Here is a 144,179-nt window from a genome sequence, read left to right as displayed (position 1 = left end):
CTCCTCTCACACACTCTCACTGCTAATGACCCCGTACCTCTCACACTCTCTCACTGTTAATGATCCCGCTCCTCTCACACACTCTCACTGCTAATGACCCCGCTCCTCTCACACTCTCTCACTGCGAATGACCCCGCTCCTCTCACACTCTCACTGTTAATGGCCCCGCTCCTCTCACACTCTCTCACTGTTATTGATCCCGCTCCTCTCACACTCTCTCACTGCTAATGATCCCGCTCCTCTCACACACTCTCACTGCTAATGATCCCGCTCCTCTCACACTCTCTCACTGCTAATGATCCCACTCCTCTCACTGTTAATGACCCCGCTCCTCTCACCCTCTCTCACTGTTAATGACCCCATTCCTCTCACACTCTCTCACTGTTAATGACCCCGCTCCTCTCACACTCTCTCACTGTTAATGACCCCGCTCCTCTCACACTCTCACTGTTAATGACCCCGCTCTTCTCACACTCTCACTGTTAATGACCCCGCTCCTCTCACACTCTCACTGTTAATGACCCCGCTCTTCTCACTCTCTCACTGTTAATGACCCCGTTCCTCTCACACACTCTCACTGTCAATGACCCCGCTCCTCTCACACACTCTCACTGTTAATGACCCCGCTCCTCTCACACTCTCACTGTTAATGACCCCGCTCCTCTCACACTCTCTCACTGTTAATGACCCTGCTCCTCTCACACTCTCTCACTGTTAATGACCCCGCTCCTCTCACACTCTCACTGTTAATGACCCCGCTCCTCTCACACTCTCTCACTGTTAATGATCCCACTCCTCTCACACTCTCACTGTTAATGACCCCGCTCCTCACACTCTCACTGTTAATGACCCCGCTCCTCTCACCCTCTCACTGTTAATGACCCCGCTCCTCTCACACTCTCTCACTGTTAATGACCCTGCTCCTCTCACACTCTCACTGTTAATGACCCCGCTCCTCTCACACTCTCACTGTTAATGACCCCGCTCCTCTCACACTCTCACTCTTAATGACCCCGCTCCTCTCACCCTCTCACTGTTAATGACCCCGCTCCTCACACACTCTCTCACTGTTAATGATCCCGCTCCTCTCACACTCTCACTGTTAATGACCACGCTCCTCTCACACTCCCTTGCTGTTAACGGACGTTGGACCATGACTCCCACCACCGTAATCAAGGCAACGTTGCCAGGACTGTCACTGGCCTCATCTCCTCTGGAGATCTTCCCTCTACACCTTTTCCACGTCACACTCCCCCAAACATGACCAGCCCACTTGTACCATTTTCCCAAATTGCACAAACAAGACTCTTGTGGTTGACCACTGGACGTATTCCACCCTGTGTTGATTCCAGTCTCTTCCCACCAACATCCATGATTCTTCTGACACTCTTAAGTCTTTTCAACAATTTCTAGTTCCCTGGCCACAATCGGCTCCTCTTCACTCTGTCCATTCAGTCTGTACCTCCAACCCCACCCAGGTCTGGGGGTCTCGACTTCTTCCTTAAACAGTAGCCCAACCAGTCTCTATTCACCACTACCATCCTCCACCTGGTTAAATTTATTTTCTCATTAACAATTTTTCATTTTATTTGCCTCACTTCCTCCACATAAAGGTCTTGCGAGGCGTTCTAGCTTAAGTCCAATTCTGCCTGACTTTTTTTTTGGGGGGGGTGGTGAATCATTCGTTGTTCCAATCTTGTTGAGGCCCACTCCCCCAATTTTTTTTCCATTCCATTAATCATTGTATTGGTGCTATTTCCTCCTTTTGCCCGGAACGGGAGAACGTCACCATTTTTTCTTCCAAATTCCATCCTTCCCTCATCTTCACGTGGTCCATCTCCAACATTTATTTTCCTTCTCTTCCTCAATTTCTCTGTCTCTATTTCTGGGGATAAGCTGCCTACTAATATTCATTACAAGCCCACTGACATGCAAAGCTACACTTACTCAAACTCTGCCTCTTGTAAGGACTCTGTTCCATTCTCCCAGTTTCTCCATCACCATTGCATCTGTTATGAAGATGTGATCTTCTACAATGATTCTTGTGACATGTCTTCCTTTTTCCATATCAATGGATTCACTCCCACTGTGGTTGATAGGTCTTCAAACATGTCTGGGCCAGTTCCTGCACTTCTCCCCTCAATCCTTCCTCTCCCTCCCAGAACCACCTCTTGTCCTCATTTTCCACCTCACCAGTCTCCATATCCAAAGGATCATCCTCCGATACATTGCCACCCCCAGCATGATGCCACCACCAAGCACATCTTCCCTTTCCCAACCCTATCAGTGTTCCGTTGGGACCATTTCCACTGTGGAACCCTGGTCCTCTCCTCAACTACTCCCATTGGGGAGGCCAAACGTAACTTGGGCGACTGCTTTGCAGAACACCTCAGTCCAATCTGCCCAAACTTCCAGTTGTTTGCCGTTTCAATTCACCATTTGCTCTTATGCTCACATTTCTGTTCTTGAGCTGCTGCAATGTTCCAGTGAAGCTCAACGCAAACTCGAGGACAAACACCTCATTTTCCAATTCGGCACACTGCAGCCTTCTGGACTTAACATTGAGTTCCATAATTTCAGGCCATGAACTCTCTCCTTCATTCTGATCATTTTTTTGCTGTATGGTCAGAATTTTGTTCGTCACGTTTTTATTTTTGTACAGAGCCGTCCCATTATTCTGTCACTTACACTTCTCTGGACAAATGTTTTGTTTTGTTACTAAAAGAATAACCACTCCCTTTGCATTTTATTCCATGATATATTTCTTATTTAATCTCTCCCACCCCGTCCCTTATCCCAAACCTTCCCTTTCGTTCTACTTCCCCCTATACCATTTTTGATTGGATTGGATTTGTTTATCATCACGTGTATCAAGGTGCAGTGAAAAGTATTTTTCTGCGTGCAGCCCAAACAGATCATTTAGTACAGGAAAAGAAAATACGTAATAGGGCAACACAAGGTACACAAGGTAAATACATAGACACTGGCATATGAAGCATACAGGAGTAGTATTATTCAGATCAGTCCATAAGAGGGTCGTTTAGGAGTCTGGTAACAGTGGGGCAGAAGCTGCTTTTGAATCTGTTTGTGGGTGTTCTCAGGCTTTTGTATCTCTTGCCCGATGGAAGAGTAAGCCGGGTGGGAGGGGTCTTTGATTATGCTGCCTGCTTTCCCATGGCGTAAATTCCATCACATTTCTACCTTCTGAAGAGTAATATCTGACTCAAAACATTAACTCTGTTTCTCTCTCCACAGATGTTACCACACCTGTTCAAGATTTCCAACACATTCTCCCAAAAGAGAACAAATTCTCTGAGCGTGTTTATCCATGTGTTTCCCGGCACTCACAACGCCAGGAAACACATGGCTATTCAACATGACTCGCTATGAATAAGGGGCCTAATCGGGGAACGCGTGGCCGAGGCCGCACATAGCTCCTTCCCGCTCGCCGGAAGGGGAGCCCTAATTAAAAAATGGCGTCCCGTTCACCGAGGCCTCGAAAAAAATCCCGACTCCCCCCCCCCCCCCCCCCCCCCCAGCCCAACGCAACATGGGAGGGCCCCTCCGGCCGAAAGGTGTCAAGGGGTTTGGGGAGAGCGTAGGAGTATTGTGTGGAGATGCCAACACAAAGGTTCAAAGGGCCGAATGGCCTACTTCTGCTCCTAGTTTCTGTGCCTGACCACGGGACAGTCCTTGTTGAGATGAAGCCCCGTCTTCACTCGAGGATACCGTCCATCATAACATGTGGAACCACTATGCTCAATGGGATAGACTTTGAATAAATCAAGCAACTCAAGACTGGGCAAACATGAGGCGCAGTGGGCCAATACCAGCAACAGAATTGTACTCAGCTGCAATCTGTAATCCCATGGCCCGGCATTTCGCCCACTCCACCATTACCACCAAGCCAGGGGATCAATCCTGGTTCAGGGCTTGGTGACAACTGGTGGTCATGCGGGGTGGGCTTGCTGAAGGTTTGCCCTGCGAGGAACAGTGTGCCAGGGTGGGTGCTAACGACCACGGTGCATGCGTCTGCCGGTCGGGGCACGCTCTGTGGCTCCACTGTGGCCCCTGCAGTGGGGCAATGCCCCAGATGGGGTAGGAAGCATTTTCCAAACCCACAATCACCTTCTCAATGACAGTTAGGGAGTTGGGCAATAAATGCTGGCCTCGCCAGAAGAGTGCAAATTGCTTGAATTAATTTTTTTTTAATTGATAGAATTGGCGGATCAGTGGCAGATGAAATTTAATGCAGAGATGTGAAGTGATCATTTTGGTCAGAAGGTAGAGACAATACAAAAGAAAAGGGATGATTCTAAAGGGTGTGCAGGAGCAGAAGGACCGGGTGTATATGTGCATAAATCAATGAACATGGCAGAACTGGATGAGAATGGTTAATAAAGCATACGACATCCTGGGTTCTATTAATAGGGGCATAGAATCCAAAAACAAGGAATTGATGTTAAACTTGTAGAAAAGCCTGGACGGGATTCTCTGGTCGTCGACGTCGAAATCCCATTCGGTGATCGGCCGAAGAATCCCCGTTCACAACCGAATCGGGTGCGGCGCCACTTTCGCGATGCTCCGCCCCCTCCAAAGGGGCGTACTCAGAGAGTACGCATCGCGCCGTATCAATGGACTCAGGACATTGCCTAAGGCCCACTCCCCGATGCTCTGCCCCTGAATGGCTGAGTTCCCGACGGCGCCGCTCGCGTGTGGTCTCATCCGTCGGGAACTCGGTGTGGCGGCTGCGGGCTCAGTGCGGAGGGCCAATCCACGGGCAGGGGGGACTTTTCCAGGGGCTGGAGGCACTATGGTGGGATGGTCTGGGGCATGCAAGCCGGCCAAAGGGAGGGGGGGGGGGGGGCACTATTTTGCAGGCCGGGTCTGCAAGCAGCCGGCACCATGTTGCGTGGCGCGGCCGCTGCAGGTCACCGTGCGCATGCGCGGCCACGGACCTGGCAATTCTCCGGGCCGTATCAGCACCTAGAGCCGGGTGCTCTACGCTGCCGTTCATCTAGCCCTAAACGGAGAATCGGTGGCTGTTTTACGCCACCGTTCCCACGCCAGCGTGGGCACATAGCTTAAAAATCGGAGAATCCAGCCCCTGTTTCAGCCTCAACTGGAGTGTCGTATGCAGTTCTGGGCACCATTTAGGAAACTGAAGGCATTCAAGAGGGCGCAGAAAAGATTCATGAGAATGGCTCAGGGAATGAGGAACTTCAATTACGTAGAATGATCTGGAGAAGCTGGGACTTTCTCCTTGAAGAGAATACGGAGAGGAGATTTGATAGAGGTATTCAAACCATGAGAGGTCTGGAAAGAGTAGCTCGGGAGAAACTGTTATTAGTGGAAGGATCATTTTGTAAGGGCCACGAAGAATCCAGCATGAGTTTTAAGGATACAAAATAATAACGTTTATTTACTATAACAATATATACATAACAGTAGCAGTAACTTCCCTTGCTACCTTCTCCTTCCTGCTGGTTCCTGAACTGGCCAGCTTATTTATACTAGGAGTTTCTCCGCCCCCCTCATTGGGGAAGTTCATACTCCCATAGGATTGTGGGATAGTCATTAGTTCCCAGCCAATCGTAAGTAGGCAGGTTATAACATCCCTCCCCCCCAAAGTCCAAGGAATCCACCGAAGACCCTGGCGAAGGAAGGCGTCGAACTCGTTTGGCCGCAGGCAGGACGCCATTTGCACGCGGCGCTGGATCAGGCGGCGTATAACGAGACGGAGACCGGCGCTTCCGTGATGAACGGCGCGGTTGTACATCCACGGCCTGTGGACCCGAGGATTCCCCCTCTGATTCATCCTGTGTCTCTATCTCGGAGTCAGAGTCTGCTGCCTCCATCATGTCAGCGTCTCTGTCTCCATTCGGTCCCGTAACGACCTGCGCAGGCTTCGAGTGAGGCACCAGTGGAAGATTTTGAGGACTACCTTCCCTTGCCTCTGGTCTTTGCGGCTGTTGAACTGAGCTCCGGGGGCGGGGAATCGTTTGAGGGGATGATCTTCTGGACCGGACGTGGTCTACATGTTTTCGCTGGAGACGACCCTGGGCTTGCACTTGGTAAGATATAGGGCCCGTTTGGCGAAAGATTACACCAGGAACCCATTGGGCACCACCAGCAAATTTCCGCACGAATACTGGGTCACCGGGCGCAAACTGCCGAATCGGACGATGCCGAGACAATCCCTGTCCCTGCCGTTCTTGTGTGCAGCGTACTTTTGCGCCAATGTCCGGGAAGACCATACTAAGGTGGGTGCGAAGTCTTTGGCCCATTAGGAGTTCTGCGGGAGCTACCCCAGTCAGCGCATGGGGGGTGGTCTTGTACGTAAACAAAAAGCGAGCCAGTCTCGTGTCCATTGATCCGGAAACCTGCATCTTTAGGCCTCTTTTGAATGTTTGCACTGCACGCTCTGCCAACCCATTTGAAGCCGGGTGGTAAGGGGCAGTGCGGATATGGCGGATGCCGTTCATCTTTGTAAACCTAGCAAACTCCTCACTCGTGAATGGAGTGCCATTATCCGTGACCAGCACCTCGGGGAGGCCATGCGTACTAAATGATTAACGCATCTTTCCAATTGTTGGGCAGGACGTTGTCCCCTGCATCTTATGCACCTCCAGCCATTTGGACTGGGCGTCAATTAGTAGAAGGAACATGGATCCCTGAAAAGGGCCGGTGAAATCTGCATGTAAGCGTGCCCAAGGCCGCCCTGGCCATTCCCAGTGATGTAGGGGCGCGGCCGGCGGAAGCTTCTGATGCTCCTGGCAAATGGAGCAGTCTTGGGCCACCTTCTCAATGTCGGTGTCGAGGCCTGGCCACCAGACATAACTCCGGGCCAACATTTTCATCTTGGTCACGCCCGGATGCCCATTGTGCAAGTCTGATAATATCAGCTCCTGGCCTTTTTCCGGGACAATCACACGCGTCCCCCACAAGAGGATGCCGTCTTCCACGCTGAACTCTGACAGCTTGGAGGAAAATGCCCGCAACTCGCCTGGGAGCTGTCTATGCTGCCCACCATACAGGACTATGTGCCGAACCTTTGACAAGACTGGCTCCGTCTGGGTCCACTCACGGATCTGTGATGCCGTGACAGGCAAGGTGTCCATAAAATTTAGGGTTGCAACCACCTCACCGGTCATGGGGGTCGACATGGGGCCGGTCGGTAAAGGCAATCGGCTCAGTGCGTCGGCATTTGCTATCTGCGTACCTGGTTTGTGCTCCAGGGAATACTCATATGCAGCAAGCAACAAAGCCCAGCGCTGGATCCGTGCAGAAGCAATGGGCGGTATTGGCTTATCCTCTCTGAAGAGTCCCAGCAGGGGCTTATGATCAGTCACGATAGTGAAATGGCGGCCGTACACATACTGGTGGAAGCGTTTCACCGCGAAAACCACTGCCAGGCCCACCTTCTCGATCTGCGCGTACATTTTCTCTGCTGCAGTCAATGTGCGGGAGGCGAAAGCTATCGGTCGCTCGGCCCCGTTCTCCATCTTGTGGGATAGGACAGCCCCAATACCATACGGGGATGCATCACATGTGACGAGCAAAGGCTTTCCCGGATCATAGTGGGTTAGTAACCCAGACGATGACAATTGTTGCTTTACCCGCCGGAAAGCGGTTTCTTGCGGCTGACCCCAAATCCAGGTGTGATTTTTCTTTAGCAGCAGGTGCAAGGGGGCCAGCGTAGTTGCCAGATTGGGGAGGAACTTCCCGTAATAGTTTACGAGACTGAGAAAAGAACAAAGATGCGAAGTGTCAGTCGGGGTGGGGGCATGTTGAATTGCACACACCTTCTCTGCGACGGGGTGCAGACCCTCGCGGTCCACCCGATAACCTAGGTAGACTACTTCTTTTGCCTGAAATACGCACTTTGTGTGACGTAAACGGACTCCAGCCTCCGAAAGGCGTCTAAGGACAGCCTCCAGATTTTCCAAATGCTCTTGCTCCGATGTCCCTGTAATCAACACGTCATCTAGGTAGACAGCCACACGTGGTAAACCTCTCAAAATGCCCTCCATAACACGTTGAAAAATTGCGCAGGCAGAGGATACTCCAATGGGCAACTGTGTATATTCATACAGGCCCCGGTGTGTGTTAATTGTTACATATGGTCGGGAGGCAGGGTCCAGCTCCAATTGCAGGTAGGCGTGACTCATATCTAATTTTGTGAATGAGAGTCCACCTGCACGTTTCGCATAGAGATCCTCTATGCGAGGCATTGGGTATCGATCGAGTCGGGAAACTGTATTCACTGTAAGTTTATAGTCGCCACACAAGCGAACTGTGGCATCTGGCTTCATTACTGGTACAATTGGTGCTGCCCAGTCAGCAAAACGGACGGGCCGGATAATACCCAAACTCTCCAAACGAGTGAGCTCCCCTTCTACCTTCTCGAGCAAAGCGTAAGGCACTGGGCGCGCCCGGAAATAGCGCGGCGTGGCTCCTGGTTCAACTTGGATACGGGCTACGGCCCCTTTTATTTTCCCCAAACCAGGCTGGAATACCTCTGGGTATCGTCCTAGCACCTCAGTCAACCCTCCAGAAACTGTTTGGAGGATGTGCTGCCATTGCAACCGCAAATGGCGTAACCAGCCCGACCCAACAGGCTGGGCCCATGGCCACGCACTACGATAAGTGGGAAACGCCCCTCCTGGCGTCCATAGACAACAGGGGTCATTGTAGTTCCTGCAATGTCCAGTGGTTCCCCAGTGTAGGTGGCCAACCTGGCCTGTGAGTCAGTTAATTTAAGGGTCTGTATACCCTGCTTGATGCGGTCGAATGTCCTCTGGGCGATCACGGAGACCGCTGCGCCAGTATCCAACTCCATCTCCAGCGGGTGGCCATTGACCTGTACTGTCACCTTAATGGGGGCCACACGGGGAGCTGCCACACAATGCAGCTGCAGGCAGTCGTCCTCCGTCTCCACGTACTCAGGAGTGGTCGCCACAGGTTCATCCACATGGAAGGTACGGCCTCTGGGCTGGTCCCAGTTACGGCCCCTGGGCTGGTCCCAGTTTCGGTCGGAACGACGGCGCCTCTGGCGTCCCCAGGACCGCCGTCCGCGACGGGGTCGGCGCCTACAAGTCTGACACGGACATGGCTCCTCATCCATTGGCTCTGGAGAAGGCTCCCTTCGGGGAGGAATGTCCGATGGCCACTGGCATCGGTCCGGTCGTTGCCTCGCCCAAGGTACCGCAGGAGTGCGGGGGGACGTTTTTGGGCGGAAAGGGTTGCGCCCCAAGGCATGCACTTCCATTCCCTGTAGCTCCTGTACTCCTCGCTCTGCGCTCTCTCGGGACAAGACTATTTGTATTGCCTGTTGAAAAGTCAATGTTGGCTCCGCTAACAACTTTCTCTGGGTTGCTGCATTGTTAATACCGCAAACCAAACGGTCGCGTAACATTTCTGACAAGGTCTCACCATAGTCACAGTATTCCGCAATCCCGCGTAGCCTGGATAAAAAAAATCGGCAAGGGATTCTCCAGGGGTCCTCTCAGCGGTATTAAACCGGTAACGCTGGACTATCGTGGACGGGGTTGGGTTAAAGTGTTGCCCCACTATATTCACAAGTTCGTCAAACGTTTTGGTGTCCGGCGCAGCTGGGTACATAAGGCTCCTAATCACCCCAAACGTATGCGGCCTGCAGGCGGTGAGCAATATGACCACCTGGCGCTCGTTTTCAGTGATATTGTTTGCCCGGAAATAGTAACGCATCCGTTGTGTGTACTGGTTCCAGCTTTCCAGCGCAGCATCGAAAACATCCGTACAGAGGCATGGTATAATAGAAAACAACTTCCAACCTGTATCCAACAAAAATCCAGGGAGGTGGCTTCAGCGGTGTAGACAGCTATTCACTTTTACCTTCGTCGCCAGTTTTGTAAGGGCCACGAAGTATCCAGCACGAGTTTTAAGGATACAAAATAATAACGTTTATTTACTATAACAATATATACATAACAGTAGCAGTAACTTCCCTTGCTACCTTCTCCTTCCTGCTGGTTCCTGAACTGGCCAGCTTATTTATACTAGGAGTTTCTCCGCCCCCCTCATTGGGGAAGTTCATACTCCCATAGGATTGTGGGATAGTCATTAGTTCCCAGCCAATCGTAAGTAGGCAGGTTATAACAGATCAGAAACCAGAAGGCACAGATTTAAGGTAATTGGCAAATTAAGTAATGCCGACACAAGGAAAATTTTCATGCAGTGAGTGGTTAGGATCTGGAACGTACTGCCCGAGTGTAGTTGAGGCATGGTCAACTGAGACTTTCAAAAAGGAATTGAAACATCTGAAAAGGAACAATTTTCAGGCTGTCCTTCCCACACAGGTATACCTGTGCCTACGGGAAAAAGATTAACTATTTATCTTTAAATGCAAAATGGGAAAATGGACAGCATGTCTTGAAACAAGATGGAGTCAGGAGGTCAGGTGAATATCACCTTCCTTCAGGTCTACCAATAATGATTAAACTACCCAAGGCTGGACAACAGCCTATTTGTCTGGTCAGAACAAAACCGTAGGACATTCCTCTGATAAGACAATAAAAATCTCTCCCGTGGGTGTAACAGCTACTATTTCTAAATACCTACAGAACGTGATGCACAATGACCACACAGACTTAGTGGCTGGAGAATGAAATTCCACAAAATGGGGTGAAGAAAAACCATCTTATCACATGGTGCAAATAGCCGAGATTTAAACTCCATTATGTGTCAATGCGTCACCATCGGGGACTATATGTGTCCATGTGTTCATTACAAACACCCTGTTCCACCAGATGGACAAGCAGAAGACCTCATGGTAACACCCCCGCTCCGAGCACTGGCACCTAATAGACTATATCATTGTCCAAGCAAGGGACCGCAAAGATGTTCGCATCACCTGCGCCACAACCGGAACGGACGACTCCTGGACTGACCACTGACCAATTCGCTCTACTATCTCCATCACCCTGGCCCCAAATTGGCACAGGCAGAAAAAACTCTGCCGCAGGATACCCAATGTTGCTGGACTCAAAGACCCTGAGAAGAAAGAGCAACTCAGTCTTCACCTCACAGTCAACCTGACGACAACCAACCAGCCAGGCCACAGAATGCCCACAGCGCCTGGTCCGCTTTAAAAGTCTCCAAACTCTTTTTTTTTTAATATGTTTTTATTAAGAATTTGTCAACAATATTTTCCACCTTACAAACAACCCCCCCCCCTACCCCCCGAAACAAAGAAAAGAAAAAGACCTTGCATGGCAAGACATGAACATGGCAAGTCAATAAGATACAGAAGTTTGTACATTGGAAACATCCCGTACATGTCAGTTTCTGGATCATTCATGTGTTTTCTTGCTCAAATGCCCCCCAGAGGAACCCCCCTTCCCCCCCCCCCCCCCCACACGAACGATGCCCCCCCCCCTTCCCCCCCTGGATTGCTGTTGCTGCTGTCCGACCTTCATCTAGCGCTCCGCAAGATGGTCTAGGAACGGTTGCCACCGCCTGTAGAACCCCTGCGCAGACCCTCTCAAGGCAAACTTTATCCTTTCCAACTTGATAAACCTGCCATATCATTTATCCAGGCCTCCACGCTGGGGGGCTTCGCCTCCTTCCACATTAGCAAGATCCTTCGCCGGGCTACTGGGGACGCAAAGGCCAGAATGCCGGCCTCTTTCGCCTCCTGCACTCCCGGCTCATCCACTACTCCAAATAGTGCTAGCCCCCAACTTGGCTTGACCCGGACTTTCACCACCTTAGATACTGTTCCCGCAACTCCCCTCCAGAACCCCTCCAGTGCCGGGCATGACCAAAACATATGGACATGGTTCGCCAGACTGAGCACCTCCCACATCTATCCTCCACCCCAAAGAATCTACTCAACCTCGCCCCCGTCATATGCGCTCTATGAACCACCTTAAATTGTATCAGGCTAAGCCTGGCACACGAGGAAGAGGAATTAACCATACTAAGGGCATCAGCCCATAGCCCCTCCTCAATCTCCTCCTCCCATTTACCCTTCAGCTCCTCTACCAAAGCCTCCCCCTCTTCTTTCATCTCCTGGTATATCACCGACACCTTGCCCTCTCCGACCCATACGCCCGAAATCACCCTATCTTGAATCCCCTGTGCCGTGAGTAGCGGAAATTCCCTTACCTGCCGCCTCACAAATGCCCTCACTTGCATGTATCCGAAAGCGTTTCCCGGGGGTAGCCCAAACTTCTCCTCCAGCGCCCCTAAGCTCGCAAACGTCCCGTCAATGAACAGGTCTCCCATTCTTCTAATCCCTGCCCGATGCCAGCTCTGAAACCCCCCGTCCATCCTTCCTGGGACAAACCGATGGTTACCCCTGATCGGGGACCACACCGAGGCTCCCGTTGCACCCCTGTGCCGTCTCCACTGCCCCCAGATCTTTAGCGTTGCCGCCACCACCGGGCTCGTGGTGTACCTTGTCGGCGAGAGCGGCAGCGGTGCCGTCACCAGCGCCCCCAGGCTCGTTCCCTTGCAGGACGCCATCTCCAGCCTTTCACGCCGCCCCCTCTCCCTCCATCATCCACTTACGGATCATTGCCACGTTGGCTGCCCAATAGTAACCACCCAAATTCGGCAACGCCAACCCTCCTCTATCTCTGCTATGCTCCAAGAACCCCCTCCTTACCCGCGGGGTCTTGCTTGCCCACACAAATCCCATAATGCTCCTGCTTACCCTCTTAAAGAAGGCCTTAGTAATCACAATTGGGAGGCATTGGAATACAAAAAGAAATCTCGGGAGGACCACCATTTTAACCGACTGTACCCTACCCGCCAGCGAGAGTGGCAACATGTCCCACCTTTTAAAATCCTCCTCCATCTGTTCCACCAACCGCGTCAAATTAAGTTTGTGCAGTGCCCCCCAGCTCCTAGCTACCTGAATCCCCAAGTATCGAAAGCTCCTTTCCGCCCTCCTCAACGGTAGGTCGTCTATCCCTCTTCCCTGGTCCCCCGGATGGATCACAAAGAGCTCACTCTTTCCCACATTGAGCTTATAGCCCGAAAAGTCTCCAAACTCCCGTAGGATCTGCATTACCTCAACCATCCCATCCACTGGATCCGTCACATACAGCAACAGGTCGTCTGCGTACAGCGACACTCGATGTTCCTCTCCCCCTCGAACCACCCCCTTCCATTTCCCCGACTTTCGTAACGCCAGGGCCAAAGGTTCAATTGCTAATGCACACAGCAGAGAGGACAGGGGGCACCCCTGCCTCGTCCTTCGATACAGCCGGAAATACTCCGACCTCCACCGGTTCGTGACCACACTCGCCACCGGGGCTTTATACAGGAGCTTAACCCAACTAATAAACCCTCCCCCGAACCCAAACCTCCTCAACACTTCCCAGAGATACTCCCACTCTACCCGATCAAAGGCCTTCTCTGCGTCCATGGCTGTCACTATCTCCGCTTCTCCCTCCACCAATGGCATCATTATCACATTTAGGAGCCTTCACACATTAGCATTTAACTGCCTATCCTTTACGAATCCCGTCTGGTCCTCGGGACACAGTCCTCAATCCTCGTGGCCAACATTTTTGCCAGCAACTTAGCATCTACATTAAGGAGCGAGATCGATCTATACGAACCACATTGCAGTGGGTCCTTATCCCGCTTTAAGATCAAAGAGATTGTCGCCTCCGACATTGTTGGGGGCAGGATCCCCCCCTCCCTTGCTTCATTGAAGGTCCTTACCAGCAACGGGGCTAACATGTCTACATACTTCCTATAAAACTCCACCGGGAACCCATCCGGCCCCGGGGCCTTCCCTGCCTGCATGCCCCCCAGTCCTTTAACCAGTTCCTCCACCCCAATTGGCGCCCCCAAACCAGCCACCTCCTGCTCCTCCACCCTTGGGAACCTCATTTGGTCCAAGAATCGCCGCATCCCCTCTTTTCCCCCTGGGGGCTGGGACCTATACAGTTCCTCGTAAAAGGCCTTAAAAGCCTCATTCACTTCACCCGCACTCCGCACCGTAGTTCCCCTGCCATCTTTGACTCTGCCTATTTCCCTCGCTGCCATCCTCTTACGGAGCTGATGTGCCAGCATCCGGCTCGCCTTCTCCCCATATTCATATATCGCCCCCTGTGCCTTCCTCCACTGTGCCTCTGCCTTCCCTGTGGTCAACAGATCGAACTCCGGCTGGAGACTTTGTCTCTCCCTAAGTAGTCCCCATCAGGAGCCTCTGCATAGCTCCTGTCGACCCTTAAAATCTCCCCCACTAACCTCTCCCTTTCCCTGCCCTCTCTCTTCACCCTATGAGCCCTGATGGAGATTAACTCTCCCCTGACCACCGCCTTCAGCACCTCCCATACTCCCACCTGCACCTCCCCGTTGGCGTTGGCCTCCAGATACCTTTCAATGCACCCCCGCACACTTCCTCATCTGCCAGCAGTCCCACATCCAACCTCCACAATGGGCGTTGGTCCCTCTCCTCCCCAGCTCTAACTCCACCCAATGCGGGGCATGGTCTGAAATGGCTATGGCCGAATACTCCGTTCCCTCCACTTTCGGGATCAATGCCCTGCCCAGAACAAAGAAATCTATCCGGGAGTAGGCCTTATGTACGTGGGAGAAAAAGGAAAATTCTCTGGCCAAAGGCCTGGCAAATCTCCACGGATCCACTCCCCCCATCTGGTCCATAAACCCCCTAAGCACCTTGGCCGCAGCCGGCCTCTTCCCCGTCCTAGATCTGGAGCGATCTAATGCTGGGTCCAGCACCGTGTTAAAATCCCCACCCACTATCAAGCTCCCTACCTCCAGGTCTGGAATACGCCCCAACATCCGTTTCATGAATCCAGCATTGTCCCAGTTCGGGGCACATACATTCACCAGTACCACCTCCGTCCCCTGCAACCTACCACTCACCATCACGTATCGGCCTCCCTGGTCCGCTATGTTCTTGGCCTCAAACGACACCCGCTTTCCCACTAGTATTGCCACCCCTCTACTCTTCGCATCCAGCCCCGAATGGAACATCTGTCCCACCCATCCCTTCCTTAACCTGACCTGATCTGCCACCTTCAGATGTGTCTCTTGAAGCATGACCACGTCTGCCTTCAGTCCCTTTAGGTGCGCGAACACTCGGGCCCTCTTAATCGGCCCATTTAGGCCTCTCACATTCCACGTGATCAGCCGGATTGGGGGGTTACCCCCCACCCCCCCGCCTGCCGACTAGCCATCTCCTATCTTAGGCCAGTCCCGTGCCCGCGCCTCCCGCACCCTCCAGTCCCCCAGGCGGGGACCCCCGCCCCGACCACCTCTTCCATTTTCAGTTCCCCCTCGGACAGTGCAGCAGCAACCCTAGAATCCCCCCTCTCCCCCCCCCCCGCTAGATCCACATCTAGCTCTTTTGCTCCCCCCATATTACTTCCGTGAGTCAGCTGACCCCGGCTTTCCCCGCCTTCCCATTGATCTCCCCAGTGTGGGAGTCTCTCCTCCTCCTTGCCTTCCTCCATCCCGCCCCCCCCCCCCCTTTTAAAAAGTCTCCAAACTCAAGAACTGCAAAGAGACGCTCGGGCTCTCGACCAGGAAACACCAAGACTGGTTCGACGAGAATGATCAGGAGATCCAGGATTTCTTCGACCGCAAATATAAGGCATTCCTGAACTGGCAGCTCCACCAAAACTAGAATGAGAGGGAACAAGCCTACAGGCAACTGAAGGTCGAGGTGCAACTTAAAGAACAGATGGTGGGTGGAAAGAGCGCAGGAGACTCAGCAACTCACCAACAACATGATGTGTGCAGCTTCTTCAGTACAATTAACACAATCTACGGTCCAACTACCCAGGGACCCACCCCTCTGAGAGCCAAAAACAGAGAGGCGCTCATCAAAGACAGAAGGGCAGTACACACCCACTAGAGAGAGAGCACTTCGAGGACCTCCTCAATCAAGACACAGCCTTCGACACCATCCCACAACGCGCTACCCGCCACCATCTCAGCGCAACTCCAGCTCGCCGTGAGGTCGAAAAAGCCATCTGACAGCTGAAAAACACAAGGCCTCTAGCATAGATGGAATCCCCACAGAAGTATTAAATGGAGCGGAGAGGCACTCTTGACAAGAATCCACAACCTCATCACCCTTGTCTGGAAGGAAGAGAGCATGCTGGGTGATCTCAGAGATGCCTTAATTGTGACCATCGTCAAGAAAGGAGACAGGTCTGACTGCGGAAATTCCAGAGGGATTTCCCTACTCTCCACCACGGGAAAGGTCATTGTGAGAAGACTCCTCAGTCACCTCCTCCTAGTGGCTGGATAGCTCCTCCCTGAGTCTCAGTGCAGGTTCTACCATCAAGAGGCTCAATGGCCATGATGTTCAGTGCCCGACAAATCCAGTAAAAGTGCAGGGAGCAGAAGCAATCTCTGTACATGGCTTTCTTCCATCTCGCAAAGGCCTTCGACCCTGTGAACTGAGGGATTGTGGAGCATCCTCCTCAAAATCAGCTGCCCGCAGAAATTCAACAGCATCCTCCACCTGCCCCATGCAAGCCAAGATCCTCAGACCTACTACAGACCCAATATGTGTGCAAACTGCGGTCATTGCACCAACGCTCTTCTCCATCTTCCTCGCAGCAACACCGCATCATCCTGACGCTCCCCACTCATGTGGAGCTAACGTAGCGAACAAGTGGGAAACCTTTCAACTTCTGACACCTCCAGGCCAGAAACAAGACCATCCCAACTTCTGTCATTGAGCTGCAGTACCAGACGACGCCTGTGTGTGCGCACTCAGAGGCCAAGCTACAAACCATCAACGACACATTCACTGAGGTATATGGGAGAATGGGCTTCAGACTAAACATCTGGAAAACAAAAGTTCTCCACCAGCCCACTCCTGCCACAGAAAACCGCCCCCCGACCATCAAGATCCACGGTGAGCCGCTGGACAATGTGGATCATTTCCCAGACCTTGGGAGCTTGCCTCCAGAAATCCTGCAAACCCATTGGCAGGATGGATTGTCCTCTCCCAGGCCAATATCCTCAGTACCGAGGCACTGGTCTTGCTCGACCAGCTGCGATGGGCTGGCCACATTTCCCTCATGCACAAAATACAACTCCCAAAACAAGTGCTCTACTCCAAGCTCCGCAATGGGAAGAGATCACTAGGATGACAGAGGAAATGCTACAAGGACACTCTGAGAGCCTCCCTAAATAAATGCAACATCCCCATCGACACCTGGGAATTACTTGCCTCAGAACGCACAAGCTGGAGAAGAAGCATCCACGAAGGTGCCAATCACCTCATACGTTGTAGGGTGGAGCACGCAGAGACCAAGCGTAAACAGCAGAGAGTCCAGAATGCAGGCATCCCACCCACCTCATCAAACATCACCTGTCAAACCTGTGGCAGAGTCTGGGGCCCCATATTGGGCGATTCAGCCACCTCAGAACCCACCTCCCTGAGTGGAAGCAAATCATCCTCGACCCTAAGGGACTTCCCAAGAAGTGTGGACATTGGGAACGCTGATACCATGGTCAACTGAGACAAATTAGCTTTTTTGACACATTTGTTGACACAGTCTCGAGAGCAGCCTGAAGTCAACCTGTCTGGGAGACAAGGGGGTGGATTCTCCGTTCCTGCGGCTATGCGCTGACGCCGAAATCGCTGCCGGCGAACTCTCTGCATAACACCTACCTGCGGCCAGTCTCCGCCCCGCCGAAGTCCAGACGGCGTGGATCGAACATGGTCCTGCTGGTCGGGGTATAAGCGTGGAGGCTGCGGACTGCCCTGGTCGCGGGCGGGCCGATTGGAGGGCAGGGGGTGCCTTATACGAGGCCGGGCAAATTTTGGGCGGGCAGTCAGGCGCGCGGTCGATCGGCAGCACTATGTTCCGGGTCCAGCTCCGCGGTCTGAGTCCGCCATGGAGCACGGCGTGGCCGCTGGAGGCCGCTGCCATGCGCATGTGAGGCCTCCGACCCAGAAGTTAGGGGCCCGTACCTGCAGCAAAAGCTGCTAATTTTACGCTGGGTCCCTGCTAGCCCCCTGCAGGGCTAGGGTTATGTGGCCCTTTTACACCAGTTTTTCTGGCATGAAAGTCCACAGTTTGTACGACGGTGTGGGGACATAGTCCCAAAAACAGAGAATCTAGCCCAGGAAATCTCGTTGACAGCACCAGCCAATGACGGGCCACCTCCAGAAAACACGCTGCGGTGTAGAAAATCCTGCCCTTATTTTTCCTTTTTTATGCTAATGAGAAAATCTGTCTTGTATCTGTTCAGGAGTCACAGCACTCAAGGGGGTAAAATATTTCTTCTTTAAAACACATCTTGTTGCTGTTCGTTGAGAAGTTGCAAAAAAGAGGGGAGGGACCATCCCACCATCTCTCCCTTGCATGTAACACCGGCAATGGGTAAAGGCCAAGGGGATGACACAATGTGAGGTGCTCCATCAGAGGGCCAGCACAGACACAACAGGCTGAATGGCCTCCTTCTGCACTGTAAGGGTTCTATGTATTTTCATATCTTGGGAACCTGCTTGGAACAAAGGCTGAGAGAACAAAATTGATCAGCGCCTCCACTATGCCAGCTCAGCTCCCAGGCGATTAAGAGCTTTTGAAGGCGAGGATCTCAAACCTGAATGGGGTCATGGTTTACCAGGTGGCAGTGATCCCAGGCTTCCTATATGTTTCAAAGATTTGGACAGTTTACAGCATACACCTCAAATCACTTGAAGAACCACCAACAGTGTCTTCAAAAGATCCTGTAAATCAGCAACAACTAACAAAAATGGCAGTCCAATAGCAGTGTCCTCTCTCAAACTAACGTGCCCAGCAATGAGATGCTAATCACTCAAAAACACCTCCACTGGGCAGATCATTTTTATGCCAGATACCAGACTCCCAAAGTAACTGCTCTACTCGGGAATAAAGCCAGAAAAGTCTCAGCGGGTCTGGCAGCATCCGTGGAGAAAGAAACAGAGTTAATGTTGTTGTGTTATTGATACACTATCAATTACGACGAGACGAGAGTAGAGAGTAATCGAGGCTTTATTACACAGAGATGTGTGGCCTCCGACAGCTGCCGCCGAAATGGCTGCAGTTCGGAGAGCACACACATTTATACTCCACCTACTGGGCGGAGCCAGCAGGCAGGATCTACCCCCGTACCTGTAGTACAGGGGCCTTACCGTAATACCCTCGTATGCAGTGCAGTATATACAATATAATACAACAGTGGTGACTACCACAGTTATGCTGCTTTGGATAACACAGGCTGCTACTTGATGCAGTCTTAACTAAAGGATGCTCCAGGCTCTGAAATAAGTTCAACGTGTTTATTGAACTATTAACAGTTCTCAAATGAGTTCGACTCTTTGCTAATCTAACGATAGTAACTCAGTCGAATTGTACCAGCTTGCTCTAAGCCACGTGCTGGGGTGTGATGCTGCTGATCCACCCTGTCTAACTCTCTAGATGTGTGTCTCTGGAAAGAGGTAGGGTGTGAGTGCCTCATCCCTTTTATAGTGTTTATGTCATGCCCCCTTGTGGTGATACCACCTCAGAGTGTCCTGACTGCCCATTGGTTGTGTCCTATTCTGAGTGTTCATTGGTTGCATGTTTGCATATCATGACAAATGTTTTGAGTCTGTATGAAGAAGAGTCAGAGTCCACGGGTGCTGCAAGACCCCCTAAACGTTTCCTGCATTGTTTCAGATTTCCCGCATCCACGGTATTTTGCTTTTTTTGCTCCACTCAGAACTTGATCGCAGCAGGAAACACCCAAGAAGACAGAGGAAGCACTCCAGGGACCTCCTTAAAGCATCCCTAAAGGGGGTAAATCATCTCTACTGACTCATGAGTGTCCTTGGCTTGTGACCAATGAAAATGGAGAAGGTTCATTCAGGAAGGCATTGAACACATAAACAGACTTCGTTGGGAACACCTAGGGACAAAGTCAAGACATTAGAGCAAGCCCACAAACCTTATAATAACATGACCTGCTCTACATGTGGTCGATTCTGTAGATCGCACAGTGGACTTATTTATTTATTTTTCTTTCTTTGTTGTTTATTTATTTATTTATTTTTGGGGGGGGGGGGGGGGAATTGTAATTGTTGATGTTAACCGAAGGTGTAAGACATGGCAGGAGATCTCAGACCCGTGTCATGCTCCTCGTGTGCGATGTGGGAGCTCAGGGCCACGTCCACTGTCCCTGGCTCCTTCACGTGCAAGAGGTGTGTCCAGTTGCAGCTCCTGTTAGATCGCTTGACGGCTCTGGAGCTGCGGATGGACTCACTTTAGAGCATCCGCGATGCTGAGGACGTCGTGGATAGCATGTTTAGCGAGTTGGTCACACCGCAGGTGAAAGGTACTGAGGGAGATAGAAAATGGGTGACCAAAAGACAGAGCAAGAGTAGGAAGGCAGTGCAGGTGTCCTCTGCGGTCATTTCCCTGCAAAACAGATATACCGCTTTGGATACTGTTGAGGGAGATGGCTCACCAGGGGAAGGCAGCCGCAGCCAGGTTCATGGCACCGTGGCTGGCTCAGCTGCGCAGCTGGGCAGGAAGAAGAATGGCAGGGCAATAGAGATAGGGGTCTCAATTGTAAGGGGAATAGACAGGCGGTTCTGCGGACGCAATCGAGACTCCAGGATGGTATGTTACCTCCCTGGTGCCAGGGTCAAGGATGTCTCGGAGCGGCTGCAGGACATTCTGAGGGGGGGGGGGGAAAGAGGCTGAACAGCCTGCTGTCGTGGTGCACATAGGCACCAACGATATAGGTAAAAAATAGGACGAGGTCCTACAAGCTGAATTCAGGGAGTTAGGAGTTCAACAAAAAAGTAGGACCTCAAAGGTAGTAATCTCAGGATTGCTACCAGTGCCACGAGCTCGTCAGAGTCGGAATGTCAGGATAGATAGGATGAATGCGTGGCTCGAGAGATGGTGCAAGAGGAAGGGATTCAAATTCCTGGGGCATTGGGACCAGTTCTGGGGAGGTGGGACCAGTACAATCCGGACGGTCTGCACCTGGGCAGGACTGGAACCGATGTCCTGGGGGGGGGGGGGGGTTTGCTAGAGCTGTTGGGGAGAGTTTAAACTAATGTGGCAGGGGGGTGGGAACCGATGCAGGAAGTTGGAAGGTAGTAAAACAGGGACAGAAACAAAAGGCTGTAAGGGGGAAAATGTAAGGCAGAGAAGCCATAGTCAAAAATCAAAAAGGGCGACAGTACAAGGTACAGTGACTGAGGGGAGCTCAGTGAATAGGACCAGGAATACTAAAAGGAATAAAACGGGAAGTGAAAACATTAATGGTAAGCGACGCGGCAGGTTGTTACATGAAGATATGGGTTCAACGACAAGGAAAATTAGGAGAAAGGTTAAGAGGAAATATAACTTAGGAGAAGTTACTGATCGAGGTGTTAAGATTCAGAACAGAGGTAAAAAAGCCAACATAAGTGTACTTTACCTGAATGCTCGTAGTATTCGGAATAAGGTCAATGAGTTGATGGCGCAAATCATCGTGAATGACTATGATTTAGTGCCCATTACTGAAACATGGTTAAAGGATGGTCACGACTGGGAGTTAAATATCCGAGGGTATCAAACTATTCGGAAGGACAGAGTGGATGGTAAGGGAGGTGGTGTAGCTCTGTTATTTAAGGATGACATCCGGGCAACAGTAAGGGATGACATCGGTGCAATGGAGGATTAGGTTGAATCCATTTGGGTGGAAATCAGGAATAGTAAGGTGAAAAAGTCACTGATAGTAGTCTATAGGCCACCAAATAGTAACATTATGGTGGGGCAGGCAATAAACAAAGAAATAACTGATGTATGTAGAAATGGTACAGCAGTTATCATGGGGGATTTTAATCTACATGTCCATTGGTTGAACCAGGTCGGTCAAGGCAGCCTTGAGGAGGAGTTTATAGAATGTATCCGCGATAGTTTCCTAGAACAGTATGTAATGGAACCTACAAGGGAACAAGCGGTCCTAGATCTGGTCCTGTGTAATGAGACAAGATTGATTCAGGATCTCATAGTTAGGGATCCTCTCGGAAGGAGCGATCACAATATGGTGGAATTTAAAATACAGATGGAGGGTGAGAAGGTAAAATCAAACACTAGTGTTTTGTGCTTAAACAAAGGAGATTACAATGGGATGAGAGAAGAACTAGCTAAGGTAGACTGGGAGCAAAGACTTTATGGTCAAACAGTTGAGGAACAGTGGAGAACCATCCAAGCGATTTTTCACAGTGCTCAGCAAAGGTTTATACCAACAAAAAGGAAAGACGGTAGAGAGAGGGAAAATCGACCGTGTATATCTAAGGAAATAAGGGAGGGTATCAAATTGAAGGAAAAAGCATACAAAGTAGCAAAGATTACTGGGATTCTAGAGGACTGGGAAATCTTTAGGGGGAAACAGAAAGCTACTAAAAAAGCTATAAAGAAGAGTAAGATAGATTATGAGAGTAAACTTGCTCAGAATATAAAAACAGATAGTAAAAGTTTCTTCAAATATATAAAACAAAAAAGAGTGGCTAAGGTAAATATTGGTCCTTTAGAGGATGAGAAGGGAGATGAGGAAATGGCTGAGGAACTGAACAGGTTTTTTGTGTCGGTCTTCACAGTGGAAGACACAAATAACATGCCAGTGACTGATGGAAATGAAGCTATGACAGGTGAGGACCTTGAGAGGATTGTTATCACCAAGGAGGTAGTGATGGGCAAGCTAATGGGGCTAAAGGAAGACAAGTCTCCTGGCCCTGATGGAATGCATCCCAGAGTGCTAAAAGAGATGGCTAGGGAAATTGCAAATGCACTAGTGATAATTTACCAAAATTCACTAGACTCTGGGGTGGTCCTGGCAGATTGGAAATGAGCAAACATAGGCAGAAAGTGGGTAATTAAAGGCCAGTGAGCTTAACTTCAAACAAAGAACAAAGAAATGTACAGCACAGGAACAGGCCCTTTGGCCCTCCAAGCCCGTGCCGACCATGCTGCCCGACTAAACTACAATCTTCTCCACTTCCTGGGTCCGTATCCCTCTATTCTCATCCTATTCATGTATTTGTCAAGATGCCCCTTAAATGTCACGATCGTCCCTGCTTCCACCACCTCCTCCGGTAGCGTGTTCCAGGCACCCACTACCCTCTGTGTAAAAAAACTTGCCTCGTACTTCTACACTAAACCTTGCCCCTCTCATCTTAAACCTATGCCCCCTAGTAATTGACCCCTCTACCCTGGGGTCTTCCTACTAACTTCGGTAGTAGGGAAGATGCTGGAATCTATCATTAAGGAAGAAATAGCGAGGCATCTGGATAGAAATTGTCCCATTGGGCAGACGCAGCATGGGTTCATAAAGGGCAGGTCGTGCCTAACTAATTTAGTGCAATTTTTTGAGGACATTACCAGTGCGGTAGATAACGGGGAGCCAATGGATGTGGTATATCTGGATTTCCAGAAAGCCTTTGACAAGGTGCCACACAAAAGGTTGCTGCATAAGATCAAGATGCATGGCATTAAGGGGAAAGTAGTAGCATGGATAGAGGATTGGTTAATTAATAGAAAGCAAAGAGTGGGGATTAATGGGTGTTTCTCTGGTTGGCAATCAGTAGCTAGTGGTGTCCCTCAGGGATCAGTGATGGGCCCACAACTGTTCACAATTTACATAGATGATTTGGAGTTGGGGACCAAGGGCAATGTGTCCAAGTTTGCAGACAACACTAAGATAAGTGGTAAAGCAAAAAGTGCAGAGGATACTGGAAGTCTGCAGAGGGATTTGGATAGGCTAAGTGAATGGGCTAGGGTCTGGCAGATGGAATACAATGTTGACAAATGTGAGGTTATCCATTTTGGTAGGAATAACAGCAAAAGGGATTATTATTTAAATGATAAAATATTAAAACATGCTGCTGTGCAGAGAGACCTGGGTGTGCTAGTGCATGAGTCGCAAAAAGTTGGTTTACAGGTGCAACAGGTGATTAAGAAGGCAAATGGAATTTTGTCCTTCATTGCTGGGGGGGATGGAGTTTAAGACTAGGGAGGTTATGCTGCAATTGTATAAGGTGTTAGTGACGCCACACCTGGAGTATTGTGTTCAGTTTTGGTCTCCTTACTTGAGAAAGGACATACTGGCACTGGAGGGTGTGCAGAGGAGATTCACTAGGCTAATCCCAGAGCTGAAGGGGTTGGATTACGAGGCGAGGTTGAGTAGACTGGGACTGTACTCGTTGGAATTTAGAAGGATGATTGGGAGGGATCTTATAGAAACATATAAAATTATGAAGGGATAGATGTGGGCAGGTTGTTTCCACTGGCGGGTGAAAGCAGAACTAGGGGGCATAGCCTCAAAATAAGGGGAAGTAGATTTAGGACTGAGTTTAGGAGGAACTTCTTCACCCAAAGGGTTGTGAATCTCTGGAATTCCTTGCCCAGTGAAGCAGTAGAGGCTCCTTCATTAAATGTTTTTAAGATAAAGATAGATAGTTTTTTGAAGAATAAAGGGATTAAGGGTTATGGTGTTCGGGCCGGAAAGTGGAGCTGAGTCCACAAAAGATCAGCCATGATCTCATTGACTGGTGGAGCAGGCTCGAGGGGCCAGATGGCCTACTCCTGCTCCTAGTTCTTATGTTCTTATCAGAACCCATTTAAATAGACTAAAAGCATATTCGACCCCAGGAACTAACTAAGAGGATTACCCCCCTCACTGGTATAGTTAATGCAACAGGATGGTTAGTTAACAAAATCATAAGTTACTGATGATCCAATAATTACAGTTATTTGCGTTCCAAATCCTGTCTCCCGGTTACGTGTCACACACTCCAGAGATATGGGCAGGAAGTCGCTCATACTCTCCTTCCCAACAGCAGCTGGAATGGAGGGGGCTGGGACTCGAGTACAACTAACACTTGGGAAGAAAATCTACAACGGGATTTGTCCCAGCATGAAAAAAAAAGCAACAAGCGAAAAGAGCTGAAATCCCATAATGGGATGAGGACTGAGGATCAGTAAGGAAAAACTCCGCCCTGCTGTTAGCACAACTCCAGACACACTGAGAGCAGCGCGCCGACAGCAGCAGCCGCGCGCCTCGCCACCCACCCATTGGCTCGCAAACCATTCGGCTTCAGCCAATGGGAGGTGAGGTTCTGGGCCCAGGTTGGAGAACTACCCACTGCAAGACGAGGTACTGGAACTGCGGCCAATGAGTGGAGAGGTCTGGACTGGGGCTGGGCCAATGGAAGGAGAGATCTGGACTGGAGCTGAGCCAATGGCGGGAGAGATTTGGGCTAGGGCTGAGCCAATAAGAGGAGCGATTCAGGTTGGTGCTAAGCCAATGGGAGGAGAGAGTCGGGCTGGGGCTGACCCAATGGGAGGAGCGGTTGGGGACGGCGTTCTATCTCTTGTGACGTCAGTGCGGGTGGCTGTGCGAAGGACGCAGGCGCAGAGGGAGGGGGGAAAAAGCGGGCGAGAGAAGCAGCGGCCGCCGAGAGGAAGAGGAAGCAGTGGTGGCGGACGGAGCCGGTAAGAGCGGCTGATCGGAGAAACCGGAACACAGACTTGTAACTCAGGGAGAAGAGGCTACAGCAGCCGAGAAACATACCTCCGACCGCTTTCCCCCCACTACATTCACACCAGGTAATGCAGGCCAAGCTCCTACCGCGACTTGTTCCGCGTTTGGGACCCCGGCGGGCGGGCTGAGTGTGGGAGGGGGCACCGGAGAGAGAGAGAGAGAGCGCGGCTGCCAAGCACATTGTCGGCCCTTCACTCGTGTCTCTCCCCAGCCCCGGCTCGGCGGTAACGGTTTGTCGCGCGTTTCCGCTGTGGATCCGGACGGCGGGGATGAAGTTTGAGGGTGAAGTTGTCGTGTTGCCGGGGCGGGTGTTGGGATGTGACCGCTCTCCGCCGCGGCCGGGCCAGCTGGCTGGCTGCTATTTTGCTGATGTGTGTGTTTCTCTTTCTCTTTGCCTCCGCTCTTATCTCTCTGTCTCTCTCCCGGCTCCGCCAGCGCTGCCTGTCCGAGGAGGGGGATGCCGCTCCTCCACCGCAAACCGTTCGTCAGACAAAAACCCCCGGCCGACCTCAAGCCGGACGAAGAAGTTTTCTACTGTCGGATGACCATCGAGATCTTCAGGAATTACGAGTGAGTTTGGTTGTTGGCGAGCGGGGGCGGGCTGGGACGTTGGCAGAGGCACTGCCCGGCACACGGGCGCACTCTCTCTCTCCTCACTTTGCTTTCAGATCAACAAATTATGATTCGAAAACTCCGTTAACGGCTCCGGGCTTGGCTGCCGGCTTGGGGGTGGGGGCTTTTGTTACCCTTCACCCCTCCCTGTGCAAACCGCTCCCCCTCCCGGCTCCATCTCCCACAGCCGTGTGGCGGGCGGGCTGTCAAAAGTCTTGAGAAACTCGTGCCCATTGCGAGTAGGCCTTGTGCTGGCGGATAATGTAAATTTATTCATGCTCTCTGCTGGCTGATTTTTTCCCCCCTCCTTTTTGCCCCCCTCTCACTCGATCCGAACTGTTGTTAAACGGACCCCCCCCCCCTCATTTTTAATTGTTCGGGGGGGGGGGGGATCCGGAGGCAGTTGCCAAGATTGTGCGGCTGTTTTTTATTTCCCCCCCCCCCCATGTTGTTTTAATCAGCACCCCCCCCCCCCCCCCCATCCTCCTTTCGTCTCTCCGAGTTTCGTGCGCGACATGTGTGGAGCGTGGGTTGTTTTGGTGATTATCCCAACATTGTCTCTTTTGTACACCGAGTCAGCGATGGGCCTGCTTCCCCGAACCAGAGCCTGTTCCAACTGTAAACACCCGCGGGCGCCGCTTAATTTGTAGTTTTATTTCTTTTTTTTTTGAGGGTAATGAAAATTTTGCCACCGTACTTTTTCTTCAGTTTGCCTCTTTTAAAAAAAATATCTCTATATAACAGCCTGTGGGGGTTGTGGCTGCTGCATCAGTTGGAAATTGAAGCCCAGTCTTTCCGGCTAAAGCACCCAAAGAGAGAATAAGGATAGCCCAAACCATCGCAAATCAGTAATTTGATGGAAGTGTTCCTGTATCCCGAGCTAAGGAAATGGCTGAGTTTCTAAATACCGAGAGTAGATCGATTAAAATCTACACGATATACTTCCATATAATTCCATTTTATTTTACCTTATTTGTTTGTATGGTGACCACCACAATCGGTGTTGTATGTGAGTAGTAATGATAGTAAAGTAATTGCTGAAACTATTTGTCTTAGTTTTAATTCATTCATGGAGTGTTAACATTACTGGCAGGGCCAGCATTTGTTGTCCATACCTATACTGCCCATGAGAATGTGGCATTGAGCTTCAAACTGTTAGTCCATGTGGTGTAATACATCCACAGTGCTGTTGGGGAGGGAGATCCAGGATTTTGATGGAGTGACAGTAAAGGAACTGCGGTATAATTCCATGACAAGGATGGTGTGTGGCTTCAAGTTGTGATCCTACAGGCCTGGCGTTCTAGTTTTCTAGATGGTACGGGTTGTGGGTTTCAGAAGTGACGTCATGGACTGTGATGAGTTGCTGCAGTGCAGCTTGTCCATAGCACACACTGCTGCCAATGTGTGCTGATGATGGAGGGATTAAGTTGACTGCTTTGTCCTGGGTGGTGTTGAGCTTCTTAAGTTGCTGCAGTTAAACTCATCCAGGCAAGTTGGTAGTATTCCATCACACTCTTGACTTGTCCCTTGTAGATGGTGAACAGGCTTTGGGGGGTCAGGAGGTGAATTACTGTCTTCAGAATTCCCAGTCTCTGATCTACTCTGGTACCTACATAATTTATATGGCTGGGTCAGTTAGGTTTCTGTGACAGCGCTTGGAAGACTGACGTGGAAGTAAATGTAATATTGACTTCAGATTTTCTGTTTTTTGCCATAACTTGGTTCAAATCATTTTCTGGAAGAAATAATTCAGCATGGCATCAAATGTGCTCTTTAAACATTATAGCATGTGTAGAAGGAAGCCATTCAGTCCATCTGGTCTATACCAGCCCTTGGAAAGAGTACCCTACTTAAGTCCACGCCTCCACCATATCCCTGTAATACACTAACCCCACCTAACCTTTGGGCACTGAGGGGCAATTTAGCATAGCTAAACCACCTAACCTGCACATCTTTAGACTGGAAGGAAACCAGAGCACACGGAGGAATTCCGTGCAGACGTGGGCAGAAAGTACACACAGTTATCCAAGTCCAGAATTGAACTCTTGTCCCTGGAACTGTGAGGGAGCAGTGCTTGCCACCGTTCAGTCTAATATATTTTACGCCTGCAGGTCGAGTTTACCAGCAGAAGTCTGGTTTGCAAGAGCTTTCCACCCTGGATTATTCAGAAGACATTTTGGCACTTGAGTAAAGGCCTTCCTAAAAAGGCCTTTAGTGCGCATGAGTGCGGCCTCAACCGGGACCTGGGATTCATGTCGCATTACATTCATCCCCCACCATCTGGCCTGCGAAATCCTACCAACTGTCCTGGCTTGATACAATTCACACTTCTTTAACCTGGGGTTACCCCATCTCTGGATCTGTAAAGATTTAATCACCTGCTAATGCTCTTATTCCAAGCATTGTCTGACATCTTTGAATCTGTCTATATATATATATATAATATATACATATAAAAAATATATATATATATATATACATATAAAATATATATATATATATATATATACATATAAAATATATATATATAATATATATATTATATATGTTTCTGGAACATACCTCTGCATTCACCTGAGGAAGGAGCAGCGCTCTGAAAGCTAGTGACATCGAAACAAACCTGTTGGACTTTAACCTGGTGTTGTGAGACTTCTTACTGTTCCTAAAAAGGGTCCAACGTGTTTTATTTATTTCATTCTTCTGGTAGATCTGCCTGCCCTGCCCACTGAATGGTTGACCAGCCTGGTTTTCTATACCACTCCATTGCATGGCTGGCCCAGCTCTTATGAAATCGATGTGGTTGGGCACCAGCATTACTGAAATTGATTGGCCTTGAAAAATGCCACAAATATATACTGATGGTGCATAGCCTGCAATTTGGTATTCATACAGAGGTCTTGTAACTGTAGGTAGCACCATGTCTCTGAGTCAACTCCTGCTCCAGATTTTATATTATACCTTATCAGTTGATATACCTGCCAGGTGGGTGGGGTGGTTTGTGCACTTGGTTTATATAAATACCATGTCTTCACTGAAGCAGATTGTCACCCTAGTTAATATAATGGACAGTAGATATCAAGGGAAACATGTTAAGCGTGTTATATGCAGTGGTACAGTGGTTAGCACTGCTGCCTCACAGCACCAGGGACCCGGGTTCGATTCCGACCTTGGGTGGCTGTTGGTGTGGTGTTTGCACAATCTCTGTGTTTGCATGGGTTTCCTTCAGGTGCTCTGAGTTCTCTCCCACAGTCCAAAGATTGGCCATGCTAAATTGCCTTTTAGTGTCCAACGGTTAGGTGGGGTTGCGGGGGAGTGGGTCCAGGTAGGGTGCTCTTTCAGAGAGTCGGTGCAGACTCAGAGCCAAATGGCTTCCTTCTGCACTGCATGTATTCTAAGATATGTTTTCTGACAGGTGCAATGAAAAGTGAATTTATGGCTGTGACTCTAGATGTGAGTAGCTAGTCTTGACAGGTTATTGTACATTGATACTCTGTGGAGGCCACCACAACATAATGGGGCTTATCACCTTTGAGCACGTCAGGGGTGAACTGGCAAGGTGGATACAGAACTGGCTAGGCCATAGAAGGCAGAGGGTAGCAATGGAGGGATGCTTTTCTAATTGGAGGGCTGTGACCAGTGGTGTTCCACAGGGATCAGTGCTGGGACCTTTGCTCTTTGTAGTATATATAAATGATTTGGAGGAAAATGTAACTGGTCTGATTAGTAAGTTTGCAGACGACACAAAGGTTGGTGGAATTGCGGATAGCGATGAGGACTGCAGGATTTAGATTGTCTGGAGACTTGGGCCGAGAGATGGCAGATGGAGTTTAACCTGGACAAATGTGAGGTAATGCATTTTGGAAGGGCTAATGCAGGTAGGGAATATACAGTGAATGGTAGAACCCTCAAGAGTATTGAAAGTCAAAGAGATCTAGGAGTACAGGTCCACAGATCACTGAAAGGGGCTACACAGGTGGAGAAGGTAGTCAAGAAGGCATACGGCATGCTTGCCTTCATTGGCCGGGGCATTAAGTATAAGAATTGGCAAGTCATGTTGCAGCTGTATAGAACCTTAGTTAGGCCACACTTGGAGTATAGTGTTCAATTCTGGTCGCCACACTACCAGAAGGATGTGGAGGCTTTAGAGAGGGTGCAGAAGAGATTTACCAGAATGTTGCCTGGTATGGAGGGCATAAGCTATGAGGAGCGATTGAATAAACTCGGTTTGTTCTCACTGGAACGAAGGAGGTTGAGGGGCGACCTGATAGAGGTATACAAAATTATGAGGGGCATAGACAGAGTGGATAGTCAGAGGCTTTTCCCCAGGGTAGAGGGGTCAATTACTAGGGGGCATAGGTTTAAGGTGAGAGGGGCAAGGTTTAGAGTAGATGTACGAGGCAAGTTTTTTACGCAGAGGGTAGTGGGTGCCTGGAACTCACTACCGGAGGAGGTAGTGGAAGCAGGGACGATAGGGACATTTAAGGGGCATCTTGACAAATATATGAATAGGATGGGAATAGAAGGATACGGACCCAGGAAGTGTAGAAGATTGTAGTTTAGTCGGGCAGTATGGTCGGCACGGGCTTGGAGGGCCGAAGGGCCTGTTCCTGTGCTGTACATTTCTTTGTTCTTTTGTTCTTTGTAGAAGTAAATAATTTCACCATCTTCGTCGAGTATGCTGTGGAGACATCGGAAATAAATGAAGATTTAGGGGCTCGCCTCCAAATTGACTTTCGGCACCTTATGTTCCTGGAGCTACCATGATCAAGTTTAAAACTGGTGCTTGGGTGTAAATTTCTCCAACTCTTTATGAAATCAAGCCTAATTTTAATGCATTGTTGATTCTTGGTGCTTGAACAATGTTAATGTAACTTTTGTGGATGCTGCATTAAATGGATTCAAAATGCAGTAAATATTTCAACGCTGAGGAACTTGCAGCTTTGCTAGCTCTCTGGGAAAGGATTTCTGTACATGAGAAATGAATATGCTGGTAATGTTTTACACAATGTATGCATTATACCAAAATAAATCTTGTTGATTATTGTGTTAAATAGAAAATATGGGATGTTATTTTAGTTTAATTCTGAAATGCCTCATGTTTTATATCTTTTGGCGTAAACGCAATCTGAGGCAAACTTGATGAGACCTGTTGCTGTTATAAAATTGGCTTAACTTGACATTTGTCTATTTTTGATTTGAGGTGGAGATTACTTAAAAATTAGTCTCATTCCTCTATTTGGCATCCAGAACAGAACGGTCAGACTCTACACCCGTTCAGTTGTCAACTAATCGTAACTGGTAGCACAGTGGTTGGCACCGTTGCTTCACAGCTCCAGGGTACCAGGTTTGAATCCCGGCTTGGGTCACTGTCCGTGTGGAGTTTGCACATTCTCACCGTGTTTGCGTGGGTTTCGCCCCCACAACCCAAAGATGTGCAGGCTGGGTGGATTGGCCACGCTAATTTGCCCCTTAATTGGAAAAAATGAATTGGGTACTCTAAATTTTTTTTAAAAAATAGATTGAATCTGTTTTCCATGACTTGTGTTTCAAAGTTCTTCCACAGTTCATTTTTCCTTCTGGATTCAAAGTTGTAATTTTAAAATGTTCTGTTTTCAGTGATTTTTTTGAAAGAACCATACTTTGCAACAGTCTAGTTTGGAGCTGTGCGATTACAGGAAAACCAGGACTGACTTATCAGGAAGCACTTGAGTCAGAAAACAAGGCCCGACAGAACCTCCAAAATTTCCCTGAGCCACTCGTAGTGCCCATCCTTTACTTGACAACCCTTGCTTGCTGCTCACGACTGCATGAACTGTGTGATGATCTCTACACTTACACTAAGGATCGATACTTTGCTGGAGAGATAGTGGAAGTAACCAGTATTAGTGGCCTCAAGTAAGTTTTACAATGTGTGCAATCGCAAGATTACAACAATAACTGTTTTTTGTTCTCTTTGACCCCACCTTCTGTATTGTTGCTGTAGATCCCTGAATGTTAAACAAGTGTTCTTTATACTATACCATTGCTTGCTTTTATTTATTCTTTCCATATCTGGAATGATTTTATATTGATAAACAGTGGCCATAACTCAAGTAAATTGTGTAAGGCATTATACAAAAATAAATTGGTAGGCTCTCAAATGAAGATATCATCACTATCTGTTCATATCCTTTACCCTACATTAATTCTTGCACTTCCTGCAAAATTAATGATGGTGGAAACCCAGAGTAGTTTTTAATAAACTTTGCTTACTTTCGAGACTGCAGCCAATTGTAGTTCTTCACTGCTTTCACAACTGAAATCCTCTAACTCTGCAGATCAAGATATGAATACTGGACTTTTTTTGGAGTTGCATCTCTGATAGTGCCTTCTGGCCATCGGGAACAAAGTACTCCTTCCTTTTCCTCGGTCAGATAGTCGAGTTCAACCCACTCCAAGCCAAGTACATAATCTAGGTTGATCCTCCAGTGCAATATGCAAAAGAGTATTAGATTATGTGGGTGATACAATCTTTTAGGTAAAATGTTAAACTGTGGTACTCCCATAATAGCATTGCGATCCCAAAGCAACATTGGAAGCTAAACAGGTGGTATCCTGGTCCCAGTATATCTTGCTGCAAGTGCAAGAATGAATGCCGGGTAAAGAATTCTGAACAGACATTGATATGAAATTCTTACTTGAGAACTTAACAATTTATATATTTTTTTAAATTTGAAGTACCCAATTCTTTTTTTCCAATTAATGGGCAATTTAATGTGGCCAATTCACCTACCATGCACATTTTTAGGTTGTGGGGATGAGACCCACACAGACATGGGGAGAATGTGCAAACTCCACACGGACCGTGACCCGGGATCAAACCACTGCACCTCCGTGCCGCCCACAATTATTATTTGTAAGAAAACCTTTCACAAATCCTTGAGTTATAGCCATTGTTACTGCGGATAAAAGAATTCCAGATATGAAAGGGTTAAAAGCAAGCAATACAATCAAAAAAGACTTTTGTTTTGCCTTGCAGTGACTACACCTCATAAGGAGTTCATGGTTGTAAAAGGCCTAAGGATGTCAGCACCTTTTTTACAGCGCACCACAGAATGGAAGGCCTTCTGCTTTTTGAAGTTATTGTGGCTTGCTTTCATGTCTTAGATGTGAGGTTTATTTTGTAAAGGAAGCCAAAGTTCTTAGAAGATGGGGACATTGAAGATTAATCTTCAGGTTGCCATTAGTACATAGCATGGCAAACTAGTTGAAACGGAAGATCAAAAATATGTGCACGTTGCTCCGAAAGCAGATGCCATAAAAATAGCAATTGAAATGAACGCCTACATTTTTAGAGCAGTAACTGAAAACAGTAATTTGGGGGATTTGTGCAGCTGGAGCTGTTTGTTTTAAACACTTTTGGAAGCAAAAAGCCTGGGAGAGAGATTATTGTGTTCTGCCATTTGCTATCAGAAATTCAGTTTGTATATTTTAGAGGACACTAACCTGAGGTAGATGGTAGAAGGAAATGGGGGAAGCCTGTATGTTGATTGTGTAGAGGGCACAGACGCTTATTTAATTCAAAATCTGTTAACGGCCCATTTCTAAATGTGTAGCATTGGCCCGTAACTTCCTAGCTCCCCAGCATCTTATTTTTGTGGGTGGAGGGTGTACATGAAAGATGCACTGAGGAATTCCTCTCTGAAATTCCCAGGTAAGGCTTTACGCTGCAAATGTCCAGAAGCGCTATCTTCAAGGCGATTTAAATTGCTAACTTTAGTTGGCTCTGCCAGTTTTGCACCAGTCGGTATTGTAAGAGTTAGAAGAAATACAACCACTTGAGCCCTGCATGTGACAACCCCCTCCCCTCTCAGGTGCATGATTTCAAAAAATAAATTCCATGGTACTAATTTAAAGAGGAGTGGGTGAGTTATTTATCCCTCCGTCAAAATCAGGGGCTGGCTTAGCACAGGGCTAAAGAGCTGGCTTTTCAAGCAGGCCAGCAGCACGGTTCCCATACCAGCCTCCCCGAACAGGCGCCGGAATGTGGCGACTAGGGGCTTTTCAAAGTCACTTCATTTGAAGGCTGCTTGTGACAAAAGTGATTTTTCATCACAAAAAAAGACAGATTATCTGGTCATTATCACATTGATGCTTGTGGGAACTTTGTTCAAATTGACTGCCTTGATCCCTACATTGCAACCATGACAATACTTAAATATTTTGGTTGTAAAGCACTCTGAAATGATCAGTAGCCGGGAAACGTAGAAAATAGGAGCAGGAGTAGGCCCTTCGAGCCTGCTCTGCCATTCATTATGTTCATCGCTGATCTTCTAACTCAGTAACCTGTTCCTGCTTTCTCTCCATATTCATTAGCCCCATGAGACATATCTAACTCTTCTTGAAAACAGACAAATGTTCTGACCGCAACTACTTCCTGTGGTGGAGAATTCCAAAGGCTCATCGCTCTCTGGGTGAAGAAATTTCTTCTCCCCTCAGTCCGATAAGGTTTACCCCTGTTCCTAGATTAGGTGTGATATAATTGTAAGTCTTCAGGAATTGAGAGCAAAATAAACAAATCTGATGTTTGAACTTGCAATCAGACAGATTTTCAGCAGATAAAATCGATGCATGATGAGGAACATAAATATTTTGTATTCAGCCTAAATTTAAACCTTCTATTTTGATAGGCAAACATGTAAGGTTTTGGAAGTTGTGACCCCACCAGTACAAAATGGGACTGCTAATGGACATATAAGCAATAGAGCTGAAGATGTAGTGATTGTCATTAGTGATGAAAGTGACAATGAGGAACGATCCAAAAGCTCTGCACCGTCTGCATCAGTTGGGTAAATATTTCTATTAAACTGGGCCTAATGGCTCAATCATTTGTTAAGCTGTGCTTCTTCCAAGATAGGCAATGTAAAGCCACGGGTAAGGTGGTTGAGGGAAACCTACAGCTGTCTAGCTCTTCCACAGGTTTGAAGATAGGACGTTGGACGTCAAAGTAGCTTGATTTTTAAGTGAAGACTCCATACTAGAGCCTAAGGATACATTTCTATTTTCAAATAGTTGTTTTAAGTATTAGCATTTGTCATCTAGGAAGTCACCTGTGCTAATTATTTTTATTTCAAGAAAAAATAACAATTGCTTTGAGTGAAAATCTTGGCTGTTGTAAGAGTTACAGATTCATGCACACTTTGTCATCAATGATCTTTTCAAATTGATTTTGTAGTGGGGTAAGATGAATATTATGGAGATAACCAGAGCATCCAATTAATTTTTTGTATTTCACCTTTTTTTAAATGTCATGGATGGATTTGGATTTTGTTTATTGTCACGTGTACCAAGGTGCAGTGAAAAGTATTTTTCTGCGAGCAGCTCACCAGATCATTAAATATATGAAAAGGAAATGAAAGAAAATATGTAATGGGGTAACACAAGGTACACAATGTAACTACCTAACACCGGCATCGGGTGAAGCATACAGGGGTGTAGTGTCAATGAGGTCAGGCCATTAGAGGGTCGTTTAGGAGTCTAACAGTGGGGAAAAAGCTGTTTTTGAGTCTGTTCGTGCGTGTTCTCAGACTTTTGTATCTCCTGCCCGGTGGAAGAGTGAGTAAGCCGGGTGGGAGGGGCCTTTGATTATGCTGCCCGCTTTCCCCAGGCAGCGGGAGGTGTAGATGGAGTCAATGGATGGGAGGCAGGTTTGTGTGATGGACTGGGCTGTGTTCACGACTCTGCAGTTTCTTGCGGTCTTGGACCAAGCAGTTGCCATACCAGGCTGTGATGCAGCCAGATAGGATGCTTTCTATAGTGCATGTGTAAAAGTTGGGAAGAGTTAATGTGGACATGCCGAATAGGAGAGGCACTGTTTTGTGTGCTTGGTGGTAGCGTCGACGGGGGTGGATCAGGACAGATTTTTGGAGATGTGTACCCCATGGAATTTGAAACGGCTAAACATCTTTACATCGGCCCCATTGACGCTGACAGGGGTCTGTACAGTACTTTGCTTCCTGAAGTCAATGACCAGCTCTTTAGTTTTGCTGGCGTTGAGGGATAGATTGTTGTCGCTGCACCACTCCACTAGGTTCTCTATCTGCCTCCTGTATTCTGACTCGTCATTATTCGAGATCCGTTCCACTAAGGTCATATTGTCAGCAAACTTATAGATGGAGTTGGAACCAAATTTTGCCACGCCGTCGTGTGTCCAGGGAGTATAGTAGGGGGCTAAGTAAGCAGCCTTGCGGGGTCCCGATATTGAGGACTATTGTGGAAGAGGTGTTGTTGTTTATTCCTACTGTTTGTGGTCTGTGGGTTAGAATGTCGAGGATCCAGTTGCAGAGTGAGGAGCCTAGATTTTGGAGCTTTAATAAGAGCTTGACTGGGATTATAGTATTGAAGGCGGAGCTGTAGTCAATAAATAGGAGTCTGATGTAGGAGTCCTTGTTGTCGAAATGCTCTAGAGATAAGTGTAGGGCCAGGGAGATGGCGTCTGCTGTGCACCGGTTGTGGCGGTATGCGAATTGCAGTGGATCAAGGCATTCTGGGTGTATGGAGGTGATGCGCTTCATGACCAACCTCTCGATGCTCTTCATTACGACTGAAGTCAGGGCCACCGGACGGTAGTCATTGAGGATGAACTTTGTTTTGGTCTGAATACACTTTTCTTTTAGGTTAGATTGATTCACATGGGCAGTCTATTATCAGTTACAGGCAGTCCCTCAGACTTGCAACATAATTGGTTCCTGGAAACCACGTTGTTAGTCAAAATGTTGTAAGTTGCAACTGATTTCCTCAAAGGAACAAGGGTTGGTTCCGTTAGTGGAATAAGGCATCATTGTGTCCTTGTTTCCTGTAGATTTGACATTTGTCTCGATGCATTCAACCCTCTGCCAGACACCTCCCTGAGATGCGGCAGACTTCGTTGTGGCTAGAGCCTGGCTCGCACCCCTGGGTGTGACACCCCAAAATAATTGGCTGAAAGCTCTTCTCTGCTTTCTGAGCTGTAGATCGGCCAGGCAACGCGCTGCCGATTGGCGACAGCGACCATTCTCCGCAGACGGCCAAGCTCTGTAACCAGCTGATGGACCACATGTTAATCTGACATTCTGACCTGGAGTTACGGCCTGGTGATTGAAGGGTGCAAGAGGGTACAGTGTTTCAACAGGCGCTTTCGCAAATTTCCCAGGCACATTCGGGATCAGCAACCCAGTACTGCCCTGCATTACTGTCTCAGACAAGGCTGCATTTAAGAATATAGGCAGTGGTGTATATTCATCATAAAAATGTTAAGATGGGTTGGTGAAGTCGGAACCAAAATGGTAAATTCAAAAAAGGCTGTCAATTTATAAGGGTCATTGGTACTGTTCATTGGAACTCTATAAAGTCGAGGACTGCCTGTATAGTATTTGCATTGGGAAGTAGGCCACTCAGTCCAGTCTATGTTTACCTTCCATGCAAGCAAATAGGTATGAAAGTTGAGAAAAAAAAGAGAAAAAAAATGAAAATTGCTTATTGTCACAAGTAGGCTTCAATGAAGTTACTGTGAAAAGCCCCTAGTCGCCACATTCCGGCACCTGTTCGGGGAGGCTGTTACGGGAATTAAACCGTGCTGCTGGCCTGCTTTGGTCTGCTTTCAAAGCCAGCGATTTAGCCCTGTGCTAAACAGCCCCTAAGCACTCTCTTCCCACATCTCTTCAACCCCATTTCCTTCATTGTTTTATCCTATCTAACCTTGATAAGCGTTTTTGTCTTGACAATTGATTCCCTAACGTCAACTTTAAAAATAATTCTCTCCTGCCCGCTTGTTTCTAAGTGTCTTGATTTTAACATGTATTTATTGATGATCCTTGGTTTCTCAACTGCTGCTGATCATCAGCTTCAATCTAACCTGCTTCATACTTCTGTTACTTTAAGTACTGATTTCATAATCATAAGTATTTCATGCTTCTTTGTATTTCTTCATAACCGGCATCATTGTATTAAATTCTCTCTCATGCCTCCACATCCTTCCTGTAGTGTATAGTCTAATATGTCTTAACAGAGGGCTGATGTTTCCTGAAAGTTCATCATTAACATTGACTCTTCATCAATATCTCCTGTGATGAAACCTAGATTTCCATTGCGTTTTTAATTTAAAATCTTGTTTTGAATCTATCTCCCCCAAATGCCTCTGTTCTTCCACAGCATTAAGCCTGCTTTCTTATAGTGAAGTCACTGTTTCTCCAAAATGCACTTGCAGGACTATGGTTAAAGGGCAGGAGAGTGAGACTAGTTAAATAACTTTCAAAGACACTGAATAGACTAAATAGCCTGCTGCATTGTATCATTCTGATTCTATTTTAATATCATCAAATTTAGCCTGACACACTCGATTTGGATTCAAATCATTAATATAGACATTTCACTGTTCGTGTGGAGTTTGCACATTCTCCCCGTGTTTGCGTGGGTTTCGCCCCCACAACCCAAAGATGTGCAGGGTAGGTGGATTGGCCACGCTAAATTGCCCCTTAATTGGAAAAAATGAATTGGATACTCTAATTTTTATTTTTAAAAATTAATATAGACATTGACCCATAACTTCCTGGTTCACCAGTGTAGCATTTAGGGGTACCCTAATGATACGCTGGGGAATCCCTTCCAGCAGTTCCCACGTGCGGGTTTACCCAGCAATTGCCCAGACGTGCTAATTTCCTCTGGACAATTGCGCTGTCTTGGGAACCATCCAACAGAAGCGATTTAAATCACTAACTTCGAATGGTTCTGCCAGTTTCACCATCATAGAATTTACAGTGCAGATGGAGGCCATTCGACACGTCGAGTCGGCACTGGCCCCTGGAAAGATCACCCAAACCCACAGCTCCACCCTATCCCAGTAACCCCACCTAACCTATTTTTTGGACACGGAGGACAATTTAGCATGGTCAATCCACCTAACCTAAACATCTTTGGACTGTGGGAGGAAACAGGAGGAAACTCACGCACACACTGGGAGAACATGCGGACTCCACACAGACAGTGACCCAAGCCGGAAATCGAACCTGGGACCCTGGAGCTGTAAAGCAACTGTGCTATCCACTGTGCTATCGTGCTATCCTGATAAGTTATTCTAAAGGAAAAAAATCAGTTCTAACTCCAGAGTCTATATTTAAATACCCATACCGAGCCTCACACTGGACACCACAAATCCATCCCATTACTTTAGCACTGGATCATATGGACACTGCTTCCCACTTCCAGCCACTGAAAATCTGCTTGTAGATCCTACTGTTGGTTGGGGGGGGGTTATAGCAGATGTGCATCACAAATACAAGTTAGACGTCCAGAAATGTTTCTTTCTGGAGAAGCCTTTTGATCACATTACTGGCTCTTCTGATGAGTACAGGTTCACTTATGGGAGCTGAACAAAATGTTAATTGTGACTGGCTTCAGTACACAAAAGGAGTTGAGGTATTAGATGATATCACCTAGGTGCTGTTGTTTCTGGTAACTTGTTTTATTGGTATTGGAGAGAAATTCTAGATTAAGTTTTTTTCCTTTAATTGACCTAGATGTTTATCTTTTTGGGATAGTGCTCTGACAGTATGGGACAGTATCCAAGGACTAGCTGGTCTTTTTCTGTCTTGCCATTTTAGTATGTTTCTGAACTGTTGCCTCCTTTCTCACAGGATTGCACAGGTGTCAGTCCACTCTCAAATGCACAGATTCTTGTTCAACTAGCTTATTTGGTAAAATAGCTACCACTCAGGCCTGTATAGTTTGATTTTTCGCCAAGCTGTCTTGCATCTGTTGCTCTTGTTGTCAAGAGCAACATTTGTGCCTGAGTTCACTGTTTCCATGGATGAACTATGAAGAACACCATGCGTGTACCTTTTTTAATTTACAACTCTTTTCAAACTTTGTCAATCGACCCAATTTTGAAACGCATTGTTTTTCACATACGGAAGATTTGAAATTTTGTGACCAAATATACTGCAGGGAGCTAATTATTAGAAAATTTCAGGATTGCCTTTTGAATGTGGTTACAGTTCAAGACCAGAAATGATGATCCAGAAGTTGGGCTGCTATCGGTGTCTTTGGAATTGCATGTGGCCATCTTTTCTCAATGTACTTAGCCGAGTCGTATGCACTGATATTCTTGGTGGATCAGTTGAATACAGAATCTAGTTTAGTACACTTATAGCTGGCATTACACATTAGCAGGGGTTAAGATGGCACACTGACCCTTGATTTCTTCGGCCTATATTTAATCTCAATTCAGCGGGGAGCAAAAGCTTTCACTAGTTCCCTGTCTAATTTTGATAGTTTGGGACAGATTTCCCCCTCTCCTTGATAAAAATGGAATTTTCTCCTTTCATGCACTTAGTGACAATGATCCCACATCCGATGTAACACAACTAAATGTTGTGTACACTACACGTGTAATGTCTCCCACCCGCCCTCCTCCTCTAACCTAATAATAAAACCCATTGGTCTGAGGTAAGTACCATATTTTATTATATTATTATTATTTTTTATAAAAAATTTAATTTAGTTGTACGCCAGATCTTGGTAGAAAGTTAGAGGAATGGCAGGGAAGGGAGTGCAATGTTCCTCCTGCAGGATGTTTGAGGTGAGGGATGCAGTTAGTGTCCCTGCTAATTTTACCTGCAGGAAGTGCTGCCATCTCCAGCTCCTCCAAGACCAAGTTAGGGAACTGGAGCTGGAGTTGGAAGAACTTCAGATCATTCGGGAGGCAGAAGGGGTCATAGATTGCAGCTTCAGGGAATTAGTTACACCAAAGATTGGAGATAGGTGGGTAACTGTAAGAGGGACTGGGAAAAAGCAGTCAGTGCAGGGATCCCCTGCGGTCGTTCCCCTGAGAAACAAGTATACCGCTTTGGATACTTGTGGGGGGGACGACTTACCAGGGGTAAGCCATGGGGTACGGGCCTCTGGCACGGAGTCTGTCCCTGTTGCTCAGAAGGGAAAGGGGGGAGAGGAGCAGAGCATTAGTAATTGGGGACTCTATAGTCAGGGGCACAGATAGGAGATTTTGTGGGAGCGTGAGAGACTCACGTTTGGTATGTTGCCTCCCAGGTGCAAGGGTACGTGATGTCTCGGATCGTGTTTCCCGGGTCCTTAGAGGGGAGGGGGAGCAGCCCAAGTCGTGGTCCACATTGGTACTAACGACATAGGTAGGAAAGGGGACAAGGATGTCAGGCAGGCTTTCAGGGAGCTAGGATGGAAGCTCAGAACTAGAACAAACAGAGTTGTTATCTCTGGGTTGTTACCCGTGCCACGTGATAGTGAGATGAGGAATAGGGAGAGAGAGCATTTAAACACGTGGATACAGGGATGGTGCAGGCGGGAGGGATTCAGATTTCTGGATAACTGGGGCTCTTTCTGGGGAAGGTGGGACCTCTACAGACAGGATGGTCTACATCTGAACCTGAGGGGCACAAATATCCTGGGGGGGGATTTGTTAGTGCTCTTTGGGGGGGTTTAAACTAATGCAGCAGGGGCATGGGAACCTGGATTGTAGTTTTAGGGTAAGGGAGAATGAGAGTATAGAGGTCAGGAGCACAGATTTGACGTCGCAGGAGGGGGCCAGTGTTCAGGTAGGTGGTTTGAAGTGTGTCTACTTCAATGCCAGGAGTATACGAAATAAGGTAGGGGAACTGGCAGCATGGGTTGGTACCTGGGACTTCGATGTTGTGGCCATTTCGGAGACATGGATAGAGCAGGGACAGGAATGGATGTTGCAGGTTCCGGGGTTTAGGTGTTTTAGTAAGCTCAGAGAAAGAGGCAAAAGAGGGGGAGGTGTGGCGCTGCTAGTCAAGAGAAGTATTACAGTGGCGGAGAGGATGCTAGATGGGGACTCTTCTTCCGAGGTAGTATGGGCTGAAGTTAGAAACAGGAAAGGAGAGGTCACCCTGTTGGGAGTTTTTTATAGGCCTCCTAATAGTTCTAGGGATGTAGAGGAAAGGATGGCGAAGATGATTGTGGATAAGAGCGAAAGTAACAAGGTAGTTATTATGGGAGACTTTAACTTTCCAAATATTGACTGGAAAAGATATAGTTCGAGTACAATAGATGGGTCGTTTTTTTGTACAGTGTGTGCAGGAGGGTTTCCTGAAACAATATGTTGACAGGCCAACAAGAGGCGAGGCCACGTTGGATTTGGTTTTGGGTAATGAACCAGGCCAGGTGTTGGATTTGGTGGTAGGAGAGCACTTTGGGGACAGTGACCACAATTCGGTGACGTTTACGTTAATGATGGAAAGGGATAAGTATACACTGCAGGGCAAGAGTTATAGCTGGGGGAAGGGCAATTATGATGCCATTAGACGTGACTTGGGGGGGATAAGGTGGAGAAGTAGGCTGCAAGTGTTGGGCACACTGGATAAGTGGGGCTTGTTCAAGGATCAGCTACTGCGTGTTCTTGATAAGTATGTACCGGTCAGGCAGGGAGGAAGGCATCGAGCGAGGGAACCGTGGTTTACCAAGGAAGTGGAATCTCTTGTTAAGAGGAAGAAGGAGGCCTATGTGAAGATGAGGTGTGAAGTTTCAGTTGGGGCGATGGATAGTTACAAGGTAGCGAGGAAGGATCTAAAGAGAGAGCTAAGACGAGCAAGGAGGGGACATGAGAAGTATTTGGCAGGAAGGATCAAGGAAAACCCAAAAGCTTTCTATAGGTATGTCAGGAATAAGTGAATGACTAGGGAAAGAGTAGGACCAGTCAAGGACAGGGATGGGAAATTGTGTGTGAAGTCTGAAGAGATAGGCGAGATACTAAATGAATATTTTTCGTCAGTATTCACTCAGGAAAAAGATAATGTTGTGGAGGAGAATGCTGAACCCCAGGCTAATAGAATAGATGGCATTGAGGTACGTAGGGAAGAGGTGTTGGCAATTCTGGACAGGCTGAAAATAGATAAGTCCCCGGGACCTGATGGGATTTATCCTAGGATTCTCTGGGAGGCCAAGGAAGAGATTGCTGGACCTTTGGCTTTGATTTTTATGTCATCATTGGCTACAGGAATAGTGCCAGAGGACTGGAGGACAGCAAATGTGGTCCCTTTGTTCAAAAAGGGGAGCAGAGACAACCCCGGCAACTATAGACTGGTGAGCCTCACGTCTGTTGTGGGTAAAGTCTTGGAGGGGATTATAAGAGACAAGATTTATAATCATCTAGATAGGAATAATATGATCAGGGATAGTCAGCATGGCTTTGTGAAGGGTAGGTCATGCCTCACAAACCTTATTGAGTTCTTTGAGAAGGTGACTGAACAGGTAGATGAGGGTAGAGCAGTTGATGTGGTGTATATGGATTTCAGCAAAGCGTTTGTTAAGGTTCCCCGCGGTAGGCTATTGCAAAAAATACGGAGGCTGGGGATTGAGGGTGATTTAGAGATGTGGATCAGAAATTGGCTAGCTGAAAGAAGACAGAGGGTGGTGGTTGATGGGAAATGTTCAGAATGGAGTACAGTCACAAGTGGAGTACCACAAGGATCTGTTCTGGGGCCGTTGCTGTTTGTCATTTTTATCAATGACCTAGAGGAAGGCGCAGAAGGGTGGGTGAGTAAATTTGCAGACGATACTAAAGTCGGTGGTGTTGTCGATAGTGTGGAAGGATGTAGCAGTTTACAGAGGGATATAGCTAAGCTGCAGAGCTGGGCTGATAGGTGGCAAATGGAGTTTAATGTAGAGAAGTGTGAGGTGATTCACTTTGGAAGGAATAACAGGAATGCGGAATATTTGGCTAATGGTAAAGTTCTTGAAAGTGTGGATGAGCAGAGGGATCTAGGTGTCCATGTACGTAGATCCCTGAAAGTTGCCACCCAGGTTGATAGGGTTGTGAAGAAGGCTTATGGAGTGTTGGCCTTTATTGGTAGAGGGATTGAGTTCCGGAGTCGGGAGGTCATGTTGCAGTTGTACAGAACTCTGGTACGGCCGCATTTGGAGTATTGCGTACAGTTCTGGTCGCCGCATTAGAGGAAGGACGTGGAGGCTTTGGAGCGGGTGCAGAGGAGATTTACCAGGATGTTGCCTGGTATGGAGGGAAAATCTTATGAGGAAAGGCTGATGGACTTGAGGTTGTTTTCGTTAGAGAGAAGAAGGTTAAGAGGAGACTTAATAGAGGCATACAAAATGATCAGAGGGTTAGATAGGGTGGACAGTGAGAGCCTTCTCCCGCGGATGGAAATGGCTAGCACGAGGGGACGTAGCCTTAAACTGAGGGGTAATAGATATAGGACAGAGGTCAGAGGTAGGTTCTTTACGCAAAGAGTAGTGAGGCCGTGGAATGCCCTACCTGCTACAGTAGTGAACTCGCCAACATTGAGGGCATTTAAAAGTTTATTGGATAAACATATGGATGATAATGGTATAGTGTAGGTTAGATGGCTTTTGTTTCGGTGCAACATCGTGGGCCGAAGGGCCTGTACTGCGCTGTAATGTTCTATGTAAATGCACAGAAAAATGTCCTCAGCACGGTAGCACAGTGATTAGCACTGTGGCTTCACAGCGCCAGGGTCCCAGGTTCAATTCGCTGCTGGGTCACTGTCTGTGAGGAGTCTGCATGTTCTCCCTGTGTCTGCATGGGTTTCCTCCCACAGTCCAAAGATGTGCAGGTTAGGTGGAATGGGCCATGCTAAATTGCCCTTAGTGTCCAAAAAGGTTAGGAGGGGTAATTGGATTAGGGGGATAGGGTGGAAGTGAGGGCTTAAGTGGGTTGGTGCAGACTTGATGGGCCGAATGGCCTACTTCTGCACTATGTTCTGTTTCCCAGAATTTCAAATGTCCTGAACTGAACTCGTATAACTCTCTCAGCTGTTATCACATGGCTTGTACATTTGCCAATTTTGGGATGCAGGCTTGAGCTCACTGGTGATTGGATTGAGACTATTCAAACCGGCGAAATTACTTTGAAATGCAAGACAAAATGATTGCCTGTTTAAGGCCTTTGATATACCTAAATAATATGTGCCTTTGCATGCGCAATAACGAAGCAGTGTTTAATGTTTATGGGTCAGCTTTGGTCCATTACCCATTCTCTTACCGAACAAATAAATCTACTGTAATCTTGTGAACATGGAAATTTCTTTTCACATACCTACAAATGTCATTTTGCACTACATGAAGTGATCTTGAATGCCAAGGTAGATGAACATCTTTTATTGAATCAGAAATATCAAATATTGTTTAACTTGCTAATGAAAATACAACATTTTTTTCCACAGGAAAAAGAAGAGCAAGATTGATGTCACTTTATTTAAATACAAGGTGAAACCACTTAAAACTGAAGGAAATGAAACCATCATTAAGGCTGCCCAGATGAAGTTAGTATTATTGATTAAAAGCTTGTTTACCAGGAGGGTAATGGTACTTAACTGTAATCTACAACGGACCAGAGGCATCAAGTCGCCATTGTCCTAGATGACTATAGGCTGCTTTCCCCTTTTGGGGGAGCTGACTGGTGATGATTTAACCTGAGGGTCACCACACCTCAGGTGAGGGGCAAGGGTGAGAAGGCAGGGCTTTCATGAATAACCTTAGCCAGTACAGGAATTGAGCTTGTGCTGTTGTCCTTGTTCTGCAGCACAAACCAGCTGTCTCGCCAACTGAGCTAAGTCAGACCCCATATCTCTCCAATAGAGAGAAACAATTGGTTATATAGCTTGAGGGGCGCCACTCTTAACAAATTTGAGGCAAGGCGGCAGGCTTCAATAAATTAATCACAGTGGGTATAATATAATCTTTATTGTCACAAATAGGCTTACATTAACACTGCAATGAAGTTACTGTGAAAAGCCACTAGTCGCCACATTCCGGCACCTGTTCGGGTACACGGAGGGAGAATGTCTGAATGACCTAACAGTACGGCTTTCGGGACTTGTGGGAGGAAACTGGAGCACGCGGGGGAAACCCACGCAGACACAGGGAGAACGTGCGGACTCTGCACAGACAGTGATCCAAGCCAGGAATTGAACCTGGGACCATGGTGCTGTGAAGCAACAGTGCTAACCACTGCTACTGTGCTGCCCATACCATGGGTATGGGGATCAGGAAGATTAAAATCCATTTGCAAGCAGATGTTTCGATCTGTGTTCATTTTCTTAGGGAATAATAATGTTTCTATTTATGTTTGTATGTATATATGTGGTTTCATTTAGCGTTTTCTTTCATTTAATAGTCGCAAGAAAAATCAGTTTTCTCAAGACAAGTTGAAGCTCTTTCTCAAACAACATTGTGAGTTACGACATGGCATGCTTAAAGTCAAGGTAATTGTCTTTTAATAGGTTATCAGGATCATTAATTGCTTGTGAAGAATTTTGGTTTCATTAACGATAAAACCACAAAATGCTGGAAACATTCAGTGGGTCAGGCAGCATTTGTGCAGAAAGGAAACATTGTTTCAGCTAAATCTCTCATCAAAAGTGAAAAATGTTAGAGATGGGACATGTTATAATCAAGTAGTGAGACAGAGAAAGGAAGGGGCAAACAAGGGAAGGTTTGGGAGGGTCAAAAGGAGGTGAGATTAAATACTTTTGGGGATGGTGTAGGCGAAAGTAAATGGACGTGGGACAAGGAAAACAAAAATCTGTCCAAGATGTGTAAATGGGAATAGAACAATCATCAGTTACCATCTGAGGAAATGTGAGCAAAGGTTGTGATTAGAAATAGAGTCCGAGACCTATTTTTTCCTACTCCTGGTCCCCTCCCGCACTCCTATTTCCAGTACATTGATTGTATTGGTGCTGTTTTCTGCTCTTGCTGCAAACTGAAAAACTTTATCCACTTTTGGGGATAGGCTATTGACCAATATGTATTCGAGGTCCACTGACCACCTTCCTGTAAGGTGTTGCTCCATTTCTCCAAATTTCTCTGCCTTTTTTGCATCTGTTCTGATGATGCCACTTTCTATACATCTGCTTTGTTTTCCTTTGTCCTTAAGCGAGGATTTCCCACTCGCCTTGGTAATAGGAACTTTGAATCTGTTCCTTCCATTTTCTACACCTCCCCAGAACTGTGATAGGATTGCAATATCCTTGCTTTCCACCCTATCACAGGCAATAATTATTTTCTGCCACCTCCAGTGTAATGCTGTCATTAAACATTTCTTCCCCACAGACCCCCTTCAGCATTCTGAAGAAGCAGTTCCCTCAGAGATAGTCCATAACATGTATTTTCTTTCCCATGGCATTTTCCCATCCAACTCCAGGAAATATAGTGCCTGCTACCTCCTCCCTTCCCATCATCCTGGGATCCAAACACTTCAGATGAAACAGCAATTTACTCGTCCTTTCAATGCAACATACTGCCATGGTCACTTATAATGTAGAATGGTGTGAGACCAAATTGTAGTTTAATGGAAACTTGAGGAGCGGAACCTTTGGTTTGATTAGGCACCTTGCAGCTTTCTGAACTCAGCGTTGAATTCAACAACGTCACACCACAACTCTACTTTTTGCCATGATGTGGCGATACGGTGTTGGACTGGGGTGAGCACAGTAAGAAGTCTTACACCAAGTTAATGTCCAACAGGTTTGTTTCAAATCACTAGCTTTCAGAGCACTGCTCCTTCCTCAGGAGAATGAAGAGGACATACCTCTTCATTCACCTGAGGAAGGAGCAGTGCTCCGAAAGCTAGTGATTTGAAACAAACCTGTTGGACTTTAACCTGTTTTTTTAAGACTTCTTACTCTACTTTTTGGATGGCAGCTGTTAATTCTGTACATCTCAGGGCAGCACGGTGGCGCAGTGGGTTAGCCCTGCTGTCTCACGGCGCCGAGGTCCCAGGTTCGATCCCGGCTCTGGGTCACTGTCTGTGTGGAGTTTGCATGGGTTTTGCCCTCACAACCCAAAGATGTGCAAGGTAGGTGGATTGAACACACTAAATTTCCCCTTAATTGGAAAAAAAATGAATTGGGTACTCTTTAATAAAAAAATATAATATTTAAAATAGAATTAAAATTCTGTACATCTCTATTGGACCCATTTTTGTTTCTTCACTTGTCCTATTACCCATTTCTTTCTGTCATTTAATCTCTCCTGGCTTCCACCCTTTCACAGACCAACCGTTCTTTTGGTTCTCCTTGATTTTCACTTGCCTCATACTTAAAACTAGTTGCATCTCTACTTTATTCCAATTCTGAAAAAACGATCAACCTGCTGTTAATTATGTTTCCTTTTGCACTTATGCTGTCGACCCTGCTGAGTATTTCCAGCATTTTCTGATTTTATTTCAGATTTCCAGCATTGGAAGTATTTTGCTTTTGTATTAGTTGTATTGGAAGAAGGGTGTGAGGTACTCTCTTTGATCTGCCTTAATTAGTGAAATGTTCTGTAGACGAGACTGTCTGCGTAATTCCCAGCTTTTATTTTGCACCGCAGAATTCTTCAATCACATCAAGATATCTTCAGTATGCCAGTTAGTAACCCATCCAATCAAATCCATTTAATGCTATCGCTATGCGATTAGTCGTTCTATTTCAGTTAATCCATGGCTTTGAGTAGCCTTCAACCTTATCTAAATAGCAGCATTTAATGAACGCAGGATTAAAAGTGGCAATTTCAAACTTTGATTAGGACTACCATGATTTGAGTCTGGGTTGATTTATGTCACTATCATCTTTAAAGTGTAATTTAGCAAAGACGCTGAGCTTTGATCAGTTCTTCAGGATAACATTAGCTTTCATTTTGATCTAGTTTAATTTTTTGCATGGAGGCGTTCTGACCGCATCGTATTTTCTATTGAGCAACCACTAGAGGGAGTAGGAGTTTTGCTGTTCATAAATTATAGTTAAATTTAATTTGAATTACAAAATGGATGCTCCATTGAATCATTAGAAATTTAAATCCCAGAAGGAGCTATTTTGGCTCATTGTGATTCAAACACCTCTAGCTCCACACCAAATCAACCCACTCTATTCCTGTTTTGCAGCTTTCTCCTGGTACCCGGCCTTCAATTGTCTTATTTTTTGTGCATAACATGCCTTTCAAAGGTCATGAAAAAATACACTTTTTTAATAAGCACTTGTATGAAAAAAGTCAGTTTAAACTCTTTGACCTCCTATTATCATTCTGATGACCGCTAGAGGTGATCCTTTACTACTTATTTGCTATGCCTATATCTAGTTCATGTGTATATGTAGAGGAAGAGGTTCCAAAATAAATCTCACAGGAGGCACACTACACAGTATTGCCAATGGGGAAACAAATCCATTTACACCTACCTGTGACAACATGTCTGCTTAATTGTCAAGAAAGTCTGCTTCCACTGCAGCATTATCTGTGTCCACCTCCGCTCAAGCCTCACTAATGCCTTTATCTCCTAGACTTGGTTATTTCGGTGATCTCCTGGCTGGTGTCTCACCTTCCACCCTCCATAAAACTTGAATGGATCCAAGCCTCTGGCCCGTATCGAGCTCGCACAACATCCAGTTCATCCATTAGCTCTGTACTAGCTGATCTACATTGGTTATTGGAGTGGCCGTGTCTCGTTTTCTTTTAAATACTCGCTGTTCCTTATTTCCTAATCCCTCCATGGCCTTGCATCTCTATATCTCTGCAACCCCTTCAGTTTGTTGATGGGATGTGAGCATCATTAACAAGGCCGACATTTATCAGGGATGTTTTTTCTTCTGTCTTTTGCTGCTCACATTTGTTTTGAAAGGCTTTCTCTCTTTTCTCTCCCTTTCACTTCAATTAATAAATTAGGTATGAGAAATTTCTGCTGTTTCGTGGCTATCCAACCTTCAGGGTTGGGACAGGGTTTAGGAAAAAAAAAATCCCAACTGTGCTGATAGTGAGCAATCGTGGGAACTGACTGCCAAGTTGTGAATGAAGGAGCAGTCAGCGTGGCAGAGACAAGACTGCTGTTCTAGTCACAGATTCTGCCTCGTCCATGCTTGAAGCTCCAGCTCCTCCAATCACTGAATTCCCCCCTTCTCCAGAGACCGAACATATGATTTGAGAAGCAGCAAGGATGGGAGGGAGGGAAACAGTGATTGGAGAAACTAGAGCAGTTATTCTGGCCAGTCCTGTGGCTGCCATGCGGGAGACCATCGGTTGCACTGTTACCAATCGTTCAATTTCTGGCAGGCGAGGAGGGAGACTCCACTTATGAGGCCAAAGCAGAGACTTGTTTGTGCCCATCTCTGCTCCGTACTTGCCGTCCAAATCCCAAACCTGGCTGCCCTTCCACATCAGATTGGATGCAGTCTTGGCTTGAAACTGAGCATCCCGAGAGCTCAATCTCCTAACCTCCGGGAGGTGACTCTGTTTTCCCTGGCCATGTGGATCCAAGTGGCGCTAGCCAAGGAGGAGCTAAACCGCCCAATGATGGTAGCAGAAGTGACGAGGAGCCAAGTCCGAGCAAGGTGGAGAAATTTGGGTGAAAGGGTAGAGGAGGGGTGAGTGAGTGGGTCTGGGCAGGGAGGAAGGGAAAGTTTGAGTGAGTGCAGCTTGGGTAAGGGGAGCTCAGTGGGAAGGGAGGGCATTGGTGAGAGGGAAGGCAAGGGGCTTTGGAAGAGGTTATTTCTTCAAATGCTGTTGAAATGCACCAGGAAGTCTCATTTCAAAGCAAATATTTGAAAAGTCTCTACACTCCCCCTGCTTGAATACTTGGCTCTCTCGGGGCTCACCATTTTCAGTTTAAAAAAAAAAAAAAAAAAAAAAATTTTTTTTTACACCTTTGATCTAATCACATCTCTGATTTATTGCCCATTCCTGTTTGCCCTTGAGAAAGTGGTGAACCACCATGAACTGGTGCAGTCTGAGTAGTTGGGATGCACAAAGTGCTGTTCAGTCATTCCAGGATGGTGACCCAGTTATGAAGGACTGGCGATAGATTTCCTGTTGACATCGTGCATGACTTGGAGGGGAAACTGCAGGAGATGCTGTACGACTGCTTCTATTGTCCATGTCCTTCTAGATGGTAGAGGTTGTGTGTTTTGAAGTTCTGTCAAAGAGGTCTTAGCGAGTTGCTGCACAGCATCTTGTCGAAGGTAATATTGCCAACTGTGGTGAAGGAAAATAATGTTTTATGGTGATGGATGGGATGCTGATGAAATAGGCTGTTTTGTTCTGGATAGTGAGTTTCTTGAGTAGTGTAGAAGCAGCACTCACCCAGGCAAACGGATAGTATTGCCTCGTGCATCTTTTTTGTAGATAGTAGGCTTGGGGGATTTGGATGAATTCCCAGCCTCTTGACTTGCCCTTGTGGATTGGATTGGATTTGTTTATTGTCACATGTACCGAGGTACAGTGAAAAGTATTTTCTGCGAGCAGCTCAACAAATCATTAAGTACATGGGAAGAAAAGAAAATACATAATAGGGCAACACTAATTATCAGCAAGCATCCCCATTTTTGATCTTATGGTGGGAAGATCATCGAAGAAGCGGCTTGAAATGGTTGAGCCTAAGGCACTGCCCTGAGGAACTTGTGGAGATGTGTCCCAGGTCTCAAATGTTTGGCCTCCAATAATCACAGTTACCTTTGTGCGAAGTGTAATTCTTTCTCGTGAAAAGTTTCCCCCCCACAATTTTACTCTGGCTCCTTGGTACCACAGTCTGAAACACCGTCTTTTGTCAAGGGCAGCTATTCTATCCCCTCCTGCAATTCTTCTTTCTTTGTCCATGTTTGGACCAAGGCTATAATGAGTTCCAGAGCCAAGAAGTCTTGACCAAACCTAAACTGGGCACTGATGAGCAGATTATTGGTGATTAAATGCCACATGATAGCACTGTCAAATGACACGACCAGCGAAGGCTGATAGAATGGTGATTGTCTGCATTGGGCAATTTTCTGGGTTTTTTTTGGTCTGGAGCACATAGGATGCACTCCAACTTTGTCAATGTTGTCCTTCTATTGGAACAACAAAGATGGATGTGTTTATGGAGTTACCACTCTTGCTAATTGCTTAATTGTCCACCGACATTAACAATAGATATGACACAATTGCAGAGCTCCATTGGTAGTAGGATCACTTAGCTGTGACTTCCACGCATGCTAAGCAGCATGCTATAATCCTGTGTTGTAACTTAATCAGGTTGGCATCTGAATTTTAGTTGTACCCGGTGCTGCTCTTAATAATAATAATAATCTTTATTATTGTCATAAGTAGGCTTACATTAACACTGCAATGAAGTTACTGTGAAAATCCCCTAGTCGCCACACTCCGGCGCCTGTTTGGGTACACTGAGGGAGAATTCAGAATGTTCAATTCATCTAACAAGTGCATCTTTCAGGACTTGTGGGAGGAAACCGGAGCACCCGGAGGAAACCCACGCAGACACGGGGAAAATGTGCAAGTTCTGCACAGACAGTGACCCAAGCTGGAAATCGAACCTGGGACCCTGGCGCTGTGAAGCAGCTGTGCTACCATACCACCTTACCATGCTGTCCTCTCCTCTCCATTAAACCAGAGATGGTGCCCTGTTTTGATGATGATGGTAGATTGTGGGAAATGTTGGGCATATGATGAGATTGTGGTGGAATAAAATTTAACTGCTAAAGGCCCATGTGCCTCACAGATTCTCAGATTTTGAGTTACTCTACCTGTTCTAAATGTGCAACTTATGGTGGTGGGTGTGCCTTTGTACCAGGTGCTTGAGCCAGTGCCTGATGGTCTCTCTAATTTTATTGTTTATGGCTTGCTAGGCCATTTCGGAAGGTGGTTAAAAGTCAACCACTAATGCTGTATGTCTTGATTCACATTCCGACCAAGTAAGGACAGCAGGTTTCCTTCCCTTGGATATTAGTTAACCAGATGAGTTCCATGGTTGCCATGACTGACACCAAGCTTTAATTCCAGATTTATTTAACTGGCATTTCCAATTCTGGAACTGCCATGTTGGGGTTTGAATCATCAGTCCAGTTCTCTGGTTTACTCATCTAGTAATCTAACCACGAAACAATCATATAACCTTCCAAGATCTCTGAGCTCCTCTAATTCTGTTTTCTGCTGTATCCCTGATTTTATTGTTTGTGCCATTGGCTGCCAAACTCTGGAATGCTCCTCCTAAAACATCAGCTTTCTTTCCTCCTTCAAGTCACTCTTAAAACCTACCTCTGACCAGACTGGTCATCTTCCCCAAATTCACACAATCTGTCTTTGTAAGATTTTGCTTGTTCCTCTGACGAGTTTGGCAACATTTTCTTCCTGCAAGTAATTGTTGTTTTACCTTAAACTCAGATCCTTGGTATATGTGACACTTATTGTCCTTGCAAGACCATCTGTGCCATCTTTTGTTTGAACTGCTCAATGACTATTCCCCTTTCTCTCCCCTCCCTGCCCCAGCTCTCAAGAATTTGATCTTTTCTTTGTTCATGAAAGTTGAACCATCATAAATCCACACTCAATGTCCCTGATTAACCCATGCAGAAGGAAACTGATTTGATAGTTGCAATGTTTGAGCATCAATTATATTGCTTAGAAAATTTACTTTCACATCAGTTCATAATTACTTTTTGCAAACAGCTGTTCTCCATCTTTAAAACCATTGTGGATGCTTGAGCTTTGTTAATGTTGCTACTGAAAGATATTATAAATACTGTCAATATTGAACTTGGATATTTTGTTTTATTTTATTCAGTCTACAACAGTTGATAAATACAAGCTTACCGAGCAGAACTTTTCCCATTTGTTCCCGGATGATCCATCGACATTTATTTTCAGTCCTTCTAACAGAGGTCGGGGCAGGACTCATAAGAACCGCTCTTCATTAGCACATGTAAGTAAAAATTAATGTATCTTTGCACACATCTAAAGATCTGTAATACTATGGTTTCTACATATTTGGGCCTTGGGCCTCGAGCACAAAAATTAAGGCTGATACTTGAGTGCAGTTCTGAGAGAGTGCTGCAATATCAGAGCTGCCATCTTTTGGATGAGGCTTTACAAACCAAGGCAGTCTGTCCATTCAGGTGGATGTTAAAGATCTCATAGTGCTTTTTCAAAGAAGAGCAGGGAAGTAAATGGGAATGGAGTGGCAATCCAACTGTGATCGCCATTCGACCTATGTTATGCCGCTGCTCCCCCCACCCCTCTCCTGGTGCCCTGACCAATATTTATCCCTGTTGAGAAGACAAAAACAGATTATTTGGTCATTATCATGTTGCTTGTGGAAATTTGCTGGGCTCACATGAGTTACTGCGTTTCTACATTACAAAAGTGTTTAATTGACTAAAGGGGTTTTGAGATATCCGTTGGTTGTGAAAGGTGCGAGATAAATGCAAGTCTTCCTTTTTAGGATGCCGAGTATATAGCATTACTTTTGCTTACACCGGAATCATTTGAGATGATATTTGGGCAACAAAGCGCCTGGATTTCTTTGACCACCTGAAAATCACACCTCAAAATACATTTGGGATGTCTAATTTTTCAATGCATTCACTTCAAATTGGGGAAAATTGTTGGCAATTAGTTTACATAAAATTCTAAGTAAATAGTTTTAGGCAAATTGTGTTGCAACAACTCTGGGTATTGCTGGGGGAAGAAAAGACATTGTCAAAGCTTTTCATTTTGCGTTCATTAGGACAATCACAAGATTACCACATTTCATAGGGAACAGCAATGTATATCCTGCATGAGAAAGGTGTGCTGATGGTTGACATGTGAACTATGGTAGAGGTGTTGATGAGGAAAATGCACCAGGAACAGTTATCCACTAATTTTGTGTTTAAATTCAAACCAGGCTAATCGACCGACAAAAGAACAGGAAACTTAAGCGCACGAGATTACGTTTACATTGTTAAAATTTGCTACACAGAACAACCCCCCCAAAAAACCCTCACTTGGTTAGGCACGTGGGTAAACACCGTCTGAGCAACATTCCCTTATAGACGTTTAACTACAAAATTCCAATAATGCCACAAGGCAAACCCACTGTTACTGGAGGAAAGGTATATCCCAGGACTTCTCATTCACTTGTACTCTACTGTGGAAATTCAAGAAACTTCAAAACAAAACCTTGCTTTCTTTTTTTAAAAAAAAAAATCACTTTCTGGCTTGGCTGGAAAGGCTGATCTAATTTTTCACCTTTATCGCTCTTTTCCCAACACAGAGCAGCACCCAGGGGGTCTCCCGTAATCACCCACATTAAGCTTTCAACATTTATACTTAAATATTCCTTTTGCCTTCGATTCCAATGTCCTTAGCACTTCTTTGAAAGCAACTTTCCTAAAATATATCATGTTCTCCCTGTTTCCCCCACTTTCAGGTCAAATAAAATTTAGTGACCTTTCCTTTCTCATGAATCCCTTGCAAACTGTAAAATCTTTACTCCATTGAAATTTAATAGTTAAAAATCCAAACCCTTGTTTATCCCCTCATGCAAATTTCTACCCAGTACTTTTTTTACTTCTAGAAAATACACTTTGTCATACCTACTTCAAATGCATGACTTTAACACCCATACTCTGCAGAAGTCCTAAACCCCACTGACATGTTCTTCAGTTTAATTAACTTAGTTCCACACGCTCACAGACCCAAAACCCTGCTTCACAGAATCACACCATGGATCCCAAAAATATTAAAAGTAATAACATCTCTCATCACAATGGATCAAAGGGAATTCTTGCATGCAGCTGCACTTTCAAATATAGTAAATTTATCATTACCTATTGGGGATATGCAATGGGTAGGTGATTATTGGTTACTCAATCAAAGATGAAAATATTAGAGAGATGGGTCTAGAGGGGATTCCCATGGCCACAGTTATTTGGGCATACGACTGGAATAGTCATCTTCAACAAGCATGACATATTGATAAAATTCACGTTATTCTATGATGACCAGTCCAAGTTCTTATCCATTGGACCCATTGCCACTCAAAAAAAATTTCAAAGAAAAACTTGTGCAATAGTAACTGTCTTGTAGTGTATGTGATAGGTTTTGTCCTCATGGCTCACTCTGTCGATGTATGTATGGGCTGCCTAAGGCACACAACTATGCCTCTATTTAATTTCTTAACTGGTTTTGCCGAACATGAATTAGTCAAATAGTTGAGCAAGTTGCTATAACCAGTTCTCAGCATATTTTCCACATATGCAGTGAAGGACTCCTTCACATTCATGAAGACTGTTTAAGACTGCACATCGTCATGTGCTTGTTCAATATTGCCTCTTCACTAATGTGCCACCCAAGGAAGCCATCGGCATTTCTGCCACATAACGATATGTCAATCTGGATGGGCTGACCCAATCTCTGTTCATTGAACTTCTATGAACTTGGCAACACAGGCAGTTTTTGGTTTGAAAGGCATCATGTACGCGCAGGTATACGTTATACGCGTAGGATCCTTTCTAGACACATCACACACTAACATCCATATAAGAATTTAATTACACACTTTGATGGGTGCCACCCCAGGCATACATTCCCCATCAATTGGGACATTCAACGAGCTCCGTTTCCTTGACATGCTAGTTGGGAAATCTGTGAATGGTTTCTCCACTACCATCTACCAAAGTCTACCTTCATTGGTCAGTAAATGCGTTGGGATTCCTACAGCTCCAAGCGCTGTAGGTTTGGCCTTATCACCAATCTTGAAAATGTGACCCAACCTCCTGTAAGCTTGATGCTGAAATAGAGCACATCAGAGTTATTCCATAGTATAATGGTTACTCCCAGCAGATTATGCAGACTGAATATCATAAAGGCACCCTGAAAAGTGCCCAGTCGACCTCCCGATTACCCTAGAAGCATAAAGTGTCTCAAAATACTTGAGCAACACGTGAAGCTAGCTGTTCCACGCTGCTACTATGCAGCAGCAACACAAGTGGCGTTCACCATGAACAGGATGTTGCCATGAAGCCAAAAAGACCTTCTGACAACCACACACGAGTGATGTTGTTACGAATTTCAGTGCTGGTGTCAGGTTTATAGGCTGTACATCCCAATGATTGGCAGATCAGATCAAATAGAACATCCCTTCAGCTGTTTGTAATAGGCAAGGACATTGACTGTACTCGACCTCCCTCTGATTGCAAATATCAGAACATAGAATTGCATCTAATGTTGGACACTGATTGGACAACATTTACTAACCATCCCAACTACAATAACAAACAATTCAAGATTAATAGTTGGGCTTGGAATATGGCTCACATGCATTTTAGAAACTATGCATATTCATATGCAGGACACTGACCTTTGCACTTTGTTCTACTAAGCAAACGCCTGAGGGACAGCTGCTCCCTGGTGAATTCCCCTTGGCAGCCCTTTGATTAATTGGAGTTTACTTGTCAACCAATCAGCACCCTCTACCCGTGCAGTATAAATTGTTTCCTTTGAAATTTGGTATTCTTGAAATTCTGTCCTGATGAGTATGGGTGGCACGGTGGTTAGCACAGCGCCAGGGACCCGGGTTTGATTCATGACCTGGGTCACTGTCTGCGGAGTCTTCACATTCTCCCCGTGCCTGTGTGGGTTTTCTCCGGGTGCTCCGGTTTCCTCCCACTAGTCTCAAAACGTGCTTGTTAGGTGAATTGGACATTCTAAATTCTCCCTCAGTGTACCCGAACAGGTGCCGTACTGTGGCGACTATGAGATTTTCACAGTAACTAATAACTATTATTATTATGCAAGACGAGAATCTTCAACAGCACTTTTTAACAGCAATGCTCAGGTTCTGTACTACCAAGTGACTATTTAAAACAACCGTAGTAACTCCTATGGTACAAATCATGTCTGAATCATGTGTAAGTTCACTTAAGTTAACACACATGCATTAGAAATAATCTTGTTAATTTGTTCACTTTTAGTGGTAAGTACGCAGGATGTTGGTTATGTATGTGTGTGTGTTTTTCTATTTGATTTGTGAAATTCCTCCACAATAACAATATGATAAAAATTATGCTTTCTCCGTTGACTCAAAAATCCTGCATTTGTCTTTAAATTAGAAAAGTCCGTGTAAGGCGGTTTCTGACGAGTTTATGACCTGGCCAGAACATACTTCAAAGTTTAAAGTCTGTTCTGATTGGTGTTTCCTCATGAACATCTTTGCTCTCCTCTTTCTCTCTCGTCTGATATCAGTTTCCTCATTGTGATTTGGAAATGCTTTAGGGATGGCCAAATATTGCTGGCCCAGCCAGTGGCACCTGCATCCCATAATAATCTTCATTGTCACAAGTAGGCCTACATTAACACTGCAATGAAGTTACTGTGAAAAACCCCTAGTCGCCACATTCTGATGCCTGTTCGGGTACATAGAGGGAAAATTCAGTATATCCAATTCACCTGACGTCTTTCGGGACTTGTGGGAGGAAACTGGAGCACCCGGAGGAAACCCACGCAGACACTGGGAGAACGTGCAGACTCCAGACAGGCAGTGACCCAAGCTGGGAATCTAACCTGGGACTCTGGAGCTGTGAAGCAAAGTGCTACCCGCTTCTCCCATGAAAGAATAAGAAAAACCCTTGCTTGTTGCTGCTCAAAAGCATGTCCGTTTGGGAATGAGTATGAACTGGTTGATGTACAAATGTTTAATTAGGGACAGGATGGCATGTCCTCTTCTCCCTATATCAATCTATGGAAAACTTCTGGCTACAACTTCGCACTTGCTTAGCAACAAAGAATTTTTCAATTTTTAGAAGGTAAATCAAATAAATTGAAATATCAGCTAAACTATTTTTTTTTTAGTATCAGTCGGATAGTGCTACTGATGGGGAAGACATGTCAAAATATAGAAACAAATCTGCACGAGAAATTGAAAAGATGCGCAGGCAAAAGGAAGAAATGAAAGCAATAGGTATGCTCTGCTTCACTTTGCATCTGACAGAGGGTGGCGGCATATTTCCAGACTTGCTATCACTGACACATGGTAATTTCCCATGAGGGAGCATGAATAATGGGGTTTCAGCTTTGGATTCTATTTTCCACCGGTAGAAATAGTGCAAATAAGTTTTGTATGATGGACTGAATGTGGGGTTTGAAGGTTGAACAAAGCAGTGAAAGAATGCAACATTGAGAGGCATCTGAGATTGGAGAAAGGGCTTGAGTTTAAAGGCTTAACTTTAGTTTTAGTATTTAAGTTGACAAAAGTTGTAATTTCCCAGCAGGCATGATGGAGAATTTGTAAGCTGAAAGCTGCAGAAACTATATAGCTTTTCTTTTGTGTCTGATGAATGTTTACAGGTAAATTAGTTGAGCAGCAGAATGCTGATCATAGTCATAGGTGCACCCGTAGTTACTCTAGTTGTAACAATGTTGCAAAGAAAGATAAGCTGATCCGACTTGTGCTGCTGAGAGCCGTGAAATAGTAGGGCAGGCAGTGCCAATAACGTGGACCATTCGGGGCAGGAAAATGAGCTGCTTAACATGGCCGGCTTTAGAGAGATTGAAGGCCGATGATACATTGAGGTCATAAGTAGGATATCCATTTTCTAGGACACAAGTCTGTGGCCAGTAGCGTCTAGACAGGGTTCAAAGACTGGTATGTGTGTCTAAATGTACCATCAATCAGCATGTACGGCAATCACGTTGATTATCCGATAAATACAGACAACTGGGGTGGGAGCTTCTTGTGGTTTAGTAGATATGAGGAAGCGTCTTGCGATAAACCAGCTTGAACCTAAAAGTCTGGACTGGATTGATTCTTCCACTGTGGCCGCTGGTTGTGAGTAACAAGATGCAATCGGTTGCGGGTGATATGTTTGAAGACTTTGAGGCAAAGGTTAGATTGGAGATGGAATGAGAGGTGTAAGGAATGGGGAGGGCTTAATGAAGACTTGACTACAGTTTTGAAATGGGAAATGCATACATTTCTAAAATTTTGCCACGGTTATTGCCAAAGTTGTGCAAATTCATTTTAGTATTTTCGAAATGAAGTTTCCTACAGTGTTAGCCGTTTTTGTATTTTACTGACAGCAAAAAGGAGGAAAGAAGAGGAACTAGCGCATGAGTTAAAGAAAAGAAAAGAGGTGTTGGAAGCTAAAAAGAAAGAAAAAGAGGACAAAGAAAAGAAAAAAGAAGAGTTGAAGAAAATATTGGAAGAAGAGAAAATTAAAAGGAAAGAAGAAAAGGAACGTCTAAAGTTGGAGAAAGAGAAGGTAATGGGTAAAACCTGCAAAGGTGCAATCCAGGAGTCAGCCATTCTAAAACTTTGTTTTGCTAGTTTAAAATGTTTTTGGAAGTTGGCGATACATGAGTTGCACTTGGGCAATGCTGCGCACATTTTCTATTTAATATACATATATTTGCAGTGTTAATTTCTTCATTTGGATTTTGTACAGTGGGAGACTGATATTATCTTCTGTTTAGTCAAGCTCAGAAGAAAGCAGATTTAAGTTCTGGTTATATTTTCATGTTCACCAGAAATGATTTAATTCAAAATGGTGTGTGCCAGAATTAATTGCATCTACAAATGAATACTACACTCCATTTATCTGCGGCATTATTATGGATGACAAATTTTAGAAGGTTTTTCTACATATGTTATGAATCATTGTTTATGTTATATTCTCATTGGGACAATCTAACTAGGAAAGGGAAAAACTGCGAGAAGAAAAGAGGAAATATGCAGAATATCTTAAAGAATGGAATAAGCCCCGTGAAGATATGGAATGTGAGGACTTGAAGGTATTTGTGCAATTTTAAACTTTCTAGTAGTTTTGTACATCCATCAATAATAGATTTTTTAAAAACCCTCGAGTTGGCGATAGAGTTCATTTGAAATCCATGGTTAATACTATTTTCTGTGACTTCCGGGTACGGCTATGCAGAGCTAGGTCGCATGTTCAGTAGCTCCCGCTTGGAACGGACTTTTGGGCTCTTTACAGGGCCCCCACGGCATTTGTTCGACATTTCCTAGTGTGGGAAGAAGACTGCAACATTCCCCCGACAGTGTCCCCCAGGAATGGTATGTCTCTTGGTTACCAGACCCGGCAGAAACAGTAAAAGATTTGGCTATAACTGCAGGATAAACTACGCCTCTTCCAGCATGCAGGCGGGGGAAGGGCAAGCTTAAAGGCTGCAAGCTGACTTGAGGGCCTTTATTAAAGGTGAATTTTAGCAGCAGAGGGAACAACTGTGAAAAGATCTACCAAGGCCATTGAAGAAGTGGGGACGAGGCTTCCGGTGGCGGCCATGCTGGTGCGGTTCCATCGGTTTGTCGATCGGGAGTGTGTGCTCAGGTGGGCCTAGAAGGAGAGGAGCAGCAGGTGGGAGAACGCGGAGGTTTGGATATACCATGACTGGAGTGCGGAGGTGGCGAAGTGGAGGGCCGGGTACAATCGAGCGAAGGCGGTGCTGCACAGGAAGGGGGTGAAGTTTGGCATGTTGCAGCCGGCGCGACTGTGGGTTACCTACAAGGATCGGCACCATTATTTTGAGTCTCCGGAGGAGGCGTGGGCCTTTGTTCAGGCCGAGAAGCTGGACACAGACTGAGGGTCGGGTGGGCGATTGGGGTATGCGGTGGATATATTATGCCTACTTTTGGTTCGCGGGGGCGGGGGGGGGGCCTTTGCATTGTTTTGGTTTTCTCTTTCTGTGTTTTTCTTTTTCGGGTTGGGGAGGGTGGATGGGCGGGTTGGGCACTGTTTTGGTTGGTGGCGGGGCCTGGTAGGTGGAGAGCGTGGGCTTTTTTCGCGCGCCGAAGACTGGGGGGGCGGGGCCGGGGAAGCGAGGATTGTTTCCCGCGCTTGGAACGGAGGGGGAGAACCTGTGGATGGGAAGCGGGAGAGGAGGGTGTGCCGCACAATGGGAGGAGTCGAAGAGGAGGCGGGAGTGGCCGGGGTCAGCAGGAGTCAGCTGACTTGCGGAAGTGCAATGGGGGGGTGTAAACCAGCTAGGATGGGTCCTAGCGTTGGGGGGTTGGGGGGGGGGGGGGGGGTGGTATTGAGTTGCTGCTGCTATGGTCAAGGGGGAGCTGGAGCGAGTGGGGTGTGTTGAGACGGGGGGGTATGCTGCTGTGGGGAACGGGCCGGGTGTGGGGTGCGGGTGCGTGGCTGGCCGAGGAGGGGTCATGGCTAGTCGGCGGGGGAGGGGGGCGGGTAGCCCCCTGATCCGGCTGATAAACTTGGATGTAAGGGGACTGAATGGGCCGGTTAAGCGGGCCCGCGTGTTCGCGCACCTGAAAGGGCTCAAGGCGGATGTGGTTATGCTTCAGGAGACACACCTGAAGGTGGCAGACCAGGTAAGATTGAGGAAAGGGTGGGTAGGTCAGGTGTTTCACTCGGGGCTAGATGCCAAAAATCGAGGGGTGGCGATCTTGGTGGGAAAGAAGGTGTCATTCGAGGCGTCGAGCATTGTGGCAGATAATGGCGGTAGGTACATAATGGTAAGTGGTAAGTTGCAGGGAGAGAGGGCGGTACTGGTCAATGTGTATGCCCCGAACTGGGACCATGCGGGCTTTATGCGGCGTATGTTGGGTCGGATCCCAGACTTGGAAGTGGGGGGCCTGATTATGGGGGGGAGACTTTAACACGGTGTTGGATCCGACACTGGATCGCTCCAGGTCTAGGACGGGTAGGAAGCCGCCGCCGGCTAGAGTGTTGAGGGGATTTATGGACCAAATTGGAGGGGTGGACCCTTGGAGATTTGCAAGGCCGGGGGCTAGGGAATTTTCATTCTTCTCACATGTCCATAAGGCTTATTCTTGAATCGACTTTTTCATTTTGAGTGGGGCGCTGATAGCGAGAGTAGAGGATACCGTGTCTTCGGCAATAGCCATTTCTGACCACGCCACGCATTGGGTGGACTTGGAGATGGGGGAGGAGAAGGACCAGCGCCCGCTGTGACGCTTGGAGGTGGGGCTGTTGGCGGACGAGGAGGTGAGCGAGCGGGTCCGAGGAAGTATAGAGAGGTAATTGGAGACCAACGACAACGGGGAGGTCCGAGTGGGGATAGTATGGGAGGCACTGAAGGCGGTGGTGAGGGGAGAGCTGATCTCCGTTAGGGCCCACAAGGAGCGGGGGGAGAGGGAGAGGTTGGTGGGTGAGATGGTGAGGGCAGACAGGAGGTATGCGGAAGAGCCTGAGGAAGGATTGTTGAGGAAGAGGCGCAGCCTCCAGGCCAAATTCGACCTGGTGACCACCAGGAAGGCGGAGGTGCAGTGGAGGAAGGCCCAGGGGGCGGTCTACGAGTATGGGCAAAAGGCAAGCCGGATGCTGGCGCATCAGCTTCGGAAGCGGGACGCAGCTAGGGAGATCGGAAGAGTTAAGGACGGGAGGGAGCGTGGTGCGGAGTGGGGTTGGCATCAATGGGGTCTTCAGGGACTTCTGCGAGGAATTGTACCGATCTGAGCCCCCCACGGAGGAGGGAGGGATGGGCCGTTTCCTGGACCAATTGAGGTTTCCAAAGGTGGAAGAGGTACTGGGGGCCCCGATTGGGCTGGAGGAGCTGATCAAAGGGATAGGAAGCATGCAGGCGGGGAAGGCACCGGGGTTGGACGGTTTCCCGGTCAAGTTCTATAAAAAATATATGGACCTGTTGGGGCCCGCTGTTAGTCAGGACCTTTAATGAGGCAAGGGAGGGGGGTCTTTACCCCCGACGATGTCCCGGGCACTGATCTCCTTGATCCTGAAGCGGAACAAGGATTCCCTGCAATGTGGGCCTTACAGACCGATTTCCTTGCTAAATGTAGATGCCAAGGTACTGGCGAAGGTCTTAGCCTTGAGGATTGTGTGCCGCAGATCTTCCATGAAGACCAGACGGGGTTTGTGAACTGGAGACAGTTGAACGCGAATGTGCGGAGGCTTTTCAACGTTATCATGATGCGAGGGAGGGGGAGGCGGAGATAGTGGTGGCGATGGACGCTGAGAAAGCCTTCGATAGGGTAGAGTGGGGGTACCTGTGGGAGATGCTGAAGAGCTTCGGGTTTGGGGAGGGGTTTGTCAGGTGGGTTAGGCTGTTGTATGAGGTCCCGATGGCAAGTGTGGCCACAAATAGGAGGAGGTCCGAGTACAAATAGGAGAAGGTTGCACCGAGGGACGAGACAGGGGTGTCCCCTGTCCCCCCTGCTCTTCGCACTGGCGATTGAACCCCTGGCTATGGCACTGAGAGAGTCGAGGAACTGGAGGGGGTTGGTGGGGGGTGGGGAGGAGCATAGGGTGTCGCTTTATGCGGACGACCTGCTGCTGTATGTGGCGGACCTGGTGGGAGGAATGCCAGAGGTAATGAGGATCCTTAGGGAATTCGGGGACTTTTCAGGGTACAAGCTCAATATGGGGAAGAGCGAGCTGTTCGTAGTTCAGCTAGGGAACCAGGAGAGGGGGATTGGCGAGCTCCCACTAAAAAGGGCGGAGAGGTGCTTCAGATATTTGGGGGTCCAGGTGGCCAGGAGCTGGGGGGCCCTGCATAGGCTTAACTTTACAAGGCTGGTGGAGCAAATGGAGGAGGAGTTCAAGAGGTGGGACGCGTTGCCGCTGTCCTTGGCGGGTAGGGTGCAGTCAATCAAAATGACGGTGCTCCCAAGGTTTTTGTTCCTGTTCCAGTGCATCCCCGTGTTTATCTCAAAGGCTTTTTTCAGGCGGTTTAACAGGAATATAATGGGGTTTGTGTGGGCGCGAGGGACTACGAGGGTGAGAAGGGTGTTCCTAGAGCGGAGTAGAGATGGGGGGGGGGCTGGCGCTGCCCAACCTCTGTGGATACTACTGGCCCGCCAATGCGACGATGGTGCGCAAGTGGGTGATGGAGGAGAGGGGGCTGCATGGAAGAAGCTGGAGTTGGCGTCCTGTGTGGGTACGAATCTGGGGGCGCTGGCAACGGCGCCGCTGCCGCTCCCTCCAAGGAGGTATACCACGAGCCCGGTGGTGGTGGCGGCCCTCAAACTTTGGGGGCAGTGGAGGTGGCATAGGGGCCTCGGCGTGGACCCCATTACGGGGCAACCACCGGTTCGCCCCAGGAAGAACAGGTGGAGGGTTTTCGGGGTGGCACAGGGCAGGGATACGAAAGTTGGGGGACCTGTTGTGGATGGGATGTTCGCGAGCTTGGGTGAGCTGGAGAAGAAGTACGGGCTCCCCCCGGGGAATACCTTCAGGTACTTACAGGTAAGGGCATTTGCCAGACGGCAGGTGGTGGAATTCCCACGGCTACTGCCACACACTGTACAGGACAGGGTGCTCTCGGGGTGGGGGGAGTGGGGAAGATCTCGGAAACTTACCAGGTGATGCAGGAGGAGGAGGAGGAGGCCTCTGTGGTGGAGTTGAAAGGTAAATGGGAGAGGAGATCGAAGCGGGGACGTGGGCAGATGCCCTAGGGAGGGTGAATTCTTCCTCTTCGTGTGCGAGGCTCAGCCTCATACAGTTTAAGGTGCTGCACAGGGCACACATGACCGGGACAAGGATGAGCCGGTTCTTTGGGGGTGAGGACAGGTGTGTTAGGTGCTCGGGGAGCCCAGCAAATCACACCTAAATGTACTGGGCATGTCCAGCGCTGGAGGAATTTTGGAATGGCGTAGCGAGGCCGGTGTCAAGGGTGGTAGGATCCAGGGTCAGACCGGGCTGGGGGCTCGCAATATTTGGGGTGGCAGAGGAGCCGGGAGTGCAGGAGGCGAAAGAGGCCAGAATTCTGGCCTTTGCGTCCCTGGTAGCCCGGCGAAGGATTCTCCTTCAGTGGAAAGATGTGAGGCCCCCAAGCGGGGAATCCTGGATCAGCAATATGGCAGGGTTCATTAAATTGGAGAGGGTGAAATTCGCCTTGAGAGGGTCGGTACAAGGGTTCTTTAGGCGGTGGCAACCATTCTTCGACTTTCTGGCAGAACGATAGTCAATGGCTGCAGCAGGGGGGGGGGGGGGGGGGTGGCGTTTACTTAATTTTTGTTTGTTATTTACACTGGAGGGTCTGAGGGGGTGTATACACCTGTTGTGTTAAGTCTTGGTGTTAATGTTAATTTATTATTTATGTACTGGGGGGGTTGCTTTTTTAGATTGTGTTTTGTACTTAACTCTGTTGGGTTCTTTTTTCTTATTTTGTTATTGATATTTTATGAAAACCTTTAATAAAAAATTATTCAAAAAAAAAAAAAAGATTTTCTGTCCTTAGTCCCTCCACATGATGGAGCTATTAGTTCTTTAATGCATTACAAGTAGCATTGCTTACTTCAGCCACTTTAAACAAGCACAGCTTTAATTCAGAACGGTAGCATTGTGGTTAGCACAATTGCTTCACAGCTCCAGGTTCCCAGGTTCGATTCCCAGCTTGGGTCACTGTCTGTGCGGAGTCTGCACGTTCTCCCCGTGTGTGCGTGGGTTTCCTCCGGGTGCTCCGGTTTCCTCCCACAGTCCAAAGATGTGCAGGTTAGGTGGATTGGCCACTAAATTGCCCTTAGTGTCCAAAATTGCCCTTAGTGTTGGGTGGGGTTACTGGGTTATGGGGATAGGGTGGAGGTGTGGGCTTGGGTAGGGTGCTCTTTCAAAGAGCCGGTGCAGACTCGATGGGCCAACTGGCCTCCTTCTGCACTGTAAATTCTATGATTAATTCAAATCATTGATTCTGGCTCATCATGAGCCACATCATGGGACATTTAATATATTAAGTTGCTTGCAAATATGTGCTCTTCCTGCCACATTCTTTCTTCCTGTATCATGCTTTCTCTCTTGCTTTTGTGGCATTAACATGTGCTTAAATGGTTAATGCCTGAGAACATGGAATAAAATTACCATTTGCCTTCCTTGCCATTGCCTTTCCACCACAAGTCATTTGTATTGTTCTTTCATCTTTCAGCATTTCCATCCCACCCCTCTGACCTTTCCCAAAATTTGGTCAGGACTATCAACTTCCTTCTTGCTAGGGTTACTGTTTTCCCCAACTCCTCCTTTCTCCCATTCTGCACCTTGCTTTGCAATTAGCCAAATAGTGTTGTTGGGTGCTATTTGGATTGGGGGAGGAGTGCTGGGGCAGATGATGGGTAGGAATTATCAATTGTATAATGTATTAAGCGTGTTTCTATAAAAAAATTAGTTGATCTTGTGCCTTTCAGATATTTTGGCTGTGGTTCAAAACATTATACTTCATCGTTTGTTTGCATTTCGAGCTGCTTCCTTTTTACCCTGATGAAAACTAAATAATTTGTCACTCCTGCCTTTAGAGCTACTGACAGCTCCAGCATTATTTAATTTCTTGAAGCAAATTTCAAGATTATTAAACCACATAATTCTGGAAAAAAGTTACATTTCAAAGATTGTTTCAAAGCAGTGTGTATTCACAAACGCTTAAAGAAACTGCGAAATGAAGGTAATTACAAATCACATTTATTGTTTAGTCTTGCCCAAAATATCACTAATTGGCTATTCTTTGCGATTAAACATGTTTCATTCATTCTGTTCCAGTAATTCTTGGCCTTGGGCATTCAGGGAGTGTCTGGCATGGGGCATCAGCTTGGCTGGTGAACATGGGGAAGTTTTTTTAACTCTTATGGTTTTTTCATCATGAGACATTTTATTACCAAGCAAATTTGTAATAGCACTACACAGTTTTCTAGTTGCATTTGAATACGTATTGTAAAATGTTCATTGCATGATCTTTTTTTTTTCCCTCAATAGGAACTTCCAATTCCAGCAGCTGTAAAGACCAGGTTACCATCAGAGCTTTTTGGTGATGCGTTAATGGTTCTGGAGTTTTTACATGCATTTGGAGACCTGTTTGACCTCCAGGATGAGTTTCCAGATGGCATGACTCTAGGTCTGTGTGAAATATGTGTAAAATGTACAGTAATGGGGAATATGTTTGGTTGAAAGCCTAAATTTGCATTTGTCGTTTGGCTCCAGGTCACAGCAGCCAAGTTATATTTATTGCCTATCCTGAGTTGCTTTGGAGGTTGCATTACTGCGTTTCATATGATTATGCAGTCACATGGCTGTTGGAATTTCAGAATATCAACCCAACAATAGCAATGAAAATGGTGGTACAAGTCACAGCCAGTGCTTGTGTCTTGAAAACTGTTAGTTAAAAACTATTACTGTAATAACTTTGTTCTTGGTGGGAGGGATTATAGGTGCAGGAGCAATGTTGATAAGCTGCTGCGGTATATCCTTTTAGATGGTACTTGCTGCAGCCGCAGGGTGCTGGTGATGGAGGGCATGATATATAATCCAGTAGCAAGTACACTGATAAAGCAAGCTTCTCTCCAGATGTGTTGAACGTTACAGTATTAGGCTGCACCCATCATCACACTCTTGAATTGAGCCCTTAATGATGTTTAGGCTTTTGAGAGGTCAGGAGACGAGCTGCTCATTCATATCCAGCCTTTGCTCAGCTCTTGTAGCCCAAATGTTGGTTAGTAAGAGCAGGTCCATTGAGGTTTCTTTATTTACTTACAATTGCAAGTAAATAATTGCATGTTTCTTAGAAACCCTTTGTTTTGTTTCTTGTTTCTCGATAGTCAACTTGGGCCGTGATAAGAAATTCCTCTCATAAAGCTGCAATGTTCCATAACTTGCCTTGGATGAATAGGTTGGAACTAACTTACTTTTAAGGAGAAATTCCACATGCAAAATAAATAATAATAGATCCAAAACATGGCTTCAAGCTTCATTAATAAAAATCTTTTTTGAGGTGATCTTTATCTGTTCCTGAGTGGTGGTCATTTGAATTCAGTACTGCTGGTCTAATTTTGCGCTAAAATCATTATTGTAATCTATATACGTCTAGTTTTAGAATGCTTATAGTTGCAAGATATATTGCTGAAAGATTTCATTTAAGGTATGATTATTTTTCTGATTAATTTACAGAAAGCCTTGAGGAAGCACTTGTTGGCAATGACACTGAAGGGCCACTCTGCGAATTGCTGTTTTTTTTCCTAACTGCAATTTTCCAGGCGCATGCTGAGGAAGAGGAAGTAGCTAAAGAACAGTTAAAAGACGCTGATCCAAAAGGTTAGAGATTGTTCCATGTCTGGTGCAAAGTTATTTACTAAAACACTGTAACCAGAAAACCACGCTGACATTTTAAGCATTCCAGTTGTGGGTTACTCCAAAACCTTTAAAATCCCTAACAATACATTAAACCGGTCATATAAAGAATCAGGAATGTGTCAATTTGCATCATATTCCCTCAAGTCCTCCTTTATGCATGGGACATAACAACAGATGGAGGTCTTTCAGCCCCTCACGCCATTCAGTGAGATCATGATTGGTCTGTGACCTAACTCCAGCCTGATTCGGGGAGAACGTGCAAACTCCACTCAGTCTGTGACCCAAGTTCGAATTTGAATCTGGGTCCCTGGCTCTGAGGCAGCAATGCTTACCACCGTGCCCCCGTCGCTCCCTGGGGAAGCTGTTCGTGGCAATTTAATGATCTATGTCTGTGGACCCCAAATCTCTTTGGATTTTCACTGTGTCAAACCTTTTACCATTTAGAAATACCCTGTTCTACACCTTTTTATGTCCACGGTAGATGATGTCACATATACCTCCATGCAAATCCAATTGCAAGTTTTGCCCATTTACTTAGTCTATCAAAATGTTTCTGTAATGGTACCATTCCATCTCCACCATTTACATTGCTGACATTCCAAAGATTGATAGCAATTTTGGATACGTTGCTGTCTATTATCCCATCATCTAGGTCAATCATGGGATGAATAGTTGAGGCCCCAAATCAGATCATTGTGGGAGACCATCAGTCCCATCTACCTATTATCATTAACCTCGTGTCTTCTGCTGCTCAGCCAGTTTTTGAACCAGGTCAATAATCTGCCTTCAGTTCTATCGACTTCAACTTTAGCTAACAATCTCTTATGAGAAATGCATTTAATATGAATAACATTCATTGACATTCCCCTTGCATAAAATTAAAAACCAGTTTAGCAGTTTACTAATCCATGCTGGCTCTCTGACCAGCTGAAAAATTTCATTGTGTTTTGTCACCCATCTTTAATTATAGATTCTATTGATTTCCTGACCAAGCTAACTGGTCTATAATTCCCTGGTTTTCCCTTCTCTCTTATATAGCAGAGTGACCTATGCAATTTTTCAACTTCAAGAAACCGTTCCCAAACAAAGAGAATATTGGAAGATCATAAGGCTTGTGCAATATTCTCACCTAGTTTGTTCAAAACCCTAGCACGGAAACCATAAGGTCCTGGGGATTTGTTGCTTGTTTAGTCCCATGAATTTCTCCTTTGCAGTTAACTTTAATTTTGTTGAGCCCCTGTCCCTGATTTAGTAATTTCCTGAGAATGCGGCATGCTGCCCTCTTCCTCTACTATAATTACTGAAGCATCTGTCGTTTTCTTATTTTCAAGGGAAATTTTTGATTGCCTTTTTGAGGCCCACTCTTTCTGAATGAAGTTATCAATTTTGCCATTCCTTGCAAGTTTACTTCATACATGTTTCTTGTAGCTCTTTGTTTATAGTCACTCTTTGCTGTTTTTTCTTGTTTGCCAGAATTTGTGATGGCTTTGCGATGCTTTATGCTGTCATTTACCTCTTCAGTTGTCCATGGCTATTTTTTTTTTTTAGAAAGTAGAACTCTTGCCCCTTGATGTATAAACCTGTTCTGTATTACGTTAAATTATTTTGAACATTTCCCACTGATCTTCTGATATTCTACCCATTTAAGGGATTGGCTCAGTTTACTGTGGAAAGTCCGCCTTCCCTAAATCTAGAATCTGAGTTTTCACATCTCCTTTCCAAATAACAGGTTAAGTCTTGATCTCTTAGACACAGAAACTGAAAGAATTATGGGAGTGGGGAAATGGCAATTACATTATTTAGTGTGCGTCATAAACCATATACCAGAAATTGATAGTAACCAAGGGGCTAATAAGAGTGAGCACTGAAGATAATGAGTATCAGGAGAGAAAAAGTATTGGAGAAACTGAAGGGACTAGATTCTGACCAATGTGCAGGACCTGATTGCCTACATCCTAGGGTTCTTTAAGAGATAATGGATGTGCTCGTTATGATTTTCGAAAACTCCCTTGAATCTGGAATGGTCCCATGAGATTGCATGATAGCAAATGTTAAAGGAAGAAACTATTAAAGAAAGGAGGGAGAGAGAAAATTGTAACTAAAGTTGAGTTAGCCTGACATTCAGCATCAGGAAAGTGCTGGAATCCACTAAAGAAGTCTTAACAAAGCACTTGGAAAATTATTGTAATGTCAAAGTTAACATGGTTTCACCAAAAGGAAATAGTGTTTGACAAATATAAAATTTTGGAGGTTTAGTAGGGTTGAGCCAGTAGATGTATACTTCAATTTCCAAAAGATATTTGCCACCCAGAAGGTTAATATGCAAGATAAAGAAGACTCATTGAGTTGATGGACAAAAAGAAGAGGGTAGGAATCAATGGAGCATTTTCAAGTTGGCAGACTAACTCGTGGAATGCCACAAGAAATAGGATCAGGATGAGAATATATGGCATGTTGAGACTGCTCCGCCATTCAGTACGGTTATGGCTTATCAAGGACTTGAACTTCACTTTCCTGCCCAATCCTCATGGCCTGAAATTCCTCAAGAAAACCGATCTATCCCAGCCTTAAACGTATTCCATGGTGGAGCATCCACAACCCTCTTTGGTAGAGAATTCCAAAGATGCGCAACTCTTTTTGAGTGAAATAATTTCTCCTCATGGTTTTGTGAACAGGAGATCATGCGTGACTAATTTATTGGAATTCCTTGAGGAAGGAACAAGCAATGTGGATAATAGGGAACCTGTGACTATTTTCATAGAATTTACAGTGCAGAAGGAGGCCATTCGGCCCATCGAGTCTGCACCGGCTCTTGAAAAGAGCACCCTACCCAAGGTCCACACCTCCACCCTATCCCCATAACCCAGTAACCCCACCCAACACTAAGGGCAATTTTGGACACTAAGAGCAATTTATCATGGCCAATCCACCTAACCTGCACATCTTTGGACTGTGGGAGGAAACCGGAGCACCCGGAGAGAACCCCACGCACACACTGGGAGGATGTGCAGACTCCGCACAGACAGTCCACAATATGCTGTGCTTAGATTTGTAGAAGGCATTTGACAAGGTGCCATAGCAAAAGCTACGATGCAAAGTAAGAGCTCATGTTGTAATGGGTAACATATTAGCTTGGATAGAGGATTAGTTGCCCAACAGGAAGCAGAAAGTAGAGATAAATGGTTTTTTTCAGGTTGGCAGGATATGGAATGCCACAGGGACCAGTGGCTGGGTGTCAACTATTTACAATTCATATCAATGACTTGGATAAAGGGATTGAATGTATGGTTGATAAATTTGCTAATTACACAAAGATAGGTAGGAAAGTAAGTTATGAAGAGGCCTGCATAAGGACATAGATAGGTTCAGTGAGTGGGCAAAGTTAAGCAGATGGAGTATAGTGTGGGAAAATGTGAACTTGTCCACTTTGGAAGAACAGTAAAGCAACAAGTTATTTAAAAAGAGATTGCAGACTTCTGTGCTAGAGGGATCTGGGTGTCTTGATCTCATTGAAACATGTAAGATCCTGAGGGGAATTAGCAGGGTGAATGCTGAAAGGATCTTTCCATTTGTGGACTAGTCTAGAACTAGGAGACAGTTTAAAAATAAGGGTCTGGATACTCCGTTTCTACGACTTAAGTGCGCCAACGGAGAATGACCGGAAAATCGGCACAAATCTCTCACCGATTCCGGTACTGGTGAAGGGGCTAGCACCGGTGCTGCATGGATAACGTGGAGAATCGGCATGTCCCAGGCCGTGCACGCGCAGGGCTGAGAAGCTGCAGCCGCGCACGCCTAGGCTCCACCAATCGTGCTGGGATACATGGCGCCGGCCATGTACCTACCCTGACCCCACCGCCCACCCCCTGGCCATCCCCACCACTTCCCCCAGCACTAGCAGAAGCCCCCCAGCCAGTGGCACGGATCGCGGCCGAGTGTGGCGACACTGGACACTATCTGCAGCTGGTATGCCAGGTTCCCGACTACTGGGACCACACGTAGCCTGCACCGTCAGGAACCCGGCCCGTTAGGGGCGGAGCATCGCTGGTGGACTTGCTGATGATGTGCCAACGGCGCTGCAAGTGCGCGTGGCGTACATCCCGGTGATGCTGATTTGGAGGGGGCGGAGCCTCACCAACCATCGTCAAACCAGCGCCTGTCCTGAATCCGGCATCGGAAGCCATTCTCCGCCCAATTTCGGCGTCTGACTACGGAGAATCCTGCCCCAGGTGTCTCCCATTTAAGACTGAGGGTTGTGAATCTTTGGAACTCTCTTCCCCAGGGAGTAATGGAGGCAGGTTCAGTGAATATTTTTGAGGCAGAAGTTCTTGACTAATGAGGGAGTCTCAAAGATTATCTGATGGGTGGAAGTTGAAGCCACAGTTAGATCAGCCATGACCTTTTTGAATGACTGAGCAGGCTCGAGGAGCTTACTTCCTAATTGGTATGTCCAGAGGGATTTCGGTATACTCTTACAAGGAGCACAGCATTATCATGTATGCACAGCAAGCAATTAGGAAGGCAAATGGTATGATAGCCTTTATTTGAAGTGGATTGGAGTACAAAAATAAGGGGCATCTTGCTGAAATTGTACATGGTGTTGGTGAGAATACCTGGAGAATCTATGCAGTTCTGCATATATTTATGGAAGCTTATACTTGCATTGAGCCAAGTTTCACTATATCAGTTCCTGGGCTGAGGGGGTTGTCCTATGATGGTGTAAATTACACCTATACTTTCTGGAGTTTTGAATAATGAGAAGTGCTATCATTGAAGTACAAGATTCGTGACAGGGTAACCACAGAGATTATTTCACCTGGTTGTCTTAGGATAAGATAAATTAAGACTTAGCTGAGTGATTTCTTCATTTAGAAGGTTGTGAATCCTTCGATCCCCAGAGGTTTGTGGAAGCTCCATCGTTGAGCATGGTTAAGTATAAGATAGATATTGTGTCCCAGGGAATCCAGATTACGGGACGGAGCTGGGAAACTGGAGGTGAGGCTAAAGATCAACCATGGTTGTATTGCATGACAGACTAAGCTGAAGGGGCTGTATGGTCTACTTCTATAATGGTCATATGGATAACTTCACAACAATCCCATGGGATAGAATAAATTCAACTGAGGGCTTTGGTGTAATGTCTCATCCAATGCCGATCTGGTGTCAGCTCTGGAGTGGCATTTGAACCCATGAATTTCTGACTCATTAGGGCAAGGGTACTACAGACTGAGTAGCAGCTGGCACATTTTCATGCACATTAGGCATATCACTTCTAAGAAGGTAACAGTTGTGGAAGTTCAAAATGTTTTAATGCAATTCTGTCCTAAAGATGGAGAAAATATATTGTTGGTGTCTGAGCAAAAAAGTATATATATTTAATTTGCATCAAACAATTGTCACGAACAAAGTTGCTTTCAAAGAGCATTGCAGGGTTTTTATGGATTTGACATGAGATCAAGGCAGCGGAGGCCGGCATAAAGCCAGCCAGCCACAAATCAATTGCGCCTGAGTTTCCCTTGTCATGCATAATTCTCATGTGCAAATATACAGGAAACTCCAGTATTTGTATTGGGGGTTCTAGATTTGATGAAGAGTATTATATATGTTTATTGTATCTACAGAATTCTCCATAGCCCGATGCCAAAATAGGGATCGGCGATTGGGCGGAGAATGAATTCTGACGCCGGAATCTGTGCAGGTCTGACACTGTTCCGCCATGCTCCGCCCACACTAAACTGACGTCATCGTGGCGTACACCATTTCACCGCCGTTGGCACGTCATCGGCCGGTCCACCCATGATACTCCACCCCGACGACGCGGGCCACATGTCGTCCCAGTGGTCGGGAACCCGGCGTGCCGGCTGCGGACAGTGTCCAGCGCCTCCATGCCCGGCCGGGTTTTGTGCCACTGGCTTGGGGGGGGGGGGGTCTCTTCTGCTCGGGCTGTGGGACACTGGTAGGGGGTGGGCTGTGGGGTCTCTGTTGGTGGGGTAGTGCGTGGCTGGTGCCATGTTTTACGGCGCAACCGACTCTCTGGTAGCGGACCCGGCCGGTTTCGGCCCAATCCACGGGAGATTCGCTCTGTGCCGGTGCTAGCCCCTCACCGGTACTGGAATCAACTAGGGGTTCGTGCCGATTTTCCTGTCGTGAACCTCCCACGCATTCTCCATTCGCGCCGGCATTTAGCCTCAGAAACAGATAATCCAGCCCGTGGTTTTCATTGGTGTTTTGGTTTAATTGCTGCTTTAATTTAGAAACTAACACAGGCGTCGAAGAAAATTCGAACATTAAACTTGTACTGCTGATTTAAATTTCCATCCAGGCTCTTTGTTTTAGTTTTTTTTAAAGTCATCTTCCTACTCCAATTTAAGTTTTTTGATAATCTTAATCCTGCCACTTGACAGAAGCTACCAAAGTGCATAAAGCTAGAAATTTAGTTTGTAGTTTTTAATAGTGGTTGGACAAGATGGCGAAAAAATTGCACAGAATTGCAATGCAGGCTGATACTTTGTGTAGAAGCAGTCAGCTTGCTCATTGAGCCTATCTTGTCATAAGGTTAGAAAGTGCAGCATTTTTCGTAATTGCTCAGAAGTTGTGTTCTTTAACATGCCTTTGATTATGCACAGAACCAACAATTAATGAGTCTCTGTCACATTTAAACATGTGAATCTTGTTACAGATTTAACAGATGCTTTGGATGAAGATCTAGATTCTACTAAAAGTGCAGTCTCTGCAGTTGCAGCTTTTGCAGCTGCGTGGCCCCAGCTCTACCAAGGTAATTTTAATTTTTCATTCCAGGTTGCGTTTGCAATGAGAGAACTTGTAGTTTAACTGGCTATTGATCCCCTGAATGTTTTCCCAATTTATTGAAGGCTGCACATTGCGTGATTTGGATCTTGATAGCTGCACGCTGTCTGAAATCCTCCGACTTCACATCTTGGCAGCAGGGGCAGATGTGACACCAGCAAATGCAAAGTATCGATACCAGCAACAAGGTGGATTTGATGCCACAGATAATGCTTGTGTCGAATTCAGGCTGAGTAATCCAGGGCTGTTGAAGAAATTAACAAATACTCCAGTGTACGACTTGACATCAGGTACTGAAGATCTTGGACAAAGATTACATTTAAAGCTTATTTGTTTTTCTTTCTTAATCTGTATTTGTTGCTCTTAAAAAGTTTGATTTAATTTCGGATTCTGTTCTCCAGGTAGATAGATTGTTCAATTATTGCATAATTGAGAATTTTTAAAGTAAAGCCATGTCTTCTTTGTATCAGATCAATTTAAAGTTTTAAAGTTTTCAAAGAAACTGAAGTGTATAAGAGGAGGGACCTGGAGTTTCTTTAGTACATGTGATCAGTTATGTCATCAGGAAGTGAGGCATGAATTCTTTTAGTCAACTCGATTATTAAAGACAAGACTTCAAATGCATTTGCATGTTGAAGTAGTATGTTATTACTTTCCTATTCTTTTGTCAGCGGAGAAGCTGAAGGTGCTGCATGCTTTGTGTGGACAACTGCTGACTCTGGTTTCCACAAGGGATTTCATAGAAGATAATGTGGAGATTCTAAAGCAGACAAGGCAGGAATTTAGGGAACTGAAAGCTGAACAACACCGTAGAGGGAGAGAAGAAGCTGCAGCAAGGTATGTGCTAAATACGCAAACATCTAGTGCAAATTGTTACAGATTGGATATGTTGTTGCAAAGAGTGAATACGTTACTTAATTATGTGCATCTATTGTGCATGAAAATGTTTAAATATACACCGTGACTTCATGGTTTCAGGCAGTTCCCAAAATTAGCATGGACCAAATTAATTACCATTGTTGCATAGTCCCTCTTATGTTGGCAAGAAGACTGTCGCTGTGCAAATGGCAAAGTGCCAACAAATGATATTAATGACCAGTTAATTCATTCTGGGTGGTGTCGGTTGCAGGAGGAATGTTGGACAGGATACAAAGAAATCACTTCTCTTTAATAATAAATGTCACTCCAGCAAGCAGACTGCATCTCCATCAGAGCTGCACTTTGGCTTAAATTGTGATTGGGCTTGAACCCCCACACCTTTATCTCTGAGGCATGCTGAGCAAGTTAATTTTTCTGTCATTTGCTGCATCCATTCTGCACAGTTATGAAATCTGTGTCGATGTTTCTTCACTGAAGCAGGCATTCTACGTAGCATCTTCATAGAAATTTTTTGTTCCAGTCCACCAAATTTGGTGATTTTGTTTTCTTAACTGCCTCCCCTTACTTGGACCATGCTTTTTAAATGTAATGCATTTTTTGAAGAAGCTATTAATGAGTTTTCAGTTGCAATTTTTTTTATCCTCGTGTAAGTTTTACACTTCTATCAAAGATTCATAAATTGATGATTATAAATTGCTCTGATAAAGTTTAACTAAAATTGAACAAGGCATTTCTATAACTGGCATCCAGTCTCAAATTTTGCATTCGTTTTGCAAGTCCACATTGGAAACTGGTATCACAGTGGTTCAGAGCACTGTTGTCAGGATGTATTTCCTCTTGTTGCCTTGTTGGTATCTCCCTTGCCACTTGTATATTTTCATTTTGTTTAAATCCAGCTCCAAGCCTGTGTTCTCTCCTTATTGGAAAAATGGAAGGGGGGAAAATGTCTATTTTCCTTATGCGGAAAAGGCAGCTTATCCGCAACCACTTTGCAAGATAGTTCTAAATTTATTACTTTTGCTAAGACCCGTAACCTTCATGAAATTATACTTAATGTTACTTTACAGATATCGCAAGAAAAAAGAAGAGCGACTGAAAGAGCAAGAACAGAAAATCAGGGATAGGCATGACCAAATAAAAGAAGAGGAACAGAGAAACTCAAAAATAAATGCAAGGTAAGTTTTTGTTTAATGCTGGCACATTTGAAGAAATATCACACACTCCTGGCGTGAGGAGTAAGGGCAAGTGCATATTGGAAAGCTCAAGAGTTCAGGACATATAAAGAATTACAATCCAGGTACATAGCTGTGTTGTGCTCCATTCTTAATTTTTGGTAAGAACATGAATTACATGAGAACAGCAACATGAGTGTTCTCCGTCAGACTAGAATTGCAATTTTATAAACTTGTAGATAGACTGCTTTCGTTGGACAATTTGTCCATTATCATACTGAACACAGTGTACATTAATATATAATCCTTTTTGCTGTAGGAAGCCATCTCTATCCAAGTGCTTCATTTTTGGGAGGGGAAGAAAAGCAAGCAACATGGAAAACAGCAATAATGGGGTACCTTTTTTTAAATGGAGGGTGATGGGAAGGTAAAGGGAAGTAGATGGAGATTTGTGCGAAGGACAGGGTTAAATGAGTTCCTAATGAAGGATCTGTGCTCCGAAAGCTAGTGATTCCAAATAAACCTGTTGGACTTTAACCTGGTGTTGTAAGACTTCTTACTGTGCCCACCCCAGTCCAACGTCAGCATCTCCATATCATGGCTTCCATTTTTTTAAAGAAGCAGAGGTTTCATCTTGGGCAGTAAGACTGAAGACAAACACTGAGGTTGGAGTTTGAGCACTCATCGGCCAGACCGGCAGTCTATCATTTTTCCTTGGGATATAATAAATGGGCAGCACGGTAGCACAAGTGGCTAGCACTGTGGCTTACAGCGCCAGGGTCCCAGGTTCGATTCCCCGCTGGGTCTATGTCTGTGTGGAATCTGCACGTTCTCCCCGTATCTGCGTGGGTTTCCGCCGGGTGCTCCGACAGTCCAAAGACGTGCAGGTTTTCGTAGAATTTACAGTGCAGAAGGAGGCCATTCGGCCCATCGAGTCTGCACTGGCTCTTGGAAAGAGCACCCGACTCAAGGTCAACACCTCCACCCTATTCCCTTAACCCAGTAACCCCACCCAACACTAAGGGCAATTTTGGACACTAAGGGCACTTTATCATGGCCAATCCACCTAACCTGCACATCTTTGGACTGTGGGAGGAAACCGGAGCACTCGGAGGAAACCCACGCACACACTGGGAGGATGTACAGACTCTGCACAGACAGTGACCCAAGCCGGAATCGAACCTGGGACCCTGGAGCTGTGACGCAATTGTGGATTGGTTAGGTGGATTGGCCATGTTAAATTGCCCTTGGTGTCCAAAAGGGGTACGTTGGGTTATGGGGGATAGGGTGGAAGTGAGGGCTTAAGTGGGTCTGTGCAGACCATGGGCCGAATGGTCTCATTCTGCACTATGTTCTAATAATGATCTTTATTGTCAAAAGTAGGCTTGCATTAACACTGCAACAAAGTTACTGTGAAAAGCCCCTAGTCGCCACAGTCCGGCATCTGTTCGGGTGCACCGAAATTGAAATGTTTCTTAATGTTAAGGTTATTTTGCACATGTGATTTTAAATCGTTCTTAAATTTACTCAAACCATTTAATATTTTGCGTATTTCAATTAAATCTAACGCCCTCAACCCTCCCACGACTCCTTTCAGAAAGGAGGGAAAAATTGCCCGTCTTACAGGAAAAATTGCCCTGCACAGGGATGGTGTAGGCGGGAGGGATTCAGATTTCTGGATAACTGGGGCTCTTTCTGGGGAAGGTGGGACCTCTACAAACAGGATGTTCTACATCTGAACCTGCGGGGCACAAATATCCTGGGGGGGAGATTTGTTAGTGTCTTTGGGGGGGTTTAAACTAATGCAGCAGGAGCATGGGAACCTGGATTGTAGTTTTAGGGTAAGGGAGAATGAGAGTATAGAGGTCAGGAGCACAGATTTGACGTCGCAGGAGGGGGCCAGTGTTCAGGTAGGTGGTTTGAAGTGTGTCTACTTCAATGCCAGGAGTATACGAAACCAGGTAGGGGAACTGGCAGCATGGGTTGGTACCTGGGACTTCGATGTTGTGGCCATTTCGGAGACATGGATAGAGCAGGGACAGGAATGGATGTTGCAGGTTCCGGGGTTTAGGTGTTTTAGTAAGCTCAGAGAAAGAGGCAAAAGAGGGGGAGGTGTGGCGCTGCTAGTCATGAGCAGTATTACGGTGGCGGAGAGGATGCTAGATGGGGACTCATCTTCCGAGGTAGTATGGGCTGAGGTTAGAAACATGAAAGGAGAGGTCACACTGTTGGGAGTCTTCTATAGGCCTCCAAATAGTTCTAGGGATGTAGAGGAAAGGATGGCGAGGATGATCCTGGATAAGAGCGAAAGTAACAGGGTAGTTATTATGGGAGACTTTAACTTTCCAAATATTGACTGGAAAAGATATAGTTTGAGTACATTAGATGGGTCGTTTTTTGTACAGTGTGTGCAGGAGGGTTTCCTGACACAGTTTGTTGACAGGCCAACAAGAGGTGAGGCCACATTGGATTTGGTTTTGGGTAATGAACCAGGCCAGGTGTTGGATTTGGAGGTAGGCGAGCACTTTGGGGACAGTGACCACAATTCGGTGACGTTTACGTTAATGATGGAAAGGGATAAGTATACACCGCAGGGCAAGAGTTATAGCTGGGGGAAGGGAAATTACGATGCCATTAGACGTGACTTGGGGGGGATAAGGTGGAGAAGTAGGCTGCAAGTGTTGGACACACTGGATAAGTGGAGCTTGTTCAAGGATCCGCTACTGCGTGTTCTTGATAAGTATGTACCGGTCAGGCAGGGAGGAAGGTGCCGAGCGAGGGAACTGTGGTTAACCAAAGAAGTGGAATCTCTTGTTAAGAGGAAGAAGGAGGCCTATGTGAAGATGAGGTGTGAAGTTTCAGTTGGGGCGATGGATAGTTACAAGGTAGCGAGGAAGGATCTAAAGAGAGAGCTAAGATGAGCAAGGAGGGGACATGAGAAGTATTTGGCAGGAAGGATCAAGGAAAACCCAAAAGCTTTCTATAGGTATGTCAGGAATAAGCGAATGACTAGGGAAAGAGTAGGACCAGTCAAGGACAGGGATGGGAAGTTGTGTGTAGAGTCTGAAGAGATAGGCGAGATACTAAATGAATATTTTTCGTCAGTATTCACTCAGGAAAAAGATAATGTTGTGGAGGAGAATGCTGAGCTCCAGGTAAATAGATTGGATGGCATTGAGGTACGTAGGGAAGAGGTGTTGGCAATTCTGGACAGGCTGAAAATAGATAAGTCCCCGGGACCTGATGGGATTTATCCTAGGATTCTCTGAGAGGCCAGGGAAGAGATTGCTGGACCATTGGCTTTGATTTTTATGTCATCATTGGCTACAGGAATAGTGCCAGAGGACTGGAGGATAGCAAATGTGGTCCCTTTGTTCAAAAAGGGGAGCAGAGACAACCCCGGCAACTATAGACCGGTGAGCCTCACGTCTGTAGTGGGTAAAGTCTTGGAGGGGATTATAAGAGACAAGATTTATAATCATCTAGATAGGAATAATATGATCAGGGATAGTCAGCATGGCTTTGTGAAGGGTAGGTCATGCCTCACAAACCTTATCGAGTTCTTTGAGAAGGTGACTGAACAGGTAGATGAGGGTAGAGCAGTTGATGTGGTGTATATGGATTTAAGCAAAGCGTTTGATAAGGTTCCCCACGGTAGGCTATTGCAGAAAATACGGAGGCTGGGGATTGAGTGTGATTTAGAGATGTGGATCAGAAATTGGCTAGCTGAAAGAAGACAGAGGGTGGTGGTTGATGGGAAATGTTCAGAATGGAGTTCAGTCACAAGTGGAGTACCACAAGGATCTGTTCTGGGGCCATTGCTGTTTGTCATTTTTATCAATGACCTAGAGGAAGGCGCAGAAGGGTAGGTGAGTAAATTTGCAGACGATACTAAAGTCGGTGGTGTTGTCGATAGTGTGGAAGGAAGTAGCAGGTTACAGAGGGATATAGATAAGCTGCAGTGTTGGGCTGAGAGGTGGCAAATGGAGTTTAATGTAGAGAAGTGTGAGGTGATTCACTTTGGAAGGAATAACAGGAATGTGGAATATTTGGCTAATGGAAAAGTTCTTGAAAGTGTGGATGAGCAGAGGGATCTAGGTGTCCATGTACATAGATCCCTGAAAGTTGCCACCCAGGTTGATAGGGTGGTGAAGAAGGCCTATGGAGTGTTGGCCTTTATTGGTAGAGGGATTGAGTTCCGGAGTCAGGAGGTCATGTTGCAGCTGTACAGAACTCTGGTACGGCCGCATTTGGAGTATTGCGTACAGTTCTGGTCACCGCATTATAGGAAGGACGTGGAGGCTTTGGAGCGGGTGCAGAGGAGATTTACCAGGATGTTGCCTGGTATGGAGGGAAAATCTTATGAGGAAAGGCTGATGGACTTGAGGTTGTTTTCGTTAAAGAGAAGAAGGTTAAGAGGAGACTTAATAGAGGCATACAAAATGATCAGAGGGTTAGATAGGGTGGACAGTAAGAGCCTTCTCCCGCGGATGGAAATGGCTAGCACGAGGGGACATAGCCTTAAACTGAGGGGTAATAGATATAGGACAGAGGTCAGAGGTAGGTTCTTTACGCAAAGAGTAGTGAGGCCGTGGAATGCCCTACCTGCTACAGTAGTGAACTCGCCAACATTGAGGGCATTTAAAAGTTTATTGGATAAACATATGGATGATAATGGTATAGTGTAGGTTAGATGGCTTTTGTTTCAGTGCAACATCGTGGGCCGAAGGGCCTGTACTGCGCTGTATTGTGTTCTATGTTATCTTGCCTCATCACATCTCAAATATCCCCATGCAATTCAAGAACAATTCATTATTTTGAACTGCATTTATTATATAAACAAATGCAACAAATATTTTCTACGTGGCAAGATTCCAGATCCCACCCTATGTAGCAAAATCAAAAATGCTACAAATATTCAGGTCAGGCAGCATCTTCAAGAGAAAGGTCGATCTTTCATTAGAACGTCAGAAGCTCCCAATGAAAAGATGAAGGGTCTTAACTTGAAATATTAACTCTGTTTTCTTTCCACACAGTGTGCTTGATGTGTTCTTTCGGACTGAGTTTAGGAGGAACTTCTTCACCCAAAGGGTTGTGAATCTATGGAATTCCTTGCCCAGTGAAGCAGTAGAGGCTCCTTCATTAAATGTTTTTAAGATAAAGATAGATAGTTTTTTGAAGAATAAAGGGATTAAGGGTTATGGTGTTCGGGCCGGAAAGTGGAGCTGAGTCCACAAAAGATCAGCCATGATCTCATTGAATGGTGGAGCAGGCTCGAGGGGCCAGATGGCCTACTCCTGCTCCTAGTTCTTATGTTCACTATTTCTGAATTTAAAATTTTTATTTTGGATTTCCAGCATCAGCGGCATTTTAATCGCACAATGTGTGTTGTTGCCACTATTTTCCTTTTAAAATGCCAGCTTTTTTTCCGTAACTGTTCATTTCCGATTATGATCCTGGAAGAATGTGCCTGCTTAATTATCTGCATTGGCTGGTAATTTCTGGCACCTTTTTCAACCTAATATGGCAACTTGCCTATCTTTCTAATTGTCCATCCCTCTCTGGGATTGGCTAATTGATGTACATGTTACTTGTGCATATGTCAATTTTACGTATTCAACTTTTCTTATCAAGACTTCAGCCTTCCAGAAATGCAGGGACAGATTTTGGATAGTGTTGATGTCAATGGACATCTAGAGGCCCATCACCATCATTGCCACCATCATCGTCCCTGGATATGTCCTGTCTCACTGACAGGACAGACCCATTAGAGGTGGTGGCACAGTGGTATACACCACTGGGAGTTCTGAACATAGACTCTGGACTATCAGGTCAAACATGGACAAGGAAGCCTCCTCCAGATTACCTCAGCTGATGAATCGGCACTTGGAAGAAACCCTGAATGTGGCATGGGCACAGAATGTACTCGGATGGGGAACTTCAATGTCCATCACCAAGAGTGGCTCGATAGTGTTCCTGACTGAGCTGGCCGGTTTCTAAAAAGACATTGCTGCTAGACTGTCTGCGGCAGATGCTGAGGGAACCAACTAGAGTGAAAACCTACTTGATTTCGTCCTTGCCAATCTATCTGCACCTATACCTGTTCTTTTTTTAAAATAAATTTAGGGTACCCAATTAATTTTTTCCAATTAAGGAGCAATTTAGCCTGGCCAATCACCTTACACATCTTTTGGGTTCTGGGGGCAAAACCCACAGAAACATGGGAGAATGTGCAAATACCACACAGACAGTGACCCAGAGCCGGGATCAAACCTGGGACCTCGGGGCCGTGAGGCAGCAGAGCTAACCACTGCTCCACTGTGCTGCCTGCAGATACCTGTTCTTGACAGCATTGGTGGGAGTGATCACTACACAGTCCATATAGAGATGGAGTCCTGCTTTCAAATTGAGGATACCCTCCAAAGAGTCGTACAGACTCGAAACGTTAGCTCCCTTCTCTCTCCACAGATGCTGTCAGACCTACTGTGATTGTCCAGTATTTTCTGTTTTTGTTTCAGATTTTGGCATTTGCAGTAATTTGCTTTTACCCTCCATTATGTTGTGTGGCACTACTACGTTGCTAAATGGGATAGATTTTGAACAGTGCCAGCAACTCAACTGGGAACCCATGCAGTGCTGTGGGCCATCAGCAGCAGAATTATATATAAACACCTGTAACCTCAAAGCCTAGCATATCCCCCACTCTACTATTGCTATAAAACCAGGACGATCAACCCTGGCTCAATGAAGAGTGCGTGAGAGCATGTCAGGAGCAACACCAGGTATTGCTAAAAATTAGGTGTCAACCTGGTGAAGCTATAACATGACACTCGCATGCCAAACAGTGAAAGTAGCTTGTGATAGAGCTAAGTGGTTCAGATCTGAGTTCTGCAATCCTGTCACATCAGTTGTGAATGGTGGTTGACAATTAAACAACTAACTGGAGGAGGAGACTCCACAAATATTCCCATCCTCAATGATGTGGGAACCCAGCACATCTGTGCAGAAGACTGGGCTGAAGCATTCCAGCAATCTTCAGCTAGAAGTGCCGAGTGGATGGTCCACCTCTACTCCTCTGGAAGTGATGTAAGTGGTACTCTACAGTGCTCTTAGGTGGCACTTACTCAGAAATAACTTAATTGATGCTCAGTATGACACTCAGTTTGTGTTCCACGAGGCCATAGAGCTACAATCTTGGCCCAAACATGACCAGAAGAGGTGTAGTGAGCATGACTGCCCTTGACATCAAGGTTGCATTTAGTGTGGCATCAAGGAGCCCTGGCAAAACTAAAATCAATGGGAATCTGGGGAAAACCCTCCACTGGCTGACGTCATACATAACGCAAAAGAAGAACGTTGTTGCAGGTCGAACAACGATGATTCCGAGTACAGGAGGGAGATGGAGAACCTAGTGGTGGGGTGTAATGACAACAATCTGACCCTCAACATCAGCAAAACTAAGGAGCTGGTCGTTGACTTCAGCAAGCAAAGTATCGCACACACCCCTGTCTGCATCAATGGTGCTGAGGTGTAGATGTTTGACAGCTTCAAATTCCTACGTGTGCACATCACCAACATTCTGTCCTGGTCCACCCATGTCGATGTTGCAACCAATAAAGCACAACAATGCCTATACCTCCTGGAAACTAAGGAAATTTGACATGTCCACATTGACTCTGAACAATTATTACAGATGCACCATAGCAAGCATACTATCTGGCTGCATCACAGCCTGGTATGGCAATTGCTCATCCGAAGACTACAACTATAAAGAGTCGTGAACCCGCCTCCCATCTATTGATTCTGTCTACACCTCCTGGTGCCTCAGGAAAGCAGGAAGCATAACCAAAGACCCCTCCCACCCGGGTTATTCTCTCTTCCCCTGGCAGGAGATGCAAAAGTCTTGAGAGCACGAACTAACCAATTGAAAAACCGTTTCTTCCCCACTGTTATCAGACTCCTGAATGACCCTCTTATTGACTTAATGTACCTCCTCTACTGAATAGTACTACACTCCGTATGCTTCACCTGATGCTTGTACCTATGTATTTACGTTATGTGTGTCTTGTATTTTTTCATGTATGGAACGATCTGTCTGGACTGTATGCAGAACAATACTTTTCACTGTACCTGGGGCTGGTTTTGCACAGTGGGCAAAATAGCTGGCTTGTAATGCAGAACAATATCAGCAGCGTGGGTTCAGTTCCCGTACCGGCCTCCCCGAACAGGCGCTGGAATGTGGCGACTAGGGGCTTTTCACAGTAACTTCATTTGAAGCCTGCTTGTGACAAAAAGCTATTATTATTATTACTACTACCTTGGTATACGTGACAATAAACCAAATCCAATTTCCAACCACCTTCAGCTGCTTTATCAATGCCTTCCCTGTAAGATTAGAAGTGGGGATGTTCACTGATGATTTCACCATTCGCAACTCAGGTACTGAAGCAATCAGTGCAAGCCCATATGCAGCAAGACCTGCACAAATTCAGGTTTCAGCTGTCAAGTGGCAAATAACATTCACACCACAAGTGCCAGACAATGAACATCTCAACGAGAGACGATCCAACCATCTCCTCATTATGTTCAATGGCATGTCCATAGCTTTTGTTTTTGCACAGCCAGACCTTCTCATCCAGCGGGGGAATGGGCTCCCATTTTAAGCGTTCTGCCTGGTGTGTGACCTTCCAGTATTCCTGTTCAGTCCTGTATCTTTGGGGATACCTTCACTCACAGGGGTTGGGCTAGCTTCAGCTAATATGGCTCTTCAGGTAAGTGAGGCATCACCCTCTTCCCTGGCCTATTAGAATTTCCCTGTTCCCATTTAAATTTGCCTCAAAACCATTGGTCGAACAGACCACTGGGTCATTAGAATCATCTTTATCCTGGGAATTTGCGTTTCCTTAACCTGTTCTACATCCCATGGAACATTATTGCCTCCAAGTGGATGTTCGGTTCCTCCCGCATTCCGTTAGGGCTCTTCAACCTGGTGAGACATCTCCCTCACTACCTCTCGGCTCGGGAGCTCACCTTGTCCTTGTTTAGACCTGCCATGAAACTACATGCCTCCTGGACCTCTATTATTACTGCTGGCATGTCTTTGGTATTTTTAACTTCCAGAACTCTGCAGCTTTTGCATTCTGCCTCTATTTATAAAGCTGAGATCCATTACAACTTTAACAAACCTACATATGTTCAAAGATCTCTGTGCACCAGGTCTCTGTTCCTACACCCATTTGAAGATGTAATTTCAATGATCTCAGTCCTCCTGAATTCTGCAATTTGCTACATTCCAAGTTTAGTGTTGGCTGCAAACCTTAAAACGATGCCCTGGATACTCAAGTCATATTAATACATTAGAAAAGTTTGCGATCACAACACATGACCCTTGGACAACAGCGCTGCACTTTTCCCTCCAATCTGAAAAAACAACCATTCACAACTGTTCTGTCTCACAACCAATTTTACATCCTGCAGCCATAGAAAGCTTTAATTCCATGGGCTTCAGCTTTGTTAGCAAATCTCTATATGTTTACTTATCAAACACCTTTTGAAAGTCCCTATACACATAACATTGAAGATGTAGCTGGTAGGGTAGATAATAGGACACCAGGAGATGTTGGTCTACTTGGATTTCTAAAAAACATTTGATAAGGTGCCACATGGAGTTGGGGATAGTAAATTACCATGGATAGAGAGTTGATTAACAGACGGGAAGCAAAGTGTAGGGATAATCTGAACAGTTTCAAGTTGGCTTGCGGTAATTAGTGGATTGCCACAAGGATCAGTGGTCCCTCAGCTGTTCACAATCTATATTAATGACGTAGATGAGACTGAGTAATGTACCAAGTTTGCTGACAATACAAAACTAGGGTGGGAATGTAAGGAGGTCTGAGAAGCTGCAAAGCAATAGAATATAGGCATGTTAACTGAGTGAGCAACTATTGGGAGTATAATGTGGGGAAGTGCAAGGTTATTCACTTTTTGGTACTAAAAACTGAAAGTGATATATTTTTAAAAATCTTTCAATGTTGTTCTGAGAGATTTGGGTGTACTCGTACAAGGAATACAAACTAAGTATGCCGGCTCAGCAAGCAATAAGGAAGGCAAGTGACATTTTGGCCTTGTTGCGAGGGGATTGGAGTGTAAGGTTGAAGAAATCGTGCTACATTTATACTTGTACAGAGCTTTGGTGAGACCACACCTGGGGTGCTGTGTGCAGCATTGACCTCACTATTTAGGGTAGGGTATACTTGCATTTTCAGTGGAACACGCTCGTGAGATTAATGAGAAGCTGAGTAAATTAGGTGTCTGTTCTCTGGAGTTTAGAAGAATGAATGGTAATTTCATTGAAACATACAAGCTTCTTAAGTTGCTTGGCAGGATAAGCACCAAGATGTCATCTCCCCTGACTGGGGAATCTAGAGCACAGTCTCAGGATAAGATGATCATGTAGAACTGAGACTAGGAGAAATTTCTTGACTCGACCGAGACTCATGAATCCTTTTAATTCTCCACCTCAGTGGGTTGGATGTATTTAAGGTTGAGGTAGATTTTTGGTGCCTCAGGAAATCAAGGGGTGGAATTTTCCAGACCTTCCCACTTGGCAGAGATGCTCCTGCCAAAGTCGACCTCTGCTGCGGGTTCCCTGACAGTGGCATTAGCAAGGGAAAGACATCTACTTCAGCAGGACCAGAAGATCATGCCAACGGATGATAACGAACTGTCTCCACCAGAGAATTCTGTCGAAGGGATATGGGTAACTGGAGTTGAGGCTATGTGGTCTATTCCTATTTCTTATGTTCATATACTCTTGCGCCACCCTAATCAACCCTCTCTGTTACTTTGTGAAAGATCTCCGCTAAGATAGACAAACACAATTTCTGTTTAACAAATCTATGCTGGCTTTTGTTTGAATTAAGGTCTCCGCATGTAGTTGCACTTATTTCAAGCTTCTCTTGTATTTATCTAAAAATCTTTTGCATAATTTTAACTCCTCCTTGGTCTAATTACTCTATCTCCAGTTTGAAATATTTATTCTGGTTTTTTTTTAGCAGCTAGTCTCGCCACTCGTGTTCTGTTTAGATTTAGGGCACAATCATCTTTCGTCATATTTTTGAGTGATGAACTTTTACTTTGTTTCAATACTTTAATGTTATAGTTAATTGTTGCAGTGAATGTGTCAGCATGTTCTGTTTTTAAAAAAACAACTAATTATCTGCAACGTTAGGCAGCTTCCCTGAGGTTGAGCGACTTGCCATATGTAATGGTTGACAAATATAAGTGAATTGTTATGATCGTGTTAACAAGACATTGGGCGAACTCTGACCATATATTTTCAGTGTCGGTTCCGGTGAGAACTGGGCAGAATCCAGCCCCTGAGAAAACTCACTGTATATTCAGCCTCTTTAGCAGCATTGACTTTCTCCGCACATTGACTTTCTCCACATGATTCAGTTCGAAGTAAAGGCTTGCCTTTAGTGTACTCGCCCTGGGAAAACCTCTGTAATCAGTGCAGCACTCCTTTTAAATACCTTCCCTGTACTCGTTCCAAGTCCAACTGAGGTGATGGCGCCAGAAAGATAGCACCACATTTCACAGCGGGAACTCCCAGCAAACCTCTCGATGGGATTGAGCTGAGGCGGGAAACCCTCTACTCTCTGTCCATCCAGCAATATGACCAACCCCACCTGGGAGGCTGTGGCTGCAATTGTCAGTTGCCGCTCACTCCAAAGGAGGACTGGCTGCTGTGTTGTAAGAAGATAAATGACTTCTGTCTCCCTCAGCACCCCTTGATACAGCCCTCGCACCTCTTATGGTGTTCTCGCTCCCATCCACCTCATAGGGTTTCAGAACTTGTACCCTGTCCCCAGTAGCTTTAGTGCCACTCAAATGCCCACTTCCATTCTCCTCCCATGCATGCCACACTTCATCCCCCATTTGATATGTTGTGATTCCCACCTCCACTCTTCCCATCTGTCTCATTGCAGGACAAGCTCTGAGGGTGGTGTTCGCAGTGGAGACGTTGGCGCAGGATGTACACTAAGGAGCTGGTTTATCATAGGGCTAAATCGGTGGCTTTGAAAGCAGACCAAGGCAGGCCAGCAGCACGGTTCAATTCCCGTACCAGCCTCCCCGAACAGGCACCGGAATGTGGCGACTAGGGACTTTTCACCGTAACTTCATTTGAAGCCTACTTGTGACAATAAGCGATTTTACATTTGCATTTCATTTTTTCACTGCATGGTGGAGGATCCACTCCATGGTTCAGCTCATGATCGTCATTGCTGAAGATGTGAGCTCCATGATACAGGGGCTTTAACCACATGATGCCGGCACTTGTGGGAATCCACGAATGTCAGCGCCAGAGGACGGCGGCTTCTGGATCTCAACCTCAGCTGCAGATCCTGGGGATGCACCTAAACTTAGTGGGTGGGTGAGGAAGACAATGAACTAAAGGCATCTAGTGGGCACAGATGAACCTAGAGAAAATTCACAATTGTAATAACTAACTAACATTGAAAATCACTTCCCTGATCACCCATAAAGAGCCTCTACGCTGTCATGTGCCATGCTCTGCAAACCCCTTTGCAAACTCGGTGTTTCATCCGTGTGCAGTGTGAGATTGACAGCGCAATGTGTGTCTCACTTCTCACATTGATGATGCAGTAATGCCACGCCGCTCCTGGGCCAGGTTTCCACGTCCAGGGAAGGGTCTCCCTCACACCAACACTCCGGCCTCTCGTGTGCCAGCATTCCATTGTTATGAGGGTGTCATTAGCTGAAAAAGTAAGAGAGTCTGTCCACTTCATCCAAGAGATAATGAAACATAAACCAGGACCCCTGACTGAGGAGGCAACAGCAGCTGAGGTATGCCTCCCACTATTTTGTAGGATTCTGGTTCTTGCCGAGTGCAGCGGCACATTGATGTCGCTGCTGCTGGTGATTGCCAACTCGACTGGCTCCAGGATTCTCCAAAATCAAAAACTGAGAAGAAGAGAAAATCAAAATGATAGATGCGGAGTCCTGACAATGCCCTGACCATAACGCCTTGCATTGGGGGCCACATCTGTGTCACCTCACTGTTGTGTAGATGTGAGTTTGAGCCTTGGAGCTCAATGCTTTCAACTATTTTGATCAGCATAAATGACCAAGTAAGCTAAATCAAATAAACTGAGGGATAGTCCTTAAACAGAAACTGCCTTATTGGGTGCCAAACGGAAACTGCCTTATTGGGTGCCAATCAGTGGCACACAAGCATTGCAGTGCTGACTAAGTTGGCACAATTGACTCGTGATGGCAGGGTTGGGGACCTGATGAGGCACCTGGCATACCTGATGCTGTGAAGACTAAAATTAACATGTCAACTTCACCCTTTGAGGGCATCCTCATTCCCTCCGCTCTCGAGGGTTGTGGATTAAACGAGCCTTCTAACAGGAAGCCTCCGATACACTCATGCTATCTGGCTTCACTGAGTGTGCTGCAGGAGGTGTGGGGGTTCATTCCCACTGCCAGCCCCGAATTGGATATCCTGTGTCCTTGCTGGTGTTTCCTTGGAAACTGGCAGGGTAATGGCGACCTGAGCACACACCTCCCATCTCCTCTTCGGAGGCGAGGCTGCCAGGTTCTTGTTTTTAATACAGCTGTTGTAAATCTGATGAATATTCAGTGGGAGTGGGGGGACTCGCTAATGATATAATGTATTTAAGTGAGGTTCCCAGCCTTCCGTGACAGGATTCTTGTAACGTCTTGGAAAACAGAATCTCGCTGGAGCAAATAGTGTTTTCCGATTCTCACTGAATTTTCCACTCTCGTAGCCTTTCTCACTGATGGCTAACGCAGGCTCAAATCAGCCCTACTGTTCGAAGATGATGACCTGAGCTAGGAATTGAATATTTGGGGGTACTTGACATTCTGGAAGGTTCGGCAGAAAGGGCAAGGACGTATGGTCGCTCTGTTATGACATCAGTGCAGGAATTAGAAATGATATGAAAACACAAAATGCCAGAAGTAGTCAACTGGTCTGACCGCATATGTGGGGGGAGAGAGACTGAGTCGATGTTTTTTTTTAACATTCTTTTATGGGATGTGAGCATGGTTGGCAAGGCTAGCAATTGTTATCATTTCCTAATTACCTTTTGTTATATTCTCCATGTGCTGCAAAGAGAAACGGGTGTGGAGCTGCCACACATTTGGGCTTCTTCCAAATACTCTGCAAGGTTTATTCAGGACTTGTCTCTCATGCAATACGAAGGTGGAAAACTAAAGCCCACGTAAACACTCTGCTGATAGCACTGCAAATTATGTGATGTTTCACCAGCAGAGATATGTTACTTAAATACATAACACCATTAAACTGGCTTGTAGAGGGCAGTTGGTTTGGAGTCGCATGTAAGCCAGGTTAACAGATTTCCTTCCATGAGGGACTTTGTGAATCAAATGGGTTTATAACAACAATGGATGATAGTTTCATGGTCATGATTACTGAGACTAGCTTTCAATTCCACATTTATTTATTTTTTTATAAATTTACCAATTCATTTTTTCCAATTAAGGGGCAATTTAGCGTGGCCAATCCACCTACCCTGCACATCTTTGGGTTGTGGGGGTGAAACCCACACAAACATGGGGAGAATGTGCAAACTCCACACGGACAGTGACCCAGAGCCGGGATCGAACCTGGGACCTCGGCACCGTGAGGCAGCAGTGCTAACCCACTGCGCCATCGTGCTGCCCTCGATTCCACATTTATTAATTAATTAAATTTACATTCCATTAGTTGCCATGGTGGGATTTGAACTCGTGTCCCCAGAGCATTCGCCTGAGCCTCTGGAATATTGGCCCAGTGACATTGCCACTAAGTCACTGCCTCTGGCTTTTTGTTACAACTGGGAAAAGTTAGAAATATAATGGGTTTTGAAGTAAGGGGGAGGGAGGATGCCAGAAGCACAAGAGCAGGTCTTTGATACTGTGGAAGACAGGAAGAAATTACGGTTTCATACAATTTACAATGCAGAAGGAGGCCATTCGGCCCATCAAGTCTGCACCGGCTCTTGGAAAGAGCACCCCACCCTAGGTCAACACCTCCACCCTATCCCCATAACCCAGTAACCCCACCCAACACTAAGGGCAATTTATCATGGCCAATCCACCTAACCTGCACATATTTGGACCGTGGGAGGAAACCGGAGCACCCGGAGGAAACCCACGCACACACTGGGAGGATAAGTAGACTCCGCACAGACAGTGACCCAAGCCGGAATCGAACCTCGGACCCTGGAGCTGTGAAGCAATTGTGCTATCCACAATGCTACCGTGCTGCCCACGGTGTGAGGCCAAAGGGAATTACAAAGAAACAACAGATATGCTGAGAGGTGTGAAACAAGGTGAAAAAATAAGCAACCAAAGCAAAATGGGGCAAATGGTCACTGTTAAGCCCAGAATGCTGTAGAGTGCCGAGTTAAAATGAGATGTTGTTCTTTGAGCTTTATTTGAATACTGAAGGACAAATAGGTCAGAGTGGGAGAAGATGGAATATTAAAATGACAGGTGACTGGTAACTCCGGATCATGTCTGAAGACTGAACAGAGAGAATAATGAATGCTGTATACAAAATTGAAAAGTGCAAGGAAATCATTATTCCTCGGAGCGTTTTGGGTCCTGAACAGTGGGATGGAAGGAAGAGGAAGCGGCTGAATCTTTGAACATATTCACGGCTGAGATGCAGATTTTTAAACTAGATGAGTTTAAAGTTATGGGGAACAAGCAGCAAAGAGATGTTGAGGCCAAGATTAGATCAAGCGAGATTCTATATCATGGCAGAACAGCCTTGACTGACTGTAAGGCCCACTCATTTTTTAGTTTCTGATAACAAAAAAGATGGAATTGAGCCATTGGGATGTGACTGGAACAATACAGCAGGAATAGTGAAATATTATAGTGATAAAGGACATCCATTTATGAAAGAGTACTTTTTTTTTTCTTTTAGTGAAGAGGACATAGCTCAGGAAGAGCTCGATACCAGCACAGAGAGCCGGGAGTCTGCACACAAGGATAGAGGGCATGAAACAGCCACGGAAGATGAGGAAGATTTGGGATCAAGTATAAGGAGTCAAAAAGGTTGAACACCGAATTACTATTTCCTGTATTGATATTTTCTTCTGCCATGCTAATGACCAGGAGAAGATGACTGTTTGAGTTTTAAAATTTTAAAATAAAAGTTGGTTTACTACATCATATCTGTATTCCAATTGGTAAACCTGGTTGTACTTTCTGATGAAATTTAGTAAGTGCTTGAAAGGAAAATATAAAACAATACAAGGAAAGGCATTTGGAACAGATATTTGTTATTAAAGGGAGAGTACTAAAGATGGGAATTGTACCAAATGGCTATCTCCTGTGCTGTAATATTTCAGTCAATATGCTGTGAGACTGCATTTTGAGTATTAGAATCTTGTTGTTCTTTTCCTGTGCATATATAGGAAAGAAAACTCAAGTTGGGTTTAAAAGCACCCAGAATCGTGAGGAAACTGAAGCAGTTGTAATAGAAAGGAAAGAAATCTTAACTCCAGAGGAAGAGGAAGCTTTGAAACATGAGCAGCAAAAAAAGGAAAAAGAACTTGGAGGCAAAATTCAAAATGCTATATCTTGCACCAATATTCTCCCTTTGGGACGTGACCGTATGTACCGTAGGTATTGGGTCTTAAATTCTGTGCCTGGATTGTTTGTGGAGGAAGATTACGAAGGTTTGATGGAGGACATGTTGCAGCCTTGCCCCGTCAAAACTCTAAGTGAGAACTTGGCATCTCAGGGAAATAAACTTTCTGATAAAACACAAGGTAATGAATCCTCAGGGAATGGAGCTTCAGGGAAGATGGACCTAAAGCAGCACGAGCAACATTGCAAAAATGTTTCTCCGGCCCAAAACTCTTCAGGTTCTTCTTTGCAATCATCGCAGCCATCTACCTCAAAACAGGACCAAATTCTTGACACCAGTTATTCAGCACAGTTGCACAGGCCAGTAAACAAACCGAATCGATGGTGCTTTTACTCATCACCAGAACAATTAAATCAACTGATTGAAGCACTTAACTCCAGGGGAAATAGAGAGAACTCTTTGAAAGAAACTCTTCTCCAGGATAAAAGCCGACTAACCGAGTTGCTTATTAACTTTCCTGTGGAAAGATTCAACATTCCGGGTAAGGTCTTAATTTGGCAATTACTTGACCTCAACATATTCTTACACGTGAATGCCAGAATGCTATTAATATTTACCGTTCACAACAATGGAATATAAGATGGTACTTTGGATAAATGGGGAAAAGGCCATCCATAATTTGAGGTTACCTGTAATTCTGTATTATTTTGGGGTAAAATTTTGCTTTGATTGAAATAATAAATTTTGTTGTGGCTGCAGCATTTCAGTTTCCCACAAGCTGACGTTATGGACAGGCACATTGTGATTTAGTTCATTCCAGTTTTCTGTTCTCTTTACATTTAATGAATTATTCCTATAACAGTAAAGCATAAATTCATGAAATAGTCAACATTCTATCTGCTTAAAATGTTCAGATTTCATAAGCTCTAGTCTGAAATTGAAAGCTCATGTGTCCCTTTTATTTTTGTAATTGACTATTTTTACTTTTGCTAACTTGATATCAGAATGCCAGCTAAAAGTCCTATTTAGTATTTTGCACAGTAACGTGTTCTAACTCCAACTTAACCTGAGGTTGGATTGTCCTCCTGACCCAGGAGTATTGTAGATGCTCAGCTGGTGACCAGATTGAGCTCATTTCATTACGTGAGTCACGGTGGCCGACTTTACAATTATGTCCGAGCAATTGAGATACCATGTGCTCTCGGGGTGGTTCAAGTAACGGTATTGGCTGAGATCTACTGCAAATGAAGTATCAAAAATGATGAGGGTAATGCAGGAGGGAATGGAATGGCTTGCTAAGTGCTGAGAAAGAATGCAAATCAATCCAATATGATACTGATTCCCAGATAAAGCTCCAGTGGAGAACAAGAGTGTTCGAAATACTTCCAGAGGTGCTCAAAGTACACATGACACTTCCGTATTATCTGCTGAGAAGCAACTTGAACTGCGGTTGAAGGATCTGTTGCTGGACATTGAAGATCGAACCTGGCAAGGAACTCTAGGAGGAATAAAAGTGTGTATTACAATATGAAAATAGAAATATATTTCAAGATTTGTAATTTTGTATTTTTATGATCTCTACATAATATATATAACGCATACTTTCTGTATATGTAGTTTTCTTTCACACTTTTATCAACTTTCCCACTCAGTTTTTTTCTTATGCTTGTATGTTCAAGTACAATTACTTGTATTTGAATCCTTAACACTCCATGTTTTTCCCCTTCCTTCCCATTATTTTGTGTCAATGGAAATTGAGTTATTATAAAAACCCTTGCAAGACAGTATGATTTGGAATCATAGACTCCCTACAGTGCAGAATGAGGCCATTTGGCCCATCGGGTCTGCACCGACCCTCCGAAAAAGCACCCTACCGAGGCCCAATCCCCTACCCTATCCCTGTAACCCCACCTAATCTTTAGACACTAAGGGCAATTTAGCATGACCAATCCAGCTAACCTGCACATCTTTGGACTGTGGGAGGAAACCGGAGCACCCGGAGGAAACCCAGGCAGACACTGGGAGAATGTGCTAATTCCACACAGTCACCCAAGGTCAGAATCAAACCTGGGTCCCTGGTGCTGTGAGACAGCAGTGCTAACCACTGTGCCTGTAATGTGGGAGCACATTATCTAATTGAGTTCTCAGTTGAATATTAAGGAGACTACTGACGTTGAGAGGCTACAGTAATTGGGGTAAGTAATAAAAACAAGATTGTTTTGGAGTATATGTATCCCTGTTTGAAGCCCATTCTAATAATCTGTTTTTTCTTTAACATAGTTGGTAAATTAAGGATGTTCCCTGAATAGCGGTGCCCCCATTTTCATTTTAGCCTGGTTATTTCGCTTTTTTAAAAGCATTCGGTCACTTTACTGCTTCTTCCTCTCAATCCATGACTTTCATCATGAAGCATTTCATGTTTTCCTGCTTTCTGCCTCGTGGTTGGGGAAAGGAAGCAGTAATTGGGAGTGAGAGTCAACAAGTAGCAGGCCGAGAACTGGCAATCCGGAATCCAGCAGCAAGTAGTAAGAGTTAGTAAAATTGACTTTTTGACTGGTTGGGTTCAAGGCAGGGGTTTCTAACATGAAAATTAGAAGACCGGAATGTAACCCATCCTTGTTACATGGATTCTTATGGGAAAGTGATTTTATTTACCAAACTGCATTTTAAGAATTCGTTAGGCGTCCGAAACGAGGGGTAGCTTTAATTGTGGAGAAAACTTGCAAATGGAGTGGACAGAAGATGGGAAAGAGTTTTTTGAGAGGTGTCCAGAGAATGGGTCTGGATAAAGTAATGGACAATTTTTGAAGTTCAGATGGGGCTCAAAAACTTTGTGAGATCAGGGATAAAATTGCTGTCCAGTTTTCCAAAAATAGCAACTCGCCAATTGGTGCAAGGAAAGCAGCTGCTTTGGGGGTTTAAATAATATGTGGAGCCACATTTGAGAGGGTTTTCGAGGGTCAGAATGTGTGACCAAGCTTTCAATAAAAACAAGTATTGCCAGCTGTTTGCATGTGAGTTTCGATCCAGCAAAACGTGCCTTTCAAATAAAATAATAAACTTTACCACATATGGTGCAAACTGGTTTTCTTTCATACTTTTAAAAAGTGGGGTTTGCAATGAAAGCAGCTGGCAATGAAATTTAATCATTCATGGACTAGAGTGGAAGGTGTATCTATGGGTAGTTCAGCTTTTATGCGGCATAAGTAAATGTGATCAAATTAAGTGTATACAGTGGTACAAATTTTACAATTCCATACATTCTCAAACTTGTTCTTTGTGTGCATTAATTTCCAATTATGCAATTGTGTATCAAATGACTAAGTTGAGACCTTTTACAGTGGAACAAATGAGTTCATTTGTTTTGCATAGAATGCCTAACAAATGTTTTCTATGAACAGGTGATGGAGCGGCGTGCTTGGAAAGAAGCGCTGGAAACTGGACAGTATGAATTGTTGAGTGAAGCAACCCCTACACAAAATGGTATTCGGTTATTGGAAAATAATTTTAAGGAAAATGGAACTATTAAAATTGAGGGAGAAGAAGTTAAAGAGCTTGAAAGCATGAACAATAGATATAACTCTAAAGACAGGTATAACCAATATGTTTTTATTTTCTGTGATTTAAGTCAAAATATGGCCATTCAAATTCTTTCTGAATATTTATGCTCTAACAACTAGATGAAACTAAGCCTTTTGAGAATCCCTTTGTTTTTTAATTGGGTGGGGGAAATCTGTTCTGTATATTTTAAATCAAAGTAGATATGCAGGAACCAGTTCGTATTATTGGCCCAAGCAAATCTCTTGGTCCTTAGTAAACCCTGCACGTCCATTCCTACATTGTCTGTAGCAACATCCTAACATATCCTGTTCCCTTTGGGAGCATGCTTAATGGTACGCTTGAGTTTGACTTTGGACTTCCAGAGGAGACGGTGTGATTTATATTTTTTTAAAAATCCGGTGAAAAAAGACCTGCATCGGAATTCTCCGTTCCTGAGACTAAGTGTTGATGCCAAGGCAGGATTTGTGAACTTCTACGACACCAGAACTGGCACCGCATTGGGACCGATTGAATGACCATTGAGGGGCTAGCACCGGCGCCACAAAGAACAAAGAAAAGTACAGCACAGGAACAGGCCCTTCAGCTCTCCACGCCTGCGCCGACCATGCTGCCCATCTAAACTAAAATCTTCTACACTTCCAGGGTCCGTATCCCTCTTTTCCCATCCTATTCATGTATTTGTCAAGACGCCCCTTAAACGTCACTATCGTCCCTGCTTCCATCACCACCTCCAGCAGTGAGTTTCAGGCATTCACTACCCTCTTGTGTAAAAAAAAAAAAAAAACTTGCCTTGTTTATCTCCACTAAACCTTGCCCCTTGCACCTTAAACCTATACCCCCTAGTAATTGACCGTGATACCCTGGGAAAAAGCCTCTGACTATCCACTCTGTGCCCCTTATAATTTTGTAGACCTCTATCATGTCGCCCCTCAACCTCCGTCGTTCCAGTGAGAACAAACCGAGTTTGTTCAACCTCTCCTCATAGCTAATGCCCTCCATACCAGGCAACATCCTGGTAAACCTCTTCTGCGCCCTCTCCAAAGCCTCCATATCCTTCTGGTAGTGTGGCGACCAGAATTGAACACTATACTCCAAGTGTGGCCGAACTAAGGTTCTATACAGCTGAAAAATGACTTGCCAATTCTTATACTCAATGCCCCGGCCAATGAAGGCAAGAATGCCGTATGTGTTCTTGACTATCTTCTCCACCTGTGTTGCCCCTTTCAGTGACCTGTGGACCTGTGCACCTAGATCTCTCTGACTGTCAATACTCTTGAGGGTTCTACCATTCACTGTATATTCCCTACCTGCATTAGGCCTTCCAAAATTCATTACCTCACATTTGTCCAGATTAAACTCCATCTGCCATCTCTCCGCCCAAGTCTCCACACGATCTAAATCCTGCTGTATCCTCTGACAGTCCTCATCGCTATCCTCAACTCCACCAACCTTCGTGTCATCCGCAAACTTACTCATCAGACCAGTTACATTTTCCTCCAAATCATTTATATATGCTACAAACAGCAAAGGTCCCAGCACTGATCCCTGTGGAATAGCACAGGTCACAGCCCTCCAATTAGAACAGCATCCTTCCATTGCTACTCTCTGCCTTCTATGACCTAGCCAGTTCTGTACCCGTCTTGCCAGCTCACCTCTGATCCCGTGTGACTTCACCTTTTGAAGGCCACATGGAACACTATCGGTTCCAATGAGAAACGGTGCGGGATTCACCGGGTTCGCCATTGACACTCGGGAGGTTGACAAGCTGCAGTCGCATGCCCACACTTCACTCCCCACACACACCGTCCCAGCTAACAAGAAATCAGCAAGGAGAGTGGCACCCCGTTTCACGAATGGCGAGCTTGAGACCCTGTTAGATGCCACGCAGGAGAGGTTGGCCGACCCTCTAACCCGTGGTGGGAAAGAGGCTGCCAGCTGCTGCCTGTCGCTGGGTCTGGGTGCAAGTGGCAGAGATGGTCAGTGCCATGGCCAACACCTCCTGGCCCGGACAGCAATGCAGGAAAAAGTTGCATGCCCTCCTCAGGGCAGCCTGTGCCCCCAGCACCAACCCCAATCCCATACTCCAATAACCCCCCTCTCCCCGTCGTTGAACCTGGAGGCGGTCCAAGTGTCCCGGGCCCCCTGTCCTGCCCATCCCCATGTTCTGCACTCTCCTTGTCGGATGAGGCCTGGCAATCATCCTCCTCCGCCAGCCCATCGCCCCTTTGCTGCTCGAGGAAGCAGCAGGCCACCACGCATCGGGCAACCCTCACAGCGCTACATTGGAGGACCCCCTCCGAGCAGTCCAGGACCTGAACCGCATCTTCAGTCTTAAGCACCATCAATCTCGCCGCTGGTCATTGCTTGGGTGCCGTTGTAGCGGGTCTCTGCGTCAGTTTGCGGCATCCGGGTAGGTGTCATCAGCCACAACTGCAGCGGATAACCCCTGTCACATAGGAGCCAACCGCCCAGCTGGGGTGGCTCCTCCAAGAGGACAGGAACCGTTGAGTATGCCAATATGAAGGCATCATGCACGCTGCCCAGGAATCGGGCACAGATGTGCATGTTGAAAATCTGGTCAGACACCAGTTGCACGTTCAGAAGAGTGGAACCGCTTTCGGTTTGTCCAGAACGGCCTATCATGGGCCAGTGCTCGTAGGGCGACATGCATCCCTTCAATCACCCCCTGGACCCGGGGCATATCGGCTGTTGTGGTGAACCCCGCTGCCCGGGCATCCTGGTGGGCTCGGTCCACATTGCAATGGATGTATTCTGCCGACTGGGCATTTGGGCCTCTGGCGGCATGGATTTACTTGTGCAGCATGCTCTGAGATCCTGGACAGTTCCCCACTTGGCGCCTGGAAGGAGTCTCTGGCACAAAGGTTCAGGGCGACCGTCGCCTTGCCGGCCACCAGAAGTGAGTATCCTCCCTTATTCCCCCACATCCTGCAGATTTGCCGCACCATCCCCTTGCTCAGCCGGACTCTTTGACATGGGCAGGCGGCTCTCTATTCTCAGTGGATGTCTCCTGTTCCTCTGGGGCATGCTCCGCTGCTGCAGCTTCCTCCTTCTCGAGCAGCTCCAGCTCGTACTGCAGTTGGGCATCCCCCAGGGCTGCAGCGACTAGGAAGAAGACCACCATTGCTGGTTATATTCAAATATCTATTGTCTGCAGGGGGTGAAAGACAGACATGTTAGCATGGTGCGTGCCCCTGTGCCCAAACTGGTCCACTGTGCCACACGGTGACCACTGTTTGCACTGCGGACTCTTGTCCCTGCATCTCTTCCCCCCTTGTTGGTGCCCAGCACCGTGGATGCCTCTGGCCCTGGTGCCCATCCCTGCTGCCAAGGGTACCATCAGCTGGCGGAAGGTTCCGTGGCCCCCGTCTGGCACCCCTCTGTCGGGGCTATTCTGGCCGTTGCCCTTGGTCAGGCCACGAGATCCCTATTGGTAGGTAGTGGCCGTTTGGTGGATGGGGGAAATGATGGAGGGTGGGTTTGGGGCACTATATGACCGGTGTCACTGCAGAACCAGGGGCCAAGGTGGGTGGTCAGTGGCAATGGAGGTCCGTGTCTGGACACCGTCCGCAGTCCCTTTGGGAGTCACCCTTGCCCCACGGGTGCGAGAGAATGGACAGTGAGAGGGAAGGACCATTTCGTCTGACATGAACAATTCGCTTGAGATGGGTCTTCTGGGTAAAGGGGCAGTGTACACTCACCTCTGCGGCGTAGCCAACCTCTGTTGCTGACTGCTGTATCCTCTGCCAACCCCACTATCTCCAGGCCCTGTTCCTCATCGGGGGTGAGAACTCTGTCCGGACCCCCGCCGCCCATCTGGGCCCTTTCCTGCTTATTATGGGCTATCTCCTCCTTCGGGGACGAACAGAGGGCATTGTGAGCTGCACGTTTGATACATTGTGGGGGGGGGGGGGGTTTACTGGTGGGTGCCAGGGTGTGCTGAGGCATAGGCACGGCAATATGCTGGGGTCGAGATGGGGGGAAGCCGACTTGCAGGAATGGGGGGGGGCGGGGGGAAAGAAGTGACAGGGCGGCGACTTGTTTGCGGGGTGGGGGGGTGCGCGAGGGGTGGAGATGTTCAGGGTGGCGGCAGGTGGGGCCGGTGTGACCTTACCCATGCGGTCCGGTGGAGGTCCCTGGTCTTCCTGCGTTGATCGCAGGTCACAGGTCGACATCCCTGCAGCGTGGAGCAGATCTACGTGGTGGCATGGCTGTGTGCTGATGGGCGGGTGTTCGGAGGGAGCATTTATGAGCAGATCTCCCTTGTTACCAGGGAGCTGCCGGGCGCCTACCGAGGAATCAGCTGGCAGGGCAACCGTGAAGCTCGTGTGGGCACTAAGTACCGTTAAATACGGGCCGTGGTCTTGCTGGCTCGACCGTCGGGAAGCACCCGGGAAGTTGTGCCTGATAGGAAAGTTGTGCCTGATAACTTTCCCTTAATATCATGCGTGTAGTCTTTTCTACAGTTGATTTACATTGAAATATTGAAGGGCTATGGGGGGATTCTATTATACAAGATATACTCAGGATCTTCCAGCTGTTTAAGCCTGTGGGATCTTCCAGTCCTCTGATAGCACGCTGTTGAGGGTTTCCCGGGGATACGGGAATGGATTCGTTGGGAAATTCCATTGACTGATCCTGCCGTCTGGAAGCATGTCGTGGGGAGGCCAGAGAATCTCGCCCACTGTCTGGATTTCCTGAAACCGACAGCTACAGATACATGATATCTATTTTTTAAAAATTAATCTGCAGGTCCCATCATTACGTGCAATAAATTCAAAGTATTTATGTTTCAAGGTTAATTGCCTTCTTGGCAAAGGGTTTCACTAATATGCTCCTGAAATGTATGTTGTTTTTTCAGATATTTCCTCAGTGAACCTGTTACTTAATGTTCTTAAAACGTATACATTGTGCTCTGTTGTGGTGAATGTATGAAAATCCTTAACTAAGGATCATCAGTTTCTAATGCATTCTTCTTAAACTGATTAAAACTTAGTACAAAAAACATTCACTAAATTTACCATATGCCAAATCAAATTTATATAAATTGCAGATGCATACCAAGGATTTGATAGTTGCTGCAAGAATGTCAAGTTATAACATTCTGTGAGATATATTGCTGAATTGATGTGTCAAAAGATCATCTGTGGCAGTGTGACACTGACAAATATTGTTTTTGGTTTATGATTTCAGACCGTTGGAACTCAAGACCGAAACAAAATGTTCTGTATCTACCAATACCAGTACTCCACAACATGTAAACTCAGTGGTCCGTTATCTGGCTCTTGCTTTGCTTCAGCTGGAACAGGGAATTGAGCGCAAATTTCTGAAGCCTCCTTTGGGTTGGTATTTTGTTTTAAAAATTCAAAGAATAATTTGTAGCAATCCTCAGTTGGCTTAAATCGCTGATATCAAAAAATAGAATTCCATACTTATAAGGAGTCAACGGAAACTTCATGGGATTCACAAAGCAACTACTTCTGTTCATCACATCTGAGTGATTTTTGCACTTGACTTTGCAATTTTTAAAATTGCTGTACATTAAGAAAATGTTTGCTGATGGATAACACTATTTCTTAACTAGATTTAGATTCTGATGTGTACACCTAGGAACTTTATGCTGTCAACCATCTCCACCTCGGCACCATTGCTACAGACGGGTGTGTACGACACTTTTTGTTCACTTAACTTCCTGAAGTTGATGACCAACTCCTTAGTTTTGTTGACATTAAGGGAGAGATTGTTGTCATTGCATCATTCCACTAGGTTCTCTATCTCCCTCCTGTACTCTGACTCATGATTGAGATCTGGCCCACTATGGTCGTGTCTTCAGCAAACTTGTAGATGGAGTTGGAGACAAATTTTGCCCAAAGTAGTGTGTGTATAAGGAATATAGGAGGGGCCCTGGTATTGAGGACAACTGTGGAGAAGGTGTCATTGTTTATCCTTACTGGTTGTGGTCTATGGGTCAGGAAGTTGAGGATGCAGTTGCAGAGGGAGGAGCCAAGTCCTAGGTTTTGGAGCTTGGATAAAAGCTTGGCTGAGATTATGGTGTTGAAGGTGGAGCTGTAGTCAATGAAGGAATCTGATGTAGGAGTCCTTTGTTGTCGAGATGCTCCAGGGATGAATGTAGTGCCAGGGAGATGGTGTCTGCTGTGGACCAATTGCAGTGGATCAAGACAGTCTGGAAATATGAAGTTGATGTGTCTCATGACCAACCTCTCAAAGCACTTCATAATGATCGGCCACCTGATGGTAGTCGTTGAGGCACGTTGCCTGGTTCTTGTTTGGCACCAGTATGGTGGTGGTTGTCTTGAATCAGGTGGGAACCTCTGAACGGAATAGGGAGAGGTTGAAGATGTATGCGAACACACCCACCAGTTGATCTGCGCAGGATCAGAATGCACAAAGAGGGATTCCGTCAGGACCCCTCTTTGTGTTAGGTTGGCCCACTGAAGGATAGGCAAGGGAATCTATGTGTTGAGCCAGAGGAAATGGGCAAGGTACTAAATGAATACTTTGCATCAGTATTCACCAAAGAGAAGGAATTGGTAGATGTTGAGTCTGGAGAAGGGGGTGTAGATAGCCTGGGTCACATTGTGACCCAAAAAGACGAGGTGTTGGGTGTCTTAAAATATTATGGTAGATAAGTCCCCAGGGCCTGATGGGATCTACCCCAGAATACTGAAGGAGGCTGGAGAGGAAATTGCTGAGGCCTTGACAGAAATCTTTGGATCCTCGCTGTCTTCAGGGGATGTCCCGGAGGACTGGAGAATAGCCAATGTTGTTCCTCTGTTTAAGAAGGGTAGCAAGGATAATCCCGGGAACTACAGGCCGGTGAGCCTTACTTCAGTGGTAGGGAAATTACTGGAGAGAATTCTTCGAGACAGGATCTACTCCCATTTGGAAGCAAATGGACGTATTAGTGAGAGGCAGCACGGTTTTGTGAAGGGGAGGTCGTGTCTCACTAACTTGATAGAGTTTTTCGAGGAGGTCACTAAGATGATTGATGCAGGTAGGGCAGTGGATGTTGTCTATATGGACTTCAGTAAGGCCTTTGACAAGGTCCCTCATGGTAGACTAGTACAAAAGGTGAAGTCACACGGGATCAGGGGTGAGCTGGCAAGGTGGATACAGAACTGGCTAGGCCATAGAAGGCAGAGAGTAGCAATGGAGGGATGCTTTTCTAATTGGAGGGCTGTGACCGGTGGTGTTCCACAGGGATCAGTGCTGGGACCTTTGCTCTTTGTAGTATATATAAATGATTTGGAGGAAAATGTAACTGGTCTGATTAGTTAGTAAGTTTGCAAACGACACAAAGGTTGGTGGAATTGCGGATAGCGATGAGGACTGTCGGAGGATACAGCAGGATTTAGATTGTCTGGAGACTTGGGCGGAGAGATGGCAGATGGAGTTTAATCCGGACAAATGTGAGGTAATGCATTTTGGAAGGTCTAATGCAGGTAGGGAATATACAGTGAATGGTAGAACCCTCGAGTATTGAAAGTCAAAGAGATCTAGGAGTACAAGTCCACAGGTCATTGAAAGGGGCAACTCAGGTGGAGAAGGTAGTCAAGAAGGCATACGGCATGCTTGCCTTCATTGGCCGGGGCATTGAGTATAAGAATTGGCAAGTCATGTTGCAGCTGTATAGAACCTTAGTTAGGCCACACTTGGAGTATAGTGTTGAATTCTGGTCGCCACACTACCATAAGGATGTGGAGGCTTTAGAGAGGGTGCAGAAGAGATTTACCAGAATGTTGCCTGGTATGGAGGGTATTAGCTATGAGGAGCGGTTGAATAAACTCGGTTTGTTCTCACTGGAACTAAGGAGGTTGAGGGGAGACCTGATAGAGGTATACAAAATTATGAGGGGCATAGACAGAGTGGATAGTCAGAGGCTTTTCCCCAGGGTAGAGGGGTCAATTACTAGGGGGCATAGGTTTAAGGTGAGAGGGGCAAGGTTTAGAGTAGATGTACGAGGCAAGTTTTTTACGCAGAGGGTAGTGGGTGCCTGGAACTCGCTACCGGAGGAGGTAGTGGAAGCAGGGACGATAGGGACATTTAAGGGGCATCTTGACAAATACATGAATAGGATGGGAATAGAAGGATACGGACCCAGGAAGTGTAGAAGATTGTAGTTTAGTCGGGCAGCATGGTCGGCACGGGCTTGGAGGGCCGAAGGGCCTGTTCCTGTGCTGTACATTTCTTTGTTCTTTGTTTGACCTGCTGCTTTCCGTTGGTTCACTTTCAAGAAGACCGTCTGACTTCTGAGACTATGACGGTGGGTATAGGTGTGCCCGAGGCTGTTGGGGCAGTAACGGAATGTTGGCTTCCTGCTTGAAATGAGCATAGAATGCATTGAGCTCATCAGGGAGGGGTGCTCTGTTGCCAGAGATTCCACTTTTGCTTTGTTGCCCGTTATATTGTTTAAGCCTTTCCATAACTGACGAGAGTCCGTGATGTCAGTCTGTGACTCTAGCTTGGTCTGGCATTATTTCTTGATGTCCCTAATGGTTTTGCGGAGGTCTCGGCTAGATTTCTTGTATAGGTTGGGGTCCACCTTTCTTTAACGCCTCAGGCCTGGACTTCAGTAGGGAATGGATCTCTTGGTTTAACCATGGCTTCCAGTTGGGGAACGCACACACTATCTTCTTTGGCATGTAATCTTCGACTCACTTACTCAAGCCTGTGACAGTGGTGCATACTCGTCTAGATTGGCCACTGAATTCTTGAATATGGACCAGTCCACTGACTCCAAGCAGTTGCGGAAGAGCTCTTCCGCGATCCCAGACTCCCCCCGAAGACAGGAACCTGGAGCAATCCCGGACTGCCCCCTCTGCGTTTTTTTTACTTTGTCTGGATATTAATTGCAACTGATTTTTTTTCCAGTCGAGGTGGTCTAATACCATCACTGTAAAGAATACTAAACTTGCAATGCATAAATGGGTACTGTGCAGAACTGTAAAATTATCTTTTTCATTCAATTATCTTGTTAGTTCAATTTAGCATGTTGGAACCTTAGAGTGCTAGTTGTTGAATTGCAAAATCCAATGAAATTCTGGAATCTTGCCTGATCTCTGAAGATTTTTTCTGTATTGTAAAGATATAAAAGTTTAATCTTGCAATGCACTCTTCTATCACATCTCTTCTCCCTCCCCCCCCCCCCCCTCCCCGATATTAGAACTGAAGTCTTTATCCCTAGTCTGTTTTTAAACATATAAAATGGTGCTTTTTCCCATTCTTCCTGTATTTGGTGGATCTTGTTTGTGTATGTTGCTGTGATTTTTGTGGTCCTACAGGCATTCCGAACATGACTATTGTCTGTTCTGAAAGGGGGAAGAGGTCAACTGAGCTGGCAACTTGTTCCTGAGATCCACTATTCTCTTTAAGACAGGAACCACCTTCTAATGTCTAGCTTGAACCTGGCTTTGAACAGCTTAAAATTATGCATTCTCACTGATTTAATTGCAAAAAACTGTCAGCTAAACACAATTTGTTCTTCTGTTCTGGAGAAACTCAATCAGACCATCTAAAAGTCCATTCTTCTCTGGAGTGTACAGCCCCAACTATTTTAGAATATGCTAAGTTGAAAATTAATTTAGTGGCCCTTCTCTGCACCTTTACAAAACCCCTATCACCCACCGATGAAACCTCTAAACTGGACGTAGTATTTCAAGTGAGGCCATGCCATGCCAAGGTCTTTAACAAATATAAATGGAGTTACTTTGTCTTGCCAGTTGCCCTAATATGTACATCAATGCCCTATTTGCTCTAGCTGTAGGTTCATGCCATGCTTATGAACCTTTCAGGATCTAAACACTAGAATGCCTTGGCGTAAATGGCATCAAATTTGGCTGCAATTCCTCAATGATAAAATAACCCTCTAACTCCCACATGTGTTTGGTAACAATAAGGCATGGTGATTTTCAGTAGAGAAAATCAGTGTTGTCAAAAATCTGCCATTCAACAAAGCCAAATCTCCATTCGATTGGTTAGCAGAAGTTACCATGAATATTTAAGCTTCCTCTCCCCCCAGACACACACCTGCAGGGTTTTGATGCAATGACCAAGGTGCAAAGCCAACTAACTTAATGCATTCGTAAGATTATTTAAAACTGACCACCCTCTACTTCCTCAATGTTGTGCAAAATGAGGATTTACACTTATTTGTTGACAAATAGTGCATTTTGTCTGAAATGATCAACTGCATTTTGAAAAGTTAAGATCGACACTACACAATAGCTCACCTTACCAAAGCATTCAATCATCGGGCTCCAATGCTGCAGTTTGTTCAGTTCAGCATGAGTGTCCTAATGTATTTAAAACTTTAAGTAATGTTTGAAAATTATTAATTAGAAATCCTTTCACTTCAAACAGGAGACTCTGATGATGTAAAAAAGGAACAAAAAGACAAAAAGAAGAATGAGAAGAAAAGGAAAGATGATGATCAAATCAGTGAAAAAGATGGTATGTGTTTAACATTCGAGTCACTTGCCAAGAATGCTAAATATGATCAAATATAAATGTTTGGTTTGAACTTGTTGGAGAGTTAGAACTATATTAAGAACTGTTTAGGAAAAGACTTCAAAATATTTTCTGCAAATGAAAGTGAAATCGACTCCTTTAGCCTAAAGTTAGGCTGTCCTCTGTGAATGGCACCAAATGATGAGGGAGGTAAAATATGAGATATCTGAAATGAATTGAAAATTGCTTATTGTCACAAGTAGGCTTCAAATGAAGTTACTGTGAAAAGCCCCTCGTCGCCACATTCCAGCGCCTGTTCGGGAGGCTGGTACGGGATATCTGTTACTTTTTGGGTGTGCAACTAGTGATAATGTAACAGGCTTGGGTTTCCCAATTTACTGCTTCATGGAAATGAGTAGCACTTTGCAGATAATCTTCAAACAGTGATGTAAACTACAATTCATTTACTCTGGATGGTGTTCAATTTACACTTTTTTTTATGTCAAGTGTAATTCATTGGACCCTGCTTATAACAACTTCTTGGTAATGAGTACGATAAACCTCTTAATGCATTATTTAAGAAATCTCTGCAATTTGCACTGACAGCTGTTTGTTAGCATTGTTTTGTTGATTCATTTTTGTGGTCGGTAGTATGTGGAGGTCCTAGTTTCTTGAACATTAATAACCTACCAAATTCTGACATGGGATGGTTGTCTTGATTTAATTGCGAGCTTGTGCTGATGGTGTGTGTGGTTCCATTTTTTTGTTTAGTTGACTGTGTTGCACACCAGTGAAGTTAGCTGAACAGAGATAGAGACCTTTTGTCACCAGACCTGTAATATACTAATATGTGTCTGCACTTATTAGTTCAGTGTGAGAAGAAAATACCCTCCAATTAAAACACCGTTGTAAATATCCCAACAGAAAGAAGAATGGTGGGTGTAAATTACAGCTAAGTATTGAGCTAATTAGCTAGTGGTTAAGCATTAAACCGTCCGATCTCCCTAAAGCGAAACTAATAGTTTGAAGTAACTGTTGTCTAACATGACAGGATAGCTGAGGCTCATTGCATGCATGTCCTATGCTATGTGGGATCTCCTGAACACTCGGCATAACCTGGAAAGCACCTATGCAGGAAGTGATATCAAAAGTTTCAGCTCCGTTGCTGATCTGGGAGGTGGCAGAGGTCACTGCAGTGTACATGAGAAGCTGAGAGCTTTCTGGATAGCATGTTTCAGGAGGTGGTCACCTCTCACCTGCAGAGTTCAGGAGGAGATGGAGTCAGTGACCACTAGGAAGAACAAAACATTTGGCAACGACAGGTATAGTTATATAGAACATAGAACAATACAGTGCAGTACAGGCCCTTCGGCCCACGATGTTGCACCGAAACAAAAGCCATCTAACCTACACTATGCCATTATCATCCATATGTTTATCCAATAAACTTTTAAATGCCCTCAATGTTGGCGAATTCACTACTGTAGCAGGTAGGGCATTCCACGGCCTCACTACTCTTTGCGTAAAGAACCTACCTCTGACCTCTGTCCTATATCTATTACCCCTCAGTTTAAAGTTATGTCCCCTCGTGCCAGCCATATCCATCCGCGGGAGAAGGCTCTCACTGTCCACCCTATCCAACCCCCTGATCATTTTGTATGCCTCTATTAAGTCTCCTCTTAACCTTCTTCTCTCCAACGAAAACAACCTCAAGTCCATCAGCCTTTCCTCATAAGATTTTCCCTCCATACCAGGCAACATCCTGGTAAATCTCCTCTGCACCCGCTCCAAAGCCTCCACGTCCTTCCTATAATGCGGTGACCAGAACTGTACGCAATACTCCAAATGCGGCCATACCAGAGTTCTGTACAGCTGCAACATGACCTCCCGACTCCGGAACTCAATCCCTCTACCAATAAAGGCCAACACTCCATAGGCCTTCTTCACAACCCTATCAACCTGGGTGGCAACTTTCAGGGATCTATGTACATGGACACCTAGATCCCTCTGCTCATCCACACTTTCAAGAACTCTATCATTAGCCAAATATTCCGCATTCCTGTTATTCCTTCCAAAGTGAATCACCTCACACTTCTCTACATTAAACTCCATTTGCCACCTCTCAGCCCAGCTCTGCAGCTTATCTATATCCCTCTGTAACCTGCTACATCCTTCCACACTATCGACAACACCACCGACTTTAGTATCGTCTGCAAATTTACTCACCCACCCTTCTGCGCCTTCCTCCAGGTCATTGATAAAAATGACAAACAGCAACGGCCCCAGAACAGATCCTTGTGGTACTCCACTTGTGACTGTACTCCATTTTGAACATTTCCCATCAACCACCACCCTCTCTTCTTTCAGCTAGCCAATTTCTGATCCACATCTCTAAATCACCCTCAATCCCCAGCCTCCGTATTTTTTGCAATAGCCTACCGTGGGGAACCTTATCAAACGCTTTGCTGAAATCCATATACACCACATCAACTGCTCTACCCTCGTCTACCTGTTCAGTCACCTTCTCAAAGAACTCAATAAGGTTTGTGAGGCATGACCTACCCTTCACAAAGCCATGCTGACTATCCCTGATCATATTATTCCTATCTAGATGATTATAAATCTTGTCTCTTATAATCCCCTGCAAGACTTTACCCACTACAGACGTGAGGCTCACCGGTCTATAGTTGCCGGGGTTGTCTCTGCTCCCCTTCTTGAACAAAGGGACCACATTTGCTGTCCTCCAGTCCTCTGGCACTATTCCTGTAGCCAATGATGACATAAAAATCAAAGCCAAAGGTCCAGCAATCTCTTCCCTGGCCTCCCATAGAATCCTAGGATAAATCCCATCAGGTCCCGGGGACTTATCTATTTTCAGCCTGTCCAGAATTGCCAACACCTCTTCCCTACGTACCTCAATGCCATCTATTCTATTAGCCTGGGGTTCAGCATTCTCCTCCACAACATTATCTTTTTCCTGAGTGAATACTGACGAAAAATATTCATTTAGTATCTCGCCTATCTCTTCAGACTCCACACACAATTTCCCATCCCTGTCCTTGACTGGTCCTACTCTTTCCCTAGTCATTCACTTATTCCTGACATACCTATAGAAAGCTTTTGGGTTTTCCTTGATCCTTCCTGCCAAATACTTCTCATGTCCCCTCCTTGCTCGTCTTAGCTCTCTCTTTAGATCCTTCCTCGCTACCTTGTAACTATCCATCGCCCCAACCGAAACTTCACACTTCATCTTCACATAGGCCTCCTTCTTCCTCTTAACAAGAGATTCCACTTCCTTGGTAAACCACGGTTCCCTCGCTCGACGCCTTCCTCCCTGTCTGACCGGTACATACTTATCAAGAACACGCAGTAGCTGATCCTTGAACAAGCCCCACTTATCCAGTGTGCCCAACACTTGCAGCCTACTTCTCCACCTTATCCCCCCCAAGTCACGTCTAATGGCATCATAATTGCCCTTCCCCCAGCTATAACTCTTGCCCTGCGGTGTATACTTATCCCTTTCCATCATTAACGTAAACGTCACCGAATTGTGGTCACTGTCCCCAAAGTGCTCTCCTTCCTCCAAATCCAACACCTGGCCTGGTTCATTACCCAAAACCAAATCCAACGTGGCCTCGCCTCTTGTTGGCCTGTCAACATATTGTTTCAGGAAACCTTCCTGCACACACTGTACAAAAAACGACCCATCTATTGTACTCGAACTATATCTTTTCCAGTCAATATTTGGAAAGTTAAAGTCTCCCATAATAACTACCCTGTTACTTTCGCTCATATCCAGAATCATCTTCGCCATCCTTTCCTCTACATCCCTAGAACTATTAGGAGGCCTATAAAAAACTCCCAACAGGGTGACCTCTCCTTTCCTGTTTCTAACTTCAGCCCATACTACCTCGGAAGAAGAGTCCCCATCTAGCATCCTCTCTGCCACCGTAATACTGCTCTTGACTAGCAGCGCCACACCTCCCCCTCTTTTGCCTCTTTCTCTGAGCTTACTAAAACACCTAAACCCCGGAACCTGCAACATCCATTCCTGTCCCTGCTCTATCCATGTCTCCGATATGGCCACATCATCGAAGTCCCAGGTACCAACCCACGCTGCCAGTTCCCCTACCTTGTTTCGTATACTCCTGGCATTGAAGTAGACACACTTCAAACCACCTACCTGAACACTGGCCCCCTCCTGCGACGTCAAATCTGTGCTCCTGACCTCTATACTCTCATTCTCCCTTACCCTAAAACTACAATCCAGGTTCCCATGCCCCTGCTGCATTAGTTTAAACCCCCCCCCAAAGAGCACTAACAAATCTCTTCCCCCCCCCCCAGGATATTTGTGCCCGTCAGGTTCAGATGTAGGCCATCCTGTCTGTAGAGGTCCCACCTTCCCCAGAAAGAGCCCCAGTTATCCAAAAATCTGAATCCCTCCCGCCTGCACCATCCCTGTAGCCACGTGTTTAAATGCTCTCCCTATTCCTCATCTCACTATCACGTGGCACGGGCAACAACCCAGAGATAACAACTCTGTTTGTTCTAGTTCTGAGCTTCCATCCTAGCTCCCTGAAAGCCTGCCTGACATCCTTGTCCCCTTTCCTACCTATGTCGTTGGTGCCAATGTGGACCACGACTTGGGGCTGCTCCCCCTCCCCCCTAAGGACCTGGAAAACACGATCCGAGACATCACGTACCCTTGCACCTGGGAGGCAACATACCAAACGTGAGTCTCTCACGCTCCCACAAAATCTCCTATCTGTGCCCCTGACTATAGAGTCCCCAATTACTAATGCTCTGCTCCTCTCCCCCTTCCCTTCTGAGCAACAGGGACAGACTCCGTGCCAGAGGCCCGTACCCCATGGCTTACCCCTGGTAAGTCCCCCCCCCCCCACAAGTATCCAAAGCGGTATACTTGTTTCTCAGGGGAACGACCGCGGGGGATCCCTGCACTGACTGTTTTTTCCCAGTCCCTTTTACAGTTACCCACCTATCTCCAATCTTTGGTGTAACTAATTCCCTGAAGCTGCTATCTATGACCCCTTCTGCCTCCCGAATGATCCGAAGTTCTTCCAACTCCAGCTCCAGTTCCCTAACTCGGTCTTGGAGGAGCTGGAGATGGCAGCACTTCCTGCAGGTAAAATCAGCAGGGACACTAACTGCATCCCTCACCTCAAACATCCTGCAGGAGGAACATTGCACTCCCTTCCCTGCCATTCCTCTAACTTTCTACCAAGATCTGGCTAACAACTAAATTAAATTTTTATAAAAAATAATAATAATATAATAAAATATGGTACTTACCTCAGACCAATGGGTTTTATTATTAGATTAGAGGAGGAGGGCGGGTGGGAGACACTACACGTGTAGTGTCTCGGGTTTCCTCTCCACCAGAATTTATTGGTGAGGGTCTTCCCAGACGTCCGCGGGTCGACTTCCTGTTCCCGCCTAAAAAACTAATTTTAAAAAAAAAAGAAAAATTCTCAGCTCCTGCTGAAATTGACTAACCAGCCAGCTCCACTCCTGCCGAAATCGACTGGCCTGCCCCTGCAAAGACAAGTGCTTTTAAAGGTTGACTTACCTCCCAGCAACCTCCTTCCGCAATGAATGGTTTGTCTTCCTGGCGCAACATAGAACATAAGAAATGGGAGCAGGCATTGGCCATTCAGCCCCTTGAGCCTGCTTCACCACTTAATAAGATTATGGCTGATCTGATAGTGGCCTTAACTTGACTTTTGTGCACAACCCTTGACACTCTTGCCAATCAAAAATCTGGCCATTTCAGCCTTGAATAATTCCATGACCATGTCTCCCCTACTCGCTGGAGAAGAGTTCCAAAAGCAACCCTCCGAGAAGAAATGCCTTCTCACCTGCATCTTAAACAAAAGACTGCTTATTTGAAAACTGTACCCGGGTTCCAGATTCTTCCACAAGAGGAAATATTCTCTTAGTATCTATCCTAACAAGCTCCCATAAAATCTTATGGGTGGAATTGTTCCAAAATTTGTCAGTGTACGGTTCAGATTGAAAACCGACATGCATCTCTGCAAATTCACAGCTAAGTTTTGGCTTCAGATTTTCTGACATTCTGTGCACAGAGAATCTGAGGACATGGTTTGCACCATCAATGAGGAATGGAGGTCTGATGGAGCTGGCAAGGAACCATCTTTAATCGCGGCCTAAGTTTCAATAAGATCATATTTCGTTCTTCTAAACTCCAATGAATATAAGCCCAAACTGCTCAATGTTTCTTCATTCTTAAAGCTCTTGTCAGACCCCATTTGGAGTATTGTGAGCAGTTTTGGGCCCTGTAAGGAACGATGTGCTTGCCTTGGAAAGGGTCCAGAAGAGGTTCACAAAAATGATCCCTAGAATGAAGAGCTTGTCATATGAGGAACGTTTGAGGACTCTGGGTCTGTACTCATTGGAGTTTAGAAGGATGAGGAGGAATCTTATTGAAACTTGCAGGATACCGAGAGGCCTAGATAGAGTGGACGTGCAGCGGATGTTTCCACTAGTAGGAAAAACTAGAACCTGAGGACACAGCCTCAGACTGAAGGAACGATCCTTTAAAACTGATGACAAGGAATGTCTTCAGCCAGAGGGTGGTGAATCTCTGGAACTCTTGCTGCAGAAGGCTGTGGAGGCCAAAGCACTGAGGGTCTTTAAGACAGAAATAGATAGATTCTTGATTAATAAGGGGATATGGGGTTATTGTGAGAAGGTAGGACAATGGAGATGAGAAACATACGGCCATGATTGAATGGTGGAGCAGACTCGATGGGCCAAATGGCCTAATTCTGCTCCTATGTCTTATGCCCTTATGGTCTCATAAGGAATCGGCCTAGTGAACCTTCCCTGAACTGCTTCCAGTATATCCTTCCTTGCGTGAGGAGACCAAAATGGTACATAGTTCTCTGGGTATAGTCTCACCAATACCCTGTATAGTTGTAACAAGAATTCCCTACTTTTTCCATGCCATCTTCCTTGCCATAAAGACCAACTTCCGAATTGTTTGCTGTACCTGCATACTAACTTCTTGTGATTCATTAATGAGGACATCAAGGTCTCTCTACCACATCATTATACAGTCTCTCCCCATTTTAAAAATCTGCTTTACTAGTCTTCCTGCCCAAGTGGACAGCTTTGCCCACTCATCTTAAACTATCTATATTTCTGTACAGACTCTATCCCCTTCACTACTTGCTTTCCTACCTACCTTTGTATTGTCAACAAATTTGGCTATAATATAGTCGATCCTTTCATCCATATCATTAATACAGATCATAGATAATTGAAGCCCCAGCACTGATCCCTGTGGCACTCCACTCATTCGAGGTTGGCATGTTCAAAACGGCTGATGTTCATTAACTCTCTTTTCTAATCGTTAGCCAGTCCTCTATCCATGCAAATATCACCCCCAGCACCATAAGTTCTTGTATGATAACCTCTGATGTGGCACTGCCGTTGGAAACCCAAATACACTACATTTATTGATTTCCCCTTTGTCCACTCTGCGTATTACATCGTCAAAGAGCTAGCTTTAAGTTGAATACGATTTCCCTTTCACAAAACCTTATTCTTTTTGCCTGATTGTATTATGATTTTCTCAGCGTCCTGTATTGCCCCCTTAATAATGGATTTTAACATTTTCCCAATGGCATATGTTGGGCTAACTGGCCTTTAATTCCCTGATTCCTGTCTGCCTCTTTTCTTAAATGGAGATAGTACATTTGCAGTTTTCTAATCCGCTGGGAGCTTTCCAGAATCTCGGGAATTTTGTAAGATTACAACTTATGCATGCACTATCACTGTAACCCCTCAGACCTAAGGATGCAGGCCATTAGGGGCAGGAGACTTGTCGGCCCTAAGTCCAATTACTTTTTCTCTAGTCGTGATTATTTTAAGTTCCTCCTTCCCTCCCTTTTGATCTACTATTCGGGGGTGCTTTTTGATCCTCTACTCTGAAGGCGGATGCAAAATAAATGTTTAAAGCCTCTGCCGTTTCCTCATTTCTCGTTATTAATTCCCCAGCCTTGCCCTCTAAGGGACTAATGGGCATTTTTAACTTATGTTTTTCCATTTTTATTGTTTTTATAATTCTACCTTTTTTTCTCATACTCTAATTTCTGCCTCTTTATTTTCCTTTGCTGATTACTGAAATGTTCCCAATCTTTTGGCCTGCCATTAATCCTTGCACCATTGTGCATCTTTTCTTTTTCAATTTGATACCACCCTTGCCTTCCTTGGGCTAATGCATGCTTCTTGTAGGATCTTCTTCCTCCATGGAATATATCTTCGTGGGTTATGAAATCCCTTCACAAACGTCTGCCACTGGTTTTGTACAGTCTTCCTGTTTACTCAGTCCCTGTTAGACAACTATCTTCATACTCTTGTAATTTCCTTTACTTATGTTTCTAGTTTCAGACCCATATTTCTCACATTCAAACTGAACGTGCAAATTCTGCCATGTTATGGTTCCTCTTTGACTAGAGGATCCTTTAAAATGTGCTCTTTAATTAATCCTACCCAATTACACATTACCAGGCTCAAAATAGCCTGCTCCCTAGTAAGTTCCAGAATGTGTTATTCGAAGAAACTGTCTGCGATACAGTATATGAATCCGTCCTCCAGGCTACTTTTTCTAATTTAGTTTGTCCAATTGATGTTAAGATTAAAGTCGCCCATGCAGTATCCTAGGGTAAGGGCTATCAGTAAATGGCAAGACACAGAGGGGAAGAGGAACAAGTCTGATGCTATGAACATAGAACATACAGTGCAGAAGGAGGCCATTCGGCCCATCGAGTCTGCACCGACCCACTTAAGCCCTCACTTCCACCCTATCCCAGTAACCCCTCCTAACCTTTTTTGGACACCAAGGCAAATTGAGCATGGCCAATCCACCTAACCTGCACGTCTTTGGCCTGTGGGAGGAAACCGGAGCACCCGGAGGAAACCCATGCAGACATGGGGAGACCGTGCAGACTCCGCACAGACAGTGACCCAGCAGGGAATCGAACCTGGGACCCTGGCGCTGTAAAGCCACAGTGCTATCTACTTGTGCTGCCCATGTCGGAACCAATGTCTTGGTTAGGAAAGGGGCTGAGGTCCTCTAGGCAGAAGGGTTAGGAAAAAGAAAAATGAACCAGGTCCTAAATTCTGACTTGCTCCCAGTGAGAGCCCCATTTTAGTGAGTACAGGAACAGGAAGGTAATCCAGATGTGTGGGGAAGTGTTGTGAGGAAGAATTTCATATTCCTGGGGGAGGATGGACCTGTTGCAAGGTGAATTGGTTGTATCTGAAGAGAATTGGAGCCAATGCCCTGCCCTCATACGGTTAACAGGTTCTGTTGAGGAGGGTTAAACTAATTTGGTTGGTGGGGGAGGGGGGGGGGGGAAGAGCAAAAAGCAGCAGAGAAAAGCAATAAGGATTGAAAGCTAGGAGAGTCAAACAGCAACAGAACTACAAAGAATAGCATTGAAAGAGCAAACATTGAAGGGAAAATCATACGCTAATGCAGTGGACCATTAAAATACCACTTGAGCTACAAGGAGGTTAGGATACAATGTTAGGATCAACTTTGAATACATTCAAGGACCCTGCTTCCATTGCTTTCTGGGGAAGAGAGTTTCACAGACTAATGACTCTGAGGGGGAAAAAAAATCTTCTCATCTTGACTTAAAAGGAAGACCCCTTACTTTTAAACTGTTCCCTAGTTCTGGTCTCCCCCACATGAGACATCCTCCCTGGATCCACCCTATCAAGCCCTCTCAGGATCTTCCATGTTTCAATAAGACTACCTCTAATTCTTCTAAACTCCAATGGGTGTAGGCCCAACCTGTTCAATTTTAGTTTACTGATGCACTGAATTCTCCGCCCCACCGCGCCAGATTTCTGGTTCAGCATGCTGGCGGGATGCTCCGTAACACCGGCCGGTCAATGGGGTTTCCCATTGTGGGGCAGCCCCACGCCCTCGGGGAAACCCCCGGGCTGCCGGCAAAACGGAGCATCCCGCCAGCGGAGAAACCAGCCCACTATATAGGAGGTAATGAGGATGAAATATTCCTTGGGTGTGCACGGGTGTACCCGGTGTTCCGTTTCCTCCCACAGTCCAAATATGTGCAGGTTTGGTGGGGTTACAAGGATAAGGCGGGGAGTGGACCTAGTTAGGATGCTCTTTCAGAGGGTCAGTGCTGACCCGATAGGCTGTGTCCTCCTTCTGCACTGTAGGGATTCTATGGATTACCTATGGAATATCTTTAATCAGTGTGTTTCTTCCCCAATGAGAATAGAAACTGTGCCAGATCTACTTTGGGGGATTGAAGTAAGGCAAGAGCAATGTGTTTTAGCGGAAGAACACGTTGAGAAGTTACCTTAAACTAATTAGATTTAAAATAGTTGTGGAAAGGGACAAAAAGATCAATCAATAGTGAAAATAACCAATTGGAAGAGAGCCAATTTCAGTATTTCCAGTGCACTTGAGCTAGATCCCTTCTCAAATCGAATGTTGGCTTGAAAGCAGTAAATATGCAACGGCAGACCGTTGCAAAGTGCAGATATTTTGGTTCAAACCAAGGGGAGGATTTTTGGAATCTTACTACCAGCGGGATCCTTCAGTCCCGCTGTAGAGGGCCGGTGGTGGGGGGGTGCATACAAAGCGTTGTAGACATTGGTGGGACTGGACGATCTTCCAGTGACCAATGACGAGCCATCTCCGCCACCAGAAAAACGCTATGGGGTGGGGGGTATGGAAAATCCCACACCCAGTATATTTTCATAAGGATGAGGCTCCAAGCCAGAGATCTTTGCAACATAAATGAAAATGGCTCGAAATGTCAGGTATAGGATACCATTGGAAACCAGCCAGATCGTGAGTGCAAGGTAACATTCCCCCTCTTCTAAGTGCGAGGATGATTTGGTTATGTTGTCGGCTCCTTTTACATTTTTTTGCATTTGAAAGTGGCTTACTTGTGCACACTCTGCACTTAGTCTTTAAGGTTGCCAAGCAACTTCAAGGGAACGTTTGATGCAGGGGAATATTTTGTTGGGTATATGTATCTGATTCCTGAGTTTTTCTTCAGAAAACTGTTCAACTAGTTTTCAAAACAAAGCGGAGTCATTTTTGTTCAAAACATTCTATTTTTACCTCATCTGATAGTCATTATTGCCGTCTTTAATATTGCTATGCTTAGTAGTGAAGTATTGTTAAATAAAAAATGCCAATAGGAAATGTCCAATTACAGGATATTAATATCCCTTCTTGGCTAAAAGACTGGTGAATTGTGGAAAGCAAAGTTGTGAATGTAATTTGTTAAATTTTGACAAATGACCAAAATGATGGCCTTTAATTGCATTTTAGATGCTAGTGATGGTGGCAAAATTCAGAAGACGTTATTAGATCGCTGGAGAGAGTCGCTTGTGGCTTCAGCAAGCTTGGCTCAGGTTTTCATTCATCTCTCTACACTGGATCGCAGCATTGTATGGGCCAAATCTTTGCTAAATGCTCGCTGTAAGATCTGTCACAAGAAGGGAGATGCAGAAAACATGCTCTTATGTGACGGCTGTGATAGAGGTCACCATACGTACTGCTTGAGACCAAAGGTTAAGGTTTGTACATAACTTCGTAAAACAAAAGGTTTATATACATTAAATTGTATTCTGGTTATTTAATATTACCAATTTCTCTTAGATCATTCCAGATGATGATTGGTTCTGCCCTGAATGCAGACCAAAGCAGCGGTTTCGTCGTCCAATGGCCAGACAGAGGCCATCATTGGATAGTGAGGAGGAAGATGTGGCTGAAATGGAGGAATTGGAAGAGGAGCTAATGGAAGCAGAGAATGAAGAGGAAATGGGGGCAGTGGAAGAAAATGAAACTGAAGACACTGAAATGGAAAAAAGGTATTAAATGTAAAATTGTTTTGAGGCAATTTGTTACGGCTTAAGTGATTTTTTTTAAAGTCGTCAATATAGCCACATAAGCAAATACATTATAGGGGAACTTGAGCATGTCCAACATAATTTCCCAAATGGCAATTGTGGTCCAGCTTTAGAGGCAAGTACAATAGACAGTCTGTGCTGAGGTCCAATAATTAGTCAGTCCAACTTAAAAATCTGCATGCCTGTTGAAATATGCTCCACTGAAAAAGCAATGAACTGGCAGCTTAGCTGTTGTAAAAAAATTGAATGTAGCTAATGGGTGGATGGATAATAGGTTCCCCTGTGTAGGGCTTTCTGTAGCAAGCTGATCTAAGTTGATGAATGCTAAATTGGGTGGGGGGAACAATAAGAGATAGTGGTAGTTTAATCATCTTTATTGTCACAAGTAAGCTTACATTAGCACTGCAATGAAGTTACTGTGAAAATCTCCTAGTCGCCACACCACGGTGCCTGTTCGGTACACTGAGGCAGAATTCAGAATGTCCAATTCAACTAACAAGCACGTCTTTCGAGACTTGTGGGAGGAAACCCGTGCAGACTCCACACAGACACTGACCCAAGCTGGGAAACAAACCTGAGCCTCTGGAGCTGTGAAGCAACAGTGCTAACCACTGCTACCTTGCCGCCCATGTCGTGATGGGCTGGGAAAAGTGGGAGGTCTGTGATTGTCTTATTGCATTCTAGAAGCAGTTACTTTTTGTTTAGTGATGCACGAGATTTATGATTTTTGTTTAGTGATGCATGAGATTTATGATTTGTCTTAAGTCTGCTGTATGTTAGGGCTACAATGGTTATAGGTAATGTCCATTACTAATGCTTAATTGTTTTACAATGTGGTGTAGCTTTTCCAAAATGAGATTTCATATTCTTCATATAAATGTTATCACTTGATGCTATCACATCTGTTCTACAAAAATAATCAAACCAATTTGTTCCTTGTTTGGCTGCTTGTCTTGAGCATCAAATTCAATACACTCATCTTCACTCAGATCCAAACAATCCTCAGTAAATTTCTAATCTCGATACATTGCATGTGTTCTTAGATTGCCCATTTTATCCTATATTTGCTGGATGTTATCATCGAGCATTCATCAAATATTTGGAATATTAGTTACAACATTAAATCTTAGAATTACACAGTCCCTTGTGTAAAAAGGTATGTGCACATGTGGGTACCAAATACCTCAAACATGACCAGTTTCAAATTCCAAATGGCACTGAATGTTCCCAATAAAACCATTGTTAAGATAGTTGAGTTCACTCTTGTAGACGGGGCTAGTCATTTCAAGGTATGCTGTAATTTAACGTTTAATGTTTCAACAGAATTAGCATTTACATTTTCGAGAAGCACCAGTTGTTTCCTGTTTGAGGAAGCAAATGTCTGGCTAGCAATTTGTTGCTTTTGCTCCAAAATTGGGCCAGTTTGCACTGATCCAGACTGTATGTTGAAATCTATTCCTTTAAAATGTTTTAAAATTCGTATATGGGATATGGGTGATGCTGGCTATGCCCAAAATGCTTCTGACATCGACCTTGAACAGCCTAGCTCTAATTTTAAGGTTATGCCTCTTTCACAGTAACTTCATTGCTGTGTTAATGTAAGCCTACTTATGACAATAATAAAGATGATTTTATTGTTATAAACTCATTAGAAAGAAATAGTTTGTCTTCCTACCATGTCATATTCTTTAATCATCTTAAATAACTCTGATCACCCTCTAATCTTCTACATTAAAGAAAATGGAAATAAAGAGAAAGCCTAGTCTATGCAGCCTGTCCTCTGAATTTAATCCTTTTCACCAAAATGTCATTCTTCTGAATCTAGGCCTCGGATCTTTCCTAAAATGCGACGTCTAGAACACAATTCAGTACATATGGGCAGTACGGCAGCACAGTGGTGAGCACTGTTCCCTCACAGCACCAGAGACCCGAGTTTGATTCCCGGTTTGGGGTCACTGTCTGTGCGAAGTCTGCACGTTCTCCCATGACTGTGGGTTTCCTCTGGGTGCTCAGGTTTCCTCCCACAAGTCCAGAAAGACGTGCTTGTTAGGTGAATTGGACATTCTGAATTCTACCCGAACAGGCGCCGGAGTGTGGCTACTAGGGAATTTTCACAGTAACTTCATTGCAGTGTTAACGTAAGCCTACTTGATCCACTAATAAAGATTATTATTATTACACTAGCTGGAATCCGTATAAGAGCTCTGCAGCTGTAACATGACTCTTCAAATAACTACAAATATAACAGTACGAAGTCTTACAACACCAGGTTAAAGTCCAACAAGTTTGTTTCGATGTCACTAGCTTTCGGAGCGCTGCTCCTTCCTCAGGTGAATGAAGAGGTCTGTTCCAGAAACACATATATAGACAAATTCAAAGATGCCAAACAATGCTAGGAATGCGAGCATTAGCAGGTGCTTAAATCTTTACAGATCCAGAGATGGGGTAACCCCAGGTTAAAGAGGTGTGAATTGTCTCAAGCCAGGACAGTTGGTAGGATTTTGCAGGCCAGATGGTGGGGGATGAATGTAATGTGACATGAATCCCAGGTCCCGGTTGAGGCCGCACTCGTGTGCGGAACTTGGCTATAAGTTTCTGCTCGGCGATTCTGCGTTGTCGCGGGTCCTGAAGGCCGCCTTGGAGAACGCTTACCCGGAGATCAGAGGCTGAATGCCCTTGACTGCTGAAGTGTTCCCCGACTGGAAGGGAACATTCCTGCCTGGTGATTGTTGCGCGATGTCCGTTCATTCATTGTCGCAGCGTCTGCATGGTCTCGCCAATGTACCACGCTTCGGGACATCCTTTCCTGCAGCGTATGAGGGGCTGCAGGAAAGGATGTCCCGAAGCGTGGTACATTGGCGAGACCATGCAGACGCTGCGACAACGAATGAACGGACATCGCGCAACAATCACCAGGCAGGAATGTTCCCTTCCAGTCGGGGAACACTTCAGCAGTCAAGGGCATTCAGCCTCTGATCTCCGGGTAAGCGTTCTCCAAGGCGGCCTTCAGGACCCGCGACAACGCAGAATCGCCGAGCAGAAACTTATAGCCAAGTTCCGCACACATGAGTGCGGCCTCAACCGGGACCTGGGATTCATGTCACATTACATTCATCCCCCACCATCTGGCCTGCAAAATCCTACCAACTGTCCTGCCTTGAGACAATTCACACCTCTTTAACCTGGGGTTACCCCATCTCTGGATCTGTAAAGATTTAAGCACCTGCTAATGCTCGCATTCCTAGCATTGTTTGGCATCTTTGAATTTGTCTATATATGTGTTTCTGGAACAGACCTCTTCATTCACCTGAGGAAGGAGCAGCGCTCCGAAAGCTAGTGACATCGAAACAAACCTGTTGGACTTTAACCTGGTGTTGTAAGACTTCGTACTGTGCTCACCCCAGTCCAACGCCGGCATCTCCACATCATGGCTACAAATATAACATCAATTTTTAAAATATTTTTATTCAAGATTATTTACAAAGCACCAAACACCCATTTGAACCAAAACATACAAAAACAAATACCCACAGTACAGTAAAAACAACCCCCGGCTGACGTTTATCATCCATTACAGAAGGCGATGAACAACCTCCATCTTGAAAAGAACCCCTCCTCAGATCATTTTCTTCAAATTAAGGAATTCCGCTAAGTCACTCACCCAGCCCAATGCTTTAGGTGGCTCTGGATCCTGCCACCCTAACTAGATCTGATGCCCCGAATACCACCACCCATTGGTTCGCAACCACCCTCACCCCAGAACCTCCGACGAAGTCCCTGCAAATAACTTCCAGAACTCCTCCAACTTCGGGTATGCCCAGAACAAATGGGTGCGATTGACTGCACCACCCGCATCTAGCTCCCCGAAAACAAACACTCACCCACGCCACAATCATGTGCGTTCTGTGCACCACTTTAAACTGAATGAGGCTTAACCATGCACATGACCAAGGTCAAATTTACACTTTGCAGGGCCTCATTCATTAACTCTGCATCAGCTTTTGCTTTGCATCCTCTACCGATTACCTATCCCCTTGCATTAGGTCCCCGTATATGTCCAAGATCCTACCCTCCCCTATCTCTTCCTCAGACAGAGTGTTTTCATGCAACAGCGGGGGTGGCAATCTCCAAATTGTGGCCACCTCCTTCCTAACAAAGGCCCTGATCTGCAGATATCGGAACCCGTTCCCCCTCGGCAACTGGAACTCTTATTCCAACTCTCCCAACTCTGCAAACCTACTCCACCACAATCAGGTCCTTAAAACACTCTACCCCTGCCCGCTCCCAAACCCTAAACGTAGGGTCCAGCCCTTCCGGCACAAATCTGTGATTGCCACAATGACATGCCCTCCATCATAAAATGTTAGCTGGGAACCCGTCTGGACCTAGGATTTCCCTGACTCTGTGACCACCCTGTCTCCCCCCCCCCCCCCCCCGAATCCTTCATCCGCCCAATCTTCCTCGCTGTCGCCTCAACTGATGCGCAAGCATCCTGCTGGCATTCTCCCGATGCTCATACAATGTAGCCCGCCACCTTTCTCGTATACATAAGTTCGAACTTCATCTGGAGATTTTTCCTCTCTTTCAACAGCCCCTCGGCCCACCAAATGCCTCCGATCTACCCCCAAATTGCCCCCACCAATCTCTTCCTCTCCAACCATTCCTCATTGTCCCTATGCGCCCGAATCGAAACAAACTCTTTCTCCCCATTAAAGCCTTAAGTGCCATCCCACTCTTATTGAGCTGTACATGTGGCCACCCCTATCCCTCACAAATCTCCTGATCGGCCAACAGCTCCACTGCGGCTGACAAACCCCTTTTCCATACACAGGTCCACAAGATGCGATGCATGGCCCGACACCACGATTGCCATGTATTCTGTTCCAACCACCCCCGCCAAAATGCCTTGCCCATGACAAAAAATTGATCCGGGAATACACCCGATGAACATGAGAGAAGAACGTAAATTCCTTTGCTCTGAGCCGACCAAACTGCTACAGATCCACCCCTTCCCCCAATATGTTCCATAAACCCCGACAGTTCTTTAGTCATTGCTGACACCTTCAAGGATTTGCCAATCCATCCTAGGATCAAGAACCAAATTAAAATCTCTTTCTCTCTCTCTCTCTCTCTCTCTCTCTCCCCCTCTCCCCCTCTCCCCCTCTCCCCCTCTCCCCCTCTCCCCCTCTCCCCCTCTCCCCCTCTCCCCCTCTCCCCCTCTCCCCCTCTCTCTCTCTCTCTCTCTCTCTCTCTCCCCCTCGGAACCTTCACCAGCACCCTTTTTCATAAAATCAACATTACATCAATTTGGGAGTATAGGTATTCACCAACACCACAGGCACACCCTTCAAGCTCCCACTCACCAGCACATAGCTATCCCCTGGAACCCCCATGATACCGCTAGCTGAAAAAAACATCTTTTTACCAATCATCACCGCAACCCCCCTCATCCTCATGTCTACCCCTGAATGAAACACCTGCCCCACCCACGCTTTCCTCCATTTAGTCTGATCCACCACCCTCATGCGTCTCTTGCATAAACACATCTGCCTTTCAACTCTTTTTAAGTGGGCAAAAACGCAGGACTGTTTGATCGGCCTATTCAGTCTCCTAACGTTCCAAGATACCAGTCTGGTTGGATGGCTCCATGACCCCCCCCCCCACCCCCCCCCCACACCCTGATCAGCCATATCCACCTTTCAATGGACTCCTCCAGGCCCCAGTCCTGCCCACTTCCTGGGTCCCCACAAGATGGGCACTGCCACCCCCTAACCAACTGTGCCACAACCATTCCTTCAACGTCAGCAACTCGCTCCTTCCTCCCCCATCTCAAACACAGAAACAAAAGAAGTCCCCCAATCTATGGTCCCTTAAAAAGCTGCTCGCCACCTCCGATGTGTCGAAATAATGCTCCTGTCCCCACGCGTGACCCACAGGCAAGCTCGGTTCAGCACCCCAAACTGCACCTTGTTCCTGTAGAGGGCTGCCTTGACCCTGTTGAACCTGACCCACTGTTTGGCCAGCTCTGCTCCCAGGTCCTGATGGATGCGAACAGTATGGCCTTTCCAGGTGCAATCCTGCGTCTCCTTCACCTACTTCAGAATCTTCTCTTTATCCAAGTACCGATGCAGCCTCATGATGATCGCTCTCGGCAGCTCTCCTGCTTTTGGACTCCTCCACAGTGACCTGTATGCCTGATCCACCTCAGGAGGACGGTCAAAGACTCCCTCCCCCACCAACTGCTCAAACATCTTGGCCACAGACTACTTGGCCTGTGTTCCCTTGATCCCTTCAGGCAGCCCCGCGATTCTCAGATTCTGCAAACGATTTTCCAGGTCATCGACCTTCTCCCTCAACTTTTTCTGACCCTCCACCATCATCAATGTTTCAGCCTCCAATGAGGCCATACGATCCTCATGGTCAGCCACCACCTCCTCGACCTTCTGGATCAACGCATTCAATGCCTCCAGCTTCTGTTTCACTCTTTCCACGGCAGCCCAAATTGGCTCCGCCACCTTGGCCAGATTCTTTGAGGTTGCCTTCCTTTGTTGCTTGAACGCAGCCCCCAGGAATGTCACCAACTGCTCTATTAACCATGTGTGGGCAACTGTGCCACAGGTCCATCTGCACCACGTGAGTCCTCTTGGTTTGAATGTTGCCCCATATTTGTCGCACTCCTTGTTTGGTAACTTCGACATTACCCACTGAAGGAGAATACCTTAATCTTGGATATTTTCACTTTTTCCACCTGTCAAGCCCCGGAAAAGAGGCAAAAAGGGCCAAGTATTTCAACCTCAAGCAGGAGCCACATTGTGTGTGACCGACCACTCACTCCATGGCCGCCACCAGAAGTCCAGCTTTTATTTAAATAACATGTCTTTTGGAACTCTTACATTTCACTCCTCAAACATTGCATTTTACCATTTAGAAAGTACTTTGATCAATCTATCGAGTGTCCAAAATGGATGACTTTACACACTTTCAAATTAAACTCCATCTGTCAATTTTACCTCCTTAACCTGTTCCTTTGCGATTGCTTCGATGAAAACTATTTACTGTGCTATCTAACGGTGTCATTAGCTAACTTTGATGTACAGCTCTCCACTTTTTCATCCAAGTCGTTTAAACTCAGCAATGAAAATCTGACCCCCCCCCCCCCCCCCAAAGTGCAAATCAAATCCCTGGGAACACCATGAGATGCATCCCGTCAGCTTTACTGCGTGGTCATTATTCTGTACAGCGTTGTTCAACCTAATCAATTTCCTGTCCAAACCAGTAGGTTTCCAATGATTCCATTCACTCATTTTCATTAAACCTGTTGTATGGGGACTTTTACAAATGTCTTCCAGAAATGCATGCAAATAACATCGAGATAGTCCCCATGTTTGTTTCCTCAAATTCAACCAAGTTCATTTCATGTGATTTATTGTTCACAAATCCACGCTGACACTCTGACCAACTCAATTGTCCAAATGCTCAGCCATGCAGTCTCTAATAATAGTTTTGGGGGAGGCAGCCTCTTGTAAGGAGACGCATTTGGGGGCACTGTTGACGGCACCTCTGCCGTTCTCGCCGGCCAGGTGTACCACAAGCCCGGTGGTGGTGGTGGCCCTGAGAGTCTGGGGTCAGTGGCGGCAGCACCTGAGGCTGGAGGGGGCCTCGGTCTGGGCACAGATCGGGATCACCGGTTTGTTCTGGGGGGTGCTGGATGGGGGGTGTCGGGGATGGAAATGGGCGAGGATTGAGCGGTTTGGGGATCTATTCGTTGAGGGCAGCTTTCTGAGCTTGGAGGAGTTCGAGGAGGAATTTGAGTTTCCGGTATTTGCAGGTGAGGGATTTTGTCCAGAAGCAGGTACCATGGGAGGAGGAGTTGGGTAGGGAGTTGGAGCTGGGCTGTGGGAGGAGGCCCTGAGGAGGGTGAATGTATCCTCGTCCTGTGCTAGGCTTAGCCTTATCCAGTTTAAGGTGGTCCACAGGGCACTTATGACTGTGGCCAGGATGAGCAGGTTTTTTGAAGGGGTGGAAGACGGGTGTGGGCAGTGTGCGGATGGGCCCGTGAATCGTGTCCACATGTTTTGGGTGTATCTGAAGCTTGGGGGATTCTGGCAGGGGTTTGCCGGTTATGTCAGAGGTCCTGAAGGTGAAGGTGGTCCCGAGTCCAGAAGTGGCAATCTTCGGAGTGCCAGAAGACCCGGGCGTCCAGGGGGCGAGAGAGGCTGATGTTTTGGCCTTTGCCTCCCTGGTAGCCCGGAGACGGATATTATTAGAATGGAGGGTGACCTGGTAGTTTCTCAGGCTAGAAAAAATAAAGTTCACCTTGAGAGGATCTATGGAGGGGTTTGCCCGAAGGGTCAGACGTTCATTGACTTCCTCGAGAAAAGTTAAGTTGTCAGCAGTGGGTGGGGGGCGGGGGTGTTAGGTATTTTGTTGAGTTGGTTATTTGCAGCCCTTGGTTTGTTTTGTGATTGTTTGTTGTGTAAATATATAAATGCCTCAATAAAATATATATTTTAAAAAAATAATAGTTGTGGGGAACCTCTAGAACCTGACATCATACTGACAGGCCTTTCATTGTCTAGTTCGTCTCTTTTCAGAGCCAGTTGCCTAAAATGTCTCCGGATTACTGAAGATGTTGGCATGGGGGGAGAGCGTAATTAAGACAGAGGCCAAATCTCTGAAAGCATTTTACATGCCAATAGTTTGACATATTGCATATAATAATGCTTTGCTGTTGATTTATAGAGACAGTGGTGTACTGAACTAGTAACCCAGGGTTCAAATTCCACCATGGTAGATGGTGAAGACCATAGGAGCGGAAGTAAGGGCATTCGGCCCATCGAGTCCACTCCACCATTCAATCACGGCTGATTTCAACTCCATTTACCCGCTCTCTCTCTCCATAGCCCTTAATTCCTCGAGAAATCAAGAATTTATCAACTTCTGTCTTAAAGACACTCAACGTCCCGGCCTCCACCGCCCTCTGTGGCAATGAATTCCACAGACCCACCACTCTCTGGCTGAAGACATTTCTCCTCATCTCTGTTCTAAAGTGACTCCCTTTTATTCTAAGGCTGTGCGCCCGGGTCCTAGTCTCCCATGCTAATGGAAACAACTTCCCTACATCCACCCTATCTAAGCCATTCATTACCTTGTACGTTTCTATCAGATCTCCCCTCAACCTCCTAAACTCCAATGAATATAGTCCCAGGATCCTCAGACGTTCATCGTATGTTAGGCCTACCATTCCTGGGATCATCCGTGTAAATCTCCGCTGGACCCGCTCCAGTGCCAGTATGTCCTTCCTGAGGTGTGGGGCCCAAAACTGCTCACAGTATTCTAAATGGGGCCTAACTAATGCTTTATAAAGCTTCAGAAGTACATCCCTGCTTTTATATTCCAAGCCTCTTGAGATGAATGACAACATTGCATTTGCTTTCTTAATTACGGACTCTACCTGCAAGTTTACCTTTAGAGAATCCTGGACTAGGACTCCCAAGTCCCTTTGCACTTCAGCATTATGAATTTTGTCACCGTTTAGAAAATAGTCCATGCCTCTATTCTTTTTTCCAAAGTGCAAGACCTCGAAATTGGAATTCAATAAAAAATCTGGAATTAAAAGTCGAAAGATGATCATGAAACCATTGTTGATTGTCATTAAAAACCCACCTGATTCATAAATGTCCTTTAGGAAAGGAAATCTGCCATCCTTGCCTGATCTGGCCGATATGTGACGCCGGATGCACCGCAATGGGGTTGACTCATGTCCTCGGGGATGGGCAGTAGATGCTGGCATAGCCAGCTGTACACATCCCACAGGCAGCACAGTGGGTAGCACTGTTGCTTCACAGCTCCATGGTCCCAGGTTCGATTCCCAGCTTGGGCCATTGTCTTTGTGGAGTCTGCACGTTCTCCCCGTGGCTTTGTGGGTTTCCTCCGGGTGCTCCGGTTTCCTCCAAGTCCCAAAAGACGTGCTGTTAGGTAATTTGGACATTCTTAATTCTGCCTGCGTGCACCCGAAGAGGCAGAAATGTGGCGACTCGGGGCTTTTCACAGTAACTTCATTGTAGTGTTAATGTAAGCCTACTTGTGACAAAGATTACTATTATGAACACATTTTCTTTAATATTTTATCCAGTATTGTAGACTCCACAGTGACAACATTGGATTTGATTTTTCATGTTTTGGTCCAGGTTTATAATGGCGACATATTTTATTGTAAAAGTTAATCTTAGGACCGTATAACAGATAATTGTCACTGAATTTCATTTCGACCAGAACATAGATATTCCAAACATTTAAATTTGGATGCCTAAGTTGGTTTCAATGTGCAGTGAAGGAATCCTCTTGTATAAATGTTTTGAGGAAGGTATGTGTGTTTTATTTCCCTAACCAGTGAACCACGAAGAGGAAGACCACGGGTGAAACTACAAATCAAGCGCAGAAGAGGAAGGCCCAGATCTCTAAAAGTAATGGGTACCCAGCACACAGGCAGAAGAAAATACACCCGTCGCAATCAGTCAAAAAAACCCAAATTAGTCGGTAGAAAGCGTGGACGAAGATTGGGGAGGAAGCCAAAATCTGCATCAAACTCTGAAATAAAACCACTGCCCAGACCATATCGTCGTGCCAAATCCTGTCGAGCAATTGAATCCCTCAGTGAATTGGTCACCCCGCCTAAGCGACGAAAATATCAGAGGATTGCTGCTAGCACTCCTGAATGCAGCACTTCAATCTCTCGCAATGTTAATGTTTCTGAATTGGACCTCTCCCAGGATGAACCTGTAAGAAAAAAGAGGAAGTATACACGCCGTGTACAACAGAATCCAATGCCGAAGATCAAAACGGGCAAAAGAGGCAGGAAACGGAAATCTGCAGGTAGATAAAAGTGTTGTTCGAATGTAATGCAGGAACTTCTCAATTTTTCAAGAAGTTACTGCATTACATTCTAATGTTATCATGTGGTGATATAGGCTATCGTATTAAATATATTGCTGAATAATTCACATCAAATTAATTGTCTGGATATCAACTCGTATAAATTACAAAATTCTGAATGGCTGTCACCACTATTAGTTTTTCTGTAACCTACAAGTAGGTTTTACAAGCATTTAAACTAGGAGCAGGCCATTCGGCCCTTCAAGCCTGCTCCACCTTGCAATATGATCATGGCTGATCCTCTACTTCAATGCCATATTCATTCTTTCTCCCCAAACCACTTGATGTCACTCAAATCTTTTATTTTTAAAAAAATGATCTTGTTCTTGAATACATTCAGTGACTTGGCCCTCCTGTGGTAGAGAATTCTACAGATATCCTACCCTTTGAGTGAATGAGTGTTTCCTCACCTCCGTCCTAAATGGTCTATCCTGTATCCTGAGACTGTTCCTTGGTTCCAGATTCCCCAACCGGAGACAACATCCTCCTTGCATCTAATCTGTCCAGCACTGTTATAATTTTATGCTTCAATCAGATCTCCTCCCATCCTTCTAAGCTCTAGTGAATACAGGCCCAGTCAAACCAATCTTTCCTCATAGGACCGTCCCGCCAACCCTGGTATCAGCCTAGTCAAACCAATCTTTCCTTTAGGACAGTCCTGCCAACGCCAGTATCGGTCTAGTGAAGCTCTGCTGCATTCCCACTATGGCAAGTATAGCCTTTCTTGGAGACCAAAGCTGCATGCAATATTCTAAGTGTGGTCTCGCCAAGGCACTGTGTAAGTGTAGTAAGACAGCCTGCAGAAATTGAATTAGATTTTTGAAAATGACTAATGTTACCAAATTTGGGTCTCAACATGCAAAGTTATCTGTTGTACTACTTTTCAAAAAATGTAATGAATAACATAGATTATCATAGAATTTACAGTGCAGAAGGAGGCCATTCGGCCCATCGAGTCTGCCCCGGCTTTTGGAAAGAGCACCCTACCCAAGGTCAACACCTCCACCCTATCCCCATAACCCAGCAACCCCACCCAACACTAAGGGCAATTTTGGACACTAATGGCAATTTATCATGGCCAATCCACCTAACCTGCACATCTTTGGACTGTGGGAGGAAACCAGAGCACCCAGAGGAAACCCACGCGCACACGGGGAGGATGTGCAGACTCCGCACAGACAGTGACCCAAGCCGGAATCGAACCTGGGACCCTGGAGCTGTGAAGCAATTGTGCTATCCACAATGCTACCGTGCTGCCTACTACATTTTTAAAGTATCCACTGCTTATCATTGAAAATCTGATTTTTATTAAAGAACAGTATGTTGAAATGATGTACTGTGTAATATACTTTACCATCTATATGGTCAGCCACAACTTGTCATTGTATAGATCATAATGTAAAACAAAAATTCCAAGTCTTCAAAGCAAAATCTGACGCCAAGCTGCCAAGACCAAAATGTCCAAAAATGCAATTAGTGTTTTAAAGGTGGGTAGCAAAGCAGTAAGAGCAGGGGAATAGAATTAGAGGGTGTTCCAAAAAGTAGGACCATGTCATTTGAAGCTCCTACATGAATAGTGGACTAGAGGATGGTGTTGGGGATACACAGGTAATAAAAAATACATGCATCTTGAGCAACTGCAGGAGAATAGGGCTTAAGATGGTCCTGGAGGGATTTGGGAATGAGGGTGTTTTGAATTTGATGCAGTGGAGGGCAGGAAGCTAATGAAGATATGTGGGTTGTGCTACGGGATTGGTTGTGCTGCGGGATTTAGTGTAGGACCAGATGTAAGCAGTGTAGTTTTTTTATATTGGAGGTGGAGAAGAGGGTATTGAAGTAATATTGAAATGATCAAAATATGGACAGTCTTCAATAGCAGAAATGAGTTAAGAGCAAACACCAATTGTATTACAGACTTAGAACTATGTGGTCCAAATGACAAGTTGTAAAGTTTGAGGATCTAATGAAATGCCACGGTCTGGTTCTGAATGATTAGCAAGGGAATGAAATTGGATTAATTGTCGGTTATTTTGTGTGAAGGAACCAAGTGCGTCTTCAGAATGGTATTCCCAATGTTCAATTGGAGAAATTTCTGACTCAAATGAAATGGGACACAAATATTCGGTCAGCTGAGTCTTGTACACTGTCGATCTTGCTCTCAGTCTTTCCTCCAGCAGTATGCAGATAAACCTTGGGTTGGCGGCAAGAAAGAAGGGTGACCTTGCAGCCAATTCACTTGATCGTCTGGGGAACTTTCAAACAATCTGGCATGTTCCAAGAGACTGCCTGTAACTTGCCAGAGTCTCAACTAATCTATTCCCTGCTATTGAAGTCCTTTTTTACTATAACAATCACATTTTAGCAGTGCAGGTTCCCCTCTGCACATGAATCAGACACTCAATACTGTGTGGACTCATCAGAGCTTGATGTAGTGAACTTTATCTGTACTCTGGTCATAGCTTTGCATCTTGCACCATTTGATATCTCTATAGCAACGTCGACATTGCTTATTCATGTTTAATGAGGAGTCAGCTGCTGTTCCCAGATCCTGATCCTTTTCCTTGCAAATTGTAAACCTGTACGGTGTTTTCTAACTTAAAGTACACCACACCTTGTCTGTGTTAAACTACATCTGTCATAAAGACCCTTTCAATTAACCTGTATCAATCAATTTGAAACACTTTGATTTCTGGTACCGATCTTGTGTTTGCTTGATTCGTAAATTTAGAGATGGGCTCCAAATGAACCATAATGACAAGGGGGCACTTGAAATAAACAAAAAGCGATTGTCCAAAATGGATTCTTCGAAGTAAAGGAGGCTGAAGTAGTTGACCTTGTGGCATGCTATATACGGAATTTGGAAAGAAAAGCACAGCACAACTGTTACTGCAAAAATGTGACGTTGATGACTAGGATGGCAAGGAAATCTGACTAAGAAAAATAATTGAAAGTCACAATGTAGCAAGAAAAATGGCTTGTAACTGTAAATTTCTGTTTCTGTGACATGTTCAAACATATGACAGTAGTCGGCGAGGGTTAAATAATGAAGTAATGCTAATTTTTAAAGATAGGGGAATAACGCTTGTGTAAAGTAAACTATTTCTGTCTGAATATCGGGACAAGGAATTGGTTAGGTCAGGATTAAAGGAGCAAGTGATAGATCTCAGGATATTGTCTACTGCTAGGGAGAAGCCAAAATGTGATTGGGAAAATAAAAGTCCATGGAGGAAGGAGGCAGTGGTTCATACAAAAATTTGGATTGATTAAAACGTCTCGCTGCCGATATACATGAATTCGGATCAAGAGTAGGCCACTTGACTCCTCAAGCCTGCCCCGTCATTAATAAGATCATGGCTGATCTGATTGTAACCTCAACTCGGCGTCCCCATCCTAGTAACTTTTCAACCCCTTGCTTATCAAGAATCTATCTAGCTCTGCCATCAAAATGTTCAAAGACTCTGTTTCCACTGTCTTTGAGGAAGTGTTTCAAAGATTCACTACCTTTTGAGAGAAAATAATTCTCCTCATTCCTGTCTTAAGTGGGCGAGTCCTAATTTTTAAACCGTGACCCCCTAGTTCTAGGGCATGATTCAACAGATTTGAGTTAAAGTCCACTCCGAAGCCGGAAACATCCTGCTATTCAACGGGACTTTGCTGGTGTTTTTGAGTCTTTGGAAGACTGCTGAGTGCTGAGGCTGCAATTAGAAGGATTTTAGAGGAAAGACTCCTCACAGACTGGGTTGGCATTTTGGAAGGCTGCCCCAAGCTTGCTTTCTTTCTCTCCTCTTCTCTCCTTTCCTCCCCCCCCCCCCCCCCACCCCCCACAACCCCAAAAAAAAAAATCTATTGAGTCCCTGGAACTCTCCTCACTCTCCAGGGCCCAATTCTTGCCAGTGCCAAGGTGTCCAGGTGCCAGAGGGAGAGCCAGGGTGCACCCTGCACTGTCCCCAACCGCCTGAGAGACACCCCCTGTGATGGAAGACGCTTTGAGCATCGCAAATCTTGTGAGAGGCCTCTCGTGAGAGTCAATGGCCTCGCCCCAACACCCAGATGAAGCTGCTGAATCGTGCCCCTAGATTCTCATGCTGCTTCCACTGTCAAAACCCCTCCAGATCTGTACGTTTCAATCAAGTCGCCTCTTAACTCTTCTGAAAGTCAGTAGATACAAACCTAGCCTGTCCACCCTGTCCTCCTAAGATAATCCTCTCATTCCAAGGATTAATTTAGTAGACTGGATCTAAACTGCTTCCATCACATTTACATCTTTTCTTAAAAAAGGAGATCAATGCTGTTCACAGTAGTCCACATGTGGTCTCACCAATGCCACCCCTCAACCTTTTGTATTCAATCTCCCTTGCAATAAGCAATAACCTATTAATTTTCCTGATTACACGCTGTACCTGCATGCTAGCCTTTTGCACTTCATGCTGTCCCTCAGAGTCGAAGGTGACTTGCTTTCACACTAAAAATGAGTTCTAAGGTGACTGACGAGTCCAATGAGTGGCCTACAATCTGAGGTGGGGCAGGCGATTGTTAGAGAAGCGGGTGGGTGTGGTGCCCAGGTTGCCATGTGCTCCTTTTGCTGTCCACTCCCGGTGGTCTTAGACCAGGGATTCCAGGTGTTGATCACCCATTTATTGATCCTGTCTCCTGAAGCATTGCACTTGTTTCTGTGTTAAAAACACACAATACAAGTCACTTTCTCTTGCCTTGCCTACATGCATTTGCCAGCAAAGAGAGATCTTGTGTGTGTGTGTGTGTGTGTGTGTGTGTTCGAAGTGCCTTGAAGGGATTTACACAATACCTTGTCTACTGCAAAAGGTCCATTCCTTCATTTTGAGCATCTCCTCAAAAACAATCAATTTTTCTTCATTCACTCTGTGTACAATGTAATGTGATGAAGCTTTCTTGGTTTAACAGAGGTGAGGATCAACTGAGTCATATCCAGAATCAAATTATTTTAACTTTTGAGTTTTTTTAAAAATTGGTTACTCTTTGAATATTTTAATGCATTAGATATTCTGACAATTTAGTTTTGCAAGGCTATAAGAAAATTTAGTAGCCGTTATTCTCCTAGGCTTACTGAGCCTGAGCAAGAAATGAAATACTCAGTCTGTGAACATGTGATTTATTTTAGTCACGGTTTGTATTTTTTTTAACAAGACACAGCGATGCAAGTATCAAAAATAACAGGGAATCGGAGGAGCTCAAGTCGACACTCTGGTATACACGAGCTTTCTGTTTGTGAACAGCTAATAGTCGACTTAGTACGGCATGAAGACAGTTGGCCATTCCTGAAGCTGGTAAACAAAGCCCAGGTATATTTAATTGCATTAAAATTATCTTGTAGTGACATAGATTCTGTGCAAGTGACTGGTTGATATTTAGTATTTTAAACTAATGTGCATGATCCTTTGTCTTGGTCATCAAATTCTAGTTCATGTCTACAATAGGAATTTAAGACTTGCATTTTAGTTGGTTTTGCTATTAACTTTATATAGTAAAACATGGGTATTAGAAAAAACGTCAGTTAGCCATTCATACCTTGTTTCCTCATCATGATATATTATAAATATTGTTGGGTTTGATTAAGTAAATAAATGCATTTTTTGATTATGTAGCAGAATAGTCATCTTCTGAATGTTCAGGTTGCGTAATCCCAATGGGAGCACAGCTCCTTAAAAAGTGTTTAGCCTATTGCTATATCCTTAATTTCTTAAAGTAATACATTTACTTGGAAATATCGATATTGGTCAACTGAACATTTAGTCAATTGCACAAGTGTTTTTGTCTTTTTTCAGATTATTTATTTAAATAATTATTCATTGCACTAATCAAATGTTTTATTCAAGATGTTTTCTATTACACTGATGAGGAATAAAATCCCATTAACATGGCATCTTTTTTCTGTTTCCTTTACAGGTCACTGATTATTATGATATTATTAAAAAGCCAGTTGCCTTAAATATTATAAGAGAAAAATTAAATCGATGTGTTTATAACTTTGCATGTAAGTTTTGAAAGTTTAAATACCTTGGTTTTATCCATTTCCAGTCATCCTTTATTTTCAATTAACTATTCATTTGAATTTAATCAATTAGATGTTTGAGATAATCAAAAATCAGATCCATTCCCTAGATTGAAAGGGAAAGGCTGCCCATCAGATGTACCTCGACTATATTTTAATATCTCTGCTGCAAAAAAAACTAGAGCTGCATACACTGCTTTTATTGGTTATTTTTCCCTTCACTTTGATCCCAGCCCCTCTGCCCAAAGTTTTCCCGCTCCTTCAGTTGTGGCCTGACCTGTCTCAACATTCAAATTTATTTCTTGCCTGTATTTGTTGCACCAGTTCCTGCACGCCTGTCTCAGCAACATTTTGCTACACGTTGGCTGCCATTATATTATGTTCTCTGCTCATGACAAAGATCAGACATAGATTTGTGTGCATCGTGGCCAATTGTGGAATATTGCTGATCCAACTTGGTTATGTTTGTCAATAGAACCGGTTGTGAACTCCAAAAGTAATTGCACAAAGCACTTAATGTATTTCATAGAATCTACAGTGCAGGAGGAGGCCATTCATCCCATCGAGTCTGCACCAGCCCTTGGAGAATGCACCCTACCGAAGCCTACACCTCCACACTATCCCTGTAACCCCACTAACCTTTTGGACACTTGAGGGCAATTTAGCATGGCCAATCCACCTAACCTGCACTTCGTTTTTAAAAAAATAATTTTTATTCAAAATGTTCACGTTACTACAACAGAAAAATAGAAACCCTCCCCTTTACACAAATAATAAAACAGGAACAAAAGTGCATAAATAAACAAATAAACGTTAAACAGTAAACAATAAACTACTAGACACAAACTTACCCCCCACGCCCCCCTGTTGCTGACCATCTCCAAACGCTCTGCCAGGAAGTCTAGGAACGGCTGCCACTGCCTGAAGAACCCTTGCACAGATCCCCTTAAGGCAAATTTCACCTTCTCCAATTTAATAAACCCCACCATATCGCTGATCCAGAATTCCACACTTGGGGGCCTCGCATCCTTCCACTGAAGCAGAACCCTTCGCCGGTCTACCAAGGACCTAAAGGCCAGAATACCGGCCTCTTTCGCCTCCTGCACTCTCGGCTCATCCAACGCCCCAAATATTGCGAGCCCCCAGCTAGTCCTAACCCTGGAATTCACTGCCCTTGACACCGTCCTCGCTACGCTCCTCCAGAACTCCTCCAACGCTGGACATGCCCAGAACATGTGGGTGTGGTTTGCTGGGATCCTCGCACATCTGTCCTCACTCCCAAAAAAACGGCTTAGCCTTGCCCCAGTCATGTGCGCCCTGTGCAGCACCTTAAATTGTATCAGGCTGAGCCTCGCGCAAGAGGAGGAAGAGTTTACCCTTCCCAGGGCATCCACCCACATACCCTCATCGATGATCTCCCCCAGCTCCTCCCACTAACATTTTAACTCCTCCGCCGAGGCCTCCTCCTCCTCCTCATCATCACCTGATAAGCTGCTGAGATCCTACCCTCTCTAACCCACATCCCTGAAAGCACCCTGTCCTGGACCCTGCGCGCCGGCAGCAGCGGAAACTTCCAACACTTGTCGCCTAACGAACGGCCTTGTCTGCATATATCTGAAAGCATTCCGGGGGGCGGGAGGAACCCAAATTTCTCCTCCAGCTCCCCAAGACTCGCAAACTTCCTGTCTATGAACAGGTCCCCCATCCTCCTAATACCTGCCCTGTGCCAACTCAGGAACCCCCCATCTATTTTCCCCGGGACAAACCGATGGTTCTCTCGTACTGGGGACCACACCGAAGCCCCCATCTCCCCCCTGTGGCGTCTCCGTTGCCCCAGATTTTGAGGGTCGCCGCTACCACCGAGCTCATGGTGTACCTCGTCGGGGGAAGCGGCAGCGGTGCCGTCACCAGCGCCCCCAGACTCGTGCTCACACAGGACGCCATCTCCAGCCTCTTCCATGCCGCCCCCTCCCCCTCCATTACCCACTTACGTATCATCGCCACGAGGGCAGCCCAATAGTACCCACATAAGTTTGGCAACACTAAACCCCCCCCCCCCTGTCCCCGCACCGCTCCAAGAACACCCTTCTCACCCTCGGGGTCGTCTTCGCCCATACGAACCCCATAATACTCCGTTAGCCCGCTTAAAGAAGGCCTTGGGGATCAGGATGGGGAGGCACTGAAACAAAAACCTCTGGAGCACCGTCATTTTAACCGACTGCACCCTACCCGCCAGGGAGAGCGGCAGCATATCCCACCTTTTGAACTCTTCCTTCATTTGCTCCACCAGCCTCGTTAAGTTGAGCTTATGCAGGGCCCCCCAACTCCTAGCCACCTGAACCCCCAGGTATCTAAAACTTCTTTCTGCCCTTTTTAGCGGAAGCTCATCAATCCCGCTTTCCTGGTCTCCCGGGTGCACCACGAATAGCTCTCTCTTCCCCATGTTGAGCTTATACCCGGAGAAATCCCCAAACTCCCTCAGGATCCGCATCACCTCCGGCATTCCCCCCACCGGGTCCGCCACATACAATAGCAGATCGTCCGCATACAATGATACCTTGTGTTCCTCCCACCCCCTCCAGTACCTAGACTCCCTCAAAGCCATGGCCAGGGGAGATAGAGGACACCCCTGCCTCGTCCCTCGGTATAGCCGGAAATATTCCGACCTCCTCCTGTTCGTGGTCATACTCCACCGGGGCCTCGCACAGCAACCTCACCCAGTTGACGAACCCCTCCATGAACCCAAACCTCCTCAACACCTCCCTCCCACAGGTACTCCCACTCCACCCTATCAAAGGCCTTCTCCGTGTCCATAGCCGCCACTATCTCCGCCTCCCCCTCCACCGCCAGCATCATTATTACATTCAGGAGCCTACGTACGTTGGTATTCAACTGCCTCCCCTTGACAAAACCCGTCTGATCCTAGTGTATGATCCCCGGAACTCAATCCTCATGGCCAATACCTTTGCTAGCAGTTTTGCATCCACATTAAGGAATGAAATCGGCCTATACGATCCGCACTGTACAGGATCCTTGTCCCGCTTCAGAATTGGAGAAATCAGCGCCCTAGACATCATCGGGGGCAGGATCTCTCTCCCCCCCCCCCCCCCCCCCCCCCCCCTTGCCTCGTTGAAAGTCCTTACCAGCAGCGGGCCCAACAGGTCCAAGTACTTCCTATAGAATTCCACCGGGAACCCATCTGGCCCCGGTGCCTTCCCCGCCTGCATACTCCCCAGTCCTTTGACCAGTTCCTCCAACCCAACCGGCGCCCCCAGCCTCTATCCTCGGGAACCTCAGCCGGTCCAGAAAGCGACCCATCCCCCCCCCCCCCTTCGATGGGGGCTCAGAGCGAGACAGTCCCTCGTAAAAGCCCCTGAAGACCCCGTTAATACCCACCGCATTTCGCACCGTGCTCCCCCCTCCATCCTTAACTCCCCCGATCTCCCTCGCTGCCTCCCGCTTCCGAAGCTGGTGCGCCAGCATCCGGCTAGCCTTCTCTCTGTACTTGTACACCACCCCTTGCGCCTTCCTCCACTGCACCTCTGCCTTCCTGGTGGTCAACAAATCGAACTCGGCCTGGAGGCTTCGTCGCTCCTTGAGTAGTCCCTCCTCGGGGGCCTCTGAATAGCCCCTATCCACCCTTACCACCTCCCCCCCACTAGCCTCTCCCTCTCCGCTCCTTCCCTCTCCGTGGGCCCTAATGGAGACCGGCTCTCCCCTGATGATCGCATTCAGCGCCTCCCAGACCACCCCTACCTGCACCTCCCCATTATCATTGGCCTCCAGGTACCTTTCTATACACCCCCGGAACCGCCTACTCACCTCCTCGTTCGCCAACAACCCCACCTCCAAGCGCCACAGCGTCCGCTGGTCCCTCCTCCCCCAGCTCGAGGTTCCCCCAGCTCAAGGTCCACCCAATGCGGGGCATGGTCAGAGATGGCTATCGCCGAATACTTCGTGTCCGCCACCCTCTGAATCAGTGTCCTGCTCATTACAAAAAAGTAAATCCGAGAGTAGGCCTTATGAACATGGGAGAAGAATGAGAATTCCCTGGCCCCCGGCCTCGCAAACCTCCATGGATCCACTCCTCCCATCTGGTCCATAAACCCCCTCAGCACCTTGGCCGCTGCCGGCCTCCTGCCCGTCCTATACCTAGAGCGATCCAATGCCGGATCCAGCACCGTGTTGAAGTCGTCCGTCTCCACCCCCCCCCCATTATCAAGCCCCCTGTCTCCAAGTCTGGGATCCGGCCCAACATGCGCCCCATGAACCCCGTATCGTCCCAATTCGGGGCGTGTACATTTACCAAGACAACCCGCACCCCCTGCAGCTTACCACTCACCATCACATACCTACCTCCACTGTCTGCCACGATGCTCAACGCCTCAAACGACACCCGCTTCCCCACCAAAATCGCCACCCCCCGATTTTTTTGCATCCAACCCCGAATGGAACACCTGCCCTACCCACCCCTTTCTTAGCCTTACCTGATCTTATGGAGCGCCTCGTGCGCCTCCACCTTCACCGCCAGGCCCAAGATCTCGTCCTCATTCTCCGAGACCTTTTGCCGGACCTCCCGGATCGCTGCCCCTTGGGCGTTGGCCTAGATTATGTATTCAAGGGAATGATGCACAATTTATTTTCCTGTTATACTGTGATGTATAGTATAAATCTTCTGTTACAAGACCTATGGCTGGAATTTTCCTGCTGTTCCCGCTGGCGGGATCTCCCCATCCTGCTGACAGTGAACCCCCGCTGTGGGTTTCTCGGCGGTGGAGGTTGAATTCAACGGGAAACCCCATTAACAGCAGCAGGGGCCCAAAGATCCCGCCAATGACAGACTGCCTCTGCCGGTGCGAAACACGTCGCGGGAAGGTGCGGAAAATCCCACCCCATATCCTCCCGTTCCGTGAGTAAGGCCATGGAAATCTGCTAGTGTATCTAAAAATTGTTTTATAATTACATCTTAAAATTTTTCTTTTCTGTTGCAGCGGATTTTATTGATGATGTCGAATTGATGTTTACAAACTGTTTTGAATACAATCCTCGAAACACAACTGAAGCAAAAGCTGGGTTAAAACTTCAAGCCTTCTTTCACAATCAAGTAGAAAAGCTGGGATTGCCAATGAAACCTGCCAATGTGGACCATCCACCACAACCACCGGTTACCAAAAGGTCAAGAATATAAGGTTGTTCAGTGGTGTTGCTTTAGATGGGAACATTATAAAATATATATGGTGTTCCAGTTTTGAAATGAAAACTAAAATCATGCCACAGACTGCCTTGCCCTTCTATGAACTGCAATAACTTTTATTTTACAACCTTGAAATGCGACCTGCACTGGACTAAAATTCTTCTATTGTTAAGCACTCAGGAAAATGTAGTGTGAAGCTGCATTTTGCTACAATAAATTTGTAGAGATTTCATAATTGTGTATATTGGATACAGTACTGTTTTACTGAATGACTTTTGTACTTTTTTGAAGTAACATTCATGCATAGTAGTGTCTTCCACCAAACACAGGGTAAATGTTATACTTTTATAAATATAATTGTGGAGCTCACCTGTGTTCTCATTTTGTGAAGAAATAGATTGTTAATTTGTTTAAAGGAAAATCAGTCACCAAGTCTCAAGTTACATCTTTATTTTAATTAAAAATGAGGTTTTTTAAACCAACAAAGAATGTTACACTACAACATGAGTGACAATTGTATATCATTTCAGTACTGTACATATTTCATGCTGGTGAGAATTATTGGTGTGCCATGAAATAGAGTAGATATTTATTGTGTTGAAAACAATTTGTGGGATGTTGAATTTCTCTTATTTATGAAATTTGTAATTGAAATTTGGGGGAGGATTGAGGTTTTTCCACGCTGCAACATTTTCTCTTTTTTTTTTTAAACGCATCCTTTCAAATGCCCAATAAAATGTGGAATCCAGGAACTGGATTGTTATGTAATGTTTCTGGCATCAGTAGTTCCGAATTTAATAATGTGGTTTACTTTGTAAAAATAATTTTTGTTTCTTTGTACAAATAAAAGTTTACGTTGACATAGTTGATACTTGAATGTGTGACACTAGAAACTATTCATGGAGGACTAAAACGGAAATGCTTACCAATATAATTGAAATAGTTTCATCAACTGTGCTATCTTGAATACCTCCACTGAGTTGCCTTAACTGCAGTATTGATGCATAGCGCTGTGGGACATTTTGACACAGCTCTCAGCAACAAACCAATGTTGTGACAAATTATACCGTCCTTCAATCATCAGTGGATTTGGGTACATAAATGCAATTCTGCCTTAATGCTGATTAAAGATTGGATATTTAATACATTAAATGAACTGTAGCTTAATCACATTGCATATTTGACTGCGAGTGTACTGAATACCCAAAACTACTGTAAATCATTGAATTATACTGAAACAACAAATTAAATTAATTTTCTTTTCTGTTTCCACCTTTTCGGAAGGCACAAACTTGCTGAATGGTGTTGTTGGCAGCCCATTCAAACATGTAGCGTATTCTCGCTACGCCTGACCCCCCTCCATACCCATAAAATTGTAAATTCCAGCGTATGCTGAGAGTGTGAAACCTACACCTACTCCAGTCCCTCCTCCAAACCCTCACCCTCAAATCTGTTCTGGCTGAGATCAGATAACTTGGAATGGCTGGGAACTATTCTCTTGCTTTATCCGCAAGGTAATTCTGGAATCTTTTATACTTAA

The 144,179-nt window shown here is 45.8% G+C and overlaps 1 protein-coding gene across 2 annotated transcripts; it reads left to right on the top strand.

The window, feature by feature from the left end:
- The first annotated feature begins 25,405 nt into the window (after positions 1 to 25,405).
- On the top strand, positions 25,406 to 143,499 carry baz1a (bromodomain adjacent to zinc finger domain, 1A). Of its 2 annotated transcripts, none has more exons than XM_072488672.1 (28): positions 25,406 to 25,604; positions 25,975 to 26,109; positions 31,768 to 32,046; positions 34,821 to 34,979; positions 45,357 to 45,455; positions 46,310 to 46,397; positions 53,717 to 53,854; positions 58,765 to 58,873; positions 59,992 to 60,173; positions 60,607 to 60,702; positions 67,605 to 67,743; positions 68,793 to 68,936; positions 75,655 to 75,750; positions 75,848 to 76,072; positions 76,454 to 76,619; positions 77,729 to 77,836; positions 93,822 to 93,952; positions 94,315 to 95,031; positions 95,837 to 96,003; positions 97,892 to 98,082; positions 103,263 to 103,411; positions 108,450 to 108,539; positions 119,902 to 120,143; positions 120,232 to 120,443; positions 130,876 to 131,357; positions 136,581 to 136,735; positions 137,340 to 137,427; positions 142,437 to 143,499. In XM_072488672.1, exons 2-28 carry the CDS (start codon positions 25,997 to 25,999, stop codon positions 142,631 to 142,633), a joined length of 4,962 nt encoding a protein of 1,653 aa, XP_072344773.1. In that variant the 5' UTR covers positions 25,406 to 25,604; positions 25,975 to 25,996; the 3' UTR covers positions 142,634 to 143,499. The 2 variants fall into 2 exon arrangements, with proteins under 2 accessions (XP_072344773.1, XP_072344764.1); XM_072488663.1 differs by having other exon boundaries at positions 25,407 to 25,604; positions 119,902 to 120,149.
- The last annotated feature ends 680 nt before the right edge of the window (positions 143,500 to 144,179 follow it).

This window comes from Scyliorhinus torazame, chromosome 2, assembly GCF_047496885.1.
Source record: "Scyliorhinus torazame isolate Kashiwa2021f chromosome 2, sScyTor2.1, whole genome shotgun sequence".
In the NCBI taxonomy this organism is placed as follows: Eukaryota; Metazoa; Chordata; class Chondrichthyes; order Carcharhiniformes; family Scyliorhinidae; genus Scyliorhinus; species Scyliorhinus torazame.
Note: the sequence above shows the minus strand (reverse complement) of the source record. Positions and strands in the feature narration are given on the sequence as shown.

Coding starts and splice junctions, on each gene's coding strand:
- baz1a (XM_072488663.1), top strand. CDS start 25,997: ATGCCGCTCCTCCACCGCAAACCGTTCGTCAGACAAAAACCCCCGGCC. Junction 108,540..119,901: donor TCAAATCAGTGAAAAAGATG/GTATGTGTTTAA, acceptor ATTGCATTTTAG/ATGCTAGTGATGGTGGCAAA. Junction 137,428..142,436: donor ATGTGTTTATAACTTTGCAT/GTAAGTTTTGAA, acceptor TTTCTGTTGCAG/CGGATTTTATTGATGATGTC.